Here is a 143,459-nt window from a genome sequence, read left to right as displayed (position 1 = left end):
TATCACTTCTGATGATCTTTACTGCATCTTTAGAGATTTTGTTCAATTGTCTGACATGCTCAATCAATAAAGATGGTGTCTCATCCTTGCTGTGTAGAAAATATACCCATGTATATCTGGTAAATTCATCAACAATGACCAGAGTATATCTCTTCTTTGCTATGGACATTATATTTACTGGTCCAAAAAGATCAACATGCAGCAGATGATATGGCTCAAGAATTGAGGACTCAGTTTTACTTTTGAAGGAAGATTTCCTCTGTTTTGCTTTCTGACAGGAATCACAGAGTCCATCTGGAGTAAAAACTGATTTTGGAAGTCCTTTCACAAGATCTTTCTTCACAAGCTCGTTTATATTGTTGAAGTTCAGGTGAGATAATTTCTTGTGCCAGTTCCAGCTTTCTTCAATACTGGCTCTGCCAAGTAGACAGATTGCAGAGCTTTCAGAGTTTAAAGATAGCTTAGCTTCATAGATGTTTCCATGTCTGTATCCTTTCAGAACAATTTTTCCAGTTCTTTTGCTAATGACCTCACAGTGTTCTTCTAGGAAATTGACATGATATCCTCTGTCACAGATTTGACTTATGCTGAGCAGATTGTGCTTAAGTCCTGAGACAAGAGCTACAGATTGAATGATGACATTTCCAAGATTGATATTGCCATATCCCAAAGTTTTCCCTATGTTGCCATCTCCATAAGAAACATTTGGGCCAGCCTTCTCCACAAAGTCTGATAGCAGGGCTTTATTTCCTGTCATATGTCCTGAGCATCCACTGTCCAGAACTAGGATGTTTTTCCTGTTGCCCTGCAATCACATACACAACTAATGATTAGTTTTAAGGACCCAGACTTGCTTGGATCCTTTGTTCTTGTTAAGTTTGTTAACACTAGCAGCGGAAGATTTATCAGAGTTTATATCAGAGTTTGTGCTAACAGACTTTTTAACAGATGCTGAACTAGGAGAATCAATCTTTTTCCTCAAAGAAGGTTTTAATTCATAATAATCATAATATAAACTATGGTATTCCTTACAAGTGTAAATGGAATGCCATAAACTACCACAATGAAAACAAGGATTCTCTGGTCTAAATCTAGTATTCCTAGTCTTAACTTCTGATTTTGGAGACATAGCATTTATGTCCTTATTTTTCCTGCAAAAAGAAGCAAGATGATTAGGATTACCACAATTATGACAAGTTTTCCTAGGAGCATTTGGAACAGGCAAGTAATTGTTGCTTTTGTTTATTCCAACCTTTCCATTCCTATTTTTCCTAGGTTCCTTAATCCTGTTTTCTTTCTTAACCTCCTTGAGTTTATGCTTAAGCTGTTTCTGAGTCATCAAACCAATATTAACCTGTTTAGGAGTATCAGTATTTGATTTATTCTGTGTCTTTGATTCTGCAACAAATCTTACTGGAACTGCCTTAGGTTTTTCAATTTTAATGGTTTCTTGTTTATATGACTCAGCTTCATTTTTATCAGAGTAACCTAACCCTTTCTTCCAGTTTCCACTTTCTAATATATTCTGAGTAGTCTTACCTGAGTTAGTCCAAGTTCTGATTATCTCTCTTTCCTTAACAAGTTCTGTTTCAAGAGAAGCATTTTTCTTTAAGAGTTCATTTTTAATAAAGATAGAGTCATCTCTTTCCTTCTGAACTTCTAGCATCAGAACTAGTTCCTTTTCAAGATAATCATTCCTCTTCTTGACATCTAAGTTCTCAGATTTTAGTCTTTCATTTTCTAAAGTCTGATCTCTATAACTAACATGCAGAGTTTTAAGAAACAATCTTAACTCAGTTATATCTTCAGTATCAAAAGCAAGAGTGGAATGAGGTACCTTAGTTTCAACAGTCTCAGTGCTGTTGTCCATGTTTGCCATCAAGGCATAGTTGACTTCATCCTCTGATTCTGATGTGTCTGCCCAGCTTCCTTTCTTTGTGATAAAGGCCTGTTCCTTTTCTTTCTCAGCTTTCTTGCACTCAGTTGCAAAGTGACCTTTCTCTCCATAATTGAAGCAGGTGTACTTAGACTTATCAGATTTTCCAGATTTTTCTTCTTTGCCTTCATTCTTTTTGAAGACCTTTCTGTCAGAGTTTCTGTCTTTTGTTGAGAACTTCTTTTGTTAGGTCCAATCAGACGTAGAAGGGGGGGTTGAATACATCGTACCAATGTCTTCGATTTAATTTAATTGCGGATAATCTTTGTTTCAGTCCATGTTAAATCAATCGTAAATAAATAACTCCAGCAAGTCGGGGAATATTCTTGTATTAGAAATAATCCTCGGGTGCTACAAATTCCAACACAAGTGTCGGCTGCAGAGACTACAATCACTCTATTACAAACTCTCGATAAATACGATCTTCTAATTTAACTCTCGAGAATGTGTATAGTGTGTGCACTTACAAAGTGTGTAGTTAGTTTCAAATGAAACTACAAGGCTCTATTTATAGGCTTTCCAACAACTAACCATGGTTAACGAGTTCGTCCTGGACGACTTGAGTTCGTCCTGGACGGATTCGATTTATAAAAATAAATCTAACTCCAATTGTGTATCAGGAGTGGCGCCAACTTTATATACACATATATACTTGTATATATGTATACAACAAAGTTGTGCCTGTGAGAATGCAAGGTCAAAGTTGGCGCTTGGTCAAACCTTGCGCCAACACTGTTCAGTGTATTCCCTGTAAGGTACTTAGAAGAAACTGAGTGGAGTGAAGTTGCGCCAAGGGGCAAGAGTAGAGGCGCAACATTTGACTCTAGTCAAATGTTGCGCTTGACTGAATGTTGCGCTTGCAGTGCTGTGGAGTTCTACTTAGAAAAATTCTTCTAAGTAAAAAGTCAAGGATTGCGCCTTCGATGGTCAAACCTTGCGCTGGAAGATGAGAATTGACCTTTGGTCAATTGTTGCGCCATATACATCTTCTCTTCTTCACTGATGCTGTTGGATTCTAAGATAGAAAATCTTCAAGTGCTTTTCTCCTTGAGGAGGTCAAAGGCGCCAACTTTGACTTAGTCAAAGATTGCGCTTTGACCTCCACTGATCCCAGTGTGTGAGTTAGCACTTAAAGAAAAATAAAACTAAGTACTTATACTCTACTTTAGAATAATATAAATATATATACATATAATTAATTGTGTAAATAATTACTTGAATTAATTTATATTCAAGTAATTCACAATTAATGATATATATATATATATGAATATTACTCAAATTCTCTACTGATGACATTTCCTGAACCTTTTAATTGACTTGATCAATAAATCCGTTGATCGAATCCACTGAATACTTTCGTATGTCCTGACGTCCTGTGCACTGGTCTGGTTCACGAACGACTCGAACTGAAATGATTCCTTGAATCCTTTGCTTGATAATATACTTGATCAGTCATTCCGGGTTAGATGTTGCTTCGATAAATTTGATTATAAATAATCAAATTAACTATACTGAAATCTTCTGGTCTTTGATACTTGATCTTCAGACAATCTTGATAGCAGATACATATAGAACTTTATTCTTCACTGAGGCTTGAACATGTAAATGAACTTCTTCCAGTGGATGGATGCTCGTCTCAGATATCTTGATTGTCTTTGTCTATTCGTATCGAATCTCCAACCTGTAGACTCCTGTATAATACTTACGTATTGTTTCCTATCTTTAGTAGTGTTGAGTTATCGTAATTACAGTTACATTACATTATGCTTTACAATCTCCCCCTATTTGATTGTTAGAGTTCGACAAGCAAATCCTTTAAGAGGATAACTCAACTGACACAATGAAAAAGCATACTATTTTAAACAGGAAATAATACTAAGTACAGTCTGGATTATATCTTACATTTTCCAGAAATCAAAAGTAAATACAAGCAGCCATTGTTCCTCTAGCCTGAACTAATCTTTCCTTGGTTTCTTGGCTCTTGCATTAATCAGCTTCTGCTCAGCTTTCCTCTTTGCAGCTTCCTCTACTCTCTTCTGAGTAAGCTTGTTTTCAATCTCTTCAATCCTAGCAGTGATGGTACTCAGTGCCACTTGCTCCAGTGTATTCTCAGGTGGAGGTTGCTCTAGATTTTTCTTCATCTTTTCTAAAGTTTGCAGGTGAACCATCTTCTTCAACTTCTTAAAAGTGACATTCATCTCCATTCCTTCAATTTTCATAATGATCCTTGATGGATGAGCACGAACTCTAGAAGTGTTGTGGACAGTCTCTACAGCTTTTCTTATCTCCAGAAGATCAGTCAAATCTTTGAGCACACTCTTGTCTTCTTTTACCACTGACCACTTAACAGCTGCAACTGCACGAGTGATTCTTTTGGAATTGAGTTTTCCAATCTCTGTGAGTGGTATAGCAGTGACTTCAGAGTCTTTCTTTTTCTTGAATAGAACAGATGTAGGATTGTAAGTGACAACAGGTGCATTTGGGTTTTCAGGAATTTCAGGGTTGAGTGGAGGCAGTGGATATGGTGGTTGACGATTGATGGCTGATAAGTCTAAGTCTCTCAGAGCAGCAAAGTTCAGACGATAGGCATATAGCAGTTCAGCAGTTAGTCTTCCCTTGCTAGTCCTTGAGCACTTCTCCCTGACTTGAGCTTCCAGATATTTCAGTATACGAGGATTGTATGTTGATAGTGCTTCATCAGTGAGTCCAATACTCTGAATCATACCATCCTTGAAGTACTTAATAACTGAGGGCTTGTCATGAATTTCAACTCCAATATCAGTGATCCATTCTTCCACCATATCTCTGAATACTTCATTATGCTTTCTGCCGGTAGAGATGATCTTGTTTCTTACCACAAACAGCTCAGTTAAAGATAGATCTCTGAGAAACTGACTTGACACATGCTTGAGTCCATGGCCTTCTCTTTGTAGCTCAAATGATATGTTAACCATCCATCCTCTTCTGGGAAGAACAGCAACAGACACAGTAGAAATGATATCATTCAACACCTCGTGATAATCATGTAAATCTTTGTAGTTGTTCCTGAAGGAGTCAAAGATATCTTTTACTTCGTCATCATCATTATCTTGAGTGACCTCTGGAAAGTCAAACACAGATCTAGCAGCATCCCATTCAGCTCCATCTTTATGTAAGTTGGCAAGTCTCCTTTCCCTTCGAATCCGTCTTTGGTTTTCTAACTTCTCCCTTGCTCTCCTTTGTTCAGCATAATCCCTAGCAACATCAGCAATGTCTTGTGGATTTGCAATTTCAAACTCTTCAGCAGGAAAGATGTCATTGTGATATGCAAGTTCATCAGCAAAGACTTCAGCATCTGGGATTTCTCCTTCTTCAAGATCTTCATTCTCAGCACCAACCATCCTAATCACCCTGTCATCAACAAACTCAGGGATGTATTCATCATGACTGTAACTGAATTGATGTTTAAGAGCAGAATCAATCAGTTCTTCAGACACCCCTGTTATCACCCTCTTTCCTTTTGCTTTTTCTGCTGCTCTCTCCCCCTCAGTTGAGTAATCCTCTCTGGAAGGTTGAGATGCCAGCAATTTAGCCTCCAGGGTAGCCAACCTTTGTTCCATTGTTGATTTGATTTCTACCAACTCCTCCCGTAGAACAAGATTCTCAGCTTCTAAGTGTTGAACTTTGAATTTCAGAGCTTCAAATTCTGTCACAGATACAGTTGGAATAGCAGATTCAATTGTAGGTTGGGATGTGGGGTTCTCACTTGTTCGTTCTGTAGGTGTTTCTCTCGTTTCACTCAAAGCCAGAACACTCAGTGGGTCAGAGGGTTTCTGTATATCAAGTTCTGTTGGTGTTTCCCTCTCACTCAAAGACATTCCAGCATCCTTAGATGTACCTGTAGAAGAAATCTTCTTAGCCTCTTCTAGAGAGGTCACAGAAGGTGCAATGAAGGTTCGTAAGCCTTCGTCCTCGGTTTCCTCGTCAGATGAATCTGAGTCATAAGAAACAAGTTGCCGACCACTTGAAAGTGGTGAGTCCTTTGAAGGATCCTGAGTTGGAATCTCAGGGTGGGTAGACACAGGGCTCGAAGGATGTGATCCTTGAATTGGCGAAGCACCCTGGTTTCCCACAACTGCCTTTGACGGCGAATGACTTTGTGACAAGTCCTCTATAACTGGCACACTTCCTGATACGAAGGGCTCAGAAACAGATTGCCGTTCACCTTCGAGAGGTGAAGAGTCCTTTGAAGGATCTGGGAATGTTCCTCCCAGGGGGGTAGACAAGGATGTAGAAAGTGGCATTTCATCCAAGTTTCCCCCAGAAGCCTGTGAAGGCACTTGACCCTGAAAAGGATCAGAAACAACAGTGTCTATCCCTGACATGGACGACAAAGTGTTCGCAACCGTCAATTCTTCAACTGTGTGTGCAACCTCACTGTGCATTAGAATAGTATTTGGCTGAGGTGGTGAAGAAATAGACATATCTGCAGTTGTCTCAGGTTCTATTCTCCTTTCTTGACTAGGAGACAGAGCTGCAGTTTCAGAAACAATCTCCTTATGTGGTGCACTTAAGGCACTTTCTCCCTCGCTCTCAATTATTTGAAGTGGTTGACTGAGGGGCTGAGATGTTTCTGCTTCAGGTGTTTGGGAAGTGGTGCCTTGGTTATGAATTTGGGGGATTTCAAATTCACTGGCACGTGGAGGAAGTGGAGTGAGTGGATTAAGATCCAGTAAATTCTGGACCCAATCATCAGGTGCACTAAATGACAAATTGTCAGAGTCAGAAGGGATACCTGATGGATGCAGGGGATTGTATGTGTTGGTGAAGAGTTCATCAATGTCCACCATCACATCATCAGTTGGTGCAGCTACAGTGGATTGTACAGGACTATTTGCTTCATCCTCAGAGTCAGTAGAGTTGTCCTGTAGTGAATCCTCTCCATCAGATTGATCATTGGCTTCAGAGGAGTCATCTGCAGCATCTTCCACAATTACTTCTTCCTCTAAAGGAATATCTTGAGCCTCAGGAACATTTTCTTGGATGAGTGGCTCAGGCATTGGTTCATCTTGTTCTTCAGGGACTTCTTCAGCAACAACAGGGGCAGCAACATGTTGAATTGGTGGTGGAGGCACATTTTGATTCAGAAAAGCTTGCATGGCCTCAGTGATCACCACTGGTTCATTGTTGGTGTACCCTTGATGATTCTCTAGCATTGATATCACCCTTGTAGTCATGAAGGAACAAATGACATTGTCTATTCTTGGATAGACAGCAAGTTCAGCAGGTGTCAGCATCTGATTCAGCACAATCTGGAAGAAACGAGGATATAGAAGTACATGTCTGTTCTTTCTCAGAGAGTCCTGAAAAGCTCCCATAATCAGATGTCCCAGATTGATTCTTGAGTTTTGAGCAATGGCAATCCCAATTTGCTGATTGAAGTTGGTAATCCCATGGAATCCTCCAGTTTTAGGGGCAAACACATGGGAGATGGAATTAAAGAAGAAATTCCATTCCCTAGGCAGGTGCTTGACATACATCTTCGCTGGAAGATCACCATTCTCCCTCTGGCAATGAATAGCAAAGAAGAAGTTTGTCCTTTCAGCCCGGTCAGGAACAGCTTCAAAGTTGTCAGTTGGCAAGTGGAGTGCATTGTTCAGGGTTTGTTCAGTTATCATCAGTGTTCGTCCCTGAATAACGCACTTGAGTCCAAATACCTGTCCTTCATTCACAACAGAAATAGAAGACAGAAAATCTCGAAGCAGAGATTTGTTAAGATAAACTGACTCTGTCATAGCAAATCTAGCAAATGAATATTCAGACATATATCGAACCCAGCGTCGATAATTCGCTTGCGTAATTAAATTATTATTTTCAACAATAGTGAAATTTGTTTTCGGAATCTCAAAATTTGCAGCCATTTTTAAGTAAAATTAAAAATGATTATAAATTTCGTTTCACGAATAAACACGAACAAATATTCACTTTATGTCACGAAAATAATTAATTAATAACGCTCCGAAAAACCCTAATTCCAAGAATTTCAGATTTCGATGAAATTAAAGTATGTTGTACTCCTTGAAATTCTAAGAATAATGGTATCGGTTTCGCAAATTATTGATGCTAAACTCACGTTCAAACCTAGTCGAGAAGTTCAAAAGTTTCAAAACCTTCTCCGAAAAATATCAATGGATCGTCACAAGATTTAGATGAAACTGAAGCTCTTGTAAAGGGGTTCACGAAACAGGTCTCAGAAATCCAAATGGACAAGATTTCGACTTGGTTTTGTGAATTTGAAAAGCTCGTTTCTTTGAAAAAGAATGGCAGTGGGGAGCAGTGCGTCTGTGTATGTATATGTGTATATTGACTGAAGAATAAAGAAAAGAAAATCACACAAGTCATATACTTATACGCCTGTAAGAGGAGGGCGCAACTTGGTTAATTACCAAGTTGCCCCTCATGCTATAGAGAGGGAACAGATATGGCGCAACAAGTGAATTGACTGAAATGCCCTCTATACATAACAGTATAGAGGCGCAACTTTCAGTGACTTAGTGAGATTCTAAGTCAAAAGCATATACCTGTGTATACTCAACTATAGGCGCAACTTTTGACCGAAGGTCAAACGTTGCGCTTCAGTGGGACTTAGCATAGATCGAAACCACACACACATATACAGTGGCTGTACATACTTGGCGCAACTTTTGACCAAGTCAAATGTTGCGCTGGGTATGTATTACCAGTGTATCAATATGATAGTGAAATCATTCTAACTCAAAGTCACATACAGCTCATATAAACGATTAGAGGCGCAAGGTTTGACTGGGAAGTCAAACGTTGCGCTTTAATAGATAATAGAGCAAGAATTCAGTCATTTTATCAAATTATTTACATCAAAAATAATTCGATAAACTGTTGAAAGAATTCACAAATAATTTAAATAAAGTTAGACCAAATTAAAATTAGTCAACCAATATCTAAATTATTATGCTACATGTATTTTAATTAAGATTTAATTAATAGAAAATTGAATTGCTTCAAATCCACTAATCAAATTTAATTAAAATATGAATCAAACAAATACTAATATTCATTAACTGAATATAAGCACTTAATTAATTCAAGAAAATTATGTAAAATACTGGATGCACTTTGTAAATTCACAAGTCCTGAAAATATGCATATTTTAAAACTTGTGAACTTACGAACAAATTGCAGTTATTTCTTGTCTAATTAATTAGACATATTTAACATCCCAAGTTCACCAACCAGTCTAGAGAAAGTGGATTCGTCTAGTGGTTTAGTGAAGATGTCTGCAATTTGTTGATCAGTAGGTACGAAGTGTAACTCTACTGTTCCATTCATGACATGCTCGCGAAGGAAATGATACCTGATATCAATATGCTTTGTCCTGGAGTGTTGAACAGGATTGTTGGCAATGGCAATGGCACTCGTGTTATCACACAGAATCGGAATTTTATTCAACATGAGTCCATAATCTTGTAGTTGATTTCTCATCCACAAAATTTGAGCACAGCAACTTCCAGCAGCTATGTATTCAGCTTCTGCTGTAGACGTAGACACGGAGTGTTGCTTCTTGCTATACCATGACACCAACCTTCGTCCAAGAAACTGACAGCTTCCTGAAGTACTTTTCCTATCAATCTTACATCCTGCAAAGTCAGAATCTGTATAGCCAATCAGATTAAAACCTGTATCTTTAGGGTACCAAATCCCTAGATTGGGGGTTCCCTTAAGATACCTAAAAATACGCTTAACAGCTATAAGATGTGACTCTTTAGGATCAGCCTGGAATCTAGCACATAAACAAGTTGCGAACATTATATCTGGTCTACTAGCAGTTAAGTATAAGAGAGAGCCAATCATACCTCGATACTTCGTGATGTCAACTGACTTACCAGATTTGTCCTGATCAAGTTTGACAGCAGTTGGCATAGGGGTTTTGGCAGGAGATGCTTCTTCCATTCCATATTTCTTCAGAAGATCCTTGATGTATTTAGATTGGCAGATAAAGATACCGTCAGGCTTCTGAATAACTTGAAGTCCTAGGAAGAAGGACAATTCTCCCATCATGCTCATCTCATACTTGCTCTGCATTAACTTAGCAAATCTCTCGCACAAAAGATCATTAGTAGAACCAAATATAATGTCATCGACATATACTTGTACAAGAATTATATCATCCTTATGCTTTTTATGGAAAAGAGTTTTATCGATGATACCTCTGGTGAAACCATTTTCAAGTAAGAACTTGGAAAGAGTGTCATACCAGGTTCGAGGGGCTTGCTTCAGGCCATAGAGTGCTTTGAAGAGAAAGTATACGAAGTCTTCAAATTCTTTGTCTTCAAACCCAGGGGGTTGTTCAACATAGACTTCCTCTTCCAGATCACCATTCAGGAATGCACTTTTCACATCCATCTGATATACTTTGAAGTTGGAGTGTGCAGCAAATGCTAAGAACATCCTGATTGCTTCAAGCCTAGCAACTGGAGCATAGGTTTCATCATAATCAATTCCTTCTTCTTGTGAATAACCCTTTGCAACCAGTCTTGCCTTATTCCTCGTAACAATACCATCTTCATCCAGTTTGTTTCTAAAAACCCATCTGGTGCCAACTATAGATTTTCCTTTAGGTCTTGGCACCAGCTTCCAAACTTTCTGCCTTTCGAATTGATTGAGTTCTTCCTGCATTGCAGATACCCAATCTGGATCACTTAGAGCCTCTTCAACTTTCTTTGGTTCTGTCTGAGACAAGAATCCAGCAAAGTTGCATTCATTCTGAGTTGCTCTTCTAGTCTGCACTCCTGTGTCTGGATCACCAATGATCTGTTCAACAGGATGGTCTCTACTCCATACCCTTTGTCTTGGCAGATTCAATCTTGATGATTCACCAAAATCATAGTTGTGTTGAGTGTGATGACTAGTGGATCCACTTTGACTTACTCCCCCTGAGCTGATGTAGATTCTATTTGATGATCCTCCACTTTGACCACTGTGACCATGATGATCATTTGTATTGTTGCCAATACTTCCTCCAGATGGTTCAGGATCAGCATTCTCTTCATTTGCATTAGGATCTCTTATATCATCTTCAGGTTGATCTTCTCTTAAGTAGATGTCTTCTAAATTCTCAAATTCTAGAGAATCAGATTCATTTTCCTTTTGGAGACTTGGGAGTTTGGTATCATCAAATCTTACATTGATGCTTTCAATCAGCTTGTCGTCATTGATCAGATAAACCCTGTAGGCCTTAGACTCCAAAGAATAACCCAGAAATATGCCTTCTTCAGCTTTGGCATCAAACTTTCCCAGATGCTCTTCTTTTAACACAAAGCATTTTGCACCAAACACATGAAAGTAACTCAGTGATGGTTTTCTGTTGGCCATTACTTCATAAGGAGTCTTATCCAAATCCTTGTTAATCAGGGTACGATTTTGAGTGTAGCAAGCAGTGCTTACAGCTTCAGCCCAGAAATAGATTGGAAGTCTTGATTGACTAATCATTGTCCTTGCTGCTTCAATCAAGGTTCTGTTCTTCCTTTCTACGACACCATTTTGTTGTGGAGTCCTTGGAGCTGAATACTGACGAGAGATGCCCTTATCAGTACAGAAGTCATTAAGAACAGCATTACGAAATTCTGTTCCATTGTCTGATCTGATTGCCCTTACTGGCAGATCTGCTTCCTTTTCAATCTTCTTGATATGATCAATGATGACGAGTGCTGCTTCATCCTTTGAATGTAAGAATAATACCCATGTGTATTTTGAGTAGTCATCGACGATCACAAGAGCATATCTTTTCCTTGATATAGAAGGAATGTTGACTGGTCCAAACAGATCCATATGAATCAGTTGAAGGGGTGAACCAATGTCAGTCATGCCTTTGCTCCTGTGTGATGCTTTCTTTGACTTCCCTTTTTCACATGCATCACAGAGTCCTTTTTGACAGAATTCTTTCTGTGGCAATCCTCTCACAAGTTCCCTTTTGACTAAAGAGTTCATAGTCTTAAAGTTCAAGTGTGAGAGCTTCCTATGCCATAACCAACTATCATCAGCAGAGGCCTTGGTGTAGAAACACTTGACCTCCCCCTTACTTGCTGAGTCTATGTCGGCTATAAACAAACTTGATTTTCTTACACCACGAAGTGTAAGATCCTTGTTCTTCCGGTTCTGGATTAAGCAAACTTCCTTCTGAAAGATTACGTCGTATCCTTTGTCACAGAACTGACTGATACTCAGTAAGTTGTGCTTGAGTCCTTCCACCAGAGAGATATCTTCAATGATGACATTTCCAACTTTCAGCTTACCATATCCCGTTGTAAATCCTTTGCTGTCATCTCCAAAGATTACAATTGGGCCGGTTCTCATCACCACATCTGTGAGCAGGGACTTTTCTCCAGTCATGTGTCTTGAACAACCACTATCAAGAACCCACACAACTTTACTTTTCCTTCCTGTGCCCTGCATTCACAAATGGATTAAACTTTCTTTGGTACCCAGACGTTCTTGGGTCCAGGTGATTTAGTAGAAACAGGATTATCAACAGAAACTGGTTTAACATGTGCTTGTTCAGGGGTGACTGGACTCTTCTCCTTTTTAGTCTTAGCAGAAGTGCTTTTAGACTTGGAGTTGGGAGTTTCCTTCTTCTTAGAAGGACTAGCAGTCTTTGCCACAGGGGCAACAGAAGGTGCAGGCATATTCATATTCATGGTAGATGGTGCAGAAAAAGATGCATTCAACATGGTAAAGCATGCAGACATCATATTCATAGCACATAACATGCAACCTACTCTACCACATGGCAAATGAACAGCATTCATGTTAATAGTATTAGGCATGCTAGAAACAGAATTATCTACTTTAATCACTTTACATGCATGAGTAAGATGATTAGTAGAATTGCAATTATTACAAACCTTTCTAGCATTAGAATTCCTAGAATTGGTGTTCTTAGGATCTAACTTGCCATTCCTGTTGTTCTTCTTTTTGTTGGAACTAGTACTTCCTAATCCAGTTTTATCTGAGTCATCTCTGACATGGGAATTAGAAGGTACTTCTTGTGATTCCTGTTTTACTTGAGGCTTAACAACTTCCTCATTTTTCAACTCTTCCTTGATGACAAGGTCTTCTTCTATCAGAGGTTCTGTTTGTGCCATTCTAAAGATAGGGGTCTTGGTGTTCTTCAGAATTTTAGGTATATTTGTTCCTTCAGGAGCAATCTCAGTTCCTGCTGAAACAAATATGCCTTCATTCTCTTTTCTCTTCTTTCTTTTAGCTCTTTCCAAAGAACTATAGTCAAGGCCAATAGCAACCTTCTTATCAACCCTTTGACTATCCAAGATCTCTTTCTGTAGAAAAGCAGAATTCTGATAGGCCCTAAGCTTAGTTTCTAGGTCAGCAATCTGAGACCTAAGGGACTCCTCAATTTCTGCACTACACTTCTCCTTATTCTCTAGATATTCAATTCTATCTTTAAGGTTAGTGTTTATGAGTTTCTCTAAAGCTAATTCATCTACTCTTTCTTCAAGTTTAGCTATCTTTAGAGAAAGACTACTGTTATCTGATTCTGAAGCTAATAAACTAGTGTGCAAGTTATACATCTCTTGACCTAGTTCATTTATAGTCTTTTTATAATCAGCAGTAGTCATGTCATCAACAGAAATTTCAGGAGATACCTGAGATGGAGATTCCTCGACAGTGTCAGCCATTAATGCAAAAGCATAATTGCTCTGGACAGGTTCATCATCAGAATCTGTGTCATCCCAGCTTTTTCCCTCAGCAATATAAGCCCTTCCTTTGTGCTTGGCCACCATTGCTTCCAACTTAGCTTTTAGCTTCTCATTTTCTTTCTTCAGATCCTCATAAGAATTCTTCTTATCATATGAGTTGCTTCTGACAGGAGCTGCTTTGGGTTTCCTGCACTCTGTTGCAAAGTGCCCTAAGTCATTGCAGTTGTAGCATCTGACCTTGCTCTTGTCATACATGTTTGGTTTGAAACTGCCAGTACTCTTTGACCCTGAGCCTGAGTATCCTCCTTTACCCTGAAACTTGTTCCCTGAAGCTTTCTTGTACCGGGGGTTCTTTCTGAACTTGATATGCTTAAACCTTGCAGCCATATAAGCCATTGACTTATCTTCCAGCTGCTCCAGCTCTTCTTGAGTGTAGAACTCATCCTCCGGTTCTTCAGAAACTTCATCAACTTCAGCTTCTACAATCTCAGTAATGGTAGAAGGATAGTCAGCTTTGATGGATGAACAATCACTCTGAGCAACAGTGTGATCATTGATACCATATTCAACTAATTGTTGATAACCAAAGTATGGTTGATCAGCAATCAGTGCAGTGGTCTTCTGTAAGGCCATACTCTTGGATTCTGTTGATCCACCACCATATATAATCTTTCTCTGTTCAAGTTCCATCTCAAACGTCTTCAGTTTTCCAAACAGCTTTTCCAAAGTCATAGTCCTGAAGTCGCTTCTTTCCCGGATGGTCTCTGTCTTAACAACTAGATGGGGTGGCATCACAAATGAGAACTTTCTGTTTATCTCTTTCTGTGGATAAGTCTTTCCATGCAGGGTGAGTTCATTCAGTAACAACATGAACCTCTCGTAGATTTGAGAAATGTTCTCTCCAGGTATTGCCTGAAATGCTTCATATCTGGCAATTAGCATATCGTATCTGTTTTCCCTGACTTCTTCAGATCCCTCCATCAATGCCTCAATAGTGTCCCACATCTGCTTTGAAGTTTTCAGACTTAGTATCAGATGTGTCATTGTCTTGGTCATTGATTCAACAATTATGAGTTGTAGATTATGATCCTGTGCAACATATTCCTTATCAGTGTCAGTGTATTCACTTTTCTCTTTGGGAACAGACTTCTGTGGAATACGAACACCATTTTCAACAGATTCAGGAATAATCTTCATAGGCACAAATGGACCATTTTCCAGAATCCCAATGAACATGGGATTAGCAACTCTGATGTACAGCAACATCTTCATCTTCCAGTTGTTGTAGTCATCCTTGTCAAATGGAGGTACTTTGATTCCTAACTTGTGTGTCGACATTGTTATCAGATAAAATTACGATTGTACGGACAGCTAGCTTTTCAGATTGGTTACGGATCTCAGATCTGTATATCGATCAGCTAAGCTCTGATACCAATTGTTAGGTCCAATCAGACGTAGAAGGGGGGGGTTGAATACGTCGTACCAATGTCTTCGATTTAATTTAATTGCGGATAATCTTTGTTTCAGTCCATGTTAAATCAATCGTAAATAAATAACTTCAGCAAGTCGGGGAATATTCTTGTATTAGAAATAATCCTCGGGTGCTACAAATTCCAACACAAGTGTCGGCTGCAGAGACTACAATCACTCTATTACAAACTCTCGATAAATACGATCTTCTAATTTAACTCTCGAGAATGTGTATAGTGTGTGCACTTACAAAGTGTGTAGTTAGTTTCAAATGAAACTACAAGGCTCTATTTATAGGCTTTCCAACAACTAACCATGGTTAACGAGTTCGTCCTGGACGACTTGAGTTCGTCCTGGACGGATTCGATTTATAAAAATAAATCTAACTCCAATTGTGTATCAGGAGTGGCGCCAACTTTATATACACATATATACTTGTATATATGTATACAACAAAGTTGTGCCTGTGAGAATGCAAGGTCAAAGTTGGCGCTTGGTCAAACCTTGCGCCAACACTGTTCAGTGTATTCCCTGTAAGGTACTTAGAAGAAACTGAGTGGAGTGAAGTTGCGCCAAGGGGCAAGAGTAGAGGCGCAACATTTGACTCTAGTCAAATGTTGCGCTTGACTGAATGTTGCGCTTGCAGTGCTGTGGAGTTCTACTTAGAAAAATTCTTCTAAGTAAAAAGTCAAGGATTGCGCCTTCGATGGTCAAACCTTGCGTTGGAAGATGAGAATTGACCTTTGGTCAATTGTTGCGCCATATACATCTTCTCTTCTTCACTGATGCTGTTGGATTCTAAGATAGAAAATCTTCAAGTGCTTTTCTCCTTGAGGAGGTCAAAGGCGCCAACTTTGACTTAGTCAAAGATTGCGCTTTGACCTCCACTGATCCCAGTGTGTGAGTTAGCACTTAAAGAAAAATAAAACTAAGTACTTATACTCTACTTTAGAATAATATAAATATATATACATATAATTAATTGTGTAAATAATTACTTGAATTAATTTATATTCAAGTAATTCACAATTAATGACACAATTAATGATATACATATATATGAATATTACTCAAATTCTCTACTGATGACATTTCCTGAACCTTTTAATTGACTTGATCAATAAATCCGTTGATCGAATCCACTGAATACTTTCGTATGTCCTGACGTCCTGTGCACTGGTCTGGTTCACGAACGACTCGAACTGAAATGATTCCTTGAATCCTTTGCTTGATAATATACTTGATCAGTCATTCCGGGTTAGATGTTGCTTCGATAAATTTGATTATAAATAATCAAATTAACTATACTGAAATCTTCTGGTCTTTGATACTTGATCTTCAGACAATCTTGATAGCAGATACATATAGAACTTTATTCTTCACTGAGGCTTGAACATGTAAATGAACTTCTTCCAGTGGATGGATGCTCGTCTCAGATATCTTGATTGTCTTTGTCTATTCGTATCGAATCTCCAACCTGTAGACTCCTGTATAATACTTACGTATTGTTTCCTGTCTTTAGTAGTGTTGAGTTATCGTAATTACAGTTACATTACATTATGCTTTACATCTTTCCTTTGTTGAAGTTCTTGTAAGCCATCTTCTTGAAGCTTTTTACCATTAGTGCTGCCAGCTGCATCATCTCAGTATCACTGTCATCAGAGTCTGAAGGCATATCAGAGTCTGAGTCAACATCAGAGTTTGATGACTCAGTATCAGACTTTTTGACATGAGCTTTTCCCTTGCTTTTCACAGTTGATTCTTCTTGAACTTTTAGAGCAACTGGTTTGGGTTTCCCACCATGTCGTTTGCTCCTTTGTTCCATTTCAAGTTCATGAGTTTTAAACCTTCCAAAAATTTCATCCAGAGACATCTCTTCAAGATCATGATTGTCTCTTATAGTGGTTACTTTCAAATCCCACTTTTCAGGAAGAGCAAGCAGGAATTTGAGATTTGAATCTTCCAAATCATATTCTTTGTCCACAAGAGACAAGTCATTCAGCAACTTGACAAACCTATCATAAAGATCAGTCAGTGATTCACCAGACTTTGAATCAAAGTGTTCATACTCTTGAGTAAGTATGGTTCTTCTGTTCTTTTTGATGGCTTTGGTTCCTTGACATCTGACTTCCAAAGCATCCCATATCTCCTTTGCAGTTTTGCATCCAATTACTCTATTGGACATAGCATTGTCCAGAGCACTATGCAACAGATGCTTCACCTTTGCATCTTTACTGATAGATGAAATGTCCTCTGGAGTATAGTCCTTCTTCTCTTTAGGAATCATCTTCTGGGGTTCATCTCCCACTGCAACAGAGAGCTTTGTTGGCATGTGCGGACCATCATAAATTCTATCCAGATATTCTGGATCTGTAGATTCCAGAAACATGATCATTCTTACTTTCCAGACAGAATATTTAGATGCCCTGAGGACCGGAACCCTAAGAGACTCATATCTACTGTTTTGTGATTTCTCAGACATGATTGTGTGATTAAGATCTCACTGTAGGTATATCAACAGAGCTGGCTCTGATACCACTTGTTAGGCCGAATAAACTCACTATATAAGATAATATAGTGAACACAATCCAAGACAAACACAAGTATAAGAGAATAACTCAATAAACTCTTATTCACAAATCACAGTAGCTTACAAATAATCTCTTAGTGATTTATATCTTATCACTAAGAGCTGCTAGGTTACACGAATGATATTCAATTGATAACTCTTCTAGAGTAAACCCTAAGCTGTGTTTATATACACAGTTACATGATATCTACTGATTGATTTATAATTATCTGCTTCCTAAAATAATCTAATCAGTAGCTATCCTTCTGCTGTCCTGATCTGCACAATCTCTCTTGATCTTTATCTTCCTTACTTAGTCAGATATGCTCCTGAAAATCAGCCGCCTGCAAACTCTGATCATTGCTTAAACTCTGATCCAGCTGTCAGTCGTTAAACTCTGATTTCCAGCTAAACTCTGATATTTGCTTCTGCACACTAAACAAGTTAGATACCTGAGACATCATCAAATATGTAACATTAAAAATCATAGTACATCATCAATTTACAATCTAAATAGACACAAGTCACAACTTGAATAAAGACAAATGACAGTGTCAATAAACACAAATCACAACTCAATAAACACAATTTCATTGAACACAAAATCAGAGCACAAAATCAATAAATCCTAATTACAACTTCAATAAACACAAATCAGACTAGATCTTCAATTCACAAACTCAACAAGTACAAAATCAGTGAAATATCAAGTGATAGGCAGTAATACAGTCATAAATTATAAAAAAATATAAAACCCCAAATTAACATACCTCCTCTATTTTTAGCCATAATTAGTAGCTTTGAGAGTGTAAACACATAAATAAACGCTGTTTAAAAAGAATAATACAGTGATTTGTTAGCTAATACTAAAATCAAAAATGAAACTCGAATTATGTAAAGCTGAACATGCATCAAAAGCTACCGGTCATATCATCGAAATATCACCGTAATAAGTTCGAAACAGTACCTTAATGTTGATTTTTGGTAAGAACTCGTTATAAAGCTCCTGAGCACCAAAAAAACCCTTGCCTCGCGCTCAAATTTTTGCAAATACCTGCGAAAGAGAAAGAAAACAGTTGATAATGGAGATTTGCGGTTTGAATCACCATGAAAATACAGTAAAATCACCTTGAGATCGGAGAAGACGATGATGAAGAAGAGGGTTTGCTTTTGCTCTAACTGTTTTGTATCTATAGGTGTGTGTATTAGCGTGCGTGTTAAATGAGCGGTAACGGGCGTAATTTTAATGTAAGTAGTGGTCTGGGTTTAATTGGTTGGGCTGGGTTGTTTAAACTGTGGGCTGGGCCTGTGGTTTGTAGTTTTTATTTTAAATTGGTTTGTAGTGGAACACTACTCTCTCTCTCTCTCTCTCTCTCTCTATATATATATATATATATATATATATATATATATATATATATATATATATATATATGGCATTGCTCAAAACAGAATACCCTTAAAAGAAGAACAAAGAAGAATACTTTGGAATCGAACATAGAATTTCATTTAAAACTTGAATTAAATTCTAATTTTAAGCTAATTAACCATTTATTATGAATAATAATAGTATCTAGCATGTTTAACAACAATTATGGATTAAAAATAACATGATTCTATGTGATATTAATCATGTAAAGAATATATACATGATTCTATTCTGGATTCTGTTTTGGATTCTGTTCTGGATTCTATAATGTTTCATATAAATAATTTGGATAGATTTGGATGTTAGATTTCATATATTAAGTTTAGTTAGTGCTTAACTATGTAATTATAATCATAACAAATCATTTTTAATGAAAGAAAAGGTGTTATGATAGTGTTATGTTTCAATGATTTAACATATGCATTATCACATACTCCAACTTCTCCGATTTGATTCAACAATGTCCGTACAACCTCTTCAATTCTCGCTCCTTTCAAAATACATAAATGAGGATGAGAATAGCCTTTTGACAAATTTTACTGAATTTTCAAAAATTATGAGCTAAAATATCAGTGTTGTAAAAAGAGGGAATCGGACTTAGTCGGTGAAGGCACCGTCCAGCGATTAATCGGATAATCGGAGATTAATCGGATCATTTTAATATTATTTTTTCAATTATATATATATTAATATAATTATATATAGTATAAATTTATAGTCATATAAAATTAAAAGATTAATGATTTTTTATAACACAAAATATGTTTATATATATATATATATACAAGTCTAGTCATCTCATATATAAACTTGAATTTGGTTGAATCTGCGAAGGAAGATATTGCAAATTTATGTAATTAGAGTTTAGGAGCTAATATTGAAAGATTGAAAGGTAATAAAAACAACTTTAATTTCTGTATTTTGTCATTTCCGTGCCTTTTGTTTTATTTAAAATTAAATTTAAATTTTTAAAATTTTTTACTTTTAATTTTTAATTTTTTTTAAATTCACCGACTTTTGACCGGTTAATCCCGATTTTCAGAAAAAATGATTTTTTTCACCGATTAACGCTTAATCGAGACGGTGGCCGACCGAACAGACTTTTAGAACACCATAGAATATTATTGATGAAAATATTACTTTTTTAATGTTATGCCTTTTTCTTAAAGGGTTTGTGTAGTGTGTGCACATGGGCACATGCTAAGCGCGGAAATTTTTGCATTTAGATCATTTTAATTGGTGTGGTTGGTGTATTTGTAAGGAGTCCACCATTATTAAGAAGTAGGAGCCAATCAAAATGATAACAAAAATGTCTGCACTTAGCATGTTAGAATGTGTCATGGACACACCACAGAAAATCTTTTCTTAAATATGTTCTCAAATTATTTGGAAACAAACAATATAGATGATGGGGTTAATTATCTGATTGGGCACTCACTTCACACCAATATATCATCCGGGGCACTCTTGAATTTTCGGTCTCATTTGAAGCACTGTTTTCAGAAATTCTATCAATCTTAAAATTAAAAAGTTAAATTTAACAACAAATCGACAGTTTGAGAAGCGTTACTCATGGGGATTTAATACAGTAGGCTATAGAGATTGTGTAGGTACGGTTAATTGAATTTCTGCGTCCAAAAAATGGCTATATATGGATTATTAGGATTTTTCATAACCCATCCCTTCCACCATCAATTTTACCCATTTTTTGGACACGGATTTTCAATTAATTGTACCTACATAATCTCTATAGCCTACTGTGTTAAAGCACTATGAGTCAACTTTTTAAACTGTCGATTTATTTTCAAATTTAACATTTAACTTTTAAGACTGATACAAATTTTGAAAACGGTATTTTAAATGAGACCGAAAATTTGAGAGTGTCTCGGATGATAGATTAGTGTGAAGTGAGTGCCCAATTAGATAATTAATACATAGATGATGGGAGTAGTTATTTAAAAATAAAAAATAAAAAGATACTACTACTCCCTCCGTCCCAGTCATTTGTATACAAATGGCTGGGACACGGAGACCAAGAAATTTTATAAGAAATGAGTAAAGTTGGATGAAAAGTGAGTATAGTGGTGGGACCCATTTATATTTAATAATAAATTTGAGATAGTGGAAGAAAGTAGTGGGTGTAATAGTGTTTACATTATTATAGAATGGAGATAGTGGAAGAAAGTAGTTGGCTAATGATGTTTTATATTATAAAAGTTTACTACTTTAGGAATGTATACAATTGATGGGACGTCCCAAAAAGGAAACTGTATACAATTCATTGGGACGGAGGGAGTAGCAGTTTAATATTTTTACTGCTTAAACTTATATTTCAAGGTACCTGTTTGATATTTATGGCCACTTCAGTGACCATTTTGATACTGTTTTGAGTTCAATGACCAATTTGATACATTAAGCCCACTTCAGTGATCAACTTGATAATTAACCCGTTTAGATTTGTCAAAAGGTACTAACCGGTACTCCCGCGGCTCAAGTCAATGATCTGTCTCAAAAACGTTCTAGATTTTATAAACTCACACAATTATAATTCCCCCGTCTGCATAAACCATCTTCACTTTACCTCTGTAATAATTCCCACATTCTCTCACTATCTCTCTCCAGAGATAAGACTCGTAAGATTCTTCTGCAAGATCCACCATTAATTCATCGTCAATTTTGAATTCATCATCTCCATCTTTTCCCATCAATAAAGTGTATTACACACACTGACACACACACAAGGTCATACTACTATATGGTCACATGGGTCACCCGAATAACCACCAATCCAGTGGCAGCACCGATGGCAGCAGCGGCATATCTAAACGAGTCAACAGTCCTCGATTTTCCGGTCCAATGACTCGCCGTGCTCAATCTTTTAAACGCAACACCACCGCCACTACCCAAATTAATAACAATAACAACAATAATAGTAGTACTAATAATACCCAATACGAGATTGACCTCCCAGTCAACTCACCTAGATCTGAACTCGCTGCTTCTGCTGATGGGTTTGATTCAAACGCTGAAAAGAAACAACCCCATTATCACAATTTGACACAGAGACTTCACACTAAGAAGCATGATGGAGGAACAATGGCAATTAGTGTTGATTTGATTTTGGGCGGGAAGAAGAAGTTAGGACAGTGGATGTTCTTTGTGTTTTGTGGGCTGTGTTTGTTTTTGGGGGTTTTCAAGATTTGTGCTAATGGCTGGTTTGGATCTGTTATTCAAAGAGTGGGCTCTCCTCAGGTAACTTCTTTTTCAAAATTCCATCTTTTTAACTATTTAGAGCTTTCTATTGTTCAATTCTACTTTTTGGTTCCTATATGTGTAATATATATAATATATTATGCTGCTCTATGCAAACATGTAATGCTTTAAGTTCTTATCACTACTGTGTATATCAAAGTTAGGAAGTAGTCGTCTTGGGATACATGTAATGCACCTATCATTTTACCATTTTTAGGGTGGACAATATGATTTCGGAGTTAGTCTTTGAATGTAAAAAGAATACAGAAATATATTAAGAATCAATTTCGAATCCCAAGAATGAACAAAAAAAATTCTGTTCTTTCTGGATATAGTAATCGGTTACATTCGAAGGAGGTATCCCCTTTTGACGAATCGATGACTGCCTGAGAACCGCTGTATTGAAGTAATGAAAGTAATGAATATTGCATGGCGGATTTTCAGTCCTATGCTCTACCAACTGAGCTATCCCTGACCACTCCCATTTCCGATACCGTATCCTCATTTTACTTGATAACTTAGGTCTATAATCTATGTCAATCCAAAGGATATTATCCAGATGCTATAATTTCTTGGATCTTCAGGAAAATAAAAAAGACTTTGTCAGTAGACAATGGTTATTTAAGTCTTATTTTCTTAACGAAGATCAAGTTGTTCGCTTTATAAGCAAATCACATGACTACATGAGATAGATTTCTTCTCTCATTACAATATAATTTTTTTCTTTTTGAGTAGGATTCATTTTACTCCATGGACACTGGTATGAATAGAATAGATAAACAATCCCATAGTAAAGGTTTAATGGATCATGAGAATGAAGCTGGAACTGAGGGCTTCGATGTTGAACGAACTCTGAATACGGTAGCATCAGGTTCTGTTGGAATCAGGGACAGCATGGCTAATGTAAGTGTCAAATGTCTTACATGTATTATCAATTATTTATCTCTTTCCACACATGTGAGTGTGTCTGAGGACAAGGAAACTTTCTCTCCTGACTAATAACATTTCATAATTAAATGAATAGCATTCAGGTATCTGGTTGAAACCCAACAGTGACAACTTTACTCAGTGCATTGAGCGGCCTAAAAGTCATCAACGTAAGTCTGTGTAACAGTGGAAGTATTACATTTACATGTCCTTATGTGACCCAGTTTTTTAACGCCTCTTGTCCTCACAGTGCTAGATGCAAATACCAGTGGATTTCTTCTCATAAATGCAAACGGTGGCTTGAATCAGATGAGATTTGGGGTCTGGTTCTCATATCCATCTTAATGAGTTATCCAACTGTTATCGAGCTGATCTAATTTATTATTGGCTATGATCTAATAAACTAAATTCTAGAGTGCAGATCTGTGATATGGTTGCTGTTGCCAAGATAATAAAGGCAACACTTGTCCTTCCTTCCCTCGATCACACTTCGTATTGGGCTGATGAAAGGTAGTTTCTTTACTCCTCTTAATTTCTTGGATAAGTGAAAGTGGTATTTTGTTGATAATAGTGCCTTATATGAGTTTTATATAGTTTCAGTATGCTTAAGTTAATTGCTCTAGTATCTCGCCATGCCTCTCTTGCATTCATATCGCTACTGCTGTCTATCATGTAATGCTATCTGGCAATGATAAGGATCATGTGTCAATAATTTGAATCTGGAGTATATATCAATTCAGGAATAATAAACTTGTGGTGGTGTCTGTATATAAATTTCTCTTTTGCTCTTCTCGTCAATGAATTGCCTCACTTCTATTGATAAACGTAAACATAATCTTGAACCTGTGGAATGTAGAAGTGAAGTCAACAATTTTATCTTTGAAGGAGCATCTTGTATTACATTAAAAATTGTGCGCCTTATTAGACATTCACATTAAGATGCTTTTACAAAAGCTGAAAAATTGTTATAAGATATTAGTAACATAACACAAGGTTTTCGTTCTAGAAAAATTACCCTTTCCGGAGGCCTGAAAAGAGACAGAATTCTAGGTCTCTTCTTCGGGTAAGACTTGTATTAATGCTCTAGGAAGTCCTGTTTGTGTATAGCATATTGCTCTTGTTCACGAACCAATATAAGCTCTTAACTGCTAAGACAAGTTTTAGAATATTGATTTGAAGAATAAAATAATGTTTCATGGAATACAAAGTTATTAGTTTTACCCTTTTTTTAATTAGTTACGAGATAAGTTTTGTATTATGGACTATACACTGCTAGTCTTAGACAATGCCATTTCTTTGAAAAATTGTTTAATTATGCTATATTGCTATTTGTTCATTGCATGTATACATATTTGGTTAAGTTCAAATCAGAACTTTGTTTTGATGTGGAACTTAGAACAAATGTCAGTCTTAGATGCGTACTTAATCAATGACTCATATTTATTCCTTCTGATGCAAGACACTATGGGTATCAGTTGATTGCAGAGTATAATGCTTTCTTTGTAAATCATATAACACAGTGTTATTCTGCAGAACATCTTGTTATTTTAATTTTACAAATTACTCTATTTTTTATAAAATAAATTAGTTTTAAGGTTTCCACAATAATTTCATTTTTAAAAATATTTACAAAAATGAACCATGCAGAAAATGTAAATAAATAATAACATATAATAGTATATAATCAGTAGAAGAACATATATATTAGTTCTAAGGTTTTGGTTATGTGCTTGTTCTAAGTGAAACTTGGCCATATATATAATATTGATTTATCATCATATTTAATTAAATTTATCGCGCTTGAAGTTTGCCGTGCTTTGCACTAATACTATGCACTTGAACTATCTAAACAAGTATACGCAAGTATGATATAAAATAGATGGTATACAGCACAAAGTGGCTCCATTTGGTGGCTTGCTGTCCTGAACTTTATAAAGTGGCCAGTCACTATTTGCATATAGAAATGTTACAACTGTCAAGCCCTCTAGGGACTCTTACCATCCACAAGTTAAGGCTCATATATTATCTTCATGCGGTATCTGAAAACCCTATTAATAACAGGATTAAAGAATAGATTAGTGTGTATATAGAGTAAAGTTCTATGGAGTACACAAAATATTGGAGTATTGGAGTACAAAGTTGGATAAAATGTAATCTATTCATCTAAATTTTAATTTTTTTTGTTCAATAATATTCGTAAACATTTAATAACCTGCATATTATGTTCTACAACATAAACATTGTAATCAAAAGATAGAATAATGACTTTTATAAATTACAAGACTCTATGTTCTGCAATATAACTAATAAGCAGAACAATAATGTTAATACTTGTTAAAGTTGAAAGATATTAACGATTGATAGACAATTATGTGCAAGACAACTTATAAATGATAGATTGTATATAAATTTGCATAATCAAATATATTATTTATGATTAAACTAAAAAATTAAGACTTGTACTCCAATACTCCAATGTTTTGTGTACTCCATAGAACTTAACTCTCTCTCTCTCTCTCTCTCTCTCTCTCTCTATATATATATATATATATATATATATATATATATATCTACTGATATATTTTTCACAGACTACATCTAGTGGCTTGCTCTCCGGAACTTGTAAAAATTGTAGCCTCTAAACTATATTTAATATTTCGGTCATAGTAGTGAAACTATACATCAGGATTTCCATTTTTCTGCTCTGCTCCAGTGCAATGTTTAATTTGCATAATATTCTGATACAAACTTCTGAATTTCAAATGACCTCGTCCGGGTAGCTAATTATGGTTGTGCAATGTGCATCGATCGACAGTGGCTTTAAAGATCTGTTTGATTGGCAATACTTCATTGAGACTCTGAAAGATGACATTCATATAGTTGAGGCATTACCACCTGCATATGCTGAATTAGAACCTTTCTCGAAGACACCGATTTCTTGGTCGAAGGTATATAATTTTCAACACTTAACTCTATTCAGTCTTGCCTTTTAGTCATGATGTTATTCCCATCTATTCTTTTAATGGCAATTATTTATCTGCAAAACATTTTATTACCACTTAAGAGGATAATGAGAATGTTATGAGCATTTCTTGTGGTCTATGTGAAACTTGGGGTTTATGAGTATGTTAGAGCCATTATTTTTGCTAGCTAGCTATCTAATGCCTCTTTTCTCTGTCATGTTCTAGAGATATGGCTCAGCTATATGACATTTTTACTTTTTTGTAGGCTAGCTATTATAAGTTGGAGGTCACACCACTTCTGAAGCAGCACAAAGTGATATATTTTACCCACACTGATTCTCGAATCGCAAATAATGGTCTACCTAATTCAATACAAAAATTACGCTGCCGTGTGAATTACAGAGCATTAAAATATTCAGCGCCAATTGAAGATCTTGGAAAAGTCTTGGTTTCAAGAATGACACAGAATGGAAACCCTTACCTTGCTTTGCATCTAAGGTAGCTTTTAAATTCCTTTTTCGCTGATTGCCCAAATTCTAGATCAATACTTGCACTCCAGCATCTGTTCTGGTTGAGATGCTTTTAGTGATGGTATGCTTTAATAGTGTCAGTCTGTCAGATCTACGCTTTAAAAAATATGTCCAATTTAATCAGCTTTTCTAAATTGAATGAGTAGAGCACGTTTTACATGCAAATGTCTTTTGTAAAACAATGTAAAGAACAGCTAACGCTAGTTAATTATCATGTACAGATGAATACCCTCAATAAACCATGCAATAAAGAAATTTCAATCTTTGATATAGCATATAGGGTGAACTTTTTAACGTTTGGCCCTTGCAGGTATGAGAAGGATATGCTTGCATTCACAGGCTGCAGTCACGGTTTGACAGCAGAAGAAGATGATGAACTTCGTAGGATGCGCTATGAGGTCAGTCACTGGAAAGAAAAAGAGATCGACGCGTCCGAGAGAAGGCAGCTTGGTGGCTGCCCTTTAACCCCTAGAGAGACATCTCTTTTACTTAAAGGATTGGGCTATCCATCCAGCACTAGAATTTACTTAGTTGCTGGTGAAGCTTTTGGAAATGGAAGCATGCAACATCTTGTGGAAGATTACCCAAACATCTTCTCCCATTCAACTCTATCTACAGATGATGAACTGAGACCTTTTAGGAATCACCAGAACATGCTGGCTGGTTTGGACTATGTTGTTGCCCTGCAGAGTGATGTTTTTGTTTACACCTATGATGGTAACATGGCTAAGGCAGTTCAAGGACATAGGAGATTTGAGGACTTCAAAAAGACTATTAATCCTGACAGGTAATTCAAATATTAGTATCTGGCTCCTTAATTCTTTACTCAACCAATCTCAGGTCATATAAAAGTTTGCTTCTCCTTGCAGAATGAATTTTGTGAAAATTGTTGACGACTTTGATCAAGGAAAAATTTCCTGGAAAAAATTCTCCTCCAAAGTGAAAAAGCTTCACAAGGACCGAATGGGAGCACCGTATATGAGGGAACCTGGTGAATTCCCCAAGCTTGAAGAGAGCTTTTATGCAAACCCCATGCCTGGATGTCTTTGTGAGAAAAACAGATGAAGGGCGGACTGTCACCAACTTGTATTTCACCAAGGCTGATGCTAAATGGCTAAAGGATTGAATAGTTCTTATCGAGTACTGGGCTTAGCTTCTGAAATTAATAGAGAATTTGATTGGCGGGAGGATATACACAATTTTTTTTTGAAGTTGTGAAGTTGGAGCATAGCATGTAGATGCAGGGGTGACTGAGGAAGTCCAGAGCATATATTCAGGTTTCACAAATCAGAAACTCAGTGGTTTTGATGTTATAATTTATACTTGTTGGTCTAGACTATGGAGTACCAACTACATACGAATTACATTATACAAGTTTACGCGGATTATTGAAATCCATAAAGAAGAATATTACAGCCAGTTACTAGCCTGTCATTCGGCTTGGTTATTTTTGTTTATTTATTTACGCAATAGGCACCAAGGAAGTAATCAAAGTAGTGTGGAAAAGTGTTGTCATTTTGTCAATCAAGCGGAATTCCTGCATAAACAACAATTTTCATTTCCATTACCGAGATGGTGAGGGGCATTTTCATTTCTATTTCATTTTTAAAATATGTTCACCATTTTCAAGGTTAAGTTAGTGTTGTAAAAAGCGGAAATTGAACTTTATCAGTACAAAATAATAATTAATCAGAGCTTAATTAGATTGATCAGAAATTTATTGGATGAATAATTAAATAATCAGAGATTTATTAAGTTTATCAAATTATGAAATAGAGATTAATTGATGATCGTTCACCGGTCTTGAAGACATAGAGTTAAATAGTGCCTACTTTGTTCCTATTTCTCTCCGGCATCCATGATTTCCATTTCTTCGAATCTGCTGGAATGGATTGTACGTGATTATCATTATTTTTTTTTCTTTCTTAAATTGTCAAATCACGGTACACACTACACAACAATATTCTATGACTGGTTTATAAGGTGGGTTATAGTATGATTGTATTCTTCAATTCTTGTGTGTGAAATTATGGACACATATATGTCAAAGCAGGGCCGGGGACACTATCAGAAATGATGGTTATTACTATCAAGTAATTCAATTCAAATCACATGTAAAGAGAATCCCAGGCTAATGTACAGTCTTGATATGGATTAAATAATTAAATTTATGTTCGTACATGCGTTTAATATATTTTGTTCTCTCTAGCTAGGACAATCTTCACTTTCTGCATAACCGCTTATATATAACAAGTTGGGGTCTCTCTCGATCAATATATTCATTTGATTGAATAAATATGAAGTTACATAAACTTCAACCTCCTTGTCATAAGCGGATATATAAGATACTTTTATTTATTTGTTCGAATTATTCAAACTCATTATAAATAAATTTTGATAAATTTTGTTAATCTTCTATCTTATACTCCTATATAATAGCCAATCGTGTCATATTATGAAGCAATTAATGAGATGAAGACACTGCTTCATCTTGTTCATTTTAACATTCTACTTCGTTAATACATATAATAATATTTTTTAATAATATATATGATTATATCTAAATCATTATTTAATTCATTTTTAGATATGAAATTAATATGACCTACTTTGTTAATCCATATAATTAATAATTTTTAATTAATATATATGATTATATCTAGAATATTAAATCATAACAAGATTTGTAACTAATATGTTGATTATTAACGACTATGTAACTGATTATATCATCAAAGCATTACAAAATATAATTAATTTTAGCCGATATATATAATGCGAGCATAATTAATTTGTTTTGATAAAAAATTATTTGAAAAGTGCTTAAAATATATAATTTTCAATAATATTTAATAAAAGTAGGTTGATTAAATATTTGGATATATGTTTGGTTAAAATTCTTAAGTTTTAATAATTTTTTATCAAAATATGAATGGACCTAAAAATCTGGAAAATACTCCAATGTCGAAAAAGTGTTAAAATAATATGTCACAACCAGTAAAATAACATGCTGATACTTCACCATCGTATAAATAGGGTGCTGTTCCCCGACAACTGTGTGTCAGGGAACAGTTATCCAACACATGGCTCCCCAACCGTTGGATCGTTGATCCAACGGCTGGGGTAAAAGAAAAAATTTTTGGTGTTCCGCGGTTTTTTTCCGCGGATGGTATGTTTCTGCAAGACGTTCCGCGTATATTTTCCGCGGATCCGCGGGACTTTTTCAAGCGGTCCGCGATAAATATCCGTGGAACTATCAGACGGTTGCAGTTGATCATTTATAACCTAGATGTGATCATTTCAACACTTCAGTTCCAAAAATATCTTCATTTCAGCATTTTTAGCAGCAGAATTTCTTCATTTCTCTCTTCCAAGATCCATCCTTCCCTTGGGTAAGCTCCAGTTGTAGTTGTGTGTTGTTCTTATTTTGTTGTGTTGTAATGGATAAGATGTTTGCAAGATTTGAAGGTATAAAAAGTTTTAAAAAAAGTGATTATGTTGATGTACATGATGATGATGGTAAATGTGGTAATGATAGAGATGATATTGAGCATGTTAATGTTGATAGTGATGGTGAGGAGTATTTTTTTAGTGAGCAATTAGATGAAGAAGAAATTTTGCATGAGAATAGAGGTAGTATGCATAAAAGTAGTGATAATTTGCATGATAGTAGTGATAATATTGTTGACGAAGATGAGCCTAATAGTATCCCTTGCTTGAATAAAAAATTTGCTAATTTACAAAGGGCAGAAAATTTATTTAAGGCGTATGCTTTAAACAATGATTTTGCAATTAAGATACAAAACACGCAGAGGCGAGTCAATGATAAATCCATATATGGTCGACTGTACGTCTGTAATTTAGCGGGAGAAAATCGTGGGAAAAACCCCGTTGAGGACGAAGAAATATTGATTGGTAGTGTTGGAAGTGTTAAGGGCAAACGGCGTAGAGATGTGCTGCCTAGAAGTGGTTGCAAAGTTAGAATGTACGTGGTTAATAAGAAAAAATCAAGTCATTGGGAGATAACCTCTTTGGAATTAGAACACAATCACGAAGTCGTTACTCCTTCTAAGATGAGTTTGATAAGACGGGAGAGACATGTGACCGCGGCTCAAAGAAATTTAATCAAGACCTTACATGCTTCGGGTGTCCCACCAAGACAACAAATGAATATTTTTGGTCAAATGCACGGAGGAGCGGAACAAGTAGGTTTTAATAGCCAACATTTAAGAAATGTCGTGCGCGATTTTAGAAAGGACAACATGGGAGTAAACGATGCTCAAGCCGGTTTGGATTTGTTGTATCGTTTGAAAGAAGAGAGTGGCGGTAAGTTTTTTATCAAGACTCTCCTTGATGACGAACAAAGATTGAAGTGTCTTGTATGGGTCGATCCCTGCTCTATGATGGCCTACAGAAATTTTGGTGATGTGGTTGTGTTTGACACAACATATCGAACTAATAGATATGCTATGCCGTTTGTGCTTTTCACCGGAGTCAATCATCACTATCAATCAATACTTTTTGGTTTTGCACTCGTGCGGGATGAATTGAAGACAACTTTTGAGTGGGTTTTGAGTACTTGGCTAGAGGCGATGGAAGACAAAGAACCCCTAGCTATCATAATCGATCAAGATCAAGCCATGACCGTGGCTATTGAATCACAACTACCGAATACCTCACATTTGTTATGCTCATGGCACATTAGCAACAAATTCCCCGAGAAACTTGCAACATATTACTCAAAGGAAGGGTTTAAATTTGATTTCAACAATTGCATCTATCACTCTTTGACTGAAGTCGTGTTTGAGGATCGGTGGAAGGTTTTGATTTTGAAATACAATTTGGAAGGCAATACATGGCTTCAAGGGTTATATGCTTTGAAGCATAAGTGAGTCGAGGCTTACACAAGAAACACTTTTTCTGCGGGTCAGAAAACCACATCAAGAAGTGAAGGAATGAATGCCTATTTTGATGCCTATGTTGGTTCTTGCACCGGTTTTAAGGATTTTGTTGAGGGTGCACAAAAAGCTTTGGAGAGGCAATTTATGCGTGAGAAAGACGAGGATTACAATACGTATCATAGAAGTCGTTGCATGCAAATGAAAACCGCCTTGGAGCACCACGCGGCTTCCATTTATACCAAAGAAATGTTTCGAAGATTTCAAGAACAATTGGTTGAAGCAAATAAGTACTTCGTGGCAAAAGATAGAGATCGGTCCTTGGAAGATGTTGAAGATACATTCTACAAATGTTATAGACCGTTGACGGGTGCATCTCAGAGAACCACGTATCTTGTATCATTCAACAAGGCGTCATTATGGGGTTCATGCATTTGTAGATAGTATGACCATGTTGGCATGCCATGCCGTCACATTATTGCCGTGTTGACGAAGAGGTGCGTGGCGGAACTACCAGAACATTTTGTGAAACGGCGTTGGACAAGGGATGCCAATAGAGTTGATGGCGTGTTGCCATATCAAACATCCGATGTTGAATCACCATCTCATGATTTGACTCCCACGGAAAGATTTAACCACATGACCTTACTTACCATGGCTTTTAGTCATAGTTGCTCCGCGTCGAAAGAGCGGTATGAATATGCCGTTGGGGTTATTAATCGAGAAACGGAGATTATTGAGATAATGCCCGTTGACGGGGTAGAACGTGAAGGAGGTGAATTCAATACACAAACAACACAAGGAAGCGGTGAAAAGTTGCATGAGAGTATCCTTGACCCCTTGGTGTCGAAAACGAAGAGGCGGAAAAAAGAGCACCGTCATAAAAGTCCCCTTGAGGAACTTACAAAAGCAAAAAGAAAATGCCGCTATTGCACTATGTTAGGACATGATGTTCGAACGTGTCCGAAAAAAAAAGCAAGATCATTTAACAAAAGCTTCAACTGCCCAATTGTAATTAGAAATCCCTTATGTTTTATTTGTGGTTTATATGTTCTTCGTAGTAACTAACTTGTTCATTGTTGAATTTGTAGGTAAAATGACTGACGCTTCGGATAATGACTCAGTGTCACACGTAAGCAATTCATTCTCGGACTCGGATGAAATGCTAGATTCACCTACCTTCAGTGAGTTGGAGGAAGCATGCCGTCATCTTGACGAATTAGCAGAAATGTACGAACCACCTCCCCAAGCGAAAGAAGAAGACAATGCGTTGTACCCAGCTGACGAAGAGGCCTACTGCTCAAGATGTTGGACTGAAGCATGTCAGTGGTGTGCAAGCGATAACATGTTCGAAAGGGTGGCGTACAACTTGACCCCATATTTTCTCCCAATTTTGAACTTGGGTCAGGAGTACCCCCGTGGCCCAAACAAAGTCTCCCCGTGGGATGGTGGTTGGATTGTTAAGTGTGATAGGATAGCCGACATTCATAAATTGAGGCCTCGCGCGGGTTGCACGCGTGACCAAATGCGTATTGAATATGTGAAGGGTTGGGTGTCCCATCTAGATGGTGATGATACGGGGAAATGGATTACCGGCAAAGCACCATTTGCAACATTTCGTCTCTATGATGGGTCTAGTAGCATTCGTGTCACAATATGGAATGACCACAATACTCATGCCAATGTGACTGATGGTGTGCTCCGTGAAGGTTGTGTTGTCGTGCTGTACTGGGTGGCATGCTTTGTTAGAGCCGATGAACCGCCCGGAACTTCCACGCACCGATTATCGGGTGGCTTCTCCAACATTTTGGTGATTTTTAGTTAGTTAGCTTCCGACGTACCTGATTCATGTTGATTTTAGGTTTTATATGTATTTTGGTGTAAGCGTACGGAAGTAGACACCATTCAATGTATTATTGACATTAACATGACAATATTATGTACTAATAATTTTCTCATTGGTAGTTATGTTAAAATTACAGTGGGTCTTAGGACTACCTCAATTATGATGTTTGTAGTCTACTCTAATTTTTTAAAAATATTTGAATGTGCCTAGTAGCGGCAATGTGCATGCAAAGTTCGAAAAAATGGCGGTAATGGTCATTTTCAAATAGAATGGTTTCGAGTATTGGAATCTAGTTGTATCATCTTTTATAAGTCATAACACAGTTAAGGACCCCCCATATGCTATGTTAAAACAGTCTTCGCAGTTGAAAGGATGTTAAAAAAAAACTTACTGATCCTTCCGCGGAAAATAACCGCGGAACGTGTAAAAAAAACTTACTGATCCTTCCGCGGAAAATAACCGCGGAACGTCCAGGAGAAAACACACGTTCCGTGGTTATTTTCCGCGGAACTATCAGTAAGATTTTTTGAAATGTGCAGTCTGTTTCTGCACATTCCCACCTGTTTTGAAGGCCTTTAAAACAATCCCAACAGTTTCAACAACATTCCAGTTTATAAAATCCAAAAAAATAATTTCCTAAAATTTCAAACGAGGCCAAATATGATCCAAATCGCCAAAATTTTCCAGACTCCAAAAAAATGAAGTATCTCCAAAATTTACCAAATTAAATGACAACATATATAATGAAATTCCAAAGACAACACACTAAAGGGGATGGGGAAAAGCACATAACAACCACAAATTCTAAAATAAATAAAAGGGAATCGGGGAAGTGACACGGTCGATGAACGACCGATATAAACGCAAACAAATATTTCATTCATAAATATTAAACCAATCTTAACTACATGAGAGTATGTTCAAATAATTCCCTACAAATCCTCGTGGAATAATGAAATAAATAAAAGTCCTAATCACTGCTGAGATGCGCGAGCCTCTGCCTCATCCGGTGGCTTGGGATGGATCTTGCTTTCCCCTTTTGAAGCTCCTTTGCAATCCTGTAACGGAAGACCTCAAGGTCTGAAGCGTCCCACACCAAGGTAGAGAGGTCATATCCTTGCAAGAGATAATCCATATACTTGCAAATATAGACCCCGCAATCAGTGTAGTTATTCTGCTTCGGCATTGCATCCCAGACCTGGACTAGAGGGTCCTCTTCCGGCACAGTCAATCAGGGGCCAAGATAACGAAGCATCCTCGCCAACAGTCCAACCTAAAAACACAATCAACAAAATATAATTCAAACGAATGAGACTTCAAATTGATATAAGAAAAAAGAAGAAACGGAATACGTACCACGCATTCTTCTTCCTCCGCATGTTCAGCTTTGTTGGTCATCGGATCAAGCACCATGACGCCTCATTCCTTCACAGACAATACCATCAAAATCCAGTGATTCCCATTAACATTGGCCGGGACAAATATGTAGTCGACTTCGTTGATTGGTGGACCAATCCCACAACTACCCCACGTAACGAAGAAACGCTTAACCTGCTCCATGAGACCTTGTAAACCAGCTCCTTAGCCAATGTAATGAAAAATGGATCCATGAAGTAGTAAGACGGCTTCCTCGGATACACTCCCGCAGTGGCAATAGCTTCTTGACGCTCACGTAATAACCACTGCAAGGAATTAACATAGGTTATTTACAAAATAAAGGCAACACAATTAAAAAGTAGACCGGCAACACAAATGAAATAGTACCATGTATCCGTATATGATGCGGTCATCTATCCAAGCACCGGGTGCCAAGCTCTGCACTGAATTCTCCGCCAAATTGAACATGAGATCATGTTTAATTCCACCCCGAATCCCCACAAGCTGACCTCGTACCCATCCGCAGTCTCTCCTAATGGTGGCCATCTTCTCCTCTGAAAGCTTCTTACTTATCAGCCACTTCTGTTCAACAGGCCTACGTACATCCATCTTCTCGGGCCTCGAGGAAGTGGCCTGTGATGCGGGAACAGTAGGCTGAGTAGGGGCCTGTGAAATCTGCTGAGACGGCTGTGTCATATCAATGATATCATGGGAGGAGACGTCTACAACAGTTGGCCTCTTTGCCACAGCCGATAGATGGACATGCTCGAAAACCGGAGGGGTGTATGCCGGGCCCTTAACCTGTTGCATGAAACGGCAGTACGACTCAACAAATATCGGGGCAATCTCTCTAAATTCCTCGCGATAGCCTTCAGGGATGGTTGAATCAAGCTTCTTAAGGCATTCCAAACCCTTCTGGATCTGCAGATAGTTTGATGTCATGAAATTAGATACATACAAAGTACGAATAAAGGAAGCTTAACTTTAGTACAATGAAAGGGTAAACAAACTTACAAGTTGAAATGCCTGAAGGTTGTCAAACAACTCCCTGGTGGAATACTGCGGCTGTGGCACAGGCTGTGGCTTCCCAACGCGGCGCCTGGAAATGTGCTCGTACCACTCCAAGTAACTTGTGTCATCGGCGTCCAGTGAATGCTGAGCCACCACAACCTCAGGGTGGTCCACAAAACGCTCCCACTCTCCGATTTTAGCAAACCATACAGCACGCCAATCACGTATCAGAAAGACTTCTTTCTGCTGCTTGTACCGAGTCATGGATACCGGAGGGGGGGAATAGGCTGCCTCAGGCCAAACTGTCTCAACACCCTATCTGAATGCTGATACTCCACTATGTCATAATGAAGTAATGGGACCCGAGCAAGGCCAGCATAACGAGCCTCCCAATCCTCTGCAGATATGTCATGATCCCCATCCGAATCCGCTTCCATCTCATGAAAATGGGAATAGGGTGTCAAACTCAGTACGTCTGATGCTACTCCATCAAACTCGCCCCTGTAATGTGGCAAGCTATGATGAGGCGCCGCTCTACTGTCACGCCTAACCCGTTTCCTCTTCCCACCCACAATCCAGCCCTGCTCCTCAATCTCCTCCTCCTCCTCAATCTACTCGGGAATATCAGGCTCCTTCCCCTTCCCCTTACCCCTCTTCCCCTTCCCCTTCCCCTTCCCATCTTCCTTCCCCTTCCCCCTGCCCTTCACCTCTTCCTTTCCCTTCCCCTTCCCCTTGACCTTCGTCTCTTCCTTTCCCTTCCCCTTGCCCTCCACCTTCCCCTTCTTCCCCTTACCCTTGTCCTCCTCCTCATCCTCGTCAGGCATAGCCCAGAACTCAGCTACCGGATAGTTGTCCCTGCTCTCATCGGGAATAGGTCTACCAATCTGGAACCTCTCATAAGACCATAGCATCAGCAACCACACACAACATGATATCTTCTTGGCCTCCTTCTGTGTGGTGTGATACAACCCCCTGTACAAGTAAGACAACACTACCGAACCCCAAGACCATGTAGGAACCTCCCTCAGTCTGCGAAGATGGCAGAGATATCGGGGATGCACCACATTCCTACTAGTAGTAGGAAAAAGAATAGCACCTACAACAACGAACAAATAGGCCTGCGTGTGGATGGCAATCCGCTCTGGATCAGGACCGGGATCATCTCTCCCGTACGTCTCAAACAACCATGTGTACCTCACCCCGCCCCTAGTATGAGCCAACTCCACATCTGCTGTCGACAACTCCTCAAACTAGTTCCTCCGAAAATAGTCCTTCTAGTTGTCAATAGCATCTCCCACTAAAGGCCGACCATGAATGGGCAACCCCAATATGTAACCAACATCCTCCAAGGTCACAGTCATCTCCCCCTGTCTCATGAAGAATGTGTTGATCTCCGGACGCCACCTATCAACAAGAGCAGTCACTAGCCTGGCGTCAGTCTGAAGTATAAGTTTGGGATTGGCAAACACGCCAAACCCTATAGCATGTAGAATTTCCTTCTGAGCATCAGAAAGAAACCAGCTCCTCATAGACCGGTTGCCACATATACACTCCAATGGACCCCGATCAACTATCCCAAACATCAGCACTCACATGATACGAGTTATCTAAGATAACTTCCTGATTAACTGGCCCTGGTAGAATATCTTCCATCCTGAAAATTCAACATGAAATCAACATCAGACAACATAAAATTAAAAGATTCAAGTAAAGCATAAGAAGTTCATAAGAAGCGCAGAAGAACCTATACTATATTCAAACTACCTACATATACTATATCCACACAACCATTTATATGATCATATTCATTAAAATATCGGTAGGACAAGCACTAATTCCATAATCACAATCACAATCTACCTACATATACTACTAGGGATGGCAACGGGTTGGATCGGTTCAGATATCTGTGATATCCAAACCCGAACCCGAAAATTTTCACCAAACCCGAACCCGATCCAAACCCGTTTGGATTTGAAAAACAAAACCCGAACCCGATCCAACGGATTTCGGATCGGGTTCGGGTTTATCCAAACCCGAATTTCTTCAAATCTTATCTTAACTCAATCCGGCGAAACTGCAACAATCAGCTCCCCACTGTAATTGATCAACACTTGCCAAGCCGACTACCATCACCACCACATCTCTCTTTCCCATTCACTAAACAACAACCAATCAACACCTAAATACATAGACCCAGTAATCTACCTCTTTCCTCGCTCCACCTTCGCGTCGATCTATCACCACGCACTACGGCCATCAGCACTACGACTTGGACAACAGAGACGGATGGAGTTGTAGGCGGACAGTGGGTTTGGAGACAGAGCAGCGGAGGCGCACAGCGGAGTTACAGGCGGCGACTAGAACTAGGCGGTGGAGAGGCTAAGATGAAAATGAAATTAGGGATTTTAATTTTTGTGAGAGGATGAGAGGCTGAGAGTAAGACCCGTGAATTACTTACTGGATGTGGACGTCTGAGTTATTGAATTAACTTCTCATTTAGTATAATATATAATATTAAATAATAACTAAAACTAAAAATATATGTATATTATATAAGCTTAAAAAATTATAAATAATATATATATTCTTAAAAAATTATAAATAATATATATTATATATAATATATAAGAGTTGGGCTCAATGGAGACCAAAAATTTTGGAGTCATTAGAGACTACAAGATCTACCGTTAAATAATATGGCAATTAATGGACATGATTAAATATTCTTTGTCCTGCATTTCTTGTCCTGCATTTCTAGTTTTGTAATATTAATAATTTACACTATTCTTGTCCTGCATTTCTAGTAATGTATTATTAATATTCTTGTCCTGCATTTCTTGTTTTTAGTTTTAATTCAAAACTATGTTTGTAATTTACACTATTCCTGTCTCGCATTTCTAGTAATGTAATATTAATAATTTGTCCCGCATATTTGTGATATATCTAAGTGTTATTTTGTCTTGCAAGACAATGACAATGAGTTCAGTGCCAATCATAGCAGTGTCCAACTACATCTTTGTTTTGTATGCAATTATTATTTTTATTTGTTAGGATTTCGGTGATTGAACACCAATATTATGGAATTATTATTTTATGTTATGCAAGATTTAGAAGTACTGCTTGTTGTTCATCGATTTAGAAGTGCAGGACAGGATAGGGAGAGAAAACAAACGTGCAGGACAAAATATATGCAGCCGTTGGATGATTAATGATTGGATGGCCAGGATTAGGTCTCTACAGTCTCCAAATAATCCAGTCTCCATAGAACTTTCTTCTAATATATAATATATATTCTTCGGATTTTTTTTCGGGTTTGGGGTTTGGATCGGGTTCGGATCGGATTTGGATTTCGGGTCGGGTTTCGATACAGAATACGTAATATCCAAATCCAAATCCAAACTCGTTCGGGTCTAAAAATCAAATCCAAATCCAAATCCAAATCCAAAATATCGGGTTCGGTAAAATCCATTCGGGTCGAAACGGTCGGATATCCATTCGGATCGGTCTTTTTTGCCATCCCTATATACTACCTACATATACCACAATTCAAGCACACATATACATATACCACAATTCAAGCACACATATACATATACCACAATTCAAGCACACATATACCAAAATTTATTAAAATATCGCCAGGAAATTAAAATAATTCATTAAATTATACTAACAATGCTACATTCAAAAAAGGATAGCAAGTTAAATCAGCAAATCACACAGCACGACTAACAAAAACTAACAAAAAAAACCAATATTTTCTTTGAGGCATTTTACCAAACACTTCGCACTCAAAAATATATATGAACTAGAATACATGAATTACACAACATGTAACAATCCAACAATCCATTACACATCCAATCCTAAATAATGTATGGTTAAAACTAAAGATTCAAGCACCAAACAAAATTAGGACAAAACAACTGATATGCAGGGATAAAAACTAAGCAGAAAATGGGGATTTGCAGGCACCTTGTGATCGCACGCAGGATGATCGCGGGAGGGTTTTGGTGGCTGTGGTTTTTGTGTTTGATTGTAACTGATATGGCTCGTGTTTGTGATGTATACAGCTGATATGTGTGTGTTTCAACGATTTCTTTTGTTTTAAACCCGTCTGATAGTTCCGCGGATATTTACCGCGGACCGCTTAAAAAAGTCCCGCGGATCCGCGGAAAATATACGCGGAACGTCTTCAGGAAACAGAGGATCCGCGGAACAGGACCCATGTAAATATTAGCACAAGACTTTATTTGCATTGTTTTAGAAACGTTTACGCTAACTCACATGATCACATTAACGGTTATTGCATCGCTAAGGTAATACAAAAACATAGTTGCACACATTGCAACAACAAGAACTAAACCTAAGATTAACACAACAATATACTATCTATCATTTTAATTTTATTGTTGTCTACGTATATGAGAAGTTGTGCATTTTTCGGTAAAAAAAGCTCTAAATACACACAAAATATTTGGCTGTAAAAATATTATCATCATAATACGTCACAACCAACTGAATATCAAGAGTGATACTTCATTATTAGAGGAGTATCTATGTAATGTGCCAATGGTAATGGACTAATATATATATAGATACTTCACTGTCGGGAGTATAAAGATGATACGTCACAGTCAAATAATTATTAAGGTGATATTTCATGTAACAGATGAATATTGGTGTTATACATGCTTTCATTGTTAAGAACGATTATTTGTAACTCAGATTGATGATAATAATATAAGACACACCGCAACAATTAGCACCCAAAACTAACAAAACAATAAATTTTCTATTATTAATTTTTTTCGCGACCAGCAACATAGAATATATCTGTGCCTTGCACGAACTACAATGGTGCTATTAAAAATCCAGCAATTACAAGAAAAGATAAAAATATATTTGTGCCTTGCACGAACTACAATGACGCTATTAAAAATCCAGCAACTACAAGAAAAGATTAACAGAAAGATTCCCTACTTTATAATATTACTAATATAGATAGATTTGTTTAACATGATATAGTTTTTAGATAGATATAAACAATTTTGTCTAAATGATAAATTGAATTTATTTTATTTCTTAATTAAAAAAAACTATTACTTTACTGCTTCTTTCGATATGACATATTTAAAAGTTCAGTTTTTCTATGGTGTGTCCATGGACACATGCTAAGCGCGGAAAATTGTGTGCTTAGATCATTTTGATTGGCTACTATCTCTTGATAATGGTGGACCTCCCTGCAAATACACCAACCACACCAATCAAAATCTTCCAAATACAAAATTTTCCGCGTTTATCATATGCTCATGGACACACACTAGACAAACCGTTAAAAGTTTAGGTTACACGAAACTTATGATGAGTGGCTGAGCTACGGCGTGGTAATGGAGACTTATATTTTATATTTTTTCAAATAAAAAAAGCAGTTGACTCCGAATATCTTTTTATCAGGTCTGGAAGAACATGGGTCATGTTCCAGAGAGAACCATTAGAGAGAGAACCATAGAACCCTTACCTTATTAAGTAAGAGTTCTGCATCAGAACTTAAGTATTAGTTGGGGTTCTGCAGCAGAACTTCACAAAAAAAATGTCAATATCTATGGATTATATTTTTAAATTATTTTTGAACACACACAACGATGAAAAAAACATGTATTTTAGATTTAGATCCTAAAAATCTATTTAAAATTTAGGGTTCTGCAGCAGAACCCTACTGGTTCTATGGTTCTATTTTAAGGAGTGGTTCTCTCTTGAGCGCGACCCGGAAGGAACATATATTAAAAGTTAGATCATTCGGTATTTGAAATTACATATTTTTTTAATTTGTAATATATTTTATCTGATTAATTGTTGTAAATATTCTCATTAGATCATACCACTCCAGATTAATTATTAATTAGCATTTTGACATGTTTATTTAATTATTGAAAAATTATTTTAAGTAAAAAGCAATTTTGTTTGGTCTAAACATTAACATTGTGATCGATGAGTACTTCGAACTACATGATTTTTAAAAAAATTATTAATTTTTTTAATTATTATTAGATCTATATAAATATTGTAATTAAATTACTTTATTTGATTTAATATATAAATAAATATATTTCACAATTAAATTAGAAATGGTATAAGACCAGACATATAAACCCAGGCAAAGGCACTTTATAATAGTATACATATTACATATACGAAAATGTTGATCATACAGGTGGCATAAGAGTTGTTTAACGCCAAGCATGATTAGTAATCATATTATCACGTCGATCACCAGATTGTCATTGATATGAACGGGTCGATTTATTTATTAGTTTTTCATCAGTGTTGTAAAAAGCGGGAATCGGACTTAGTCGGTAAAGTTACGGAACAAGGATTAATCGGGGATTAATTGAATTGATCGGGGATTAATCGGATTGATCGGGGATTAATCGGGAATTTAATCAATTCGGCGAGCTACGGAACCGGGATTAATCGTGATTAATCACCGACTTTTAGAACAGAGGTTTTTCTATGGTGTGCCCATGGGCACACATTAAGCACCAACTCCTATGAGTTTGGTGCATTTTTATTGGTCATCTAATCATAAATAAGGATGACCCTCCTGCATATGCATCAAGTCCACCGATCAAAATCCACCAAATTTATCAAATTTAGTGCTTAATGTGTGCGAAAGACCCTTTATTTATTTGGCCGCTGCCAGTTGTTTGGCGATAAACATGTGATCTTATCGGTAGATAACGCTTACAGATCAACAAGTCCGGTTCACAACTATCGTCATGTCATTTTTGTAACCAGCTGCAATTCTACAACTGTAATTCATACTAGGCCTGACAATTTGACACGTAATACGCTAACACGAAACGACACGAAAAAAATGGATACGGGTTTTGATTTTCGATACACGAAACACGAAAGTATACGAACACGAAATTACACGATAGATTTCGTGTCAAATATGGGTTTTCATTTGGGGTACACGATATACACGAAAGTACACGAAATATTTGTAGATTATATTTATTATATATATGTAATGACATATTAAATATATAATTGAATATAAAGTATATATTTATATGTATGTGTGGATATAATTTGTAGATACATTAACAAATTTATAAAGAATTGTATACAAGTATAATATATATCATTCACATTTAATAAATTTATAAAGGAAAATATATATTAAATCCATTTTTTGATTAAAAAATATATTAATATTTATATATATAATATACACGAAATATACAAGAAACGATTCGAAACGGATACAGGTTTCAAATTAGGTACACGAAATTAATAACGGGCGGATACGGGTTTCACCTTCGAGTACACGAAACACGAAAATACACGAAACGAAAGTATACGAAACGAAACGATAGCCACCCCTAATTCATACCCCTCCGTCCTCTTTGTATACAGGGATGACAAATCAGACACGACCCGAAGCCGACTCAAAAATATACGCATTAGGGAGATTTTATATTTCGGGTCGGAGAAATTTTTTAGGGAATTCGTCCAAAATACCTTTTTTTTAGAGTTTTATTGCACATTTACTATCTTGTTGGTTTTATTGCAAAACTACTACTCCCTCCGTCCCATTTAATTCTATACACTTTCCTTTTTTGAATGTCCCATCCAATTCTATACATTTCAAAACTTTCCCAAAATAGTCAAGTTTTATAATATAAAAATCTCACTCACCCACTACTTTCAACTACTTTTCTAAATCTATCAATTATATATTGATGGGTCCCACTACTTTACCCACTTTTCCTTCTCTTTCTTCTTAATTTACATTACTTTATACACATTTCTTAGTCTCCGTGTCCAATCCATATGTATACAATTCCGAGGGACGGAGGGAGTATGTTTTTAAAGTAAAAAGTTAGCAATTGCATATTTACGTCCTCAACGATCTCCGCTCGATTTCTTCATATGCAGGGTGTTCGGGTTTGCTTCATCAATCTCTCTCCTTTACCATTTTCCGTTCTTCTTTCACTCTCATGTCTCAAATCTCCCTATCCTCTCTTCTCGCACTCTTTTTCACATCACCAAACATCCAGAAACTCCATCAATTTCTGGATGGCTTTGATCTTCCAGAAACTCAAAAAATATGTTGTTTTTGTTGGTTATAAAAGATGGGAGGGTGAGGATTGTCGTGATTGCCCAGGTTGCGGGGTGTGAGGAGGCATGGAAGGGTTTCGCAAGGTTGGTTTGTTGGTTGTTAGTTGATTTTGTGGTTTCTAATTTGTTATTTTAGTTGCTTTTTACGTTGTAATGTTTGGCCCCGCAGGGACACTCATTTCGGGTTGAATGGGTACTAAACAGGTCGGGTTCGGGTTGAAAATTTCAAGTCGTTTCGGGTTCGGGTTCAAATTATTATAGATTATATATATTATCTATTTAGCATTAAGATTATGTAAAATATTACTGCATATACTTATCGACAAATATAACAAAATTACATAATTAGCTAAATTATGGTCTAGGAAAATATATTTCCTTGATTGGAGTGGAAGAATTTTTTAAATACTATCTATAATTTTTATTTATAAATTATTATTTCGGGACTACGAGGAGCGGATATACTCCAGGTATCTCGGCTTTGTATGAAAGAAGAGCACAAACGGCATTTGTTTAGGTTCAAGGGTTAGGAAACCAATTAAACTTTAAACTAAAGTAGAGGGGCTATGTTTGGACAACTAACATAAGAATAATCTGGGCTCAAAATGGGATGGTGATTCAAGTTTAGCATTATGTAGTGGATATTGTCTTAAAATAAGAACACTTTTGATTACTTGGCGCACTTTCATATATTTATACGAGAGTAATGCTAGGTGCACATAATTGTGTACAGAAAATTTGTACATAATGATGTGGTAAGTGATGTGGTGGGTTTTAATTGGGGTGGTTGGTGTAAATGCAGGGGATCATCCAATTAAAATCCGCTAAATGTCATTATCTACCTGTTTTTGTACACAATTATGTGCAGTAAGCATTTTCCTTTATATGATATACAATTTGCATATTCTTTATAGGAACAAAATTTAGTGGAGATTTTGAACTTGTGTTTGCGCTAAATTAGGTCAGTACGTAATAGAACAAGTGCGGTCTCACATCACCGGTATAACATGGTTTTTGTAGTGCATGGTTTGTTTTGCTTCCCACCGTTGAGTTTTGAGTTGGTGCAAGGTTTTATAAACTGTTTGCGGTTGCATTAGAGGTAATTGCATATCGCACCCCCTAAGTATCGTTCAAAAACGATATTGTACCCATACTTTGAGAAACTCAACTCGCACCCCCTATCTTTACATTTCACGAACGATACGCACCCCTTCCGTTAAATTCCGTTAAATTCTGTTAACTTCCGTTAAAATACTCCTTCCGTCTCAATTTACATGTCCTTTTTGCTTTTCGCGGGGTCAAATTGACTAATTTTTGACCGACTATTAGAAAATATTTATTTATTATTTTAGGAAATAGAAAGTTACATATTAAAATAAACTAGATTTACTTTTTTGATGATTTTTTTTAAAAAAATTTTGTTTAATTAAGCTATCCCCAAGTCAAAATGATTTTACATATCAAATTTTTGTTTGATAAAAGTGTATATTTTATAAAAAATATCACATAATATTTATTTTTATATTTAAAATAGTTTATATTTTAAGTACTTAATACACATACCACTAAAAATTTAAAATAATTTGATATGTAAAATCATTTTGACCTGGGGATATCTTAATTAAATAAAAATTAAAAAAAAAATATGACCAAGAAGTGAATTTAGTCTATATTAATATGTAACTTTCTATTTCCTAAAATAATAAATAAATATTTTCTAATAGTTGGTCAAAAATTAGCCAATTTGACTTCTCGAAAAGCAAAAAGGACATGTAAATTGAGACGGATGGAGTATTTTAACGGAAGGGGGGTGCGTATCGTTCTTGAAATGTAAAAATAGGTTGTGCGATTTGAGTTTCCAAAAGTATGGGCACAATATCGTTTTTGAACGTAAGTTAGGGGGTCTGATTTGCAATTACTTGTATAGGGAGTTAACGGAGTTAACGGCGTTAACGGCAGAGGGGTGCATCTCGGGTTTGAACTATAAAGATAAGGGGTGCGAGTTGAGTTTCTCAAAGTATGGGTACAATATCGTTTTTGAACGATAGTTAGGGGGTGCGATATGCAATTACCTCTTTGCATTATGATATTTAAATTGTACACTGTTTGTGAGTTGTGTACTGTAGACATCCATTCTCCAATTATTTACAAAAGCTCTACTAATGCCATCTACGTTCACAGACACTATGATACCACTTTAGCTTATTTCTAATTCTATTTATATTAAACCTTATTCTTTTAACAAAACATGTAATTTTCTGTCAAAACAAAACAAAACATGTAATTTTTATTTGGATCGCATGTTTAGATATTCCTTCGTATTGGTTTCTTTTTTCGTGGCAAAACAGCCTTTTCATGTACGAGAAATATATTTTTTTTTTTGCTAAATATGTACGAGAAATATTGGAGCATGTATATATCGCACTTTGCTAAATGTTATAAAAATTACATTATTATCATAAAATGTCTTTACTTACTTATAAGTCTTCAATTTAGTTTATTTATTTATTAACTTGTAATGAATTTGATATGTGATCTTTATGATTATATTTTTCTCATATTTATAATTATTTTGTGCGATAGTGGACATCATTTAAGTTCATGTGTTATCACAAAAATTTGAAAATTCAATATTAATGGAAGGATCTACTAAAAATTCATTATTCAAATTATATTCTAGCGAAATAAAGGAGATAATTAAGTGTATAGATGATTTTGAATATTTACAAGGTTACAAGGACATATTTAATTCAAGTATGGTGTTAAAATTTATTGGAGTTTCAAACGGTCTAAGTGATCGTCAATAATAATGGAAATAGAGTCTTAATATATATAAATTTCTAGGCTTACTAAGCAAAAGTATATCTTTAACTCTCTTTATCATCGAAAATTTATAATATTTTAGTTTGGTATTAGAAATTCAGCTTGTAAGAATTCATAAACATAACATTGTCAGATATTGATAAACTAATGTTATTACTATACATAAATATCTTTAATTTATCAAAATTATTAATTGATCAAGATGAAATAATAATTTTTATTTACTAAATATAATTAATTTCATTGATTATGAACTATGTTTAGTTTATCGAGGTTCTGCGGACATATTTCTATCAACTTTCTCTTTCTGAAGAAGTCAGATCTCACCTCTCAACTCTTTTGCAATCTGTCCTCGTACAAATGTATATTTTATCAATACATGTTATAAAAATGGATATACAAGACTAAGGGACCGTTTGGGTTAGCTTAAAAGAAGTGACTTATTGCTTATAGTAAAAAAGTGGAGTAGAAGTGAGAAGTAAAGAAGTTAATAAAGTGTTTGGAAAAGAAGCAGAAGCTGTGAGATAGAAGCTAGCATTCTCAGCTTTTTAAAAGTGCTTCTACTTCTTTATACAAACGGGTCAAGAGAAGGAGAAGCTGTTTCTATGAACCAAACAGGCCCTAAGTGTTGGTATCAAGTATCAACTGATCATTAGTACTCCCTCCGTCCCAGTCAATTCTATACAGTTTCCTTTTTGGCCGTCCCATCATTTCTATACATTCCAAAAATAGTAACTTTTAATAATATAAAACACTATTACACCTACTACTTTCTTCCACTATCTTCATTCTATAATAATATAAACACTATTACACCCACTACTTTCTTCCACTATCTCATATCTATCATTAAATATAAATGGGTCCCACCACTTCACCCATTTTTCCTCTAACTTTACTCACTTTTTACACTTTTTCTTGGTCTCCGTGTCCAAACCATTTGTATATAAATCACCGGGACGGAGGGAGTATATTTTGTGAAAGTAAACACCAAAATTAAGTTAAAAATTACAATCGGTCCTATAATTAGGTGTGGTGTGGGTGGCTATCGCATTGACAATTAATTGACATGTCCTCAATCCTAATAAGAGCCGCTAGTTTTCTTGTTCTGTATGCCACGTCCACCATTATTCTATTAGGAAAAGAAATGACAGAACATGCAAACTGGATTTCAAAAATAGAGATCTCATCTTCTTGAATTTGAAAATATAGGGCCAGGTAACCTTAAAAAAACTTTCTTATTCGCGAAATAGAATGGAGAAATAAATTAAAATTTATAAATGATTAAACTGTATAAAAAAAATAGAAATCATCAAATAAAAATTAGCATTCTCATCTCCTAATAAATGCTTATAGATTTTTACACAACGAATTAAAAAAAATAGAAACCGGCTTCTTATCGAAAAAGGCTGCACATATTAAAGACCGTTTCGCAACGCTTTTTTAAAGTGTTTTTGGATTTCTTTGACGATTTAAATTGCTTGTAGTGTTTGATAAAGAAAGAAGAAGTGCTTAGTTTTAAAATTTTTAATAAGTATCAAAACTTATTTAATAACAAAATTTCTTATATTTTAATAATTTGTTTTTTTAATTTATAAATTTAGATTATCAAACACTCACTTGATTTAAAAGTAAAAATTTTCAAAAAAATTAATAATTTATAGATCAAGTTCACATATCATTTATAATCCTCTTCTTTATTTCTGTAGGGATGATAATCCGTTCAGTCGAAACGAGTTTAGTAAAACCAAACCCGAATCTGATTTTCTTTGTTAAATCCGATCCGAACTTGGGAAAACACGAATTATTAAGCCCAAACCCGAACCAGTCAGATTTTGTTTGGGTTTGTGGATTTCTGCCAAATTGTATCTTGATTTCCCCAAACTCTAGTTAGAGATTATTAACATCTGATTTGAAGTAAATAGCTTATCGACTGATCGATGTTAAAATTGTTGGGATTGAGTTAGAGAGAAGTTAATGAATTCGTCTAATTATAAACATAAAAAATCTTGGCATGTCATATACTTGTTTCGAAAGTTACTGTCGAAAATATGTAATGAGAATAGTTTAGTAATTTCAGACTTTAATGCAATAGTTTGTATAAATTATAGTTCTTTTTATTTTAATATTAACAATATAGTATGTTATATATTATACCTATACTACTTTAAATTACGGAACATTACATATATATAAAATATTTTTTATAAATTAAAACGGGTTTCGGTTCGAAGTCGGATTTGGGTCGAAATAAAATGGATTTCGAGTTTTCAATTTGGGTTCGAAACTGTATGTCATAAATCTGAACATAAATCTTTCGCCCGATAATAGTTTGGGTTTAAAAATCAAACCCAAACCTGAAATATATTCGATTTTGATAAAACTCAATCGGGTCACTACCGATCGGGTATCCATCAAATTCGGTATAAATTATCGTCCTTGGTACTTCCGTAAATATTATCTCGACACGATTCTTGAAATAAATGATACAATGATAAATCTCAACAAATTCTTGAAATAAATGATACAGTAATAAATCTCAATAAATTCTAGAAACAAATAATATAGCAATAATTTGAACAAAATATTTTGTGAGGACTGACAAATTGAGTGGGCCAGTTCAATATTTGTGTGCAGGTACTTTTTTTACTTGCTTATTACTGTTTTCCTTATTGGAGAAGTCATTTCCTTATTTAAGTTAGCTGCTTTCTGACAAAAAAATTAGTTAGTAGTATATTTTAAATGTCTTACAAATATATATAAGTTATATAAATTTAAATATTAAAATGGCCAAAATTTGATAATAACGCAAATTAGAAGCTAAACAGCCTCCAAAAACAATGAGTCCACTGGTATAAATAGGCGGATATGGACCCATGTAACATGATTAGTTGTGTGCGTCTCCCCTGACTCCCAAACAAATCTCGCTGGAGCAGAATCGTCTGTTACACTAATTTGGCTACTCAAGAAAGATCCCACATTAAATTTTGGTCTCCTTTGTATATCCATCTCGATATTCTCTACACACGTTCTTGCCTCCAATCACTACATATTTCTACTACCAGTAACTTGACATCAATCCTTACACATAATATAATATTGTTTGTTTAGATTGAAGAAAGATGAGCAACAGAAGAAGGATGGAAGAAGAGAAGAGACGGCGGAGAAAGGGACAAGACAGTGAAGATTCGTCGAACGATGAGGAGTACGAGGTGGAGGATGTGAGAGAAGATGTGCGAGAATCAAGAGGACACCACATGGCTCGAATCGCTAGCGAGTTCGAAGCGGCTACGGAGGCCTATAGGCGAATATACAGCAGAGAACATATTTTCAAGGGGCTCACAGATCTCTCAAGAGGCTGCTCCATTCATCCTGATAACAGGTACGGACCTTACTTTTACTTAAACGCCAACCATTTTTCATCTCTCACAAACCACTCCGAATCATTCACGATTCATCTGTGTTATCGTTCCCATGATTTCGAAGCTTTTATTTCGCTGAAAGATTCTGCTTCTTAATTGTTTGTTTACCAGACCTTAAATCTCGATCTTATGTCCTTTTGCGTAGTTTTTATTACTTTTCTCACCAATAATATTTGTTATTTTTGAAAAATTAAATATATCAAAAAATTAGATAACATAGTTATAATTTATTATCTTTTTTAATATTAGTTATGCTAATTTTGTTAGTACATAAATTTATCTTATCGTATGTGAAAAACTTTCATATTTATCTTTGGAAATAAACAATCGATACAATTTTTACTCAAAAAAAAACAATCGATACAATTATACTCGAAAATATGGATATGTATCTCGAATTAAAATAAAATTTAAAAGTAGGTTTCATTATGAAATGGAGGGAATACTAGGAAAAAGTTAACGCACGAAAGGGGTGCATCACCGAATCACTAACACGATCCTCAAATGGTAAACCCAAAATTTAGGTCAGTAATTTCGTAATTACATGAATAAAAAATGCTTTACTTTTCGGAAATTTTCTTTATTTTTAAGAAAGTTATAAAAATAAATTACTTATTTATATAAATGAGAAATATTAAACATGTATGAAATACTTCACATTAAAAAATATTCTAACGATATACAACTTTTCACTCGAAAAAATATCTTTTTTCATATAAAAGCTGGCCATACACGTAGGGTGCTGCTTTTTAATTACAAGTTGAAGAACCTTTCCTGCATAAACACGTGACCTCCGCCGACTTGATTTATCGCCAAAAAATTTAATTTGACAAGTTGTTTTGTCCTCCATGAATGCGACAGGGGCGTAACTCGTTGTAGTCTTGTACCACTTCACAAAATGTTGTAAACGAGTGTGCTATTTCGTGTTAAGATTTCTCTTATATTCCTTTTCTTAAATTTCTTCTGTGATATTATGAGATGCGGATAAAGAAAAGGGTTGTGGTCAAGAGGCATCGATAGCTGTGGACTAATATACGTGTTCGGACTGTAATTATAACATTCAAGCGCGTTTTTTTAATAGCTAGATGAGGGAATCATATTCACTGCGTATCTTGCACAGTACTCCCTCCATCCTGCCAGATTCTATACGTATACTGCTTGCACGCATTTTGAGGCTCTCGGCTCTCGGCTCTCGGCTCTCGGCTCTCGGCTCTCGGCTCTCTTAAAGTATAATTCTATAATATATTTTTAAGTTTTTATTTTTTTAGTAAAAGTTTAAATGTCAAATTTTTTTTCATGATTTTTTAAGAAAAAATATATAATGTAAATATACTTTATAGAAGGAGAACCTGGTGGGACGGGGGAGTATGTTGTAGTAGTTGAATCATGCAATGAGGTCCAATGCAGGTGGTATCATGCATGGGAGAAGTTCATATTGCTCTGGGCGATGTACTCATCTTTCTTTACGCCATTCGAGTTCGGCTTCTTCAGGGGATTGCCTAGAAACAGAAACCTCTTCTTGTTGGATATCGCTGGACAAACAGCTTTCGTTATTGACATTGTGCTACAATTCTTTGTGGCCTACAGAGATCGGCAAACATACAAGATGATCTACAAGCGCTATCCAATTGCTATGCGGTAACTTTTTCTTTTTCTTCTCCAGTATTGCTACAAACGATGTGTCCGTTCATCACACACACTCACACTCTTTTAATTTGTGTTAAATTCTCTTGCAGGTACTTGAAATCGCATTTTATCATTGATTTTTTGGGTTGTTTGCCATGGGATATCATATACGGGGTATCAATCTTTGTTAACATAATAGTTTTGTATTTATTTTATTTTTTCTTCTATTTAGATTTATTTTGTGCTAAAGAACTCCCTTTAGACTTGGATAAGCATAAAATGCTCAAATGTTATGTGTTCCATCTGGTAGAAAGCATAAAAGAAGTTCTAAAGTGATGGCTCCATCTATATTAATTGATTGGCTCGCAGAGTCGCAGTAACAAATCCACGGCAAGTAGTTCTCATGTACCTCTATTCATATGCATTATAGTTAAAGTTATAATATCTGATCAAATTCAGACATTTATGTATTCGGTTTAGCCTGCAGTATACTTTTGGGTGGTGGTAGATGGTAATGTGGATAGTTCTGGAGTTCTAAGTTTATCTACTGTGGTTTTATTTGTTATTTTAGGTAATTGTTTTTTTAATAAATGTCTACAATCAAAATTGTATCAGTTCGAATTTCAATATTGTAGACTCATGCAATTTTGTGCATAATATGTATTATTCAGGCTACGGGAAATAAAGAGGCAGTGCGGTGTCTTCTTTGGATTAGGTTGAGTCGGGCACGTAAAGTTCTGGCGTTTTTCCAAAAGTTGGAGAAGGACATAAGGATTAAATATCTCTTCTGCAGGATTGTAAAGCTTATTGTTGTTGAAATCTACTGCACTCATACAGCGGCATGCATTTTTTACTATTTAGCTACCACTCTCCCAGCAGAGAAAGAAGGATACACATGGATTGGAAGTTTGAAATTGGGTGATTACAGTTATTCAAACTTTAGAGAGATTGATCTCTGGACGCGTTATATAACATCTTTATATTTTGCCATTGTCACTATGGTTACAGTCGGTAAGTCCTTTGTAGCTACAAATTATGATAAATTTTAATGTCATCAGCTTGTTTTGTACATATTATTGAAAAAAATGTGATGACTAATATGGAAACTCTATTGAATAATGTGACAAAATCATGTAGGATGATGTTCCCGACCTCGTATTAAAATCAATGTTCCAGAGTAAAATAACTACTTCATCAAAGAATTGAAAAAATACATCAGGGCTAGAGTATAGCAACACCATTAACCTGCTAAGCTGTATGTAAACTGTTCCTATCATGTCGTTCTGATAAAAGCAAACTGTTTTGTGCTACAGGTTATGGCGATATACATGCTGTCAATCTGAGAGAGATGGTTTTCATTATGATTTTTGTATCTTTTGACATGGTTATCGGGGCTTATTTGATTGGTAATATGACAGCCTTAATTGTGAAAGGATCAAAGACAGAGAGGTATAGGGATAAAATGACAGATATCATCAAATATATGAACAGAAACAGACTTGGGAGGGACATCCGTAACCAAATCAAAGGTCACTTGAGGCTACAATACGAGAGCACTTACACTGATGCTGCTGCTCTTCAAGATCTTCCTATTTCCATTCGTGCAAAGGTAAGTTAAAAGAGTTGCCTTTTTCTTTCTCATGCCAACCGTATGGAATTCAGAAACACTTACCATTTGCTTTTCTGATCTTATTATGGTGATTAGACTTCATATTTCTGCCTAAGTTTCTTACTGTTTCTACCAGTTTCAAGCATGCTGTCACTTTCTAAGCTCTATTTGACAATTTTCTGAATTCCCTGTCAAAATATTAATCTTTCAGTATCCACTATTCATACTAAGATGCATTGATCTTTCAGATTTCCCAAACCCTTTACATGTCATGCGTTGAAAATGTTTCTCTATTCAAGGGATGCTCTTCAGAATTCATCAGTCAAATTGTACGTTGCTTCTGGTATTAATTTTTTCATTGATATTAATCCAGTGGACATATATAAACTTTATTTTATTCATTCAGGTGACTAGAGTCCATGAGGAGTTTTTTCTCCCAGGAGAATTGATAATGGAACAGGGGAATGTCGTCGATCAACTTTATATTGTCTGTCATGGTCTTCTGGTAGGGATTTCTTCATAATCTACCGAATACTCATCTCATCATTGAATATTCTTCCTTATGCATTCTAGATAGTTTTTATTTACATTAAAAAATTAAAATTCATTTTACTTGCTCATGTATAAGGAGACTAGTTTTACATCCTACATCACATATCGTAAGGTATAGGTTTATAGAAGATACTCTGTAGTAGGGAGAACAGTTCCAACTCCTCTTACTAATTTGGTGATTGCAGAGAAGTCAGTGGCTTTAAATGCTTTGATTATTCGTTGACTAGATCATAATGACTACATATATGAAATTTGTTTTTGTAAAATATTCTTTTGCCTTGTATTTGAGTGAAAAATTGAACAGGATTCTTCATTGTACTCTTTAAATTTATGATACAACTTGCATTAGTTAATTAGTTGATTCTTTTGGGATCCAATACGCGCTGAATTAATCTTCTAGAATCGGAAGTGCGTGATTAAAGAACCTGATTTTTTTGCAGGAGGAGGTTGGTATATGCGAAGATGGAACAGAAGAGACAGTTTCAGTCCTGAGACCTAATAGCTTATTTGGAGAAGTCTCTATTCTTTGTAACATCCCTCAGCCCTACACGGTTAAAGTTAGTGAGCTGTGCAGGCTTTTAAGGCTTGATAAACAATCCTTTTCGAATATTCTTGAGATTTATTTCCATGATGGGCGAAAAATCCTGAACAACCTGCTAGAGGTAATTTCTCTCTTACTGCAATGCCTTCCATTTCATATTCCTGCAGCTCATTTCTGCATCAGGAAATAATTTGGAAACATCTGAAGTTTCTGAATGATATTTTTGTCTGTTCATGAACTTCATATCATCCCAAGTACCCTTTGCAGCACAGTCATCTGATTATATAAGTTTTTAGGGGAAAGAATCAAATCTTCGTTTGAAGCAACTTGAGTCTGATATCACCTTTCACATCAATAAACAAGAGGCAGAACTTGCTCTTCGGGTAAACAGTGCTGCATACTATGGTGATCTGTATCAGCTGAAGGGCTTGGTTCGAGCTGGAGCTGATCCCAATAAGACAGATTATGATGGCAGGTCTCCACTGGTATGGCTTAGCAGATATTTTTATAGCATTATCATTTAAGTGTATTTACCTGAATTATACTTGTGAAGGATGATTAAGTGAAATCAAAACGTTGAGTGATTTTTGTGAAAGCCAAGAATAGTTATAACAAAGTTTACCTACGAGTATTATTAGTTAAAAGAAGCAAAGATTAAAAGAAAGATTAGTGCTTAACATTTCAAGAAAAGCACATTATTAGGAGGGTCAAACTTTATGCTGTAAATATGTTATAGTTAGTACTTCTTGCTCTCACAAGATGATAAAGTTCCTATATTCTTGTATGAGAAGTAATTCTGATTCATTTTTAAACTATAGAATGCTAATATTTGCATTTTTAAACCAACAAGAAAATATGCAAGGGATAATATTTATAGTGAATATTTTTCGCAGCATCTTGCGGCATCAAAAGGATATGAAGACATTATTCTTTTCCTAACTCAGGAAGGAGTGGACATCAATATTTCAGGTTAATATAAAGAACAATATTTGTCTGAAGTTTTGTATTTTGGTGTGTTCCCATTCATTAAAGTAGTAACAATTTTCCTTTCTGTGTAGATAATTTTGGAAACACCCCCTTGTTCGAAGCTATTAAGAGTGGACATGATCAAGTAGTTTCCTTACTGATTAAAGAAGGAGCTATCCTGAAAATTGGTGATTCTGGTCCTTTTTTGTGTACTGCAGTTGCAAGGGGGGATTATGATTTGATTAAAAGGGTTCTGTCTGCTGGCATTGATCCGAACTCTAGTGACTATGATCACCGAACTCCACTTCATGTTGCTGCCTCCCAAGGCTTATATTTATTAGCAAAGTTACTTTTGGAATCCGGGGCTTCTGTTATCTCACGGGACAGGTTCAGTTTATTATAACCTCTTCCATGATGAAATTTACTCATTATTATCATTCTTTAGCAGTTCCACTTTACAATATCATCATGTATCTTGCCATAAACTTAGTGTGCGCAGGTCTAGAGTATATCATAACCCGTGATTCTCACATTGCGTTACCCTCAGTGGACTGACCATTGGATCAGAAATACTTATTTAATTTTATGGCCTGAGTTCCTTTAACTGATTTCGGCATGTATAAAAAAATTCACAAAAAAACTTAGTAAATCTGGTTTGCTGTAGATGGGGAAACACACCACTTGATGAAGGAAGAATGTCCGGAAACAAGAATCTGATCAAGCTTCTTGAAATAGCAAAATCTTCTCAGTTGGCAGAAATCTCAAACCAGTCTCCTGAAATCACAGGTGCAGAACTTTTATCTCATAGCCTGCAGATTATGGTGATCCATTGCTCAGTTTATCGTACTATAATATTGATTACACAACGCCGTTTTGTATACTGGGAGCATCATTGTTTTTCTAGTTTGTACTAATTATAGTTGTTCAATGATGACAGATAAACCGCAACCCAAAAAATGCAGAGTGTATCCCTTCCACCCTGATAAGCCAAAGGAGAATAAACCATCGTATGGAGTAATGTTGTGGGTTCCTGAAACCATGGAGGAGCTCATCAAAAAAGCGGCAGAGCAGCTAAACTGTCCTCAGAACTCTTGTATATTATCAGAAGATGCAGCTAAAATATTGGATGCGGATATGATAAGTGATGGTCAGAAGCTGTATTTAATCGATGAAACACAATAGATATACAACCATTTTGTAATTGCATTCGCAAATGTGTTCGTGTGCATATGTATGCCAGTCCTGAAATTACTACCGAACCACTTGTATAATGTAGCAATTATTATTATTTTTGTTATAAAGAAACATCTCAATACGTTAGCTAATTTTATTAGAAGGAATGATCAAGCAGCACCAGTAGTATGAATGATATGCATGTGAATGTTTTTTTTCTTCTTTCCTGTCGTTGGTAGAAGAGAGTGGTTAATAACGAGTTAAGAACTTGGTCGAACGTAGGAAGAATATGAAAAAGAACACGAGACGGAGAATGATGGAAATTTAGCTAAGATATGACGAAGAACGCGAGACGGAGAATGAAAAATTTAGCTGATTTTGTATTTGATTCCCAATAAGAATCATAAATTTATACAAGAGGCTTACATATCCTATTTATAGGAGTTCAACTATCACATTTTTTGGAAATAGATAATCTCTATAGGCTAGTTTTCGGGTGTTGGCCCCAAATAACCAAATTTGGGGTAGTAATGCCCCAAATAACAAAATACCCGGTAAAAGGCTCTCACTGACATTAAAGACGCTTCTGATGTAGCGTTTTGGTCTTTTAACCAAAACGCTACATCGTGTAGTGTTTAAATATTTTTTTTTTTTTTTTAAAAAAAGGAAAACGCTACTTAGAGTAATGTTTATGTTTAGTGAATATGGTGGAAGTAGGCTGGGCCATGCTACAACATACAAAAACGCTAGACGTGTTGGCTCATTTAATATCAAATTAAATGCTATCACTAATGGCGTTTCATTCTTTTTCAATTAAGTTGAACATAAACGTTATACGTTTGACATGCATTTTTTTTATTTTATTGATTTATTTTATTTTGTTTTTAGTTTATTAAATCAAAAATGTTATAGAAAAATATTTTTAATTTTACGGGATAAATTAATCATTCAAAAATCCTAAACCTAAACCCTAAATGTTAACGATTGTAAATTAATTTATTCCGTCGGTGTCTCGGCTTCAGGGCCTTCGGCCCTTCAGCCTCGCTTAATTAGGGTTTAGGTTCGAGGGAGTAGGGTAACCATTCTACGATGAAAAAACCCGCCTGTTTTATTTTGTATGCATAGAGGAGGTATACACTATAGAATCCACTTATATATAATTTCTATGAATATTTGTAATAGATCTGCAGGATAGGATTTGTTGTTGAGAGAACTAGAAAACTGGACTGGAAAGAAATTTCTTAATTCTTAAGATATGGAATAATAGTTTAAATAGAATCGTGATCTGAAGAGATCCATTAACCAAAGTGCAAAAATAGACCTATCAATCAGCGGATTCGTTAGAATTTAGTGATTGCCTCCGGTACCGTTATAAGATAACAGAAAAAGAGGCGAAGGCTGGTTTGGTTTTGCAAAGAATTCTTTATAACAGTTTTCTTATTTTCTATTTATCCGTATAACCTCAAAACAAAGAAATTTATTTGACTTTGATGAAAATGTATATATTTTTCTAATTAGAATTAGAATTGATTGGTCGTTCCTATCCAATAATCTACGAGTACCGGCTCGCTATTCACTCGGTTTTTGGGTCATAATCATTATGTAGGAGAGATGGCCGAGTGGTTGAAGGCGTAGCATTGGAACTGCTATGTAGGCTGCCCTACTCCCTCAATCCTAAACCCTAACCGTCGGCCAATTTAATATACAGTACGAATTAATAATTCTGCAAACCAAACCTAAACCCTAAATGTTAACGGTTGTAAATTTATTTATTCCGCCAACGTCTCGGCTTCAGGGCCTTCGGCCCTTCAGCCTCGCTTAATTAGGGTTTAGGCTCGAGGGAGTAGGGCCTACCGGCCCTACATCCTCAATCCTAAACCCTAACCGTCGGCCAATTTAATATACAGTACGAATTAAACATTCTGCAACCCAAAGCTAAACCCTAAATGTTAACGGTTGTAAATTTATTTATTCCGCCAACGTCTCGGCTTTAGGGCCTTCGACCCTGCAGCCTCGCATTAATTAGGGTTTAGGCTCGAGGGAGTAGGGCCTACAGGCCCTACACCCTCAATCCTAAACCCTAACCGTCGGATAATTTAATTTACAGTATGAATTAATCATTCTAAAACCCAAATATGAACTCTAAAAATATTAATGACGGTTAATTTACGTTCCAGTTATTATTTATTAGGAGTTATAGAAATTATTTTTTAAAAAGAAACAAAAGAATGTGGCATTGGGCTTGGGCCTTAAAAGTGGTAAACACTAATGCGTTTAGCGTTCCTCCTTCAAAATAAAACGCTACTCCCTCCGTCCCAATGAATTGTATACAGTTTCCTTTTTGGGACGTCCCACCAATTGTATACATTCCTAAAGTAGTAAAATTTTATAATATAAAACATCATTACACCAACTACTTTCTTCCACTATCTCCATTCTATAATAATATAAACACTATTACACCCACTACTTTCCTCCACTATCTCAAATCTATTACTTAAATATAAATGGGTCCCACCACTATACCCACTTTTAACCCAACTTTAATCATTTCTTACACAATTTCTTGGTCTCCGTGTCCCAACCATTTGTATACAAATGGCTGGGACGGAGGGAGTACTTTACAAGCGTTTTTATATGGCATTTCAGGGCCATTTTTACAAAATTTGTTATTCAGGGCATTAAACCTCAAAATTGTGTTATTTAGGCCCTTTTTTCCTAGTTTTCATTCAGTCTATCAGGTTTAGGTCTATTAGATTGTGTAAGTCAGCCTCAAGAAGCCCATTCCTCTCATGATCCAAGCCCAGATGACTAGCTAAGATGGCTGACATGGAGCAGGTTGGATAATTGACTGTGATCCGATGAGAGGATGTAGAGATATTGAGAGATATATTTATACGGTCAAGTCGGAACTATCGATGAGCTTTCATGTTTTGTTCATCCTCTCTAGGGGTGAGGAAACCCAAGATAGAGAGAGTAGTCCTTGAGAGAGTTCACTGACGATTTAGTGTATAAAATATTCGACCATTTAGCTGGGACCATCCTCAAGCGGAAAAATGAGGCCATGAGTCTTACTATTGTGTGAGCCCAAGACGAGCGACCTCATGACTAACGATCTCGGAGGGCCACATCTATGCTAGCAAGAACCCCTCTCTTAGGGAAGGATAGAGTATCCATATGGGGCTAGCAACTCAATTATATAGAGTGACCTAGCGTAATTATGAGCTCATGAGACTTGGTCTGATGTTGTTGTGAAGTCTTGGTGCTAGTAACTTTCACCAATTGACTAGATGAACCACTTTAATAGTCCATGTTCATATGTGAGCTTGCCGAAACCCATGACGATTTCAGGCATAACAATAATCTCGATTCCTTATCGTCATCAGTGATGCGAGAATGAATCATTAGACATCGGAGAAAAATTCAGATTGAAAGCGGAATTCATCTAAAGTGAATTAAGAGGCAGACAATCAATGGCGGAACCAGGACTAAAAGTTAGGGGGACTGAAAAATATTTCGTCATCTATACTTGCATGAATAGCTTTCTCAATATATATCATTCATTCATGCATCTTCCATCCTATTACGCTGATAAGTCTTGATTGTTTTCATAGCAAAAAAAACTCTCTCAACAGTAGCAATGACAACCGGTAAAACCAAAGCTAACTCAACCAGAAGATAAACTAAGGGATAAGCAGTGTGTCTGTGTGTTTTAACCATCATGACAGAAAGATTTTCTATATTTTGAAGTCCAGATTAATCTCCGCTCTCATATCATAGATAAAATTGTGTAACTGATTTGGAAACAACTCCAAGTCTAAATCCTTTGGATAAAGTTGTGCAAGGCAGACCAGTTTTGAGTTATTGAAATTTGAAAATTAATTTCTAGGATCCAAAGAGCCAACACAAAGTAGTAGCTCTATGTTTCCTAGCACCTCTTCAAGAACTTACGAGCTCTATTTGCTTCCTCAACAATGAGGAGCACACTTTCCCTCTTAACTATATTTTATATTATTTTTCTAATGTACAAAGTACTCAGCATGCATCATACAGTTTGCATGATCTAGTTGCTCTGAGTGTATCTGTTTGAATGTATTTGTTAATTAGACTCTCTTTAGACTAAGTGCCTTCTCTTTTCTTCTTTTATATTAAGTCCCTCTCTATGACATTTATAATTCAACGGAGCTAATAAAATTATATTGACTTCACAAATTCAGCGGGAGCTGGAAAAAAAATATACAATGTATTTTTTAGGTTAGGGGGGCTCTAGCATCCCCTAGCCCCCTCTGGTTCCGCCACTAACAACCCTCCTATATATGACGACCTCTAAGCTAGTGGGACCAAAGCCTGCAACCCCTAATATACGTCTCCAACCTCTAAATTCTCTATTCTATTATTTTATAAAAAAAATTAAATACAATATCTCTTCTTTTACAATGTGTTCCCGAGTTATGAAAATTGATTATTACCTTCTCTTCAAATCTCCCTTAAAATGAGAACAAACTTATATTGGAAAAATATATAAGAGATTTCCCTCCAAATCTCTAGAATTCTTTTCATTTCCTTCTCGAAATATTACCTACCATTAATACACCCTTGTATTTAGAAAAATATATATCTTACATAATCCCATATTACTCTTCTGTCTCAATACATGTCCCTTTCGACTTTTTTTTTTGAACAAAAATAATAAAATTCAATAATAGAACGCCATATGGCATCTACATACATGATCGAAATTGAACAAATGCATAATAATATCGTTGTTGAATCCTTCCATCTTGGATAGGCAACCAAACGATTTTTTGAAGAGATATATACATATTGTAATCCTCCAATTGTTGTTTTGAGCAATCGACCATGGATGTATCACCATAATAACTTTCATCATCGAATCAACACCATGAAAATCAACATCAAAATCCTGCAGATCTAGAATCCTGAACATGACGAACAATAAAAAAATCAAAATCAAACTCTCACACAAAGAGAGACCAAACAAAACCCAAATAAATTGGGAACTTATTAAACAAAAGCAAAAGATGAACAAAGACCGCTAAAAAGAAGAAAAGATTGGGGCTTTCCCGGTAAAACCCGATGGAAGCCGCTCAGATTACTGAGACGGCTACTTCAAGAATAGATATAGGGTTTTTAAGTTACCTGTCAAATGTTTACCCTAAAAGTATTGTCCCTTTTGACTTTTAACTAGTCAAATTGTATATACTTCAACTAAAATTTATATATATTATATAATTGCGAAAAAATTATAAAAAAAATATCATCAAAAAGTAAATCTAGTCTATTTTATAAAATAGTAAATAAATATTTTTTGATAGTTGGTAAAAAATTAGTCAATTCGACTTCTCGAAAAGCAAAATAAACATATAATTGAGATGGAGGGAGTACATGAGTTAATTGACCTAAAGGACGAAATTCAAAATACATGTCAAAGTTTTCTTTCGAAAACAAATATTTCATACTTGCTATTTCATTTACAAAAAAGATAATTTTAAAATTAAATTATATAACTACGCAATCAATGCATTTAAAATGTGTACCCACACCCAACAAGCTCTCTATTTTAGGATGTAATAATACATCTATAATATAAATTTGCACACACACGAATCATTTATGTTAAATGTCTTTAAACCTACAGTAATAATACATCTACAATATAAATTCACATTGTAGAGCCCTTGTACATATTGACTATTTACCAACCTCATTACTGCAAATTAACGGACAGATTGGAAAAAAACTAACAATTTAGGTACACAAAATGCACGATCAATATTTAAGGTACACAAAATGCAAAATGGACATAGATGCCAATCAATATTTAAGGTACACAAAATGCAAAATGGACATAGTTTCTATAAACTAAATGCATTTAACTCTAAAAAGAAAGATACACCATCTCTGCACTCTCCAAACTATAAATATTTTATTTACAAAGAAATTTAGAAAAATAAATAGGCTTGAGTTTTGTGGTCGATTAATGTACCTTAATATAGTACCTAAAGACAACTGGGTTATAAATTGTTCCTCAAAAGTTAATTTGACTTGAGGATCAAAACCAAAAGCTAAAAGAGGACCCATGAAGATTGAAGACTGCTCTTATGCTTTTACACAGCTAATAGCCTAAAATTGGTATGCACCTGCAACCATGCTGGAGGGGCCAGAAAGAGTCACGCTTACATAGAGAAAGCTCATTAATACATACAAATGCTCCAAGGGGCAACTAAGAACCTCACGCACAACTCAAGAGTAAAATGGCCGATCAGTTCAAAATTGAAATTGCACCTATCTTCTGTTAAAAGTTATGCTTGTAACACTAGACAGCCAGAATCCCAGCTCATCCATCGTTGTTCCTAGTCACCATCACTTACCTGCATCTCTGCAGAATTTTCTCTTATCGGACTGGACTCAGTATGTCGTGTGGTTGGTTCATCATCATCAGATTCTGACCACGCCCTCCGCTTTCTATTTGCAGCTGATGGATTTTCCACCTTTAACATGAGAAACACAAAAAACATTATACAAAGAGCTACACACGGATAAACGTAGTCAAAGGAAATGACAAAAAGATTACACACACACACATGGTCTTGCTCCACCAAAATTTCCTTAAAACAAATAAAAAAGTTCCTGAATTACATCAAAATATAGCATATATGATATGCAAATTGATCTTTGGGAGATGGTAAAAATACAAGCGAATTCAGATTTCAAAAAGAGCTCACCGATTAACAGCAAAAACAAATTTGAAAATGAGAAAATTATGTGTGATTATATATGGGAGGGTGTATTTTAATTGTTTGTGGTGCTTCTAGGGGCAATTATAGTGGATTGATCTAAGAGCTTAAAAGATCACACACACACATGGTCTTACTCCACCAAAATTTCCTTAAAACAAATAAAAAAGTTCCTGAATTGCGTCAAAATATACCATATATGATATGCAAATTGATCTTTGGGAGATGGAGAAAAATACGAGTGAATTCAGATTCCAAAAAGAGCTCACCGATTGACAGCAAAAACAAATTTGAAAATGAGAAAATTATGTGGGATTATATATGGGAGGGTGTATTTTAATTGTTTGTGGTGCTTCTAGGGGCAATTATAGTGGATTGATCTAAGAGCTTAAATTAATTTGCAGTTTCTATTTCAATTTTGGTTTCTATCTGAGCACTGGCCTATATATATATATATATATATATATATATATATATATATATATATATATATATATATATATATATAGAGAGAGAGAGAGAGAGAGAGAGTTCAGTTCTATGGAGTAGACATAAATATTAGAGTATTGGAGTAGAAAATTGGAAAAAATATAATCTAGTCATCAAAATTCAATTTCTTTTGTTCTACAATATTTGTAAACATTCGACAACCTGCAGATCTGCAATATAAATATTGTAAACAAAACGCAGAACAATTACTTTTATAAATCAGAGAACACTATGTTCTGCAATATAACTAATAAGCAGAACATGAATTTTAATACATGTTAAAGTTGAAAAATATTATTGATTGATTGATAATTTTGTTTAAGACAACTTATAAATGATAAATTACATTAAAATTTGGATAATGAGAGATATTATTGTTGATTAAACTAAAAAATTGTAACTCATACTCCAGTACTCCAATGTTTTTGTATACTCCATAGAACTTAACTCATATATCTATGTGTGTGTGTGTGTGGCATTGCTCAAAGAAGAACACCCTTAAAAAAGGAACAAAGAAGAACACTTTAGAATCGCATATAAAATCTTATTTAAAACTTGAATTAAATTCTAATGTTAAGCTAATTAACCTTTTATTATGAATAATAATAGTATCTAACATGTTTAACAATAAATACGGATAAAAAATAACATGATTCTATGTAATATTAATCGTGCAAAATATATATATACATGATTCTATTCTGAATTATATAATATTTCATATTAATAATTTGGATGAGTTTGAATGTTAGATTTCATATATTATGTTTAATTGGTGTTTAATTATGAAATTATAATCTTAACAAATCATTTTTTATGAAAAATAAAGTATTATGATAGTGTTCCTTTTTGTTCTTTTTTTAAAGTGTTCTGTGTGGAGTGCAACCCTATATATATATATAGGGGAGGGTTCTGGTACAAACTTACAAACTTACAAACTTTTTTTGTTCAACACATATATAACTTGAGTTCAACATTTTTATAAGGTATTTTGTTGAATATCGATTAAAATTGTGTTGGAGAAGTACATAAACTAGTTTTTCAATATAAAAACTAAGTTAAACTTATTATATAACCAATATTTATCTTTCTAGACCCTACCCAAACCCCAGAGGTATAGTTTAAGCATCTCTATAAATATATTCAACACAATGATAATTGATGTTCTACACCCAATGTTGAACCCCAGTTACGAATGTGTTGAATGCACGATTTATTTGTGCGTTATTTTTAAAATTGTGATGTTTTTCCAATAATTTTCAACATGGATACTTTCTATAACTAAGGATTAACATGTTCGGAGAATAAAAAAAATTCAAAAAAAAAGTTTGTAAGTTTGTAACTTAAAAAAGTTTTAATTTGATCCTATCCCTATATATATATATATATATATATATATATATATATATATATAGAGAGAGAGAGAGAGAGAGATTACTGCGTCAGTCTCAGCATCAGAATCTTCCAGCCCAGCAGCTGCAAGAAGATCCTGTGGATTCTCGTCAACTTCATCACCATCATCGTTCATTGTATTATCAGTCTGCTTGTAGTTCCTATTAACATACTCATCTTCCATTTCCATTTCTTCTTGATCGTCCATGTCACCTGCTTCCTCTGTCTCATAACGTGACTTCTTTTCTCTTTTTCTCTTCTTTTCTCCTTTTCTCCTCCTCTTTTCACTACGCCCTCCATTCTCGTCTTCAGCATGTGTCCTATCTTTACGCTTGGAGGCAGAAGTGTGCTTCCATTGTTCCTGGTTTGAATAAAAGGCAAATCAATTTCTCATGTTGCAACAGAGGAAGCATGAGTTCACTCAAGTCAAAAAAGGTAAGGTATCTTGCAATACAGAAAAATAGCTTTCTCATGAATACAAGTACTAACAAGTTGCAGTCAGTGTTACCCTCGGGTATGTCCCACTTCTACTAAATATCAAGAGATTCTATATTTCACCAAGTAAACATTACCAATTGCAAGAGGTTATATATTGTTTCATAGTGGCTACCTTGCAAGTTGCAACCAATATGCTTGCAGACAATGAATACTTATTGTCCATGCAAGTCCAGTTATTCAAAATAGTAGGTAAGGCAAGAATTAGTGACAATAGTGAAGCAGGAAATTATAATGCTGCCTTGCGAACTACAACAGAATAGGTAGAAGTGTATTGGAAATCAGTACAACTTTCAACTTACTGTATAAGTTAACCAAACAGGCGCTGAGCCTGGTTGTACAAACGGTAATGGCAGCCACAGATCAAGAACATGACAATATAATGTAAAGGATAATCCGATACCAAACATTGTGGACATGCAAATTTCTCCAAAATAATCACAAAGTAATTGAACAAATAAGATGACCGTCTTTAATGTACCTTCATACGCTCTAAATGCTCCTCCTGTTGCTGCATTTGCTTTAATTCTTCCTCCTGTTTTCTCTTCTCCAACTGTTCACAATATTAACACGAACAAAGACTAAGACAAACAGTGACAATAATAATGAGCTAAGTAGATAATATTAAAAACATTGACCTGCAGTTTCTTCTGTTCTTCAGCTTTGCGGCGATTTTCCTCAGCCAATGTAACCTGGCGAGCAAGTTCTTGTCTCTGCTTATTTAGCTGGTCTTCACGCTCAGCTGCCTCTAAATGAACTTTTGCAGCCTCCAGTAAGTGCTTGCAATATCCAACATGAGTTTCTATTTTCTTTTCATCAAATCCATGAATGTGAAGATTTGAAGCTGCAGATAGCTGACTAAACAAACGAACTGCATTTGTAAGCTCGGCAACTGTTGCACGTACCTATTATACAAAACAAAAAAGTAAAAAAGTAAAGAGAAAAGAAAACTTGGAGAAAGTCGGACAGAGAATATTAACGTTGCACACTAGTATCCTGGAACTTATTGGCAAATCTAACAGCTTATTCAATGTCTGAGACAAAATGTACGAATCTGCCTCCAGTAGTTAATGCCTTGTTAAAATTTGAGTAATTAATCTCGTGAAAGAGGGAGATGGTCAAATGTCAAAAAATAGCATATTCAATGCCCATGGGATTTTTCAGTTTCACGTTTAACATTCCTGCCATGAACTGATAAAATCACACTTCTGTCATCCATCTATTCAAACAAGGATATGCTAGTCTATAATCATCTACAATATGCAATTACATGGATAATGATCTTTGCTTTGTTATGAATATATGATACAAAAAAAGGGGGAACAGCCACAGGGTCTCTTGAGCTTTCCCAACCAGTTGCCTCGAGATCTAATGTAACAACTAAACCAAGAAGGTGATTTGCATTCTTTACCTCGTCTACAGTCCTTTTTGTCTTCTGTAAAGTGGATGCTGAGAATTTCTGCAATGTCACACCAGCATCAAATCTCAAAGTGTAATTTGAAGGAGCCAAATGGATTGCTCTTAGTAAAGTCCTTTTACAGTCTTGCCATTGTTCAGCTTCATAATGCGTACGAGCTAGATACAGAAGAACATTACTGTCTGTATTGTAGAAAAACCTACGCAGACAATTTTGATACTGCAAAACAAAGGATTACAAATTGCAACTAGTCATATCAATATCCAGAGACTATTTTTTCTCAAATAGTTGATGATTAGCAAATAAATCAAAGGGGAACGAACCATCTTGATAGCCAGAGCAAAATCTCCTTGAGCAAAATGAATATGTGCTAGATTTATCCACACGCCTGGCATCTGGACAAAAATGCTTCCACTTGCAGCCTCTTGAACCTACAATTTAGAAGTACAAACTTTTGTAAGACTAGCAATTCAGTAATTTTTGCAGCAGCAAAACCTAAAGCATTAAAAAAATGTAAAAAACGTAATCCCGCTGACCTGTGTAAGAAGTTCCTTTGCAACATCATAATGACCTTTTTCTGCCAGTACTACACCAGCGCCATTGGCAGCATATAGATTAGAAGAATGCTGAACCAGGACCTGGTAATTATTAATATTAACAAGAGTTACGTACATATCAAATGCAGCTTTTACCAGTATTCTAGCACATATTTTAAAGACAAGAATTACAGGGGCATGGATACCCTAAATATATGCTAGAAGTGTTAAGAATCAAGGTCCAGCTTAAAAAACTATTGTAAGAATCAAAAGGATTTTCTCCTAAAGCCGCCTACCTAAAACAGTGTTTTTCTGATGGGAAAAACGTTTAAAATGATTCAAGACAAACCTAAATCAGATAAAGAACACAACTGTGAAGTGGAACTTGAATAAGTAAATGAAAAAAAAAACATTCAAATTGCAGCCCTCCACCCACTTTAAATTGAAAGATAAGAGGCTGCAAGATGGTCATGTACAGATTAAAAATTGATGGACAAAAACCTTATACATGAACAATGCAATAATCCATCTCCAGAACATATCGACGTTCCTATTACTTATGAATTGGCCAGGATTTAAATAAAAACAATGGTAAAGATCATGAACAAGCCTCAATCACATGCAGGTATGTCCAGAAGTGCTTGCACGATTATGTATTATACATTCATACTATAAGCTAAAAGTGCTCTATATATTAAAAGCAGCTAGAGCAGTTCAAATGCAGCAATACTAAGAAAATAAGCAGAGACATCAGAACAATACTCTAAGAATGATTATATAAAGAAATGAAAAAACAATGAGAAGTATTGATGTTGGATCTCGAACCAAATACTAAATTGTTTCACTCGAGAAAAGATTAAAAGCTTTGAGATATAAGTCCAGAGTGGCATCCATGGATGTATAATTACTTTTGTGTAAAGTTCTTTAGCTTTTTCCAGATGTGTTGCTTCCAACTTTGCATTTCTTTTGTCGAAACGAACTGCTGCAAAGTAATTCCAGTTTCCCTATCCAATTTTAAAACAAAATGATGAGAAAATGATGGCAGAAAATTTTGACAACATGAAAGAATAATAAGAATATAACTAGAGTACATTCTTTTAGGATTAATGCAGGTCGAGTCGTAAACACTTTGGGCACGGGATGCATTAAAGACCCCAAATGTATCAAGCATCACACATTGTCATTTTAACATAACATGTACTAACCAAACAAAGTGTGGCATAAGAATCTTTTCCATTGGTTGCATCATTTGCAGCTTTGAACGTTTCTTTTGCTTTGACCCAGTCATCATTTTTAAGCTCCAAGTCACCGAGCATTAGTAATGCATTTGGGCATTTGTCATCTATCTTTAAGGCATCACGAACCTGTTACATTAAAATATCCAATTTTTAAATATCCGCCAAACATTAAACATTGAAGGAACAAAAAGAAATGGATACATGTGATATCTAGAGAAGAAGTAACAACCAGTTGAATGCTTAGGTGAAAATTGTTTTGAGCTTTTGCGATAGCAGCGAGCCGGAGATGAGCATCTATGTACTCGGGATACTGTAAAAAATGGTTAGAAGACTTCTAGCAATAAATGCTAACCAAAACTTTGAACAGGAACTTGTTAACAACTACACATGCATAAGGAGAAAAATTAGTATCATAATATGACCAAGATTGTGCCAAACCCTCAAACATGATGCATGAATAGCATAGGGAAACTGAAACAACATTTATGGCCGCAACAAAACGAAAAAAAACACTTTCACATTCAAGCGATCTCCAAAAAGCCATGATAATCCCCCGGCAAAAAGGAACTTGCAAAATCCATAAAAATGTACCAAAAAATTTTCAACAATTTAAAGGAACAAAAGGTTAAAATATTTTTGTACTCAAGCAACGTAATTCTACGCTCCTAATCTGATTGTACCACCTTCTCATATCTTGCAAATCTCAGCCCCCTCCACTTAGCTACAGTATACTGTTTGCTGCTAAACAATCTTGGCATCATGAAAGATGCCACATAACTACTTGTGAGAGGGCAAGTATTTAAAACTCAGAAAAATCATTGGGTCCACATTCCATTGTCACAATCGCATGCAGTGCGATTTGTGCATATTGCTTCTGTTTTCACAAATTGTCTTTGGTGGATTTCAAGAAAGCCAACCCCTTTGAGGGGGGGGGGGGGGGGATAAATTGGGTGGTTCTTCAGTTCTGCACAGACGAACCAACCAAGTTGCGACACCTTTTTAATAGTCAGGGCTATGGTTTTTAGCCAAAACTGTGCAAGCTTAAAGAGTTTTTCGCTCTCAAAGAAGCAAAAGTGATGTATAAATCTGCCTAAACAAAGTTTGTGGGGCTGTTTGCTCCAGTGCTGAGTAAAAACTGGTTCTCGTTTGATCCTAAAATGGATAGATCTAAATTCCCCATGATAACTGTTTAAGAAAATCTGTTTCTAAAAGGAACTATTTGGTCACAGAGCTGAAGTGCAGTCTACTCATATGCCTTTAAAGTGTTTAATAGCCTCTTTATAAGTGTAAACAAAATTTGGAAGATATGTCTGTTGAACACACTAAAGCAAATCACCTAATAATGATGTGTTTATACATAATGACACATCTTTACAAAGACTGAAAAAACTACAGAAGGCAAAAGCCAATCAACAACATACCTTGAACAAGATCAGACGGTATAATATGCTAGCCATTTCAGTTCTGTGTAAATGCTCTAGTAGTGTGCCAAGGTTAAATAGTGGTGGGATTTTAATCCAAGGCAGTTCCACAGAAACTCCTGCTTCCTCAATCTGGCTGAACAACTGTGTGTCCCTATACTTCTCAACAGATGCACTAGCATCCAACGGCTTGTACAATGCTTCTTTGATAGGATCAGGCTGTTGTCTGTTGCCCTTAGTATCAGTATCAATTAACTTGCGCCATACACCATCACCTAGAGCCTCCTTAAATGCTTCTTCAGCAAGCTGGAAATTAAATAAGATTAAGTTAGCTTTCAAAATCAGAATAAAAGATTGTAAATACTGCACTCAGCAGTTCTTGTATGCAAGTAAAATAACAAAAACATACAGACCTCATACTCTTCCCTTTCAAAATGAAGGGCCCCAATATTATTGAGTAGATCTATCGGTATCTCTTCATGACCCTTTTTCAATAGAGCGCGCGCCTGTAGCAAAAAACTAATTTAACTTGAGCAAAGTTACATTTATAATATGAATATGTGATTCGGAAAATTGGGATGTGTGCCACGTGTATACTGCAATGAACAACAAAGCTTTTGGAATACACACTCAAAAGGGGGCTGCAGCAACTATAAATTATACAAATACATTCAGTAACTGTATATGCAAGATCTAACTTAAGCAATAAATAAAAACAAACAATAATCACGTATCTGAGCAACATATATATCTCAGCCTTAATTTCCACGTATTTCAAAGGACTACATTATAATAACTCAGGCAAAGTGTCTGCTAGTAGATATTTCTTTCAAAAGACACTAATTTAGTTGCATATCCCATTGACTATGATCTCAACAAAGAGATGGAGTGATGGACGCTGACATTGCTCTTTTACCTGTGATGCTCGGACCCGCCCGGAGACCCCGCCGTACCGGTGTCGACACGACACGACCCGGGTACGGACACGGAATCCGGATCGGATCCGTCCGGTGGAAACCGGACTCGTCAACTCCGGCGACTAAATTCCGGCGACACAAAATCGGCCATACTTCGTGTCTTTTCCATAACAGAGTTGAAAAGAAGAAGATAAATAAAGAAAGATGAAGAAAAGCGGAAAGAAGAAGGAAAATGAAGAAGGGCGGAAAGAAGAAGAAAGATGAAGAAGATGGGAGATGAAAAAGCGGGGAAGATGCCTCGATTAAAGAAATTTCTTTATTTATGTATACAGTACAGCTAATTGTACAGATATTGTACTCTAACCTTTTAACGATTTAATTTATTTATTTTTGAATTTTTACTTGATTTTGAAAATTTACTATTATAATTTTTTTCTAATTCCTATCAAACACATATGAATTATAGAAATAACGTGACTTTCATAAAATTTAAATTAAATATAAAACTTAAAAATTAAATATTAAGATTAAACTTGATTTTTGATAAAGAATCTAGGTAGCTTTTTAAAAAGGAGACATATAATATTTTTTAAAGGATAAAATTTGCACACTTAATAAATATAATTTTTGAAAAAATAATTTAATAATTTAATATAATCTGTAAATTTGGTTGAAGAAAATCAAATTAATGAAAATAAATGATGTTATCTTTCTGGTGTCCATATCCCCGTATCCAAATCCCGGTGTCCATATCCGCGTGTCCGATCCTTATGAAACGTGTCCCCGAGTCTAAGATTTCATGATTTGGCGTATCGGATACCAGGATATGTGTCCGTGTCGGATCCTTCTAGACGAGTCCGAGCATCCTAGTCTTTTACCAGAGATTCATGGTTTTTTTAATTTGCTAGCCTCTACTCTAGGTCTTGTTCCCCATTAGACTATCAACTTGACATAAAGCTGCACAAGTCCACCTTTGACTCCATGGATAACATAACAATGAGCAAATTGAGCACTCAATGCATTCAGTACTACTAGAAAGGTACAAGGACCATGATAAGAGACATGCTATGTGGATGAGGTTGTGAGTTGTGACATCTGTTGTTCCGTAGCAAGAAAAGAGTTCACAAGATAAGCTCTATGTTACTTTTTTAATTTGTAAAGTGAAAACAAGCAAGCAGGGAAGAAAGAGTCATTACACTTTTGAAGGCATCTAAAGCAGCTCCAGCATCAGTTGAGATCAGCAGCTCACCCAGATCTATAAATGCCTGTATAAAGTTTAGTGAAAGGAAAGAAACTAAAAAATATCAGCAAAATTTTGTGACAAACACCGTGGAAATCATAGCAAACTATTTTCACATTATAAAATGATATAATGTTTCAAAAAAGTTACTATTCTGCATGTACAATAAAGATAATTACCAAAAGAATTAATAAAAGTTAGTGCCACTTTAATGATTGAGGCATCAGACAGATGCAAAGGAATCAATACAGAGATAAAAGACTTCACAGCTGATTCCAGTAGAAGAGACCTTTGACACAAAGAACATGAATTTGAGAAGATATAAATTACCTCGTGATCACGTGGATGGAACTTTGTAGCTTTTTTCAGGTATTCCAAGGCCTTCTCAGACTGTCCAAGCTGAACAAATATATGACCAACAGCCTGAATTACAAAAATTTATATTCATGTCAGTATGGTAAGAAGAGAAAACAGATTGTCGAAGATGAGGGGTTTCTTAACATTAGATGAATGGAATGGAGATGAGTGGTAGATAAAGATAAAAAATATTAACATAATGATATGAGACATGGAAAGAAGAAAGTAAATGCGGGAGTGAAAGAGGGTGCAAGAATAATGAATACATGACAGAGAGAAAAATATATCGAATAAACCGAGATAAATGATGAAACCAGATAAAGAATCACATGGTTGTGCATGCAAGTTTGCCCTCTGATTTATATATATTAATATGCAAATAATTAGCACGGACAACAAGATTAAATTATTAAACAAAATAACCAAAAAAATCTTTCAACACACTCACTTTCAGAGTCTCACAGTTTTCAGGGGCCACCTCCAAAACTTTTTCATAGTTTGCAAGGGAACTTCGCAGATCTCCCAAATGCAATTGAACTTGTGCAAGACCTGTTGGAAGGTAAGCAGTGGTATTTCTCAGTAGCCATCAGAGTATGATAACAGAAGAATCTGAAAAATAATTAATGAGGTGCCAAAAAATAAAGTAAAGCTAATCATTTATTATCTATTACTGGCAGGTAAGAGGGGCGAAGCAAGATATAGTGTAACTATTATATGGGTCCGGTCCCTGACATATGTATGTCAGGACATACTATCAGCGGAAAAAACCCGCTTTATGGCTTAACCCTAAGTTTTTGATGAATATGCAGGGGGGTTACAGTGTCATCCAGTGAAAAACTGACTCATTTTTGGGTTTCTCTCGTCCAATTTTTTTCCGCAGGACATATGTTATTAACAATCAATTGTTTTGGACCAACACCCAAATATATATATAGGCAATTGCTCACATACAAACCAAATTAGAGTACAAACTACAAACTCCATCTAGGCCCTTAGATGAATCTAATCTAATGGCCCCCTGGAAGTCACCGCACACAATTAAAAATACACCCTTTAACACATGATCCCACATAATCCCATTCGTTTCCCACAATTCGTCTCTTGCTCTTTCCGTATATATATAACTTGTCTCTATAATACGACTAGGATATACAACCCACTAACACCTATGTAAACTTTCAAATTAATGAACCAACATTTGTATTTTTTTTCCTGCCTACTAGGAGCTATTTACTGTTGGTGTTAAATATTCCTGTGTAAAAGAAAAAAGGTTGATGAGGCACAGGATATGCAACCCACTAACACCTATGTAGCTCCGCCACTACATCTAAGGTTACTTTTGATGTCATCAAATCTCCTGATAAAATCATATCATTCTGACCAGAAATAAAACTGAACAGCTAGATAGCGAATCAAGAGTGGGTAGCCTACACAAATAATGCAGACAATGATGAGCCACTATGATAAGAAGCTTCAAAATTCACTCACCATAATAAGGTAAAACAAATTCTTTAGGCTTATCAATTTCTTTTACAGATGCCATGTAGTACAGTCCAGCCTTTTCAAAATCCCCCTACATTCAATAAGAAAATCAATACATTAACATTACAGTAATTAAATAAACTTGATCTTGATTTTAACAACATCGACAATTCAAAAGTGCAAGTAATCTTAACAAAAGCAAATGGGTAATCGTCACGAAAATAACAATAAAAATATTGAGTTCAAACAAAGAAAAAAGGGAGATGGAAATCCACACTTAAACAAGAACAAATAAAACTGTAGGCAAAAGAGATTAAGCTAATAATAGACATAAGAAGTTTAATCTTACAAACCTTACTATGGTACGAACGTGCTAGGTTATAATAAGAGTGTGCCCTTGTTGGCCCGTGATTAGTTACAGCAAGAGCAGTTTCAGTGAGTTGCTCAACCAGGAAATGTTGACCAGTGAAGAAGAAATGGTTTGCTAGATAATTAAGTGACGTTGCACAATACGGATAAAATTCAAAAGCTCTCTGCATCTTTTCCATTCCCCTTCTAATACCAGCAGCTGTGGATAAAGGTAATGTCAAAGTCCAGTCAGAATGATATATAACAGAATAAAATTTACAATTCATCCATGGTTTCAAGGATGATGGTTACCAGAAGACACTTAGTATCAGGATTTTTGATTTGGTTTCCCTATGTCAATATTTAAATATCTATATGGTTCTGATTCTGCATATATCCATATGTAACAAAGCGGCAGCGCACCTAATCTATAAATTATGGTTAGCATAACATGCCATAGTTTGGGCCAATAAACATATATGCAGGCCCAAACAATTGCATTGTTTATAAGACTAGTCTTAATATTTTCACATAAATCACCTTAAAATGTTTCAAAAAAAGCAAACCAATTCAGCCCTAATCACTAAAAGAATACACAAGTTACAACAGTTTTAGTATAAGATATTTATATTATTAAAATAGAATGCATATTGTAACTTATAATATGCATTCCTCTATTAAAGATTGAGAAAAAAAACCTATCGTACCCATATGTTCACTCAAAGTAATGTAGAACATATGCGCATACCCTGATTCAAGTCCCCCCCTGTCCTAGGTAACAATGATTTCAGATATATAGGTATTTTAAACTCTGAATTAGTCTATGCATAATAGGGTAAGTGTAATTGTGTACCTGTTGTAAATTTTATATACATTGGGAATAAAACATGGCTCACCTTCATTAATTTGCAAGTCCAAAATTCCAAGTGCCACAAGAGCCTCAACATTTTCGGGGTCCAACTGTAAAATTGTGTGATAAATAAAACATTAGCAACACCACATACTGTACAGTAAACAGAGAATATTGATCCATTACATTTCCCTTGCCTGCAAAACGCGTTTAAATGCTTGCTTAGCCTTTTCATGTTGACCCAATTTATAACGACACATGCCAATGCCAAGTCTTACAGCTGCAGGGCACTGTGGGTTTACTTGCAAGGCCCTCTTTACAAAAATTACAATTTGAAGTTAGTAGACGCAAACAAAAATCTCTATTTGATAGAACAAGAAAATATACAACCCCCCCCCCCCCACCGCATAAGCTTCGGAAGAAACGTTTAGATCTTGAACTACAAAACTCTTTCTCATACAACATAACAAATGACTGACAAACCTTGTACAACTCCAAAGACTCCAAATATTTTCCACGGCTGAACTGGACACATGCCTGCAAGAATTAAGATCCAGTCAACCCAAATAGATAACAAAAGATGCAAATAAAATCTTCTTTCTATGATGAGAAATAGCTAGACTAATTTAGTCACTAATGAATTAGTAATGCGAAAGAGGTTATTGAATCAATTTTAAGAAACACACTGCATCTATAGTCTGGCCTTCTGGCATTTTAAAAACTATTTGCCTATATTGGACACGGTAGAGAAACAGTTCTAATATTTGTGTCAACTTGATAGGATTTCTATGATTGACAAAAGAATTGAGCAATAGGCTGTTTTCACATGCTTATGCAATATGCCACCTTTGGACAAGTAGAAATATTGTGTTCTTTTTTCAAGGACATTGATTGACTACCAACGTGTTAAAGAGAAAGAAATTAATGACTCGGGAGTCAACTACTGCATATGCATTGTACTAGAACACCTAATCACTATCAATAAAAGATGTGCTGATAGAAAATGCTGATGACAGTATATACCTGACCAAGAAGGGCTGGAACATGTTCCCTATCTCCATCCAATACAATCTTAAATGCAGAAGATGCCTGGTCTAAATCACCTTTAGCTAGTAAAAGTTGACCTGCAAGCAAAAACAGACGTATTAAATTATAGAACAGTGCACACCTGTATGACACATATTAGCCTGGTAGATAGTTCATACATATGGTTTAAAAATTGAACTGTACACTAACATACACACACTCTTTATCAACTCTTCTTAAGGAGAATAAAGAGTAGCATCACCCACCGTACACCCATCAATAAAACTTGAAAAAAACAGACTAAGTTACTCAATTCTGAACATCAGCATCAAACATTCTTGCAACTAAGAAAAGGCAAAAAAATTCAGAATACATGTAAACATGGGTTATCAAAAGACAGTGCATGGAGGTAAAGAGAGGAGCATTACTAATTATGCGGTGTTGCTATAAGAATTATCAATCAAATGTCAACAAGAACTTAAATGGCTAGTCCATAGTAACTATGTTGTGAGTAATACTAACAAAAAAAATTCTGGGTGCTTATCATCATCATCCATACCTCCCTTTGCCCTCCACTCAAACTTTTGATTGTCTTATACAGACCATCAGATAGATAGCAAAAGACATACCCAATTTGTGTAAAATAAGTGAACGATTATATAGGTACAAATCCAAAAGCTGATTGTTACTTGGTTTTGGTTTGAATTCTCAACCTTGCTTCAGTCAACCCGCATTTAATTTAGATCAATGTTCAATATAGTACAACCTACATCCCCATCATCTACAACACAAACACACACACATATAAGGGCAACAATTACATTTGGACTTTAAATACTTAAACAGCAGCACAACTCAAAAGGTGGCTACAAGTTACATTTAAAAGATTATGAGCGTATCTTGCTTATCAAACCACAACTGCTCAGTTGCCTTTTTGTGTACATTTCTCATACACACTTTAAGCATTATCTTGAGGACTCCGCAAGCATAGAATTTGTAAGGAAAAATTTGTAAATTAGTGAAAGCAGTTGAAGGTTAGATACCTTTGCCAACCCAAGTAGAAGACTCGTGCATATCTATTCTTGACGCTTTATTGTAGTATTGTGTAGCTTTAATAAAATAATCCTCCTTTTCTCGTTTGGTCTCAATTTTCCCCAGGTGGCTATAGTAGGCTCCTAGAGCATTTAGTATGGCGATCCTCTCATATCTCACATCAGCATAGTACTCATCAATCTCTGTAAGTCAAAAACGCATATAACAGACTACACATCTTCAGTACCGGTAAACAAATTGCATTATGTGGTTATCTTTAACATATTCGAATATGCAATCAACATAAAATTGGCCTCCTAGCAAACCATATGTTGGCAAATGAGACGTACCAGGACTAGACCCTTCTTCCAATATTTGGCGAAATTGTTCAACCTTTCCTTGTTTAAAGTACTCCCTCTACATCAAGAGCAGTATATGCCGTTAAAATGCTATCAGAGAGGGATTTTTTTTTCTTCCTTGATTTTTAAAAATTTTATGGAATCGGATACATATACAGATTGAACATACACTGATCAGCTTAGATTCTCAAATTTTGAAACAACTAATTATGCATAAGCCAACGGATTGGAATTTGGAATTGGCAATATAACAGGAAAATGTCATGCGACCATTCAATTGCCTAAAATAACTATTAGTAGATACTCCCTCCGTCCCGTATATATCGTTTCCTCATTTCTTTGTTCGGAAAAAATTGTCAACATTAAATTAATATGGTAAATTACATCCTGAGTTTGTTAGATCTTTTTAAAAAACAATACACCTTTTTGGTAACATGTAGCTTATTTATTATGAATATTTGACTGAATAGAAAGGTGGATTTTGATCAATGGCCAAAAACAAGGGACGGAGGGAGTATAATTATTTGATTTCCTGCAACAAATTCTATTTATCCCTTTGCTGGCGAACTCTATGGCTACATTTCTCAATTATATATCTCTACTGGAATTTTAGCAGCAACAATATTCAAGCTATGTTACTCCGACTCTTCTATTTAGGTTGCCGTACCCGTGTCGGACACTTGGACACTCGGACACAACACTTATTTCGTGTCGGATCCTTTGACTAAAATGTGGACACTTTGACCAATTTAAAAATCAAATATGAGCAAAACTTACAATTGAAAAGAAATATGTGAGAAAAAAGAAAGAAGCGAGAATGAGATTTAAGTACAAAAGATGCGTAATTTGCAAAATCCCTTACAAAATCATGTCTAATATGAGTTTTATTGTTACTTTTTGTTAGGATGTCTAACTTACCATACTTGTTTATTAGTATATTACGATGTGTCCCCATACCCGTGTCCAAAAATAGGACAGTGTACCCGTGTCCCCAATTTCCATAGTTCTCACACTCAAATACGTGTCGTGTCCGACACTCCGTACCCGAGCCCGAGTAACATAGTATTCAAGTGATGAATGAGCTTATAATTTTTTGTTCTGTTTAGACCTGCGCGCCTAAAAAATTTCCCGGCCGACTGTTTTATGAACAGTACAAAACTCTTTAAATTAAATCTCATAAACTCAATAAAATCTTATCAAACACTTGTTGCTATCTAGAGTGTCCCCGAGCAACCAAATTATATCCCCCCAATTGTCTGCATAATAAAACATCAAACTAACCTTACGTTATCATACACAATCTAAATATCTGAGTCAATTCCATAAAATCAAACACTAATATTCCCATAGCTTTGAGTAGATAATTCTACACAAAACCTAAATTTAAGCAGTAGAGAGATATAGAAAACTGAGAGAAAGAGGGAGGGAGGAAGGGGGGGGGAGAGAGAGAGAGAGAGAGGACTGACAGCGATGATGAGCCAGAGATCAAGAGGAGCCTGTTCAGCTTTTAAGATATCGAGAATGTCGGTGGCGTCTCTGGGCAGCTGATCGAGAGAGACTCTGACCTCCTCTTCGGAGTTCTGTACCGGAATATAAACACACGCCATTCTCCTTTTGCTTGTAATAATTCTGCAGCTAATCGATCCAATTAAACCCTAGCTCTGCAGCTTCGGAGTAGGAGAAGAAGATGCTGCGAGGCAATAGTCTTTGTTCGTGTATTAACTTCTTTTTTTTAAAAAACTAGTGAATAAAGCCGCGCTTCGCTGGCGGCTTTATAAATTTTGTATAAATTTTGATAAGAATTAATATTATAATAGTATAAAAATTATTTTGAGTCATCTTTCGGTTAAATATATCACTAATAAAAAAAATATTATAATTAGTATAAAATTCTTTTTAAGTGGTCATCCTGTCAAACACAATACTAATAATAATATTAGTTCGAACCGCCTTCTCGTCAAAGACAATATTAATCCATAATTTTTATTTTTATGATAAAATTAAATATTGCAGTATAATTTAGATCAAAATTAGTTTGAGTCGCTCTTTTGTCAAACACAATACTAATAAGAATTATTCTAATTATGATAAAATTAAAGATATTAATTGGAAAAAAATTATTTTGAAGTGTGGTCCTGTTTTAACAAATAATATATTATAACATAGATAAACAATTATTTTAGCCATTTTCCCGTCAAACATAATACTAATATAAAAATTATTATTATTTAGACAAAAATTAGTTTGGGCCGCCTCCCGTGCTCGTCAAACACAATACTAATCAAGAATCATTTACATTATCATAAAATCAATATATGATTCCTATTTTATATATCCTATTTTATTTTATTAATTATTTTTATTTTGTGATTCCTATTTGTTAGTTAAAAATAATTATTCTTTTATGGTTCCAATTTTTTTGCTATTAGTTTTTTCTAATGATTATTATCTTCACAATCCTTCATTTTTTATTCGAAATTTAAGAAAATTATAAGACTAAATCGAAAATAAAAATTGTACGTATTACCTTACAAATCTTAAATATAAATTGTATTTTATCTATGATTGTTAGTTTAAATAAATATGAAAATTATTCTAATTATGATAAAAATAAAGATTATGATTGGATAAAAATTATTTTGAACCGTGGTCCCGTTTTAATAAGAAAATATATTATAACTTAGATAAAAAAATTATTTTGGCCACTTTCCCATGAAATATAATACTAATAGAAAAATTATTATTATTTAGATAAAAATTAGTTTAGGCCGCCTCCCGACAAACACACTACTAATCAAGAATCATTTACGTTATTATAAAATCAATATATGATTCCTATTTTATATATCCTATTTTTTTGTTAATTATTTTTATTTTATGATTCCTATTTATTAGTTAAAAAAATATTATTCTTTTATTGTTCTAATTTGTTTGCTATTAGTTTTTTAATGATTATTATCTTTACAATCCTTTATTTTCCATACGAAATTTAAAAAAATTATAAAACTAAATCGAAAATAAAAATTGTACGTATTACCTTACAAATCTTAAATATAAATTGTATTTTATCTATGATCATTAGTTTAAATAAATATAATCCTACTCTTTTTAGGATTTATAAATAAGAAAAGAATTGTATTACCTTTAGAGTCGAAAGAGAAAAGAGTTGTATTAACTTTTGGAATCCTTAACTTGATTTTTTAAATATAATCCTATTCCTTCTAGGATTACTAAATAAGAAAAGAATTGTATCATCTTTAAAATTTAATAAGAAATACTAAATAAAAAGGAAAAGAATTGTATCGCCTTTAGAATTCAATAAGAAAAGAATTGTATTACTTTTAAAATTCTTGAACCTGATTTTTTGAATTATAATTATATTTTTTATCCGAAATTTAAGAAAAATTAGAAGAATGAATCGAACAATTCTAGAGACGTCTGCATCCTCCTTTATATATATATATTGATTGTTCGTGTATATAACCTGTAATATCTTTGTATTTAGACTAATAGCCTGTTTTTTCACCAAGTTCACTAATATTCCAAAATATCTTTTATATAATTTTGATAATTATATTGATCATATAATAAATACTCTCTTTGTATCATTTACAAATTTATTCTCTTATTAATATATAATCTTTTCTGTTTATAATTATTTTGTTTTGGAAATATATTTATGTTATAATAAACATAAATTTTATAAATAAACTAAGTCATATATTTGTAGTTATTATTGCAATTTATTATAATATGAGAGTCATTTTTCTTATCAAAATATAATCTGTACCCAACGTCTAATTACTTTAGCTAGTGGACTTCTAAAATATTATTAGTTTAAAGTTAAATGTTTTGACAAATAATTCTTCATTCACCAAATTATTTTACAATTTAATGATGAAGTCACAAAAAACTCTATTCTTTTATTATAAACTATATAAAAAACTTCATTTTTTTATTCAACCAAAATTAAAAGTAAAGTCGAATATTGTTAAACTGCGGAACGTTATCCTGCCATATCACAATGTGATATGCTTCCAATGTCAATAAAAAGTAACTCATCCAATAGTATTGAACATCTAAAAAATTTCAAAATCAAATGCGTCCCAAGCCAAAATATCAGAAGTACCGCCCCATCCCGGGCCACACACTTTATGGGGTTGTATAGACTAAAAAAATCGTGATTGCTTCCGATCTTGCAACTAAAGTAAGAGTCTTACCAAAATAATCTTTCTTCCCCTTAAGAATGACCTCTAGTAACCAATCTAACATTGTTCCTTGTAATTATGTCATTTTCGTTCATATTATCTATTGAACACTCATTTTGTACCTATAACAAATGTGTTTTTTAAAACTGGTTTGGGTACCCTTTTTAGGTTGGTTGTTTAGTTTGTCCTCCATGCAAATTGCATGAGCTGTTTTGTGTGGCATCCTTCCAAATCCCAAGTCCCGACCTGTATTGTTTTAAACATGTCTCATCGGTGGTGTTCTCAAGTTTTGCATATATTTTAGACGAGAAATATTAGAGTTTCCAAAAAAGAAATTCAAAAATTGTCTTCTGATTGATTCAATCTTCATATAAATATAATGGACCCCCTCATATACATCACCCCTTATTTTAGGCAAGAAATGTTAGAGTTTTCAAAAAGAAATTCTAAATTTGTTACAAACATTGAGTTGTCAATTTGTGATTGATTCAATCTTCCCCAAAACAAAAATGCTCCAGTTGTCTTTTAGTAAATATTTTGGGATCTTTGGCATTGCTCTTTTGAGTCAAGTCCATTCTGTTTTACGGGATGAACAGACTTTAAAATCTTGTTAAACTTGGCAGCTGACACTTGAAAGAGCTAGAGTAATACAAAGCCCAAAAGTGGTTTTTTGTACAAGCAACTCCCCAGAAGCTCTTACCTCAGATGGCCTATTCACTTTCTGTCAGAGTAAATTATTGCACTGCAATGCTATATAATTTACGAAAAAACAAATACACTTGGAATGCAATTTATTTATATAGTGCATAGAGTTCAGGCAAACCATCCAATGTCAAAAAACATGCTTGACAAATTTTGCCAGTCTATAAAATCACAGATATAGCAAGAGAACCAAAATTGATATTTGCTTTAAAACTTTCGAGCACACCCTTGCTACTATGAGCTTTAGAGTTAAAATTTTGTATTGCTATAGTCCAATACACCAAGTACCCACAATAAATGATACTATACAACTTTTTAAAACATAGACATGATTAAAATGTACACGGCAGATAAATCAACAACCCTGCTTTCAGTCAGTAATTCAGAATCCTTCAGTGAGGGCAAAGACTCGGCCAGCCAAAGGAGGAAGCAGCGCAGAGACAGCATCTTTGATAGCCTGATCAAGTACCATCACATAACATGTAATACTATAAGTCTATTTACGAAAAGTGATCTTATTTATAAAATGAACACAAGGTTCAACTTAGCACTCCAGGAAAGGTAGACCAAGTTTCATGCCTAACATGCTGCAGAAACAAAATAGAATAAAGAAAGCTCTATTACTGCCGGCGATGTTATCGCATCATACGATCTTGATTATAAACATTTCTTTTCCGTTCCTCCTATCTCAAACATGTGTTTATCATTTCCTTCATATAGTAAAACTCTTCTATTAACATGTATTTTAAACATTGTGGACTGGAACTGGTAATAGCACCAAGCCAACAAATATAACACTTACCTTTAATTCATAGCGAGCAGAAAAGTGAATCAGAAGAATTGCTTCGTTCTCAAATCTATTGGCATAGTTAATTATCTGGTAGAAGGTTATCAGAAAAAATATATGTAAGAATAAAGTTGTAGCTTGAGTTTCACGTATAATAATAAGGACAAAATTCAACCTCAGACAAATGAACATGGCCAAAATCTCTGGCATGCTCTACTGTCACTAAACTATCGACATAAGTTGCCTGCATGAATAACAAGAATCAAGGAACTAGTGAGGAAAGTACTGAAGATATAATGTAATAAGTGTTTCGAGGAAGAAAGATATCCAGCTAGAACATAATACTATGCAGTTTCTATATATAAAACATCTCATGACCATCACATGTATAGCCAATGTACAAAGAGAAAAAAAGCTAACAGCTCCAAGTTGTACCTCCATAACGAGAATCTTTGCTTTCAAAACATCACTGTTAGTGCTATCTAAGATGAAGTCTGACATAGTGTCACCGGTAAAAGCAATTTCAGGCGTTGTAATAGTGTAGGTGATCTGGCAAAATACAATCCTAAAACCATTAGAAGCTGCATACTGAAGTAATAGCCAAGATAATTATACCAAATACCACCGAACATATATATAATTTGGGTTCAACAGAGAACTCCGGCGAACTCTTTTTTTTTTAAATGTAAAATTTAACATATTTTTTTTATTCAAAATACACGTGTTAAGTAATTAAACACAAAAAGTGAAAAGAAAACATGCATTTACAGGAAAAATTTATGAAAACTATTTAATGAAAATGTGTATGTTAATTGTATATAGATAGTATATATAAATTACTATTAGAGGGCATTTTGAAACTTGCATTTCATTTCAAATAATGGATTTCAAATGACAGGATTTGAATTGTCATTTCAAATTCTCAGGCTTATACTAATACTAGCTTATAACCCGTGCAATGCACGGGCGGTTATAATATTTGCTATCTTATTGTATATTTTTTAACTTAAATTAATATTATTGTGAGGATAAAATTATGATAGAATACTATTATTATATAAATTTTTTATTTAACAGCTGATAAATTCTTAATAGTTAATTCCGTCAAACGGCTAATAAAAAATTAGGTTGAACATATATATTTTACTGAGAATGTTAAAATATATTTTTTTCATCTTATAATTTAAGAAGATCTATAAAATCATGTATAAATCAACCAATCAATCTTCTAATATTTCGTTATTGATAATTAATAATATAGTATGGAACATATTATAAGTTAAAAAAGACTCGTAAAACCAAATACCGACCCATTATACTCTAATTTTTAATGTTTTGGTTTAATAGATAATAAAAAATATATTATAACATGTTATAAATTAAAGAGGTTCATGGGTGGAATACCAACGGGCTCACCGAACTCGACTGACCGACCGACTAACTGAACTTTTCATGTTTCAGATTTAACAGTATAATAGTATATTATAGATTTATAATATTACTTTTAAAGTGAGTCCATTAGAGTTTTTAAAAATAATGTTAATGTGGTTTGGTTGAAAAATATCACAAGTTATTTATTAATAATTATATATAATAATATTATATTTTTATATATATTAGTCCGTGTTACTTGTAGAGGATCCGTTTTTTAGTGAAAATATATAAAAAAGATAATGTGTTTTAGTTAAAAAGGTAATTACTATATTTTTCGATGTTATTTTAAATAATGGAGTTTTTTTAGTTAGAAAATATAAAAAAAGATGACATATTTTAGTTTAAAAAAATAATTGGTATATAGATAGGCCCGTATTTTGGCTCAAGTACCGACTGACCAAACTTTCAATGTTTTTGCTTAATAATATAGTAAATATAGATGCATATATATTTTTTAAGGTTTGACTTTAGTTTTTGGTAAGTCAAATATGTCTTATATTTGTTTTATGTTTTGATCTTATATTTTTTTTTTTATATTTTGATTTGTTTATATTTTGTTTGAAATCCACTAATTTTGTTTGAAGCCCGCTAATTATAAAAGTCCGTATAAAAGCCCGTGTTCCGACTGACCAAATTTTTAATGTTTCGGTTTTAATAATATAATATTTTTTAAGGTTTGACTTTAGTTTTGGTACAGTCAAACAGATCTTATATTTGGTTTATGTTTTGATCGTATATTTGTTTTATGTTTTGATTTGTTTATATTTTGTTTGAAGCACACTAATTTTGTTTGAAGCCCGTATAAAAGCCCGCGTACCGACCGACCAAACTTAGCCCATTAATTTTGTTTGAAGCCCGTTAATTATAAAAGTCCGTATAAAAGCCCACGTACCGACCGACCAAACTTTTAATGTTTCGGTTTTAATAGTATAGTATAGTATTTGAATGCAAGGATTTCAAATGAAATCCAAATACAAATTCCCAAACAGGTTAATTGATCAAATCCAGGATTTCAAATGAAATCCATGTTACCAAACAGGCCATTAGTACTATCAAATTAATTAATACATGTGGCCGAGCTACCGAGACAATAGTAGCTACAAGATACTCCAGTACTACAACTAGATCAAACATTCAAGTACCAAGGCTTGGAGAAACAAACTATTACCGTGTGAGTTTTTGATGATGATTCTCATACCTATATCACTTCCACCTATACATTGCATTAAGAACAAAATGGAACTTGCGAGAATTTTGCTTACACATCACAGACATTGACAGGACAATAGAGACTTACCTTCACACCTGAATTCTTCAATTTTTTTATCTCATTTCCAGGGAGCCCTAAATATTCCTGCTTAAGTTTCTGTTTTACAGCATAGACTATATAACCCTGCACATTTTACATGCAAAGCTAATTAATTCTTTAAATACTCAGAGAGTCCTATTAGTTAGTTTTATTTTCATAAATAGAAGTAGATGAATAAAATGTAAATCAAGATGAAAACCTGGCTTGGAATGCCATGATAAGTCTTGAATGCTTTGACTTTCAAGTCCTTTCTTAAACAAAATTCTTCTCCTGCAGATGTAGAAGGTACAATATTGAGGTAAGAGAGTGGTCTCAAGTCCGTAACTTTGCAGAACCTCAAAGATTCAGATCAATGACATGTATAGAATTGTAGATGAAAACATTACCAATATCCAAGCCTATAAGAGTATGCTTGAGCTCTGACTGATCCATCGATCTGTGTACATCAAATAGCTTTTCAACATTTTCTTTTATTACTTTGGGTACAATAATTGTTGGGGGCTTCATTCTGTATAATCCTCGAGTTGCAACATACATAGGCAAACCACCCTGCCACAGTTGTTATGTCACGAGCAGTACTTGTACATCCAGTAGGTGCAATAGGAAGTAGTCTACTTATTATTCATAAGACACTTGCATAATTCAAAATGTTTCTGTTCTAGAAATGCATTAACAGTAGAATCAATAACAATGTAGTGAAAAAGAATGCTGAGTAATAAATTAGGTTTAAGAAAACAAAGACACATATCACTAATTATGCTAACATATTGAATATTGAAACTCTATGTAATTTGAAAATTCAGTGGCAAGAAAATTAGGGGGAGGGGGGAGAGAGAAATGGGGGGAGGGAGGGAGAGAGAGAGAGAGATACAATATGATCCATATGGGCATGAGAGATGAAGAGATAATCTTGAGAAACAGCACGCTGAGGGCACTTGCCAATGTCGAATGCTAAGCTAAGACTAGGGAAAATGACACAAGTCTCGTGGCCTGCAATTGATAAACCCTCAATTGGGTACCCTTGTATATTCATCTTTTGTTTTCTGCTTGTGTTTTCTTCTTTCTCTATACTCTTCTCTTCATTCTTCTCCATGTCTCGAATTTCACTCCAGCACTAAGCCATCTGTTAGGGCTCTTGGAAGGAGCTCATACACTTCAATACTTCATTTTTACTCTCTCCAGCGACTTGCGGAATTTACATTCAAGTCCTTTGACCCTAAAAAGAGAGTGCGTTGTTACTTATTATCACTTTATCTTAATATGCCCGGTTCTCAAGTTATAATTACGGAAACGTCCTGCTCCGAGTTATAAATAGGAAAGAAAACACGTGAAAGAGATCACTCTTATGCTGTCGAGTTTTTTAAAAGAATTAATATCGGATACAAATATAGCATATTTTCACTCTAAAAGTTTCACTCCAAAAACAGGATGAAAGTGAAAACACATTTATTTTCACTTGCATTCACTTACTTTCTCCCCCTAAAAAAACTCGAGAGCAGGACCTAAACACTGGATTCTGAAAAATTATCTCAAATTTTATTTATTAACGCTACATCGTAACGTCTTTTTTTTTTGTGTTCTAGATAAAGTTAGTTTTTCCTTTAACTTATGTTATTTTTAAAAAACAAGTTTTTATTTTTTAAAACCAAAATATCTGGTTATTTTATTTATCAAAACAAGTACTTAATTTTATAAAATAATAAATATAAATGACAAATGTAGTAGTATTTATTTATCAGAAGTATATAAATACAAATTATTTACAGAAAATAAATTAAAAATTTTGAATTTAGCTTTTTTTCCCAACAATGCCATCAATGTTTGACTTTTGATCTTCAACTAAGAAGCCGACTACATACTTAAAAAAAAAATTAAAGGGCTTTTACTTTGTGCAGTTTGCTGAATTTATCTTCAACTCCTTTGAATGAATTAAATGAGGACTTAAATCACAGCATTTATTATACATAATTCTCATGATTACTTAAATTGAGGTCGATTGCACTAATTTATACGTCCGATCGGATTTTTTTAAAAAAATTAACAATTACAACTGCTTCTTATTTGATTATATGAGCTACTATGTTTTATATTTTAACTCTTCCATTATTTTATTTTCAAGTGATATCAGATTAAATAAATTTACAAAAATTATTATTCTTCCAAATCAAATGTTATAATAATATCAAAAAATATCTTTTAATTATGACATGCTTCAATAACTAAAATAATATATATTATTATGTTATTTTATTATTTTTGGTGACTTATGCTATTTTTCATATTCTTATTCTTTCATGATGATAAAAGATAGAGATGTTGGTCCGAACATATATAATTTGAGTAAATAATGTCTTAAATATCATAGTTAGAGAAAATGGATAGCACGTATAAACTCAATACAGTGTAATATTACATAAAGTAACGTTTGAAAGACTCTCCTCGTCGTGACATCTAGAACCATTTCTCAAGATAAGACACCGAAAGTTGCGTATGTGTGTTCATTTAATAAAATATTTTCTAAATCTCACCAAATTTTTTTATTAATATTTATGCTAGAAAATATTTTTTTTTAAAAAAAATATACTTCATTTACGAGCAACCAGATCTTATAAAAAAAATAATTAATTTTTAAAACTTATTTCTAATATTCTATTTTGAAATATATTTATTTTAATAATTTCTCTTTAGACAATAACAAAAAAAATGTATGATGAAAACAATTAGTGTAGTTCAATTGCCTTTCGTAATTTTATTTTACACTTTTATTTTTATTTTTATTAAATATAAAAATTTATATACTTGAACTAATGTCAATAAATTTATTCTTTTTAAATCATGCATGTACTAATATTTTCTTATGAAGTTATAGTTAAATAATATTTAAATATTTGGAATAACAAATTAAACTCTATCTGAAAATATTTCAGAAAAAATAAAAAAATAGAAAGATTTCTTTTGTCTAGAGAAAATCGATTAAATATAAAAAAACATAACTAATTAGAAAAAATAGCAACTAAGTTAAGTTTACTTTGACAAAATTATTTTATGAACTTTATTTTCTCGATTATCCAAGTAAAGTTCCAGTCAAAAAGAGGATTAATATAGCAAGTTTCAAGATATTAGCTTAGGGGCCATTTGATAACGAGTGGATGAGACCAAAATAGCTGAACCATGTATCAGTCATCGTCCAGATCATTTGTTTCAATTTTCCAAACTTCTGGACGAGTCTAGATTATTGCTGGACGACATGGCCATCGAATTGTATCTGAATGGTTAAGGAAACCACGGCAGCCAACACTTTATGGTCCTGTTGGTTTTTATAAATTTTAAATTTTATAACTTATAATATTTTAAATATAAATTAGTTTATACTCCCTCCGTCCTCCGTGCTTGTTTACGTTCATTGTTTGCACATATTTTAAGACTTCAATAAAATATAATTTCATAATTTTTTTTAAAATTTTTCATTTTTTCATTTTTTGAATAAAAGTTTAAATCTCAAATTTTTATTCAGAGAATTTTTTTTTGAAAAATATATTATGAAACTAAATGAAAGTGGAAAAACGTGCCAAAAAATAACGTAGAGAAATGTGGGGGACAGAGAGAGTAATCTTTATTTACATACTTGCAAAAAAAATTGGTTATATTATTATCTACATAGATATTTTATTTGTTCGGAAATTTTATTCTGATTTTTTACTCATCCAGAATTTTAATTCAGATTTAACAAATGATAAAAGAAATTATTCGTCCAGAAATTTTACTCCTTCAAATTTTTTACTCATCCAGAAATTTGATTCAGATTTAGCTTAGTGTCATCATAATGACGACCACAACTAACCTCAAAGCTATATTAGTAATCACCAGTAATCACTCCAAACTGTAAAAAGTAAAATTGTGCATATTTAGCAATTATGAAATTAAAAGAGTGAACGAAAACAAAACACAAAAAACAATTCTCGCTGAGGTTGATGTTAGAGAGCTAAGGAAGATTTCCAATTGATTGCGATTATACGTGCATCTCTCTCTCTGAATCCAACCAATATGCCTGTGAAATGGTAAAATATACACCCACCCACCCACCCACCCACCCCCATTACATGTATCATACACTCAATTGTGTTACTGAAACAATTCTTGGTTTTATGTTTTGTATTTCTAGGGTTTTGCATTGGCAACCAAATGCAGGGACAACAGTGAACAGTCAAATCTTGACTGAAGTATCTCAATGTGCTGAGAGTATCAATGGCATTAAAGGTGGAAGATGGAAAGCTACTCTGAATTTTTACAGACCTATGCTTAAAGGTCTAAACTTTACTTGCACGTCTTTATATCTGTAAAGTCTTGCTTTTTATCTTGTTTTTTTGGTCAGTTATAGGGATTGATTGTTTCTAGTAATTCAGTTGTATGTAATTGAGTAAGATTCAAGTTATGATGGCTAATTTTGGTTGTGTTAATGGTTTGAATTATTAGAGCAAGTTAATCCGGTGGAATTTCCGCGTGATTTTTTGGGGATTTCACTCCAAGAGCAACCTAGTAAATACTATTTTGTGATTCGAGGACAACGGATAGTTCTCGAGGCAGATTCAAATATTCAGAGTATAATGGAGAAACTGCAATCGTATAAGTCCAGGGTGGCTCTTAATTTCGAGGTGTGTTTCTTTGTGATATCTTTTAAAAAATATTGATATTGTTTATTTGTGGTAACTGGGAAGTCATAACGCCTCAATGAAATGTAATTAGATTCACTTGCTACTTCTGTTTAATGTAATAGTCTCGATGGTGCTATAGCTTTTTTGAACTCACAATATATGCAAAATTAATTAATTAAATGTGGTTAATGGTATACGTATGAAGTTTAAGCCGCCTTTGTTTGCCTGGAAAAAAATTACTGGACAGATTTGTGGAACTGATGGAGACAAAATTTAAAGTCGAGAAAATAGTTGATCTGTCTATGTGCGAAGTGCATGTTGTCTCGAGATGTTTGATAATTTTTGGATGACAAAAGTGCAGTGTTTGTGAAGGATGTATGAAGGATTTTGGAACCTTATATTGCTTTAATAAAGTGATAATTTTGGTGTTATCGATATAATACTTGAATGAATAGTAATTTTCATTCTGTAATTCCATATTTTACTTCCAAATCATGCTTAAATTGTGACACACTATAACCTGCAGGGCTTCCAATATCAAATTGGAGACTTCCAGTTGAGAGTCGGGAAAGTTGTTCCAGTTCACTCGGAAAGTTTGAGGGGAATAGTGATGGAGGTATATAATTTTTCTCCACAATTGAATTTTTAGTTGGCTGCCTCAGCTTATAATACTGATCATTGATATTATCTATCTTTTGTAGTATACTCCCTCTGTTCCCTTCAACTTGTTCCTTGCAATTTTCTTTATTGGCATACTGGAGTAGTTAGATAACTACTTTGATAGACTACTAATTTGTTAAGCTTAGCTAGGAGATCTTCTAATGGTGAGGAGGTTTTGGTATCAGTGATATTGGGAAGATTTTGGTTCCAGTAGTAGCAATATCGTGAAGAATTCGGTTTGTGATGAATTAATGATATTGGAAACTAGGATGATACTCATTGTGTTTTCTCTTTTAATTTATGTTTTCTTCGGAACATTTACGGGAATAAATGGGATGAAACAGGAAGAGTTAGGAACCTCATATATGTAGTAATCGAGCTTTGGCTGTAGAAATGGTAGTGGTACAGGTCTCTTGAACATCTCATTTAGCTTTTGTCAGTGAAGTCCTCCATTGCTGTTTCTTTTAGTTTGATACGTTAGTGAATTAATGATATTGGAAACTAGGATGATACTCATTTAGTTTTCTGTTTTAATTTATGTTTTCTTCGGAACATTTACGGGAATAAATGGGATGAAACAGGAAGAGTTAGGAACCTCAGATTTGTAGTAATCGGGCTTTGGCTGTAGAAATGGTACAGGTCTCTTGAACATCTCGTTTAGCTTTTGTCAGTGAAGTCCTCCATTGCTGTTTCTTTTAGTTTGATACGTCAATGCGGTGTATCATACTAATACCAACAAGTGTAAATGTCTATCAGTATTGTACATAGTCGGCTTTTAAGGAGTAAACATACTGTCTCAACTCTCACACAATTTCTTATTGGGATGTGGCCACAAGATACCGATAGAATAGCGTCGAAGTCGATGGAGAAAACTTTTACAGAAATTAAAAAGTTGGAATAGAAAAACAAATCTTCTGTTTTAATAAAGAGGAATGACTGCGTCTACGGCTCTACGCTTTTGCTCAATTGACATTCTTCCCCCCTTCTGCATGTTCTCTTCATCCTCAAGAACCACATTTTTCTTCTCTTTCTCCCCATTGTAGAAACCCTAGTTGTCTCTTCTTCCGAATCAATCCATGTCTTCAGCTCTCCAGATACATCTCTGTATCCGAAGAAATCGTATTGCACTACGAGCTTCCAAAAACTATATCTTATCATTTTGATCTTCCCCTCTTGCTGAAAAAGCATAATCATCCTATTTTCACAAAATCAAGGTACTTTTACCACAATGTAAACCTTAGCCCCAATTAATCAGCCAATTAAGTTGATCGTAAAACACCATTTTTTAAATAGAATTTAGTATGTGTCAACAAAATTAAAGGGACAAAAAAGAAACAGATGAAGACCTACATACTCAAGAATCAGAAAAGTCACTTTATAGTGCAGGAAAATAGGCTATACTATTATATAGAAAGATTAGTCTATATAACTATCAACTAGGCAACGCCATAGTTATCAAGAGTTCGTCTGGGCTACAGCACTATAGTTTGGGAAGGCAACCAGATCGCCTTGAATTCACTGCGCAAGGCGATAGTTTTTGGGCATTCTTAAGCATCTAGACGATGAGTAGGTGAAACCTAGGCTCCTTTGGGCATCAAAAAATTTTCGGCCATTGTATTATTGTTTTGGGGGTCACATATGTCTCTTCTGATAAATCATATTTCAATATTACAAAAGTTTGTTTTGGGGTTTCTAAATAAATTCTAGTTCATAAATATTATTCCAATTTTGTTCTAGTTTTTGACAGATTTTAACCTCTTAAAAATCATCTTGCTTTTATCTCCTCATGTGTTCACAAATGTGGTTCAATGATTCAACTATGATCAATTGTACATTATAATCATAAGCTGATTGAATTTTTTTAATACACTTGCCAGCAGTACGACTTGAATTTTTAAAAATATTGGCAGAATTTTTTTCATGCAATACTCTGAATTAATCTTTAGGCCAACCCCCCCCCCCCCCCCCCCCCCCCCCCCCCCCCAAATACTTTGATTTTAAAGAAATTGATGATGGAATTCATTTCTTTGTGTACTACGTACACATATTCATGTGTACTACTTACACATATTCATGTGTACTATGAATGTACAATAAATCAATCTATACAGAGTTTTACTTGAGTTAAGCTCAATTGTTGAGACCCTGCACCAGTGTCTAATTATGGTCACCCTACACTCATACCAAAGTCCTGGTAAATTAGCAGGGAAATTCAGTCACTATTCATAGTCAGCTCAAGTTCATGGTTAAAGATGCATTTTAAGCTAGCACCAAACCTCCCATATTTTTCACACACGTTAAAAGTACAACCGGAACTTATATTCTTACCGAAAGTAATCATCTATCTGTCTTAATACTTTATTTCTATAATTATTTATCAACCAAGTCAAATTCATTATATTCAATTTTAATGGGGCAGATTTGTTGTCTAAAAACTTATAAAATATCTTTAAACCAAAAATGGAGCATATTTTAACATCTTAAAGTATAAAAGGAGCATATTCAGTTCTATGCCATTCTATAGATGTTTCCTTTCTTTTTGACTGCTGTAAAATGGATGCCATAAAGTTTTGCTGGCATGCTAGGCATATAAGCAACACAAACTCAGGGAGTAAAACAGTTTATACATACAGTTTATATACCCTCAACATTCCTGGGATACTTAACCTCTGTTATTTCTCTTGTGACAATCGAAATCTACCTATACATTGTATGTTTTACATGATAACAGCTGTACCAATAAACAGTCGAGCAGTAAAGTGTAATTCAGTAATTCTAGATGAGAAAAGTGTATGCTGAACCTTTAATGCTCCAAGAGTCAATGGTCGTTTATTTTGCAGATGGATTATCTACCCATTTCCTCATGGGAGAAGTCTCACCAAATCATGGCGGAGTTTTATGATATATGGCAAGAAGCTCTGCAGAAGAGATCATTGCCCGGACACTTTGCTCGCATGGAACCAAACTTCGGTGAGTATGGCCTCGGGGACCAATACACTTTACCGCACACAGCGGTTCAGTATGCTAGTATCATGCTCCAAATGATTGCAACAGCACAATCTGTGAGAAACTAGATGAATAAGGATTCTACAAGGACATGTATCTTGTTTTGTGAAATATGTCAGCTGTGTAAACTATATTGTTGATGATCAAAGTTTTGTTATACTTTAAATAAACCAGCATTTAGATTTTATTGGGCAATCTAAGTGGACTGTGCCTGGCTAATAACAGAGTTCCAGACAATGCACAAAAATAAAAAACTATGCTAGCAAAAATATATAAGACATTCTGTATTGCTGTAGAGGCTTATCTCTTGTGTGATGTCTCGGCGTTAACTTCCAGGTATGAGAACCTTCGAATCTGTTCCTTGTCATCTAGAGCACCCACAATGGTGTATGCCCATTTCCCCATTTTTTGAGCCTCATTTCAGGACCTCACCAGAAAGTGGCTATGACCACCAAGCTGTGAAGTCTCTCCCACCCCATTTTTTGAGCCTCATTTCACAGCACCAAAATGGCCGTGAGCCCCTGACCACCAAGCTGTGGAGTCTCTCCAACACAATACAAGGAGAAAAAGAACAAGGTCAGTTTACGTGGCCATTTATTCTTTCATATTATGTTGACTAGATACCAGTTTTTTAGTTATAACTTGTGTTGAAACAAATAAAGTGAAATAACCAACCAGATTTTAATGCAATCTCAATAGAAAAAGTTGAAGTAAGGTTTTTGGTTCAGGTTTGACTTGTCAAATAAATTGCGCTTTGTGTGTTGCTTTTAGTTTATCATGTGATAATAAAAATGAATTAAAAAATGTTAAGAAAACAGAGCAATGATACATTAGTAAAAATATATTAAATATTAAAGATAATTGGTATGACTTGTAGGTAAAAAATTATGTGTCATTTAACATTATTAGCTCGTCATAATCATACTCCTCCGTTTGGAGAAATACTTGTCTACTTCGAAATACTTGTCTACTTCAACTTTGAATGTAAATTTATATTTTCAAAATCAACCATATTTCATATGTTATGTTCAACTAATGACTTAATATAACTTATATTTAACAAAATTCACTTTTAATATGCCTGAATTTTTGAAGGTAACATATATGTTGAAACGGAGGGACCATTTGCATTTTATGTACTTAAATGTGAAATTTTATTTTATACTAATCTTCAAGGTCTGAAGTTTATATATATTAAAAAAAATATCACATGAAAACTTAAAAGTGCTACTTGTTTTGTATTCTATCGTGTAAACAAGACGGGGAGTCGGGAAGTATAAAAGCGGTTTTTTTATTGCCCGACCACTTGATAGTTGATAATAATGTCTGGGTGGGGCGCCCAAGTCTGTGTTGATTATGAATGCCAGATTAGAAATAGTTGACACTGCACAGAACCAAGATTTGTGAATCAACCAAATATTATTTGATTCAGACATTTCATGAACATATTTCTAGCTAATTATATTTCCCATTATCTCTTGTCTACTGAATTCGATGTGTTTATACTTGTACATATTATTTTAAAAATCTTTAATTTATTAAAAATTCTGTTTTAATTTTTGATTAATTTTTTTAAAATTTTATAATTAATTTATCGATTACATTCAGATTTGACTGTAAATCTCTGATCTATCCCAAAAAAAAAAATCCGATAAATTCTCAATTAATCCCAAATTGGTAAAATAACCGATTAGTTTTGATTCCTGATTTTTACATGTTTGTACATATAAATTAATGATATGAGTTCAGGTAAGTAATTGAAATCATTTATTAGTGAGTTTTTTATGAGAAAAGATATCAAATAGTAGAAACTTTATTCGTGAATTTAGAAACTACAGTAAATATGAGGAGTCATTATTTATTCCAGGGATTCTATTTGGCAGAGGAAAAAACCCACTTATAATTACCACAAACAATCATGAATAACGAGCATTTGGTATCAATCATTTCTGAGTCCCATATTAATATTAGTGGCGTCACTTGGTTCAACGTCCTAAATAATGGCATAATATAGTGCATGGCCGCACAGGTCACGTCCATCTATATCAGTACTTAAGCTTCGAGCCCAAACAGCTTACGACGCTGTCCGTAAGGGTTTAAATCCCGGAGTTAGTCATTTTTGATTTTAACTTGAAAAAATATTTGTTTGTGTTATAAGTCAGAAAATTTTTTAAAATTAAAAATAAGTCAGTAATTGATTTAAAAAGAGAAGTTAGTTTAAGATCATTTTTTTGGTGAATTAAACTTTTTTTTGATGAAAATTATCCATGAGAAATAAGTTGTCCATAAATAATTTTCATTATTATATTTTTAATAATATAAATCATTAATAAGTCAAAACCACTCGACATTTTAACACTTTAAACTCCTAGCTTATCGTACAAGTCAAGGTCGAGTCACAAGTCACATCAAGTCATAGATCATAAGTTCAATCAAACGGGCATTAACAGATCTAGGAAGAGGTATGTGTAATTTTTTAATATTTTTTATTGTTCAAAATTTTGTAAGATTATAGCAATGCTCCCATAACATTTTAATATAGGGTCAGGTTCGAGATAGAACCAAGTTATTGTTAGAACTTAGAACTCGCTAAGGACCATTAGATCTAAGTATATTATATGGTTGAGATTGAAATTACATTTAATTACGAAGTACTGTATGCATTAAATATGTACATATTTATGACCATTAACTAATCACTTTAAATAAAATGACTTACTTACCATAACTAGTTTTAATTTTAAATATAATTATTATATATTGCTGCAGTATACTATCTTTTGTAAATAGATTATACTGCAGCAATATATAATTATTATATATTGCTGCAGTATACTCTATTTTTATGTCATATATTCATTAAAACAAAAAATACTATTGCGATATATCATAAATTATACTCTTACATTATTGTCGAACTAATACAGAAATAACATAACCATAGTATACACCATTGCAGTATATGTAAGTAATAGATAAAATAATAGATTCAATTCAGAAACACGATATTAGCCAAAATGAAATAATTAGTGAATTCATTATTTTATTGTAACTTAAATATACTGCAATGATATACCATAGTATATTTATAAATTGATTTGAATTTTTTATCTATTACTTAGATATACTGCAATGGTATACTATAATTATATCATGTGTGATATATTTCCTGAAATAGTGAGATATGATATATAATTTATTACCTAATATAATGTGAAATATAATGTGTGCTTTAATGAGGGAAGATATTAAATGATTTAATATAAATGCCCTTTAGATCATAGCCATAGATTTAAATAAATCTGACGGATGCCTATGGTCCTAAGTTCTAATTCTAGTATAGGTTCTAATTTGAACCTCACCCTTTTAATATATATAGGTTTTTTCCAAAAATTACATATGCTGAAGAAATAAATAATAAATCTCATAATTAAATAAATTTTAATGATTTTTTTTTTGAAAGTATAAATTTTAATGATTTTATTTAAAATTTAGAGAATGGGCTCGTCACAGAATTAAATCATTCAAAATCTCTCTGTTGAGGTTAACAGGCTAACAACAAGGATCATTTTTTCTTCATGGTCATCGACTTCTAGAATATACTTCTGGAGAACAACTGGCTCCGTTTGGTAGTAAGGACGCTGGCTCTCTTGCTAGATCTCTGTAACGTGAGGATGACATCATCTCGGATAAATTACTAAATTTCTTCATGAAATCATCTCAGCTCCAATCTATTTCAGTTAGCAGTAGTTTCAGCATGGTCATACTTCTCTAAGATTTGTATGTCTAAATCAGTTGTGGTAGCATGTTGGTTTTTAAATAAAATTTGAAGGGTAAGATGTTGTGGTAGCAGGTTGGTTTTTAAATAAGATTTGAAGGGTAAGATGTTTTGTCAGGTCTGTTTGTTTCAGTTTGTAGTAGTTACAGTTCGAATTTGTAAAACTAATCAAGTAACATATTTTGAGAATAATCGAAAAATTAAAAGTGCCCCCCTGAATATTTTGTCTGGCTCCGCCACTGAGGATGTGCACTTTTTCAAAAATCGACACCCGTCGTCCAATACTCCAATCAAATATCTAGACTCTGCTTATACTTTGATGAAATAGAGTTTGAGAAATGAAATTTATAAATAAGTTCTGAAAAATGTATGAGAAAATAATAAATAAATATAACTGACTTTAAGTTTGTGGATGGAATGGACATTTCTTTTAAAATATATGAGTAAGATCGCCAATTCAAATAATTTTCGAATGAAGTTATGAAACCATTAAAAAGATGAAAATTATATATATTCTTCAATTACCTCAATATAAAATATAAATTTTATTTAATTTTTTCCATGTTTCATTTCATTCTATCCCATCCAAATTCAAACATGACTTTATAATTATAGTTTATGAGTATTAAAATTATATAAAATATAGTCACGCAAAATTTGTTCTGCCTTCAAATATATTATATTTTAATGAGACTACTAATATTTTTTTTGAAAACCCCCATTTATATTTAATGATAGATTTGAAATAGTAGAGTAAAGTAGTGGGTGCAATAGTATTTATATTATTATAGAATAGAAATACCGGAAGAAGAAAGTAATAGATGTAATAATATTTTATATTATTAAAAATTATTATTTTTAGAAGATATAAAAAAGAAGGAATAGTCTAAAACCGTGAAAAATGTATAAAAATAAATGAGAGGAAGAGTTGAAAAATGTATAGAAATGAATAAGACTGATAGGGTACGTGTAAAAGAAGGGGGACAGGGATTGTTGTTCCCAGCTACAAAGCTTGAGTAAGTGGAAACCCCAGAAGATGAGCTGAATAAAAAAGAAGCTGGCTGCTGACGGCTACCAATCTCTAGTCTCTACCGTCAAGTGCGTAGCACCTACTAATTTAACTGCGCCCTTCACACATGTCGTAGCCAATTACCAGCCACGAAAGACGAGGGCACTCATTTTTGTACACGTATGCTTTACGTGTTTAGTTTACAAATTACAATTACATTAATAAGCAGGTGTAATACGTGTAGTTAATGGGGACACATATCACGTGGAGTACATTAAATACGCCTACGCTACACTTGCTTCACTTGCTTGTATATAAATAGCAGTCCTGGTGAGCCTAGAGAGAGTGGTTGGAGTAAAAATCGGAGAATGGGGAGGAGTCCTTGTTGTTCAAAAGTGGGGTTGAACAAGGGAGCGTGGACCAGTGGGGAAGACAAGATCCTCGCCGATTTTATTCACCTCCACGGCGAGGGGCGGTGGCGAAATCTCCCCAAGAGAGCGGGTTTGAAGAGGTGCGGGAAGAGCTGCAGGCTGAGATGGCTCAACTATTTGAGACCGGATATCAAGAGAGGCAACATTTCTAGTGATGAACAGGACCTCATTATTCGCCTTCACCGCCTACTTGGTAACAGGCAAGCTACATTATCATCTCATCTTTTTCCTCCGTTTTTCAATCTGTTACGTGCATTCCTCTCAGAAGCTTCTTTCTCCGCGTTAGAGCTTGGCTAATATCGTGCCTGTTTGACAATCAATTTTTCAAGAAAATAAGTCCTTATCTTTTTTGTAAAAAATGCCTTTGTTATTTATATTTTTTTTATATATATTATTTGACCTAAAAAAGGACTAATTTTAGAATAAAATATAAAGTTTTGTGTATTTTCTTCCAAAACTAAGTCTTAAATCTGAAAAATAAGTCCACCCAAACGGCTCCATAAGTTAGGAGTTTAATATGTTTGTTTGAGTAATTTTGATTTACGAATTGTTTAAAATGTAATAATAAAATAAAAATGATTTATGAATAACTATGATTTTTGGACAATTTATCAATATAAAATTGAAAAAAATTAAATTACCAGAAAAATACCTTAATCTAACTTATGACTTTAAGTTAGTTTACGACTTATTTTCAGTTTTAAGTCAATTTATATCATAAATAGATATTTTTTTAGTTTAAAATTAAAAACCGCTTTAAAGATTCTAAATCAGGACAAATAGGCTCTGAGTCAGAAATCATTTTAATCAGAATTAGCTTATTCGTGTCATTTGTGTAAAAAAATTGTACAAACAGCCCTTAGATGAATAATGAAGCTAAGAGTCTTCACTCTTCCTTGCAGGTGGTCTCTCATAGCTGGGAGGCTCCCTGGCCGAACAGACAATGAAATCAAGAACTACTGGAACACAACTCTGCGAAAAAAGACTCATGTTAACCAAACTGCATCTACTTCTGCATCTCCTCCTCCAAAGTCCTCCAGGACCAAACAATGCAGCACAGACAAGAAAAGGAAAAAGAAAGACAAAAAAAACGTGGAGTCAACTCACCAAAATGTGGCCTCCTCGCAAGTCACTCATCACTCACTAATCACTCCACCCAAATCAGATCACCATCCCACATTAATGGACACTACTAGCCCAGAGCCACTAGCCGCACAAAATTTAATGCCAAAACAGGATAGCAGCAGTAATGGCCAGTCATTGGATCTCGTGCCAGACGTTGACTCCAGTGACATGGGATTCAAGGAACTTCTTGACTTTGATTTCTCGGGTTTATTAGACACTAATAATGATGATCAGAGGGACTCTGAGATTGAAACTACTTCACTCATTTCTTTGAATGAGAATCCTTTAATGGATGTTTTGGTGGATGAGTTTTGGAGTGCAGTAGAGGAACCAAATCTGGCTGCTTGTAATCCTTTTAACCAATATTTTGCTTCTGAATCAGACTTTTTAGGAGATTGGTTAGCTTGATAACTCAGAATGTGTAAACTCTCCTCTGTTTTGCACTGTATCTAGCTGGCCTTGAATAAATAGTCTCAACTACATTTGTGTCAGTTCCTTTGTAGAATAGGATTATCCTAAGTTCATTAATCATGGTTATTGATATTGTTTGTTGCAGTTTGTGCACAGAGATTTGCATGATCTTTGGTTGGTCTTAGTAGTTGGTACTAGGGATGGACATTCACCCCGCCCCGCTCGACCCCGATCCGATCCCCGCACCGAACGGGGCGGGGAATCGGGGAATTTTTCGGGTTCGGGGTCGGGGTCGGGGGATTATTTCTAAAAATTTTCGGGGTCGGGGCGGGGTCGGGTTTTTCATGATCCCCGCCCCGAACCCCGACCCCGACCCGATATAATACCCGAACCCCGATCCCCGCCCCGATTCATCACCCGAACCCCCCGAACAAGAAGTGTTATATAAAATATATATGTTTAAATGATGATGCGTGAATTCATCACCCGAACCCCCCGAACAAGAAGTGTTATATAAAATATATATGTTTAAATGATGATGCGTGAATGTGGTTTTGAACCCCTGACCTCCCAGGAGAAATGAGATATGCTGACCACTGTGCCACATGTTACCTTGTTTATATCTTGTCAACTAAACACATATGAATACACCAACTCTTCAAAAAACAATTATACACATACATAGAACAAAAATATTTTACTTTTTTTCTATTAACCGGCAAAATTATGTTACTTTATTTTACCAACCCTTACTAAATAGTTTTTCCTTTAAATTTAAATCACCATACATTTTGTGTAATGTGATCATTAATCTTAATTTTCAACACAATTGAATAATATCACTAATAATATTTGTTTACAAATGAAAGACTTCAACTTTTATGAAAAGGGAAAATGAATTTTTTTGTCCCTAAACTATTTACCTTTTTAGAAACTTGCCACCGAACTAAATTTATTTTCATTATAGACACTAACGTTATATCTTCTTTTCATTTTAGCCATTCCGTTAACTACTTAACGGAAAATTCAGTTTTTCTTTTAAAAAAAAGGAAAAAGGCTAAAAAAATTCAAAAAAACAAACAAAAATCAAGAGGTATCTTTAAGAGGTCATTTTATTCCTTAAAAAAAAGCAAAAAATCTCATTTATAGTGAAAAAAAATCTGAAAAACAAAAAAATCTATAAGAAAATGAAAAAAATAATTCCATTTATAGTGTAAAATCACTACTTCAAATTCTGAACAGATTTTTCAACTATATATAAGAAAAAGACATAAATGATTGAAAATAAAAACTCTTAAATAAGTTCTTAGAAATTTATTATTAAAGAGACTGAAAGAGATGATATGTAAATCCAATCAAAATTTTAAGATTTTAATCCGAACTGTGATTTTAAAATTGAGCCCAAAAAAAATTGAAAGAAAATTCGAAATTCGAAAGAAATTTGAAAATTTCGAAAGAAAATTCAAAAAATCTGATTTTTTTAAAACTTAATATTGTACACTATAAATGGGATATTTTGGGTTTTTTAAAAAAAGTGATTTTTTAAGATTTTTTTTCACTATATGAGGTTTTTTCTTTTTTTTAAGGAAAAATGACCTCTTAAAGATACCTCTTGATTTTTGTCAATTTTTGTTTTTTTTTTAAATTTTCTGGCCTTTTTCTTTTTTTTAAAGAAAAACTGAATTTTCCGTTAAGTAGTTAACGGAATGGCTAAAATGAAAAGAAAATATAACGTTAGTGTCTATAATGAAAATAAATTTAGTTTAGTGGCAAGTTTCTAAAAAGGTAAATAGTTTAGGGATAAAAAAATTCATTTTCCCTTATGAAAATAAGATGTAATTGAATAAGAAAGACTTCAACTTTTATGAAAATTAAGATGATTTTTTATATGAAAAAAAGTCATTCATAAAAAAATTATTTCAAGTTATTTGTGTACCTTACAAAATGAGTTAATATATTTGTATGAGTATTTTGTTAACATATACTATTATTATTAAATCATATATTTTATTAATATTAGATCATATATTTATAACTTTTCTAATATGCTTATATGAATAACCTAAAAAACATAATGATCAAACATGATTAAAAAAAATTAAAATCGGACTCATAATAAACTAAATTACAAAAATAACTAATATTTATGGAACTGAAAAAAATGTAAAACTTTTTTTATATTTATGAGATAAAATGTATGAAATAAAATTTTATGAAGAAATAAACGTAGCTTCAATTCAAAACTAATTTAAATTATGTAAAACCTAAAATATGTATAGGTTGATATATAATTTTAATACGTTTTTTTATTATTTAGATTTTGTCAAAATAATACATGTATAATCCGGTTAAAAAATGTGCATGTTATGTTTTTATTCACATGACCTAAGTTAGCTTTGCATCTATGGCCAAGAAATATGAAATGAAATATTTATATAAGTTTCTAATAAGCTTATATGATTTTCCAGGCATATTACTTACTAGCAGGGGCCAGGGGGAGTGTTTCTGGAATTTTTCTTTGCAGAGCTGCAAAAAGCTGCAAGTCAAGAAAAATTTAGCATGTTAAATTTGAGTTGTGTAATATTCTTATCATTTTGTAACTTGAATTCCATTCTTGAATATTTTATTAGAAGTTACTTGTGTGGACCAGATGATATGAAAGAATGTTGCTTTGTTTTGTTAAATGTTCATGACATATTACTCTTAACTACTTCTTGTATGTATTACAGGGTGTTATTGTGATTTTATTTTTGTCATGGTCACTGGAGCATGTGATCAGGCTACTTTTTTGTTAAACACTCTAGTTATAAGTCAACTTTTTCTTTAAAATATAGTATAATCATGAAATTTAAATATATTTTAATATATTTGCAAAAACCCCGAAACCCCGCGGGGATCCCCGTTCCCCGTTCGGGGCGGGTACGGGGAAACAAAAATACTCCCCGTCGGGGATCGGGGCGGGGTCGGGTTATGGGTATCAATTCGGGGATCGGGGTCGGGGATAGCACTCCCCGGTCCCGAAGTGACCCGATGCCCATCCCTAGTTGGTACTCAGGTACCCCACTCCACGGATGTTCCATGCACATACTAATTGGACATCATTTCTGTGAGCCTGCCTGGGTGTCTGCTTCATTTTAATTTTTTAAAATTGAGTATCTAGCTGGGAAAAGGGCACAGGGTTTATATATCTATCTGGGGAAAAAACATACGGTTTAATGGGTTATGATAGAGTTGTGTTTTCTAAAAATAAGTTAGGTTACGTGTGTATCCAATTGCTCAGATACAAATGATTAAAATATGAATAAAAACACGAAATTACTCAATGATGTCTTCTGGGAGGGCTTGAATTATCTTTTTTGAGTTAGAGACCAAACTGTGAAATGGCAAGCATAATTATGAGTCTACGTGACGTCTTGTGAGGTGGTGCTAGCAACATTCATTAAATTAACTGGAAATTAACCGGGAAAGTCCACCTTCATGGCACATGTTCAATTACTGTTGTATTACCTAGTCAGTGACCAAAGTAATTTCCCAGAAGAAAAGAAAGCATCGGCCAAATGTAAAGTTTCAGTGAAACAGATCTGTAGTAAATCTAATACTATAGTCTGTGATAACTCCTTTCCTCGTCTGGGGTCCGAACAATGTTCCGGAAAGCTGAGGTCCTGTCCTAACCTGCAAAACAACGCCGCACGGGATGTGTCTGGTAAACGTAAAGTGCCTCCAACGTAATAATCAGCGATCGGAATGCTCAACAAGTAGTGACATCATTAGAATTGAAACTCTAAATATGAGAGAAAATGCTTTCGGTGGAGTATTTTAAGGGAGAACTTGCACCTACTTCAAACATGGGCTGAGGAGCCTTTAGAGCAAGTCCAAGAGTGCCTCAAATTGATGTCCTAAGTTAAAATTTAGGGCATTTGTTCAAAAAGACTGCTCCAACAATGTCCTAGTGATGCCTTATATCACTAGGACAAATCTTTCAAGCCCTATTTTTGAGGCACTCTCTCTCCTTGCCCTATCCCATATTTTATAATAAATTCCAATCAACACTCTCTTTCTCTCTCTACTTTATATTATATTTTAATGATGAAAATAAACTTTTAATAATAAAATATGAAACATATAGAGAAAATAAGGCACATTATTGGAGTTGAAGTTAGTTGAATATGTCCTAAACTACTAGGACATAATTTTTTATATTATATTTAGGGCTTCAGCAAGGACACTGTTGGACTTGCTCTTATATAGGTCCTTGTCCGCTATTGTAGCTACAGTAGCGGGCGCGGACCCATGCTTCTCCCCTGCATGGTTACTTACATGCCTGTCTTTTTGTGTGTCCTTTTGGGATTTGTGCATACTTTTGTTCTTATTTGTCTTGTACTTTGTAATGATGAGAGTTGTTTTATGGTGTCCGTGTACTATAGCGGGGGCGGACACTATAACGGATACTGTAGCCGGGTACCATATCAGTCTTGAGTATTACCTCTACTGATTAGTATTAATATATATACACAGATTTGAATGAAGATAAAACACATCTCTTTCTGTGAGTCCTAGTTGATGAACCATACCTTTTAACCGGTGTAATACTAAAGTAACATTGGTCTTGATTCTTAACAAATACGAATGTAAAATAGGTCCTGATTCTGACCATGATATATGCAACAATTTATTCTCGTTTTTTTATCGTCGAAAAAAGGAGTATCTCGTTTTTTACAAATGATCATTGCTTATCTATGATTAACAAGTACGAACATAAGATGGATCTGGATCCTAACAATAAAATTTGTAACAATTTATTCACGTTTTTGAACACCGAAAGAAAGAGTACTCATTTTTCACAAATAACCATCACTTATCCACGTTTTAAATATGTATTCTAGGATTTATATAGTTCTAACATAAAAGGCCGAAATCCTGTTTAACATTACCATTAGCATGTACTCAGCTCATATTTAACAGATTAAACGACTCAAATTTATACACACTTCCCACTTCACTCTGTTCATTGAACACAATCCTATTTACAATCTTTAAGGGCCACTATATGTCACAAACACCATAGTCACCGTCTAACTGATCTCACAGACATGCGTCTCCATTTAGTGTTACCAAAGTCTTCAAGTCTGCGCGGTGTGTGCATGCGTATTTAGATTTTATGTAAATCACCTTATTAAACAAGAAGAGCTCCGGCTCAATATACTTCTGGTTGTGATTCAGCAACCTATACGCCATGAAGAACTATAATTCCCATATTTTCCATACATGACTTCTTCAGATAATCAGATGGCCAGGCAGAGCCGTCTGGGAGAATTTTGGGGCCCTGTGCTATAATATGAAGTAGGCCTCAAATAATAATAAAAAATATGTATATTATAAAAATAAATAAATAATAAAAATATTAATTTTTTATAAAATTAAAACATGTCACTTAAAATAAGATAAATAATGTTATTAAATAATAGTAATTTTAATATTTTAAACAAAATTAATATGAATTTATATTAGATATATCTATATGTCATTGAAAAGAATGAAATTTATAGTACATATGAAAAAATATCATATGTAAAAAACATTATGAAAACATTTAATAAAAGAGAAATTATTATATAAAAAGTAAAGATACAACATAAAAGATTTAAAATGCAAATAGACATAATAAACTAATCTATTAGATTATGTAATTATTTATCTATAAATAAACAGAATTAAAATAAATATATAATTTTTAATTTTCAATTTCATTTTCGAAATTTAATTTTATTAAATAAAACATTGATTTCTAAATTTTGAGGCCCCTATAGTTTTGGGGCCCTGTGCCGTCGCCCACCTTGCACGCCTCAAAAACCGGCCCTGTGGCCAGGGAATTGTCAAAAAGCTCCTCAATCTAAAATTATGAAAATCAGCTACTTGAATTCATGGTCATTATCCATATAACCCATGGTCATTATATCTGCTACTCTATTAGCCCTTGTGACCTTTAACCTCATTCTTTTAATGGTCATTCTCTGTCTGCCTATTTAATGCATTCTACAGCCTCTAAACAATCAGTTCCAGCATGTAACAAGGAGGATATGTCCAGGCCCGAATTTCAACCATTGAAATAGCCTATGATTCAGCTGAGAGAGGCATATGTCCTACTATGGTAGAATAGCCAACCACATTTGAGATCACTTTTAAGACTTCTACTGGGCAATACTTGGTGAGGGGTAGGAAATAGTTGGGGATCATTAATAATTTCAAAGTCTCCACAGGCTCACGTAGTCAGTCATGTGTATTCTAGGTCCCTCACCTGTAATTAATATATACATAACTAAAAATAATAGATACATATGCACGACCAATAGCCTATATATGAAACCTTGTCAATTGTCATTCAAAGGAACTGTACAAATGCCGATTAAATATCATACAATCAATCAAAACCTTGTTACAAAAGTAGCATCTATAAACAAAGAATGACCATCCTTTGCAAGTACTTTGCGCTTCAAACCGAGCCACGTTATCCATTTAAAAGCAGATATGTACATATCAAGTTGGCAAAATTTATAGTGTTGTACGATATCTAAGATTACTTGAACTCTTTGGTATTACGGTTGCTGAACCCTAGAATTTGATCAAGACATTTATTCTAGGTCGAAAGTTAGATATCTCAACTAAAATTTGGGAATTTTAACTTGCTAAAAGACCACAGATGAAAAACTAGGAGTCAGATGTATATATAGAGGATAAGAAGGGGGGAAAAGGAAAAGAATGAATAAGAGGAAGATACTGCTGTCACTCATGCAAAAGGATGCACTTGCAAAAGGTTCGGTAAAAGATCACTTGTAATTTGCAAAATCATGTTTAAATATAACATTTTGTTTCATATTTGCATTTTGCTACAATATCTAATTTTTAAAATTTATTCTTACGAAGTTACTCAATGCTGCCATCCATGACCAAATATTGAAAAAAGGTTCGGTGTTGCAAATTTTGAAAAATTTCAGGTTTGACAATTGGATGTGTCATGTCGGTAATTTAGTGCTCTGTCCGATTAACACTAAGTATATCTGAAGTCATTTGAGCTTATGCCGATGTAGTGTACTTCGGTTTCTCTTGTTAAAAATGCCTGGCTGTCCTTGCTTTCTATATAGCAATTCAGAACTATTTCATGTTAAATGTCTTGGTGATTGTGTCCATCGAAATAATCCATATTGGCCATTGCAGCATCAGAAAGTAATAGTCATCCACCAAACAATACTCCACACAGATATTCAATATCATAAATCACAGTTGACAAGGCAAACAACGAAAGGAAATGACCATATTAATAACACATACACCATAAAGGCATAATCGAAAAAGAGAAGTCTAAGTTTTCGCTAAGAAATACTATATATCAGCACAACCATCACAAATATACGACGCATATATAGTCAAAATGCAGAGTCAGCATTTGAAACATGTTCTAGAAAAAGGAAATAGTATGTATACCTTAAACCTAATGCTGATTGTTGCATCAAGTGGAACTCGATCAGAATCTGCTAGAAGCTGAGAGGTATATAACCTAGGCTTACCAATCACAATAATCTTTCTACAACATATATAAAATTCAACTTAATCTTAACCAACATTATATGATGAACAACATTTCCCAATTGAAGTAGCAAATTCCAATTAGCATTGTATCATTATTCATAACGACAAAAACAGACAGTTCATAAGATTCAGAAACACCTTAATCATCAAAGACTAGCCGACTGCAGCTGCGGCTGAATAACATAATCAAGCACCAACACACTCTCCAACATATCCCTAGCTTTCTCCTTCTCCAACTCGGCTCCCGCGGAATCCAATCCATCCAATTCACTCAAACCAGGAAACACAGCTAGCGAAGCAATCGAATAGCCTTTGGCTCGATCAGGCGAAAAGTTTTTACCAAACGTAATCTGATCAATCACCGGAAACTTATCCTTTATTCCTCCAATCACTCCCAACACTTGATCACTTTCTTTTTCACCCAATTCTGGTTTGAGTTTCAAAAAAGTCAATCGTATCGCCGAGCCGGCCGGCAAGGCCACCGGTCCAGTCAAATCACTACCAATCCAATCAACGGCCATGATGTCCTCGGCGATGGGCTTAACACACTCGGTAACCACGCTAACATGCGCAGGGTGCGCAGAATAAGCTTGAAGGTCTTGTTTGGAATTGTAACGGCTGTGAAGCATGTGAGTGAAAGAGAGAGACGAGGATCTGGTGCGGTGCAGTGCACCAGCGGATAAATGGACGACTTGATCGAGTGAGGTGAGAGAATTGAGACCGTCGATCATGGATGCGATTTTGGATGGATCGGTGTCGGGTTTGACTTTGAAGAGGACTATGTGTTCGATGATTTGTGAATTGGTTGACATTTTGATCGGAGAAATGGACGGTGAGGATGAGCTGCGGCGGAGACTGAAGTTGAAGCCTCGTGAAATGGGAGGAGACTTGAGTTTTGATGAAGATAAGAAAGAGAAATGTGTGCGTGTGCACAATCGCCCACAAATCATGCTTGCTTGCCCAAGTTGCTTTCAGTGTTTTCGCAAATTATATTGGACTAGGGAATTATGCCCGCGCTTCGCGAGCTCCCTTTAAAATAATTAATAATTCATAAAATTGCTGTATTATGGATTTATTTTGTAAAACTGGAAGCATATGGGAATTTATACTAATACTGAAAATAATTACATCAACAAATGACGACCACGATAAAACATCAGTAGAGTCCATGGGTAAGACGGAGTATAAGGCAATATATTTGCCTGATACTAAATTGCTTTTTGACAAAAATATTCTCTTACGTGAACACAGCAGAGCAATACATATCAAATAGGCTCTCTGATAATTTTCTTGACAAACACAAAGACGTGGCTCCAGTTCTTAACAGCTATGATCAAACAATTATTTTAAACGTCTTTACTATTTTTTCTTGTAAAGCTTCTCAATCAAATCTGCTGCATCTTGAACTGTGGCAATGGTCTGAGCACTTTCTTCTTCCACGCTGATCCCAAACTATTTCAAGTGCTGGAAATTTTTGAGTTTCCAGAAACCTCAGTAGTATCGGGGAGTCCCAATTGTTTCTTCACAATCTCACAGAACTTCTCCACTGTCTTAGGCTTAGCAGCACATTAATTGCACCAAAAAACTTGGCTTTAGCAGAAAATGAACACCGGGCAAGACCATTATGACTTGCTCAAATATGGAAATGACAATCCATTTTCTTGGCTTTAGCACAATCAGTTTAGTTTTCAATGTAGCATGGTGGAAAAAAATTTGGTTCTGTTTTCTTGGTTCTGTCCAGTAATTGTGTTTTTTGTAATTTGACAGTACATACACATTCTGGGTAAGGACAGACAAAGGTGAATGGACATTTGGGACGTATCAATGGATCTTGATTGAACTAAAGTAATACTCTATTCAATGATGTATATTCATTCTCAACCACGTTTACTAAGTCATATGTTTGTTCTCTTGTACAATAAGACTATACACCACTTTTAGATATACATATGTACATGATTATACCCCAGAAACATGAATAAAATCTAAGTGAAATTCAACTCACATTGTCAAAATCATCTTGCTTTATAAAAAATCCTTCAGACTATACATCTCAAATAAAAAATGCAATCATGCTCTTTGAAAATTATAAAGCAGACATAGTCTAATGAAATAATAAAGCAAATGAGGTCATCTGATAAAAAGAAACTTATGAAATCAAAGCCTAACTGGATGAACAGAATTCATTTTTAACAGAAAGAAAATCCTAGGATGAAACCCAAAACAATAATCTGAATCAAGGAATGATGCGGCACAAATCTGCCTCACAGCAACCCAGTTCTTATTAGCTCCCATGTCGTACTTAGCATCTAGTTCTTCAGATCAAATGATAGGTCAAAACTCCATGAAGCCATCATTGATCAACCTACATATAGAATATAATATGGGAAAAATAACACAAATTTGATCCATCACATTAAATAATAGATTTGTTTCATAATATAAAAAGACAAAACTTGGTATAATTTTACCATTGTCTGAACGTTGTCACTTCCGGGCATTCAAGGTTCACATAAATCTTGGTGGACGAAAGATTAGTTATCTTAATAGTCCCTGTAGAAGATATAGATGATTTAGCACAAAAGGTAAAGACTTTAAAGCTTAATTTTTTGCAACGTAGCAACTTCTCTTACCTCTAAACTCAGAAATTCTTGTGCTTGCCATTATGACAATCTTGGGATTTGCAAATTGATCGTCATACAACGATAACGCGTCAGGGTTGAAGGGTCCCGATATATGCACTTTGTGTCTAACACTGATTTCATATTTATAAAGATGTTACAGTAAGAGGTTATAAGTTATGCACTTATACAGTAGTAAATAGGCCAAAATTATACCTTCCATCATATATTGTGAATTTTATAATTTCTACTGGACCATGGTTTGTCTGGAATTCCTGGATTGGTTCAAGATCTTCCACGATTCCCATTACATCTATTACAACATAGTACATAGATTAATGATACAGAATGGAAATGATTAAAAGATTTATGGTAGCATACCGACCTATGGAGAATTCATTTAGCCAATTTGGATTTCCTTCAACAACATGTTCCTGCAAGTCTTCCAGTGGAATAATTTCAAACCTGTGCATTTGAATTGTAAATTCCTCTTCCGGAATAACATTGATTAGGGTCGCCTCTGTAAATGCTATTTGGCGTGGGTGAAGCACAGGTCGGAAAATGCCATTGGCAGGTATGACACTGAAATTCCTAACCATGCACACAACTCCTTCATTGATTAAATTCTGGAATTGAATCCATATTTCAGGGGTAGTGGATGCATGCACGTGAGTGTTCTGGATTTACAGCAAATACAAAAATATTAGAAATTGTTTTCATGTCACGGACAACAGAAATTTATTTGTATTACCTCTGAATCTAACAGGAGCAAGTTCCATCTGACTATGACACCATTTGGTATTGTCGAAGGCCATATTCTTGTAACACGGACCCTTACGTTCCATGTCATCTTGCTTCCATCCACAACCGCGAGATGATCGTGTGCATCCATGAACCAACCTGTATGATCGGTTTTGGCTGACCTACCAAAAAATAGCCTGCCAAAAAATATACCAGCTGGTGGCTCTTTGTTAGGGCTATTCAAAGTTTCTCGAGAATTTATCAAATTGTTGACACCAGGACCACGACCTCGTTGCCTTGGAGCTGCAATTTCGTACTCATAATTGTCGATTATAAAATACAATGCACATAGGCTGCTAAATGTGTATCATATTAGGCATCCTAATATATATTATATTTATGATAATCCAGGATGTTTTGATAGGGAGTGATACCTCGATCTTTTAACGTGTGCTGGCCTGATATATTCTGAGAATCATTGGCAAGTTTTTTTTTAAAAATATTTTCTATTCCGGGGCCTCTTCCTCTGCGTCTGGGAACTGCGGGTGAACTAATAACTGTGTACAAGGGCTGAAGTCTCATTTATCTGCGCAGAGAAAATAACATTAAAGTAAAACTATATATTTCATAGCTCACCCTCTGAATTAGCAACTCCATCCGCAAATGAAGGACTGTTCTCCTTGTCACTGCTTGTCCTCACGTTGAATGCTTTGTCCTGAACATGAGGATGAACAACGCGGCTACCACCTGAAACCGTGGAATGTTAGTGCATAATACCATGATGGTATAAGAAATTAGTAAAAACGAAAATGAGTTTTTTCAATTTTTCCCTACACGGCTGGTTGTTAGTTTCTTTACTGATATATCCATGCACATAAGCTTGTTCCTGCTGTCCACGTGCGTTGATGTTAATATTTCCGAGTGGCTGCCTTTGTGAGTCAGAACCTGGAAAAACCCAAGAATAATAATAATAAAAACCCAAGAATAATAATAATAATAATAATAATAATAATAATAAAAATAATAATAATAATAATAATAATAAAGACCTTTTTATTTGCACTACTCTTTGGCACTACTCTTTTTAGTTAGTTGTACTCTCTCTTATATAAGTAGGGACCTTAATCTGTAGAGTTGTTAGTTATTTGCAAAAATTGATTCTTGTAACTGTGACTTTCTCCATCAAATAATTAGCTTTACATATTTGATTGATCCATATTTTCAGATTTGAGAAGGCTGTAAAAGAGGATATAACGCACTACCTTGTTACATCTGCTCTAAAACTTTCAGCTTATGGAAAGGTTGGTTTTTCATATGTTATATTTCACCTCCAGCTCTCTGTTACAGTGGAGTAACTGTAAATTTTCGCTGCTGTTGAATATATTCTTATTGTTGTCATCCAGCTGTGGTGGCGCAGCACAGTTAGAGGGGATACAATTCCAAGTTGGTTATTGTTTTTGTTTTGTGCAGCTAATGCTTCTAACACATTTTGAAACATAAAAATGCCTAAGTTCTTAAGATTAAAATGCAAGTATATATGCTTACTATTTGTTATATTGTATATGCAAAATATGTATAAGAAATCAAAAAATTAACACGAAGAACTTAGGAGTTAAATCAGCCTGGATGAAGGTATTTTTCGATATTAATAATAGTCATACACGGTTACCTCCTGTTGTAAAGTTTTGAGTGATACACGGCTGCCTGTGAGTTCCCTCCTGGACACATTCATGCATAGATACTTGTCGTTGAACACCACGTGAGTTGCTGTCAATATTTCCGAGTGGTTGCCTAAGAGTGAACTCAGAACCTGCGGATGACATAAGAGAAGCACATGATCATACACCCTCACACCTTTCATTAGTTAACTTGAAAGGTGAGAGTGTGCCATTACCTGAATTAGACTCCGTCCTTGTCTTGTCCTTCGAAGAAGCCATTGAAAGCATCCTTTTTTGCAAGAAATCATGAAGAGCTGCCCCACCGCCACGTCGTTTGGCACCTAACGTAAATTAGCATGTTTTAATCAACAAAATTCTAAATGTCTAAATGCCAAACATCAGGTGTGCAACTGGTGCGTAAATAAGAGTATACCAGACTCATTTTCATCATCACTTGTCCTAATGAAGCGTTTGCGTCCTGTTGCATCACCATGGTTAAATACCTTCTTGAATAATATCTTAAACTCGTGTCCTGGCTGACGAAACAAAAACATACCTGTAGACTCATTTACAGAATCGTGTGCACTGTGTTCTTCGCTATTAACATTACCTACAAATATACACAGATCGAATCATGCTACGCAGCCCTGGTAGATATATAGTAGAAGACAATGATGATCATCATCGTTGACAATCTTACCTGGCCTCTCCATGGAATATTGGCCTTGCAGTTTATAACATCATAGATGATCTAGCGAAGCCTTACCTGTGTGGTGAGTGATCTGATTTGTCCTGGCGGTTTTTACTGATTTTGAAAAGAAAGCAGAGAGGGAATAAGTAACAGAAAGCGTGTATGTAGGCAGAGTGGAATTTTTGACTTCAGAAACAGGGCTATTCAAAAACAGGGATATCGGGTCGGAGGTGGTTACTTTGTAACGGGTAAAAAGAGTGGGTAAAAATAGGAGGCTTTGGCAGCGTGCATTAAGAATAATATAGATATAGATTGCTTCAGGGCATACGGGCCCATAATGAAAAGCCCAATTCTATTTTGGACAGCACTAAAAGCCATCCCAAACTGAACTGGACTGTCAACGCGTAAGACCGTAAAGAAAGAATAAATAGAAAATAATAAATACTCCATCCGTGATCTGTCTCACCACCAGATTCTTTACGTTACTTTTCGACACATATTTTAAGACTCCTATAAAATATACTTACATTATATATATATATTTAAAAATCCTGAAAAAAATTTAAAGTTTAAACTTTTATTTTAAAAAAAATTAAAAATAAGTTATAAAATTATATTTTATGAGAGTCTCAAAATGTGTGCAACAGTGCACGTAAGCTTCCTGGCGGGACGGAGGGAGGAGATTCCAAGCCCCCGTTACACAACACATTACATTGAGGATCAAAATGCATCTCAAACAACCTTATTCTATCTTTAGTTCAAGCGATTTCGTATGGCCAGCTAGAAGAAGAATACACATTTGGACATTATAAAAGAGTCCTAAACAATATTAGATCAAGGACAAACTTGATCGGAGGCTCGAACAGATTGGTCAATGTATCACGAGAAATAAAAATAGCATGCAGATCATCTAAAATGATTTTTTGTTCATAAAAAATCTAGCAAGAGTCAAAGGACTCGAATGTGAGATAGAAATAATATCAGGATGAAATACTAGTTAATAGATCTCCTTCAAAATGTAAGAAATAATTCAATTGCACTGGTTTTTATGTATATAGATCTTATTTTTTTATTAGATAAATATTTTCTAAAATTTTAATACATAAGTTAATTTAAATGATTCGATAATGTAGTTAAAAATAGGACTCACGAATCGAGTCAGGTTGAGTTTTATTGAGTTCGAGCCGAGTCTTTTTTTTTTTATTGAGTTGAGCCGTACTCGATTATTTTATCATTTTTTTTCGAACTCGAGATCGGTAACAACCGAGTCGAGTTCAAGTTCTTAGCGAACCGATTCGATCGAGATTTGGAGATGGAGATAGCACTTCTCGACCTCGAAGTGACCTCGTTTCCATCCCTATTAATGAGTTCGACAGTTTATCATCTCTGGTGCAATAGTGCAGATGCATTATTGTATTTTAAAAATTGTATTGGTGATGGGAGATCATATTAGTAGTTAAATGACCGTTTATTATTAATCCATTATTTATCTAAATTATATAGAAAAATATATTTTTTCTAATATATATAGCTTATCGAGTCGAGTTCGAGTTTAATAGGCAGAACTGGAGTTCGAGTCGAGTCAGACATCTAAAAAATTAGGATTGACTCATTAAGCTTATCGAACAAATTTGGTTGTTCGTCGAGCTTATTAGCGAGCCGGGTCAAGAATCTTACTTTCTTAATAAAAATTACTGATAAATCATAACTCATTCATAAATCACTTTTATTTTTATTATTACATTTCTAATAACTCTTATCATTAATAAATCAAAATTACTCACAATAACATTCTAGACTCTATCTTATCACATGGACTCACGTTATGTCATGGGTCATAATTTTAGCGGTGTATTCATCTGGGATTTTAAAAGATTTATTCTCATTCATGAAATCCAAATATATTTAACTTGGATTCTAAAATGTATCAGAATCTTGAGATTTTAAATTATGTTGTAAATCAATAAGATTTTAAGTATTTTATTTAAATTCTAATAGAATTTATATCAACTCTACAACATTTTATCAATAATCCACATGAAATCAAAATAAGATACAATCCATTAAATTCACATTACAATCTCAGTTGAATACACCTCTAAACTCAACCAAACATACTCTTAGGGAGTGTATTCAACTGAGATTTCAATTGATTATTTTTAATTTATAGATTTTAATGTATTGTATCTGATTTTGATTTTATGTGGATTCTTGATAGAATATCATAGATCTGATATAGATTTTTTTAGGATTTAAGCACAATGTTTTTAGTGGAATTTAAAAATCTTGAAATACAATGAAAAATCTCATAAAATCCATCATTTTATAAAATTCAAAAAAATTCACCATCATTTGAATATCATAAGATTTTAGTGATTTCTAAACAATTCCAACTGAATACCATCAGATTTTACTGTATAATTCAAACTTTTGATTAAATATTATCAGATTTTGTAATATAATTTAAAATCTTGATTAAATATCTCAAGATTCTGATAATTTTTTTAAATCTGTGTTGAATATATTCAAATTTCATGAATGAAAATATCCATTAAAATTTCAATAGAAAGGATTAATAAACCAATTCCGTCGTAAATATTCCAAAACGTTTCTTTGTGCAAGTACAAATCGACTTATTAAAATAGATGACACATAAAATACTAAATTATTAATTAGAGGACTCCACGACAAGTGGAAATATAAAGTATTAAAATATATACATATGTTTATTGTGAAAGATAGAGAGGGTGGGGTTGGATGTGAATGCCAAATCTTAGTACATACAGACACTCTTCTCTCTCTAAAACACTGTTTGCTCTCTCTCTCTCAAATCCAGATTTCAGAAGAACAACTGAGTCTTTAAACATATCTTAGATTGGTTTCAAGCCCTCATCTTCTTTCTCTCCTGGACAAATGTTCCCAGATTTTTAAGGTACGATTTTGTATACTTATAACACATTAGCTGTTCGTATGTGTACAGTATGCATACATGTATATATATATTATTGTGATTGTATATCTGTGTCTTTTATTACAGTCATTTATTCGGTTCTACTTGGTTTCCAAGTTGATAGCTTCGTTAGAATCGCAAAATCTCTCCTACAATTATTGAATTCCCACTTGTTATACTTGAGATTTCTTTTTTCAGTAATTATTACACAATTATATATTTCTTTTAAATTTCTTAATATTCTGTGCAGCCTGTGCTTGAGATTTTCTTTAGCCTTTTTGCTTTTGGCAAGCAATTGTAATATTTATATTCTTCATTCTTGTTTGCTCAATTTCCAGAACCTCAGAACTTAACTAGATGGGGTCCACCCGTTATTCTCTGATTTAATATAAAAACATTCATGCATATATGTAAGATTACAGATATACATGATGAAGTGATGTGCATGTGTCTGTATTTTCATTTGCTTTGTATTCACAGTTCTGATAAGTGATAATACTCTTAAGTTTAAGCTTCTTCTCTCAGCACTATTGAGTATTGAGTCTATTGACCAGCTGTGTTTTGTTTGTTTCTTTGTTTTTTTTTTCCTAAAAAAAAGTTATAAAAGGACTTGAGATTCTTCTTTTCACAATCTGAGCTTTTTTAGCCTTTAGGTGTGTATTTTTCAGTACTAATTAAAAGTAGCCCATTTATAGAAAATGGAATCTCCTTTTTTTATACATTTTCTCTTGTTCAAATAATAGGCATTTTAATCTCTATTTCTGTATTGGTAAGATTAATAATATTGGTGGTTATATGAGTTAATTATAGATTTATAATTAGATATGCTTAAGGACATGTGTGTTGTGATCCTTCTGCGAAAGAACCAAACAAGTTGAGGTTGTGATTTTATAGTTCAGACCTTGTCTCTTGTGCATAAATTGTACTTAAAACACAATTCCAAATCTTATCATGTCTTGTCTGGTTTTCTATTAGTACAGTAAGTACAGGTAGGAGTATATTTTGAATCTTTTTCTTATAATATTATTAAATATTATTTCAATTTGAATTCTTTCTTTTTTGTTGCAGGAGTGTTCTTGATCTGAAACTTATCTCATTCACTAGTCCATCACTGAGACACAAATGGAAGGGGATACATTCTCGGGCCTACGGAACGCTAATCAAGTAGATGGCAAGGTAGTCCAGACATTTCAAAAGAGTTTTGGTCAAGTTCAAAACATCTTGGATCAAAACAGGCTCTTAATCAATGAGATTAATCAGAATCACGAATCAAAAGTTCCTGATAATTTGAGCCGGAATGTCGGTTTAATCAGAGAGCTGAATAACAACATAAGGAGGGTGGTTGATCTGTATTCCGATCTTTCCAGCAATGTTAGCAAATCTGTGGATTCATCCGACGGAGATTCAAGTGGCGGTTTGAGGTCTGATAGCAAAGGCACTAACAAACGAAATAGGCCTGTCTAAAAGCTTTCTGTTGTTAATGTTGTAACCGGTGGAAGGGAAATGATAAAATGCACAATTTTCTCGAGGTACTGGGATATTATGTGATTACATTGTGCAACAGTTTTCTTCCTTGATGGACTTTCTAGTCTTTTCTTTAGTAACATTTCTCACTGAAATAATCGCTCTAGTCTGTCCTATTGCATATCTGTAATATGGTTCTAATTGAAAGTCAGTCATGTTTTTAAATCAGTTTCAGGCTTCTTTATGTTCTTTATAATGTATCTGATGAACAACAAGGACGTAATTATCAGAAAAGGTAATCCATTAAATTTCTCCATTATTTGTTCGAATGATGTTTCTTCTACTTTTGGCGAAATTCCCATATTACTTTTTCCCATATTCTAATAGGAGAACTAGAGTGGTGGCAGATATACTACCATTTTAGTACTTTACCAAGAATTCAGAACTCTTTCTGTCTTTGCATTTACAAATGTAATAATTCCATATCAAAGACAGTATTATGTGGAGAAATGGATGGGTTTATATCCGAATAAAATGATCCCGGACCCAACTCTGGACAAACCAAAAAAAATATGAACAAATAGTTTTGAGTAGAAGTATCCGGTATCACCCGGATCATTTTACGTGTTTCCAATCACACCCCGCCACAGGTACATAATCTCAGATAAGAGATGATGATGGGCTTTTGACTAATAATATTACTATGTTTTTTGATTGTTTTAAAATCTAAACCAATGAAAATGTAATGGATGGTATTGAAAAGGAAATTTATGTAATAACAAGTGAGAATGGGGAATAAGAAGTAGGTTTGGGTAGTTGAAAGACAAAAGCCACTACAGAGTTTCATGAGACAGACAGGTATTTCTGAATAGTGACCTCCAACAACTTGTTAGGGCCCCTCGAACTCAGACCTTTCTTTTTTACTTGCAACTGAACTACTTACTACTACAAAATGCTTATCTTTTTCTTAAGGTTCCCTCTTTTCATTGGGTGCTTGATTGTCTTTTTATGAATTATCATCAATGCATTCTTTCTTTCGGATAGTTAAGTCTCATCTTCCACGCACAATCGGACACGGAGTAGTTGGTTCACACGTTCAATGACATCTTAGTTACCCTCTTATCTCTGTTATGTTTCAAAATTATGGTTTTGTTACATCTAATTACATTATTTTAGTACTCCCTTCGTACTAAAATAATAGAGGTATATAAATCTTTAAAGTAAAAAAATTGACTACAAATTATGCATTATTTGCTTATAATTTTATCAATTTAAAAATATTATCCGATAATAAATCCAAAATACCTTTTCATGACATTTTTCCATAACTTTTGTGTGTAATAATAACTATTAATTACTCCCTTTGTCCCCTTTTACATGTCCATTTTGACTTTTGACCAGTTAAATTGACTATATTTTGACTGAACTTTACATGTATTTGATGATTGAGAAAAATAATAAAAATTATATCATTAGAAAGTATATTTTGTCTGCTTTAGTATGCAACTTTCAGATTTTAAAAATAATAAGTAGATAATTTGTAATTTTTAGTCAAAAATTCATTAATTTGACTTCTCGAAAAGCAAAATGAACATGTAAAATAGGACGGAGGGAGTATTAGTCAAACTTAGTTTAGTTTGGCTTTCAAATTTTACTTCACTCGACGGGAAGAGTAGCATTTTAGAGGGCATAGCCACCTAGAGCAAGTCCAAGAGATACCCGTCATATATTATTAGAGCAAATTCAAGAGTATCCTAGTTGATGCCTTAAATATAATATAAAAAATTATGTCCTAGTGATTTAGGACATATTTAACTAATTTCAACTCCAACAATGTGTCTTATCCTCATTACATAATTAATATTCTATTATTAAAAGTTTTCTTTCATCATTAAAGGACAATAAAAGGAAGAGAGATAAAAAGAGGGTGGGTAATATTTTACTATAAAATCTAGGATAGGACAAGCAAACATGTGCCTCAAAAATAAGGCTTGAAGGGCTTGTCCTAGTGATATATTAAGCATCAAGTCCAACAATGTCCTACCAAGTGCCCTGTATATATAATAAAAAATTATGTCCTAGTGATCTAGGACATCATTTTAATATAAGAGCAAGTCCAACAATGTCCTACCAAGTACCCTATATATATAATAAAAAATTATGTCCTAGTGATTTAGGACATCATTTTAATATAACAACTCCAACAATATGTCTTATTATTGTGCCTTATTATTTAAATAATAGTATATTTGAATTATTGTTAGAGGGAAGTGAAAAAGAAAGAGAAGAAATGTGTGTTGGAATGTGAGTAAACTAATATTTTATTGATAGAAATGGTTTAGGGCATGCATGATTGTGCCTCAAAAATAAGGCATTTGTTAGATTACCTAGTCTTTTGAGGCATCATTAGGACATTGTTGGAGCACCATTTTACTTCAAATGCCCTAAATTTTGATTTAGGACATGATTTTAAGGCACTTTTGGACTTGCTCTAAGGCATCTCTTGGACTTGCTCTAAATTATGACTTAGGACATCATATAGGACATCTCTTGGACTTGCTCTTATTTAGGGCATTTGATGGAAAAAGTTGCTCCAACAATATCCTGGTGATGCCTTATATCACTAGGACAACATCCTCAACCCCTATTTTTGAGGCAAATCTCTTCTTGCCCTATCTCATATTTTATTATAAAATCTCATCAACACTCACTTTCTCTATCTATTTTTATATTATACTTTAATGATGAAAGAGAGTCTTTAATAATAAAATATTAAAAATCTTGTAAGAATAAGTCACATTGTTAGAGTTCAAGTTAGTAAAGAATGTCTAAAAATACTAGGACATGATATTTTATATTATATTTAGGGTTTCAACTAAGAGCAAGTCCAAGAGTGTCCTACTTCAAGCCCCAAATATAATATAAAATATCATGTCGTAGTAATCTAGGACATACTTTACTTATTTGAACTCCAACAATGTGTCTTATTCTCACAAAATGTCTAATATTTTATTATAAAAGACCCTCTTTCATCATTAAAGTATAATATAAAAGTAGAGAGAGAAAAAGAGTGTTGATAAGAATTTATAATAAAATATAGAATAGAGCAAAGAGAGATGTGTCCCAAAAATAGGGCTTGATGTTGGATTAAGTTTTTTCATCAATTGCCCTTAATTATAACTTAGGACATGATATAGGGCATCTATTGGACTTGCTCCAAGACACTCTTGGACTTGCTCTTAAAAGTATCTCTAAGAGCAAGTCAAACAGCTGTCTCAAATGATGTTCAAAGTCATAATTTGAGGCATTTGATTGAAAATATTGCTTCAACAGTGTCCTAGTGATGCTTTAAATTACTAGGACAACTTACTCCATCTCTATTTTTAGAGTTCACCTACTTGAGCCTCATCTCATTTTTAATAATAAAATATTATCATTCTCTCTCCCCACTACTTTTCCCTCTACTTTTTCATTCAAAATATTAATATTTTAATAATAGGACTTGTAGATAAGGCTTGTTGTTGGAGTGAATGTATAAAAGTGATGTCCTAAACTACTGGGCATCATATCTTATTATTTTTATAAGGCATCTATTAAGACACTCTTGGACTTGCTCTAAGGTGAATAGTTAAAATGGTTAGTTAAAATAATATAAAATTATAGTTATGCAAAATTTGCAGAACCTTCGATATGTAAAATTTGGAGAACCTCCAAGGTGTAGTACAAAGGTGTAAGTTACAGAGTCGTTTGGGTGAGTATAAAATATTTTTTTTTACTTTAAGTAAAAGACTTAATTACCAAAAAAATTATTAAACTTATGTGATTTTTTCATTTTAACCATAAAACTGTTTTTGTTGCAGAATAATGCAACTAAGTAATACAAAATCAATTTGACATGACCCAATTTTAATGAATCTCTAACCATGGTTAATTCATAGCTGACATGAATGTCACATGCAGCACAAGACATCAATTTTTTTAATTTAATTTTAAAATTTTACATAATTTATTATACATACATAAAAAGTCAGCTATATTTACATTTCTTTTTGTGTATGAGAATTCAAATAATAAATTTTTATTTAGAAAAACATAATTAATGAAACTAAATTTTTTAGAAGTATTAAAATGCGTGTCAAACTCTCGTTTTCAGATCACCAAAATATTGCAAACTACAACAATATTTTAATAATACTAAAAAGAATAATATAGTGTTAATAATCAAATCCGAATCTAACATCAGTGACAAAAAAATGATAGTTTAGTGCTAAGTTTCTAAATACACAATAAGTTTGGTGGCGAAAAATCTATTTTTCTTAAATAAAATTATCAATTCGATATAAATTAATATAAATCGCATGAAAAATAATCGATATACAATACCTGATAGACGATGGTTTCAAAAAATCAAACTAACATCGTTGCTTTCGAACATAAGTTTTAGTACGCTCTGCATCTATGTAGAATGTGAATTAGGATTTTGACCGTTAATGAGATAGTAAAAGTATTAATAAAACCCATGTACCAAATAATTTAATTAATAACTTGATAATATATGTGGCATCCACCTTAATTTTAACTTAACCATGGTTATGAACTAGTGACATTGGGTTTTTAGAATAAAGTTTTATAAAGTTACTTGCATTATCCTGCAACAAATATACTATTATGATTAAATTGAAAAAAACACTATAGTTATATAGTTTTTTTGGTAATTAAGTCTAAGTAAAAAAGTGAAGTAGAAGTCCGAAGCAATTTAAGACTTATAAGTGATTAAAGTGTTTGATAAAAAAAGTAAAAGTCATGAAATAAAAGCTATTATTCTCAACTTTCGATAGGTACTTTTTGAAATTTTACACAAACGGTACAAATAAGTGTTTCCAACTTATAAACTCAAACGCTATTAAACCCGGCCAAACACCCCTGTTACAGTTAGTTATATTTCAAAAATTAAATGTTATTTATTATTTTTAGTACTTAATGTATTAATATATTTAGTTTTAAAATTTTAATGCACGGAAATGCCGTGGTCTGTGGAGTTCGTATTTCTGATAATTTTTTTAATATATTTTCAGAAACAAGAGTTTAAATATTAAACTTCCGAAGAAATCTCTTTCTTGTGCTATCCATGATTATTTGGTGAGTTTCCTCGCAAATATGCTTTTGGATTTCTATGATGGCTTTTGCAAAAAAAGGGGAAAAAGTTAGAATTACTGTGACTGTAAGTTTGTGATGCCAAGGTCCTTGCCCTTTGGGTTAACTTGCCAATTTGGCATGGGCCTCAAGTAACGAGCCCAAAAGTGGTGTAGAATCGCAGCCGTTTAAAGCGAACCCTAAAACATGACTACGCCGTTAGATGAAAGCATAACCTTGAACCCAACACCATATATACCCAGCCCACACTCCTCTGCAAAACCCTAGGCACAAATCAGATTTAATACTTTCCGCCTATACGCATCCAAAAAAAATGGCGACTCAATTGAGCAAGAAGAGAAAGGTAACTGAAAACGATTATATTATTATCACACTCACGCAAACACGGCAAATACGATTATATTGTATTCACTGTGCGTTTATAAGTGATTGCAGTTCGTCGCTGACGGAGTTTTTTTCGCCGAATTGAACGAAGTGTTGACAAGAGAGCTAGCTGAGGATGGATACTCCGGTGTGGAGGTTAGGGTTACGCCGATGCGCACTGAGATTATCATCCGCGCTACTCGCACTCAAAATGTTCTAGGTATTGTTATTTTTCGTTCGTTGATTAATTTGGTGTTTGTTTAGTAATTGTTGATTGATATGGTGTTTGTTCAGTAATTGTTGATTGAGTTGTGATACACATTGTAGGAGAGAAAGGAAGGAGAATCAGGGAGCTCACTTCTGTTGTACAGAAGAGGTTTAAGTTTCCTGAGAATAGCGTTGAGCTTTACGCTGAGAAGGTTAATAACAGGGGTCTCTGTGCTATTGCTCAGGCTGAGTCTCTCCGATACAAGCTTCTCGGAGGACTTGCTGTCCGCAGGTAAATTATTTTTGTGTTTATGTTGATTTTTGCCGTTTATATGCTATGTTTCATCACATTGTGTCATTGTCACCTACAAAGCAATTTGGAACCTTTATTTACCAAATTTGTGTCGGAAGGTGACAACATTAATGTTATTCCTCTTTGCCATGACACTCTTGAAATACAATAATTGCTCTAGCAATTGTAGAGAGGGTTATTGCAGCGGGATCTACACTATTATTACATGAATCATCTTGATCTCTTTGCTTGAATATGTTCATTCATTATAACAGATACATATGAATTTGATTTATTTTGATATTCACCCCAATGAACTTGCTTTATCTTATATTTACCTTCTGTTAGTAATTTGCAATGATCAAGTCGAGCAATTGCTGCATTAAAAATTCTCAAAGGTTTTGTTTAAGATCTTCTAATCACAAATACTGCAAACTTAAACCATAATACATCGATTTGTGTGTGACAGAAAGAAAAACAAAGAAGTTTAACACATATATACAACAGCATTATGTGCTGAGCTTTGTCACCTACAAAGCAAATTGGAATAGTTTGGTACCAACTTTGTGTCGGAAGGTGACAACAATAACCTAATTCCTCCTCCTACGAGCCAATTAAAAATACATTGCTTCCTTGTGTAGTGACTGTAGAGTTGGTTATGGAGGGGCAATTTACATTTTTTTACCCGCTGCTCTTTGTCTATTTGAGTTGTTAAGCTGTTTCTGGAGTGCTTCATCCTTGGAATTTATACCATGCCATCTATAAAGCAGATTGCTTATATCTTTACCTGATTTTTGTTGCAAGATGGCTATAGACAATGCCATCCCATGACTTTTTGGATGGTCTGCTTCTTTGCTTACTAAATTATGCTTGGATTTGTTTTGTTTTTAAGATACATATGAGAATGTAAGGTTGAGGATATGAGTGTTGTATATATAATTTCCTTGTTGACATGATTGTATTGAATTACATCTCTGATGGTGATATAGATTTTTTATAAATCTTGCTATAATAGACATCTTAATTGTTATGTCCTGACTGAATTGTAAAGACCTGGAGTGCTGCATCATTGACCCTTGCACCCTGTCATCTATAAAGCAGACTGGTTATTTCTAGGCCTGGGTTTCTTTTGATTGGGCAGTTTGTTTTAGAATATGTGTTATTTCTTATTGAGATGTCTCATAAAAGAGCCTGTTATGTGCCATGAGTTTTATGCAGATCTTTTGATGTCGAGTTTTTTGACCTGTCATAATCGGTTCAGTTTTGATTGTTATTTAGTTGAATGTCATTTGGCCTGTAACTAAATAGGAATCAACTTATTTCAGGGCCTGTTATGGTGTCCTGAGATTTATCATGGAGAGTGGAGCAAAGGGTTGTGAGGTGTGTATCTGTAATTGACATGTTCCTGATTCCCTGCCTCGTAATATTATCTCTTTGATTGTGTTCATTTATAAGGTTTCTATTGCTTTACTAGGTCATTGTTAGTGGGAAGCTGAGGGCTCAGCGTGCTAAGTCCATGAAGTTCAAGGATGGTTACATGATCTCTTCCGGTCAGCCAGTGAAGGAGTACATTGACTCAGCTGTGAGACACGTACTTCTAAGACAGGTCTGTCTTGCAAAGCTTATTTGTTCTCTTTTGCAAAAATCTATTGAAGTGGCATACCAGTGTCAAGTGCCCCTTTGATAACTTGGTCTGTTTGTAACAATTATCTTCTTTCTGATGATTGTTATGGATGTTTAATGAAGGGAGTCCTCGGTATCAAGGTCAAGATAATGCTTGCCTGGGATCCCAAAGGAAAGCAGGGTCCAATGACTCCTCTTCCCGACCTTGTGACTATTCATCCACCAAAAGAGGAAGAAGAATATCGTCAACCTATTGCTACTGCGGTGCTGCCCACAGCTGACATAGATCTGGGACCTTCACCCATTCCCGGGCAGATCCCAGTAGTTTAAAATTTTGATTATCAAAGTTGTGAACCATGATATAATTTGAGCAGATTCTAGTGTTCTTTGAGCTGTTATTTATTAGTTTGTGGGAATGTTTGATATCTCATACTGTTATTTTATACACAACTTTTATTCTCCAGGTCCCCTGCATGTTTTTTGACTTGCTATTTTTTATTTGGGTCCTGGTCCCTGACAACTGGTTGTTAGGGACAGGTTATTTAACACACACTTCCAGGGGCGTCGGATCTATATTTCAAGGGTACGGAAAATTATAGCGGATACTTAAAAAAACAAGTTTCAATCCAGATCTTTGAAATACAGATCTGATGGTAATGGAGCTGTGTTCGATAAAGCCACCTCATTTGTACCAAAACCCTTTTTATTTATAAAGAAGTTTTAATATGGAAATATCTTTGTTACATTATGCACAGGAATATGCATAGGTGAGTAGTGTTTCCTTTGGAAAGTTAAAATGACCCCCATTTAAATTGAAAATTGAAATAACAGTAGATGTTTATGTATGGGTGTGCCATACATATCTTTCACAGAAATATTCTTTAAACGTTGGCCTAAAAAAGTCATAGAGCAGGAGAAAAAAGTATAAATCTTCGCGCGCGCACTTAAGCCCTACTCGGGCACACACACATACTTGAACACTAATCGCACGCTCTCGTGAAATTAGGATCAGCCAGAGCATCTCCAACAGAGAGTCTCTAGGCAGAAAAAAAGGTCCTAGGGTCTCCAAGCAGTAAAAAAGTCCTGGAAATAAAGTTTCCAAAGATCTATTCTCTCTTCTGGAGCATCCTCATCCACATGGCTCTCAACTTATTTTTTATAATAAAATATTAATTTTCTTCTACCTGTCTATCATTTTTTCTTCGTTTTGAGTTCATATATTAATAAATGTAAAATAAAGGAGTAAAACTATTGTGAGAGTTGTAGTTCCCATTCGTATATGTGAACTTATTAAGAGTCAAGCCATGAACAACATAATCCTACAAGAAGATGTTTCTTTAGTCAGTGATGCAAAGCTGTGTCTGGTGGGACGCTTTCTTACGAAAGGAGTAATCGATTTTCAGGCGATGCAACAAACATTAGCAGCGTTATGGAGACCAGGGAAGGGCGTACACATCAGAGAATTGGATGTTAATCTGTTCCAATTCCAGTTCTATCATGAACTCGATATAAAAAGGGTGATTGAAGGTAGTCCTTGGAGTTTCAACAGGAAGGTACTCATCATCTCACGGATGCAGCAAGGAATCAATCCCAAGTGTATCCCCCTAAACAGTATTGATCTATGGGTTCAAATTCACGACCTCCAGCCAGGGCTTATGTCAGAGAAAATAATTACAGAAGTGGGAAATGAAATTGGTAAGTATGTATGTTCATGTCCAACAAATTTCAAAGGAGTATGGAGGGAGTATATGCGAATTCGAGTTACAATGGACTTATCTAAACCTTTAAAACGCCGGATGAAGATTAGAAAGTCAGGGAAAGAATGGATTTGGATTACGTTTAGGTATGAAAACGTCCCTACCTTTTGTTTCATTTGCGGTTTATTGGGTCACTCTGAGAAGTTCTGTAATCAATTGTTTGAGAAACTAGAAAACGAAATTGTCAAGCCGTATGGCATATGGATGAGAGCTCCCTTGAAACGACAAACTAAGTTGATCGGAGCAAAGTGGCTGTGTAACGGAGGAGAGGATTTCCAGGCGTATGCGGACGCAGGGGAAAGTTCCAAACAACAGAATCCCGTAAAATTGGCTGATGGAGTAATTCAGGGAGCTAAAATCTCGGAAGTCAATGAAGACATAAATGAAACTGAAAGAATCCTGGATAAGATGAAAGATACTGGAGATAATTCAGCAACTTCAAATTCAAATCCATTGGGTGGTGTAGATAAAGGCGGGAAGGTGGTGTAGATTGATTAATGAAATCATTCTCTTTCTGGCAAAAAAAAAAAAACAAACTCTCAGATATGCTCTTAAGATCATTTAGAACAGTCCATTAAATCATTATTTACGAAATAATAATATATATAACCTATGTTAATACATCAAATATCGTCGCAATTCCGCCGCTACATAGTGGAGTAATAATTTTTCACCTATTTTGAACGTAAAGTTAAGATCTTGTTTCAAAAGAGATGCTCTTAACGATCCAATTTTCTATCATTTCTAACTCCTTCCTGTAAGTGTTATTTTCTATATATATGGTGGCATCATCATCTGTATAACCCATTTGCAGAAGCTCTATCTCGAAAGAGGCCATTGTGGTAAGTGGCTAATTCAAGGCGGGCGTGGACTTCAGAAGTAGTGCCTTGAAAATTAATGTGTTGTGCTGTTCTGCTTAAAAGTACTCCCTCGTCCCCCTCATTTGTTTACATCGGAGACGGGAGCTTGACACGCATTCTAACGCTCTCCTAAAATGTAGTTTGACAAATTATTTTGAAAGATACTGGAGATAATTCAGCAACTTCAAATTCAAATCCATTGGGTGGTGTAGATAAAGGCGGGAAGGTGGTGTAGATTGATTAATGAAATCATTCTCTTTCTGGCAAAAAAAAAAAAACAAACTCTCAGATATGCTCTTAAGATCATTTAGAACAGTCCATTAAATCATTATTTACGAAATAATAATATATATAACCTATGTTAATACATCAAATATCGTCGCAATTCCGCCGCTACATAGTGGAGTAATAATTTTTCACCTATTTTGAACGTAAAGTTAAGATCTTGTTTCAAAAGAGATGCTCTTAACGATCCAATTTTCTATCATTTCTAACTCCTTCCTGTAAGTGTTATTTTCTATATATATGGTGGCATCATCATCTGTATAACCCATTTGCAGAAGCTCTATCTCGAAAGAGGCCATTGTGGTAAGTGGCTAATTCAAGGCGGGCGTGGACTTCAGAAGTAGTGCCTTGAAAATTAATGTGTTGTGCTGTTCTGCTTAAAAGTACTCCCTCGTCCCCCTCATTTGTTTACATCGGAGACGGGAGCTTGACACGCATTCTAACGCTCTCCTAAAATGTAGTTTGACAAATTATTTTGAAAGATACTGGAGATAATTCAGCAACTTCAAATTCAAATCCATTGGGTGGTGTAGATAAAGGCGGGAAGGTGGTGTAGATTGATTAATGAAATCATTCTCTTTCTGGCAAAAAAAAAAAAAACAAACTCTCAGATATGCTCTTAAGATCATTTAGAACAGTCCATTAAATCATTATTTACGAAATAATAATATATATAACCTATGTTAATACATCAAATATCGTCGCAATTCCGCCGCTACATAGTGGAGTAATAATTTTTCACCTATTTTGAACGTAAAGTTAAGATCTTGTTTCAAAAGAGATGCTCTTAACGATCCAATTTTCTATCATTTCTAACTCCTTCCTGTAAGTGTTATTTTCTATATATATGGTGGCATCATCATCTGTATAACCCATTTGCAGAAGCTCTATCTCGAAAGAGGCCATTGTGGTAAGTGGCTAATTCAAGGCGGGCGTGGACTTCAGAAGTAGTGCCTTGAAAATTAATGTGTTGTGCTGTTCTGCTTAAAAGTACTCCCTCGTCCCCCTCATTTGTTTACATCGGAGACGGGAGCTTGACACGCATTCTAACGCTCTCCTAAAATGTAGTTTGACAAATTATTTTGAACTTTTTTTTCTTCTAAATAGAAATTTGATGTTTAAATTTTTATACAAAAAAAGAAAATTTCAAAAATAAGTTATAGAACTATGTTTTATATGCGCTTTAAAATGCGTGTCGAGCAGTGTGAAAAAACTGTAAAGAAATGAGAGGGGCAGAGGGAGTATTATTGTAAAACATTGCACATTGGCACATTGCAGAACATGTGATATCTGATCAGTTGATAATACTCCGTTAAGTAATAATATATGAATAGTGATAACAAGAAGTTATATTTATCTATTCAATGGCTGAACCCTTCTCATTATTGAGAAGCAAAAAGAGAAGATTTGCAAATTCCCATGGTTTATAATATCTTTCATACTATGATTTCCCCTGTATCGCAAGACTTATTCTCATCGTTGGCCTGGATCTGCCAAACCTTTCATCTTTTCTTCCCTCCAAGCCACTTTAAAATGACTATAGTCTAAAACAATGTTTAGAGCAGATAAATTTAATTTACGCACAGCTTGTAACTTATAATTACACAGATTTTTATATAAAGTAGAATAAATATATAGTCTTAAATTTTAAACAACTAACTTGAATATATGATAACCCCCTGTTAGTTATCTCTGGAAACATACAATCGGAATGCATGACTTTTCTCCAACCCAGGAGTATAAGAGGTGTCCCAAAATCAGCTGGTGGATATCTACGGTAAAAGTGTTAAAAGATTAAATTCACGTTCCAAATTCCATGAACATTCGCCGTGTTGGTTGATATTTAAGATGTACTCCAGGAAGTATCCATTATATGTTATCAAAGATATGGTGGCTCTGAAACAACAGAAAAGTATGATTACATATATTTAAATTCATCAAGTAAAAATAACCCATTCATAACCTATATGGCATTTAACAGGGGTTTAACAATAAATATGGATTAAACATACATGATTTTATGTAAAATTCATCATGCAATATATATCTCTATATATATATAAGATTCTATTTTGGATTCTATGATGACTCTTTGCGAGATTCTATAACATTTGATTTTTATGATTTGGATGATATTCGATATGTTAGGCTTAATTGTTGTTTGACTTTATGATTCTAATCTTAACATATCATGTTCTAAGAAAAAATAAAGCATTATGATAGTTTTTTTTTGTTGTTCTTTCTTTTGTTCTTTCTTTAAAGTGTTCTTTCTGTTTATAAATAACAACTAAAATGCCCACAAGACAATGGTAAGAAGCTACATAAGACACTTATGAGTCATATTTATTAAAGCCATAGACCTCTTACTGAGATTCAAATTGCAATAAAAAAAGTGTCAATACAATAAAATGAACATGAAGTCGGAGAGAAATGCCAAAAAATGAACATATGGCACAAAAACACGAAGAGCTGACCAGAATGTCAACTTAAGTTACCTACAAACCGAGGCTCCGGATGGACTCCTGTCTGCAACTTTCTCTACCTTCCGAATAACTGCATAACTGTGACACAAATGCGTGAATCCTCAATACTTATGTAATACACAAAGATAACAAACACGCGAACAATATAATTCCAATCTGTAATCTTCACCATAAGAACAGTAATTTAATAATTATTACTATTATGAATTTGGTGCAGTCGAGGATAATATCCTTAAATATTTAACACTATGGTAAATGAAATAAATTCATCATTATCACAATTCTTAGAGTATAGGTTACCATAATGAAATCAATTATTTGATTTAAAATAGTATGTCAAGTTAAGTGCGACTCCTATATCAGGATTCATTTTTTAAATAGAATTACTTGTGGGGCTGATGCAGGAACAGAGGAGCTAGAATAGAGTAAACAAAATACACACACACACACAACTTAAGTGCGACTCCTATATCAGGATTCATTTTTTAAATAGAATTACTTGTGGGGTTGATGCAGGAACTAGGAGCTAGAATAGAGTAAACAAAACACACACACACACACACACCCGATTACTCAATTACCGCAATCATAAATCAACTAAGTAGTATTTGGTGTTTCTTCAAAAAATTCCTTTTTACCTTCTAATTCCAGCTGGAACAGCATTGTGAAGAATACGATGATGAGCTGGGTCTAGTGAATCGCTGACAGAGTGAGGTAGGAACGACCCGAGAAAGCTATTTGATCTTCTGCTTCTGATAAAAATTGAAATTGAACTTTCAGAGAAGTATAAATACTTGTACCTTAGAATCTATCAGATGAGCTGCAGGTGTAAGCTAAAGCCTAAAGGTGGTTATAACTAAGCATCCTTATAGTAGTTCCTGGTTACGTTAAAGTTCCACGAGCGAACAACCACGATCTAGAACAAAGGAATTACACTACACAATATTTAAAGACAGATCTGAGAAATCATAAAGAGAGCAGCATGAGACTGATCACATACTGATTAATATGTCAATTATAATTGCTATGGTGCAGACGTGATTGCCTATAATAGTGAGAGGTATTACATCCAACTTGGGACATTATCATTTATAAAAATCTGCTATAAGGGATATTGGAATATAGAGGCATCACCTTTGATTTATAGCTAATCCAAGCGAGAAAACATGCAGGGAACCTGAAGAACTCGTGGCTGCAAGTATGTCTGGAAGTTCCGTGGCTGGACCAAATGATAAGGAAAATATAGTTGATGGGTATGTACCCCTTCGGAAGCTATAAGACTGCTAAATAAAAATAGTTGGGAATCATGCAAGAATAAATATAAAGAATCTCTATCTGACAACTAAAAATATTACGAGGTTACGATCGAACAAACACACACACAGACGATGGTACTCCTATATAGTAACTGATTTAATGCAAGTGAACACTAGCGAGGCTGGGGAATGAATGCAGTACACCACTTCTGTGTTACACTTTAATTGAAACTAATCCAGTGATCTTTTGTGTGGTTTACAAAGTAAATTATCCTTGGCCTTGCATGCTTAAGTAGCTGTAAATTCTATAGCTGTAGATTCATGTCTGAATGAAACAAACTGGAGGGATCACCTTAGTAGCTTCTGCAATGAGATGAACTCTAATAATGGTCCCCTGTTCAGATGCAGTTGCTATGTACATTCCATTTGAAGAGAGAGCTAATGCAGACAATGGCGAGTTGTGAGCATCTATCTGTGTGCCCAATCAAGTAAAGAGATTTTAGCATTGGTCTGAGGAGATATTTTAACTGATAAAGATACACAAACTCATGGACATCTATCTAGGGACATAATTATGAAGCACAACCTCACAGTGTGACTGGAGGTCCATGACATTGTAAACTAACACAGATCCTTTTGTTGCATTTGCAGGAAGAGCCAAGAAGCAGCCATCCAAACTAGGTGAAAAAGCAGAAAGTCCTGCAAACAAACAATTTGTAGTAACAACAGACTTTAGTACAACTTAGGACCAGTAAATCGACCACAACTTTGTGTAATTTACTGGCAAAAGTATCTCATATTGTATTATACTGTTACTATCATTAAATAAGCAAATTTTACATGCTTTCATGTCGTTTATTAGCACATGCTAACATGAATGTCAGTGTAAGGTAACACAGGAATACAGAATAAAACTAAAGGGAAACTGGGTACTGGCCAGCTGTTGTATATTTTACGTTCCAGCAAAAGCTTGGCTTGATATACAGCTATACAATCATATTATTTTATTTGTAATGATGCTGACATAAATAAAGGATTCCAGCAGAATACATGGTCTGGAAATCCATCATAAGAGGTAGATCACTAAGAAGAATGAGAATATTGTTTTTCTAATTTCATGAAATTCTGCAAATTGTTTGTTCAATCAAGGTCTCCTTTAAAATATCTTTATTACATATTCATCGACATTCATTTATTCTTTTGAGCTATGTACTGAGACTTATACATGCTCACTGATCAGTGAGTTTATGTTTGCTAATCTTTGAGTGGTTGATCAGATTTTATATATTTACATGTTTGATGATTATCTCGCGTCCTTTCTCTATTGCCTCAAAACCACTGTGAGTAAGCTTAGATTTTGGAACAGAAAATAATTCTATTAACGGGATCACACATAAACAATATATCAAGTTTTAAGGGGCTTATCCACTTGTGAGTGAATCCTTTGGAGAGTTTAAAGATATGACTAAGTGGCTTTATGTTATTATTGTGAATTATAAAATAGTACACACAGAGAAAGAGAAAAATATAATAGATCAGTCCAGTAAAGAGTCCCTACACTACACATTATGCATACAATCAAGTAAACTGTAAACCAAGTTACCTTTAAAATTTGGTACCGTGTCAATTGTGTCCAAGATAGCTAGACTGTTTATGTCATATATGTACGTGTTCTCCTGTAGAACTACAATTAGCCTGCATGCATCATCAGCATATACATATATTAAATATTTGAAATTGACTAAATCTTTTTCGTCTAGAAGGTCTAGAGTGCTTACTGAACACATTCCATATTTTAATGGAAAATGTGGATTAGCACTCTAAGATTGCAGAAATATAACGGATTAGGATCTAATGTCAAAAAGCTGCATTAGAGCCCTGCTATTCCTTTTATTTTGATGTTAATGCCAACAAACTGCACTATGGGAAAGTTTGTTTGTTGAAGTTTTTGGTAGAGCATCAAACCAAGAATCATGCATAACACGATTAGTGTGAAGGCATATAACATACATTTAGTAGCATGGTAAGCTATACTAGATGATGAGCCACACATTAGCACTATCTGAATCAGAAGCATGGTAACATTTGCCAAGTATTAATTTGAACTTGTATATGGAGAGAAAGAAGAAGCACGCAATGCATACAAAAAAAAATTGATAAGCAAGACCCAAAGTATGGAACTTCAAATGATCACGACCCTCAAATCCAACGTATATTAGCTACACTGTTGATATTTTTGATAGTTCCTTAAATACGAGTGTATGCCATAATGTATATAATAATCTAAACCTCATCATGATCAGCAAACCAAACAGTTAATTGTATTGATGTTGATGGTGCAAATATACAAATTATTACCTTTTTCTATTTAAATGAACGGAAACAATTGAAGTTAAAAAATTTAGTTCTCGGAGTGCCATTCCAGTGGTAGTATTAAACAAACATAAACGACGTGGCGATAAAGAGGGCTGCAAGGTTCAAATTACAGAAGAATTAGTAACGAAGGAAAAGTGTACAGTTACAGCACAAGGTTAATTTTTATAAACTCGGAGTATAAAAGTAGCATACTTGTTCTCCAGCTCCAACAATAGCAAGAAAATCTGAGCTGAAAAGCATCTCAACAATTATAAAGGCCCCAACAGCTGAAACACATACAACAAAATGTATTCACTCTTAATTTTTTTACCAAAGCCATGTAGTAATTATAAAATCAATATTATACACAGTAATCTGCCAAATAAACACAGTCAGAAAACATCTCATTTATCAAATTTAAAATTAACAACATATATGATTGCACTCCATAAAGAACACCCATATATAAACACTTCATTTTTCATATAAAGACGATTTGTAAGATTAAAATCACTTTTTCCAACAACAATTAAGCTTAACATATCGAATCTAACATTGAATCTCATCTAAGTTTATTATAGTAAAATATTACAGAATCTTGCATAGAAACAACATAGAATCTAATATACATATTCCTGAATAATGAAATTTAGAAATCATATTACCTTTAATTCAAATTTGTTGTTAAGTCCTTGCTAGATTATATTATTATTCACAATGAAAACTTAACTAATTTACAACTAGAACATAAATGAAATTTTAGGTTAGATTCTACAGTAGTTCTTGTATAAAGAGTGTTCTTTGCGGAGCAATGGCACAAACCTATAATTTACAAATTTTTATAAAATCAAGCTTGATTTGTAATTGCTGCCTTGAGTCTTTTACAAAGAAATTTTGATAGTAAACAAGTATATTTAATGCTCAAACAAATAATTTGAACCTCTTTCATAAAGGAGGCGCCCTGTATTAGCATCAAATAATCTGAAGCCATCCCTCGTTCCAATTGCAAAGCAGCTGAATAAAAATCAAAGCTTTGTTAATCTTTTCATCTCATACATAGTAAAATTAACAAGAGGGTTACAATTTTAAAAAACAGAAACACCCAACTCAACTCCAAATTAAAATCTGTCAAAGAGAAATAGAAAAGTGATTTATTACCTGTTATCTTGATTGAAGGAAGCGCAGAGAATTGGGTTAGAAGTTGAAGAATTTGCCATGGTTGAATTGAAAGCAACCCACCGTCAAATATACTGTAAATATATATAAATATATATTTTCTAGTTTGTATGTATACTGGAGTAAGGGGATGACAGAAGGACAAAGAAAGACACGAGAAAGCTTTTGGGGATTTAAGTTCTGCTATTTTACTTTGTGTTTTGAAAACGATGATACTATTATAAACTGTCACTGCCAGAGAATAAATAAACTAGAACCCGTCAAGGCCAAATAAACTGCCAAATTTTTGCGACAAATACAGGGTTTTACTAATTCGAATCCACTCCAACAACAAATTAGTGTTGGAGTAGAATAAAAATACAAAAGTTTAACAAAAAATTAATACCATGAAATAATAGTTCTACGAGTTTTTAATTTTTGAAATTTCCGAAAAACCAACAACACATGTTAAAATTGCGGGAAAAGGATAAAAATATAAATATCATGAAATAAAGATAAAATATTGATAACAGTGTTATAAAAAGTGGGAATCGGATTTAGGTCTCGTTTGGTACGCTGCAACCCAACACAGTAACTTGCACTTCCATGGAACTCATCTAGATTACAGTGTTTGGTTATACAAACCCATACTTCCCAAGTATCTCAAGTTACGACAAAACATCGTAACCTAGTTACATTGCTCAAATGTGGTTTTTCTGAGTTACCGCGTGAACGCACAATATTTGTAATATATTTTTCAAACTTTCCCTATTTATAATATAATTATTATATATAAATTATTGTTTTGATATAATATTACCTGTTTATATACATTGATCTTTTTCTTTGAAATTTTATATACATTGATCTTAGTTTACTTTTAACTTAATATTTTATATATGTTGCAATTACTTCCAATACTAATTGTTATAATAATTTTATTTCACAATTTTTGTATGTCATATTTATAAAATCATGTTTACATAATTTTAGTTTGTACTTCTTTTAATATAATTATAACTAATTATATTTAATAAGTTGTTTTTGATGATATACATAAATACAATTTTAATTTTATAATATTACTAATATATTTATATTTATTTATATTTTTATATAATTAATTTATTTAATTATAAAATTTAAAATGTTATTTATATATTTAATATATTAGCTTATTTAAATAATTTTTTTATTTATTTATAGATATCAATATATACTATTTTTCTTTTAACGTTATATTAAAATTTATATAACTTTAATTAATATTATATATCAAATAATTTTTATTTTATATGTTTGTGCAAATTTATTAATTTAATATCACATAAATAATCATAATTTACATAGCTGCGTACATATATAAATCAAAGATACCAAACACAGTTTTTAAAGTTACACATTAACTGCAAGCGGTAACCTAGTTCCAGGTAAGTTCCGGTTACTGTGTAACTCTGAGTCCTGCTGACCAAACGAGGCCTTAATCAGTGAAGTCACGGAACAGGGATTAATCAGTGATTAATTGAATTGATCGGAGATTAATCGGATTAATCAGTGATTAATCGGAGATTTAATCAGTTCGGCGAGCTACGGAATATGGATTAATCGGTGACTAATCGTGATTAATCACCGACTTTTAGCACAGAGATTGGTAATAGCAAAAAGTTAGAACGACAGTGTTTTATTAAAAACAACAACTATGATTATTATAGTGAAGTTTTGTGGAGTATTTATATTATTTAGAGTATTGGAGATGAAAAGATGATTTATCAAGATTAAAATAAAGTTAAATCAAGATTTATCACATCCGGTAATTTTCTATATATTTTTCATCGTCTCCGTCTCACCCACTCTATTCGTTTCAGCCATACCACCATCACTCTTCACCTTTACCATCATCATTCGCATGAGAAAATGTCTTGCACTCTCATCCACATCCATGTTAATAACATATATATCAAAATTATTGTTTGTTCTCAAATTCTAGTTAAATTCATACCTTGTTTTAAACAAATATATTTAGTTAATGATTTTTAATATAATAATATATGATTGGTGGATATACAAGAGATTGTTGATCTTGCTTAATGTCTTGCGCAAAAGAAAACTTTGTTGAAAGCGATAATCAAAAAGAACGAACTATATACCGGAAATAAAATGTTCTCTACACTCATCTTCATCCCCGTCGTTAAGGATGAAAATATCCAAGAAAGAAAATAGTATATTATGCATTATCAAAAAATCATCTCGTACATTGTTCTACATTATCCCGCTGGCTCAATACGTAATTGGTGTAAGATACAAGTTAAATCATTCTCTAATACCTTTCATTTGATTTAAAAAGTAAAATAAAATGGATTATCAGATCAAAAGTAAATGAATAATGTAAGATCTTCAAGTATTTGATTAATTCAGGGTCTCCATTGAATTTTACTCGTTTATTATAGTTATCATCAAAAGCCTCCACTATTCTCCACAAAACTACATTTTTTAATACACTTACTTTACTTCATTAACATGATCCGATAATTTTAATATATTTTATAAATTTATTTGACTGTGATGACAATTAGAATATAAAATAATTATTAGAACCCAATATTTATTGAAATTGGTTTTTCTTCTCTAATAACACTAACAATAATATGATTTTTTTTAATAGTTAGGAGGGATCGAAATCTAATTATTTTATATTTAAAAAATATTTAATTCGAAAATTTGCGCCTAGCGACTAATCTGTTAACCGTATAATTATACACGGATATACTCCCACCTAATCTGTTAACCGTATAATTATACACGGATATACTCCCACCATCCCACCATCTCATTTTAGTTGTCACATTTCTATTTTTGTTGATCAAATTGACTAATCTTTGACCAAAGATTATTAGTCGCTCTTTCATTATTTTAAAAAACTGAAAATTACATCTTAAAATAGATTAAAAGTTCTTTTCGGTAACATATTTTTTTATTTTTTCAATTAAAAAAATATTAATAAATTTTAGTAAAATTTTGGTCAATTTAACCGGCATCTACCCAAATATGACAACTAGAAGGAGACCGAGAGAGTAATTAAAAATATCTAATATTTTATCGGTAGTATATATAAGCGGAGAGCATAGTATCGTCGGTAGTGTTATTTACCGGTATCTGGCAAGCAGTGGTGATATCCACCGATCCATCTCCAACAAGTGTACTTGCAATTACTCTACCCAGATCCACACGCCTGGAATGGGAGGCCCTGGTATACATACACACACAAACAATCTGTATCTATTTTAATTGACAAAACCCTAACTTATCTCTCTATCTTCTCTCTGCAGATTCAACTACACTGGACAAATCCGGCAAGATCTTCGTCGCCGGCCACCGTGGACTAGTCGGATCCGCCGTGGTTCGCAAACTCCAAAACTTGGGTTTTACTAATCTAATCCTCAAAACTCACTCGGAGCTGGATCTCACTCGCCAAAACGACGTCGAATCGTTCTTTTCCGCCGCCAAACCACAGTATGTGATTTTAGCAGCTGCGAAAGTCGGTGGCATTCATGCTAACAACACTTACCCTGCTGATTTTATTGCGATTAATCTTCAAATTCAGACCAATGTGATTGATTCGGCTTTTAAGAATGGCGTTAAGAAGATTATATTTTTAGGTTCTTCGTGTATTTATCCCAAATTTGCGCCACAACCTATAGTGGAAAACGCTTTGTTGACGGGTCCGTTGGAGCCTACTAATGAGTGGTATGCCATTGCCAAGATTGCGGGAATTAAGATGTGTCAGGCTTATAGGATTCAGTTTAATTTTGATGCTATTTCTGCAATGCCCACTAATTTGTATGGTCCAAATGATAATTTTCATCCGGAGAATTCTCATGTTTTGCCTGCGTTGATGAGGCGGTTTCATGAGGCTAAGGTTAGGGGGGATAAGGAGGTGGTGGTGTGGGGAACTGGCTCTCCATTACGGGAGTTTTTGCATGTTGATGATTTGGCTGATGCAGTTGTGTTTCTGTTGGATAAGTATAGTGGATTGGAGCATGTGAATGTGGGGAGTGGGAAGGAGGTGACGATTAAGGAGCTTGCTGAGTTGGTGAAGGATGTTGTTGGATTTAAAGGCGATCTTGTATGGGATAGTTCTAAGCCGGACGGAACCCCAAGGAAGCTTATGGATAGCTCGAAGCTTGCTCAGTTGGGCTGGGTGCCCAAGGTTTCACTTCATGATGGCCTTGTTGATACTTATAAATGGTACCTGGAAAATGTCAAGCAATGATCCGGAAGGAGGGCTTATAATGTTACATTTGTGTCGGTATGGTAATATTGTTACTCCTGTTAAATTTTATGAACTAAAATATACAATTTTGTACTGTATTGATTGTCTTATATTGACTTTGTTATCTCGTTTGAATTATAATTTTGTTAAAGTCAACAATTGCATATGATTCCCCTCTATATGTGTTATCTAAATTGTTACTTGGTAGTGCCATAGTAGTATGTCTGGCATGCTCTTCGAAGTTAAAAGCAATCATCCAGACTAGGTAAAAATGGAGAAATCCTCTTTACACAAATTTTAAATTAAAAGACTCTGATACAACTTGCCAATGAGCAGCCTGTAGCACAACTTTAAGAATTACATGACAGCAGTATTGCATACTATATTATGTTTACTCTATACTCTTCATGATTGCATTAGCAATCCTTGTGCTATCATATCATTTATCAACATATAGGCTTATATAAACTGCAAAATTAAAGGGGATATTCGTGATTAAACAGAATCGGGGAGACGGTGGACTAACTGGCTAACTGTGATGCACTTCTATTTTATCTAATTATTTGGATCAAACATATAATTACTTTATTTGATGATTTGGGTTAAACTTGTAACTACACACACCTAGTCCAGTTGTCACGTTAATCAAAATCAGGGAATTTCTACAGAGTGCTTGGTCGTATGATTTTTAATGACGGGGGTATATTAGGATTAAAAAAAATTGGACTAATGATTTTGTTACTTCATAATATCATAATATTCACTTGTTTGTCCAATTAAAGAATTTCATAGCATGCATTTAATCCGATATTCTAATCCATTATCTATGTACGTCCAGTTATTCTTCCCAGTTATGATACATGATCAGTGAACTTATATTTGTTGATCTTCCGGTAGTTAATCAGATCTCTTCATATATATGTTTGATATTAATCGCACGTCCAATATGTTTTATTGCCTTGTAGCCAGCGTGAGTAACATTAGATTACGAAGTTCTGGTTAAGGGATTACATATCAAATTAAAACTACATCAAGGCTTAGTTTTCGTTTTTACTTTTACAATAATGGGAATCCTGTTTGTACATCCAAAGTTTCTCGTCACACAAAATTAAATAATGAAAACAAGGGTAGGCTTGTGTTATGAATCTTTTAGAGAGTTGTCAAGTCGAGTGGCTTTCCCTTATTATTGTGATCAATAGAATAAATATTGAATGCTAAACAATGAGATTAAACATGCAAAGAAAGAGAAATAATCATAGAGAAGTTCACAGTAAAGTGTACCTTGACTGCACAACAAATATATCCTCAAATAAAGCAAATTGTTAACAAAAGAATTGCAAACTTGGATTTCAGATTTGGTATTGTGTTCCAAGATAGCCAGACTGTGTATGTCAATCGTCACATATGTACGTGATCTGGTGTGGAACTATAGTTAGCCATGTAAAGGAATATCTCACAAAAGATAGTTATAATTTCTTATAAGAATTTGTTCGATTTAGATAGGTCTAGCATGTTTAGTAAGCACATTCCTTTTTACCTGTAGACTACAATTCTTAGATTATAGAACTATTACGGAATAAAATCATAATGTTAATAAACTGCAATGGATACTTTCTGTTCTTCTAATTTTGATTCTAATACCAATAAGGCCACACTATGGGGAACTTTGTGAACATTTTGGTAGAGCATCAAAACAAGAATTTGATGGTCATTGAATTAGGAAGTCTTATAACATAAAAATCAACTGATGCAAGCTTTGCAAAACAGTGAGAAACATATTACTGCTACCCAAATCAGTACGGTATGATTCTCACCATCAACTCCAGCTGGCAGGCGAGAGAAGCAGCAGCATATTATGATGAATTAGCCCAGCTATGAGCTACCTTGTACCATTGATTTATTTAGTACTTCTGTTCTTAATTAACTAAGGTATTGGGTTTAATTTTCAATTTTGAGTTTCACTTCGTAGAAATTCATAGCTATTTGTAGTTTAGCTTAACTTTTAAATTTTAGTCAATTTTTGTCATTTTCAACAT

The 143,459-nt window shown here is 34.3% G+C and overlaps 14 protein-coding genes, 2 long non-coding RNA genes and 1 other non-coding gene across 21 annotated transcripts; 11 read left to right on the top strand and 6 right to left on the bottom strand.

Annotated features, from left to right (window-relative positions):
- Positions 1-21,637: 21,637 nt before the first annotated feature.
- LOC108196841 (O-fucosyltransferase 35) lies at positions 21,638-28,372 on the top strand. Its single transcript, XM_017364299.2, has 9 exons — positions 21,638-22,388; positions 23,124-23,291; positions 23,413-23,485; positions 23,566-23,636; positions 23,737-23,825; positions 26,131-26,263; positions 26,544-26,776; positions 27,119-27,595; positions 27,678-28,372. Exons 1-9 carry the CDS (start codon positions 21,900-21,902, stop codon positions 27,871-27,873), a joined length of 1,929 nt encoding a protein of 642 aa, XP_017219788.1. The 5' UTR covers positions 21,638-21,899; the 3' UTR covers positions 27,874-28,372.
- Positions 28,373-30,248: 1,876 nt separating this feature from the next.
- On the top strand, positions 30,249-31,700 carry LOC108194754 (protein FAR1-RELATED SEQUENCE 5). The gene has a single exon (XM_017361692.2). The coding sequence runs from the start codon at positions 30,249-30,251 to the stop codon at positions 31,698-31,700; it is 1,452 nt and encodes a 483-aa protein (XP_017217181.2).
- Positions 31,701-43,594: 11,894 nt separating this feature from the next.
- Positions 43,595-46,507, top strand: LOC135147696 (uncharacterized). The gene is made up of 2 exons (XR_010285449.1): positions 43,595-44,157; positions 44,243-46,507. It is a non-coding gene; the product is annotated as an uncharacterized LOC135147696 (long non-coding RNA).
- Positions 46,508-49,736: 3,229 nt separating this feature from the next.
- LOC108196186 (potassium channel SKOR) lies at positions 49,737-56,981 on the top strand. Of its 4 annotated transcripts, none has more exons than XM_017363351.2 (14): positions 49,737-49,886; positions 50,008-50,278; positions 51,726-51,956; positions 52,055-52,118; positions 52,616-52,955; positions 53,258-53,553; positions 53,802-53,882; positions 53,960-54,058; positions 54,546-54,767; positions 54,943-55,131; positions 55,540-55,615; positions 55,705-55,999; positions 56,277-56,398; positions 56,550-56,981. In XM_017363351.2, exons 2-14 carry the CDS (start codon positions 50,019-50,021, stop codon positions 56,792-56,794), a joined length of 2,520 nt encoding a protein of 839 aa, XP_017218840.1. In that variant the 5' UTR covers positions 49,737-49,886; positions 50,008-50,018; the 3' UTR covers positions 56,795-56,981. The 4 variants fall into 4 exon arrangements, with proteins under 4 accessions (XP_017218840.1, XP_017218839.1, XP_017218838.1 ...); XM_017363350.2 differs by having other exon boundaries at positions 49,743-49,895; XM_017363349.2 differs by having other exon boundaries at positions 49,770-50,278.
- Positions 56,982-62,708: 5,727 nt separating this feature from the next.
- On the bottom strand, positions 62,709-79,875 carry LOC108196061 (protein CTR9 homolog). The gene is made up of 24 exons (XM_017363138.2): positions 79,609-79,875; positions 78,134-78,200; positions 77,795-77,986; positions 76,749-76,849; positions 76,209-76,262; positions 75,923-76,039; positions 75,772-75,835; positions 74,881-75,095; positions 74,534-74,618; positions 73,494-73,594; positions 73,019-73,111; positions 72,645-72,713; positions 70,945-71,037; positions 70,532-70,837; positions 69,340-69,420; positions 69,078-69,236; positions 68,781-68,876; positions 67,873-67,974; positions 67,660-67,767; positions 67,331-67,555; positions 66,558-66,824; positions 66,401-66,472; positions 65,471-65,785; positions 62,709-63,297 (listed from the first exon to the last, which is right to left on the bottom strand). Exons 1-24 carry the CDS (start codon positions 79,747-79,749, stop codon positions 63,160-63,162), a joined length of 3,261 nt encoding a protein of 1,086 aa, XP_017218627.1. The 5' UTR covers positions 79,750-79,875; the 3' UTR covers positions 62,709-63,159.
- A 3,355-nt stretch (positions 79,876-83,230) lies between these two features.
- On the bottom strand, positions 83,231-87,810 carry LOC108193903 (nuclear ribonuclease Z). Its single transcript, XM_017360752.2, has 8 exons — positions 87,454-87,810; positions 86,969-87,131; positions 86,782-86,852; positions 86,571-86,666; positions 84,275-84,388; positions 84,015-84,083; positions 83,855-83,929; positions 83,231-83,509 (listed from the first exon to the last, which is right to left on the bottom strand). The coding sequence occupies exons 1-8, from the start codon at positions 87,673-87,675 to the stop codon at positions 83,435-83,437; spliced, it is 885 nt and encodes a 294-aa protein (XP_017216241.1). The 5' UTR covers positions 87,676-87,810; the 3' UTR covers positions 83,231-83,434.
- A 2,693-nt stretch (positions 87,811-90,503) lies between these two features.
- Positions 90,504-95,087, top strand: LOC108193337 (mediator of RNA polymerase II transcription subunit 20a). The gene is made up of 5 exons (XM_017359942.2): positions 90,504-90,640; positions 90,745-90,887; positions 91,056-91,234; positions 91,761-91,850; positions 94,735-95,087. Exons 1-5 carry the CDS (start codon positions 90,627-90,629, stop codon positions 94,966-94,968), a joined length of 660 nt encoding a protein of 219 aa, XP_017215431.1. The 5' UTR covers positions 90,504-90,626; the 3' UTR covers positions 94,969-95,087.
- Positions 95,088-99,929: 4,842 nt separating this feature from the next.
- LOC108194193 (transcription repressor MYB6) lies at positions 99,930-101,798 on the top strand. The gene is made up of 2 exons (XM_017361113.2): positions 99,930-100,318; positions 101,021-101,798. The coding sequence occupies exons 1-2, from the start codon at positions 100,056-100,058 to the stop codon at positions 101,649-101,651; spliced, it is 894 nt and encodes a 297-aa protein (XP_017216602.1). The 5' UTR covers positions 99,930-100,055; the 3' UTR covers positions 101,652-101,798.
- Positions 101,799-109,289: 7,491 nt separating this feature from the next.
- LOC108192652 (stress-response A/B barrel domain-containing protein UP3) lies at positions 109,290-110,209 on the bottom strand. Its single transcript, XM_017372662.2, has one exon. The coding sequence runs from the start codon at positions 110,186-110,188 to the stop codon at positions 109,385-109,387; it is 804 nt and encodes a 267-aa protein (XP_017228151.1). The 5' UTR covers positions 110,189-110,209; the 3' UTR covers positions 109,290-109,384.
- Positions 110,210-111,437: 1,228 nt separating this feature from the next.
- Positions 111,438-112,228, bottom strand: LOC108195673 (uncharacterized). Its single transcript, XM_017362649.2, has 4 exons — positions 112,076-112,228; positions 111,872-111,993; positions 111,710-111,791; positions 111,438-111,603 (listed from the first exon to the last, which is right to left on the bottom strand). The coding sequence occupies exons 1-4, from the start codon at positions 112,189-112,191 to the stop codon at positions 111,573-111,575; spliced, it is 351 nt and encodes a 116-aa protein (XP_017218138.2). The 5' UTR covers positions 112,192-112,228; the 3' UTR covers positions 111,438-111,572.
- Positions 112,195-115,303, bottom strand: LOC108194753 (uncharacterized). The gene is made up of 10 exons (XM_064081997.1): positions 114,959-115,303; positions 114,815-114,868; positions 114,692-114,736; positions 114,495-114,599; positions 114,270-114,410; positions 113,435-113,545; positions 113,237-113,347; positions 113,035-113,157; positions 112,611-112,903; positions 112,195-112,536 (listed from the first exon to the last, which is right to left on the bottom strand). Exons 1-10 carry the CDS (start codon positions 114,969-114,971, stop codon positions 112,195-112,197), a joined length of 1,338 nt encoding a protein of 445 aa, XP_063938067.1. The 5' UTR covers positions 114,972-115,303.
- On the top strand, positions 113,643-114,069 carry LOC135147683 (uncharacterized). The gene is made up of 2 exons (XR_010285411.1): positions 113,643-113,901; positions 114,004-114,069. It is a non-coding gene; the product is annotated as an uncharacterized LOC135147683 (long non-coding RNA).
- Positions 115,304-117,641: 2,338 nt separating the features above from the next.
- On the top strand, positions 117,642-119,679 carry LOC108194751 (uncharacterized). The gene is made up of 2 exons (XR_010285288.1): positions 117,642-117,881; positions 118,968-119,679. It is a non-coding gene; the product is annotated as an uncharacterized LOC108194751 (transcript).
- A 5,024-nt stretch (positions 119,680-124,703) lies between these two features.
- Positions 124,704-127,465, top strand: LOC108193228 (small ribosomal subunit protein uS3y). The gene is made up of 6 exons (XM_017359805.2): positions 124,704-124,860; positions 124,953-125,100; positions 125,208-125,379; positions 126,705-126,759; positions 126,854-126,985; positions 127,126-127,465. The coding sequence occupies exons 1-6, from the start codon at positions 124,831-124,833 to the stop codon at positions 127,330-127,332; spliced, it is 744 nt and encodes a 247-aa protein (XP_017215294.1). The 5' UTR covers positions 124,704-124,830; the 3' UTR covers positions 127,333-127,465.
- A 747-nt stretch (positions 127,466-128,212) lies between these two features.
- On the top strand, positions 128,213-129,270 carry LOC108194750 (uncharacterized). Its single transcript, XM_017361689.2, has one exon. The coding sequence runs from the start codon at positions 128,307-128,309 to the stop codon at positions 129,246-129,248; it is 942 nt and encodes a 313-aa protein (XP_017217178.1). The 5' UTR covers positions 128,213-128,306; the 3' UTR covers positions 129,249-129,270.
- A 2,269-nt stretch (positions 129,271-131,539) lies between these two features.
- LOC108193911 (autophagy-related protein 18b) lies at positions 131,540-137,388 on the bottom strand. Of its 2 annotated transcripts, none has more exons than XM_017360762.2 (11): positions 137,157-137,388; positions 136,939-137,012; positions 136,212-136,285; positions 136,002-136,111; positions 135,247-135,338; positions 134,230-134,342; positions 133,996-134,115; positions 133,522-133,667; positions 133,026-133,139; positions 132,400-132,465; positions 131,540-131,800 (listed from the first exon to the last, which is right to left on the bottom strand). In XM_017360762.2, exons 1-11 carry the CDS (start codon positions 137,213-137,215, stop codon positions 131,677-131,679), a joined length of 1,092 nt encoding a protein of 363 aa, XP_017216251.1. In that variant the 5' UTR covers positions 137,216-137,388; the 3' UTR covers positions 131,540-131,676. The 2 variants fall into 2 exon arrangements, with proteins under 2 accessions (XP_017216251.1, XP_017216250.1); XM_017360761.2 differs by having other exon boundaries at positions 133,522-133,670; positions 137,157-137,358.
- A 2,853-nt stretch (positions 137,389-140,241) lies between these two features.
- On the top strand, positions 140,242-141,589 carry LOC108196774 (GDP-L-fucose synthase 1). Its single transcript, XM_017364210.2, has 2 exons — positions 140,242-140,400; positions 140,480-141,589. The coding sequence occupies exons 1-2, from the start codon at positions 140,388-140,390 to the stop codon at positions 141,421-141,423; spliced, it is 957 nt and encodes a 318-aa protein (XP_017219699.1). The 5' UTR covers positions 140,242-140,387; the 3' UTR covers positions 141,424-141,589.
- The last annotated feature ends 1,870 nt before the right edge of the window (positions 141,590-143,459 follow it).

The sequence above is a fragment of the Daucus carota genome, chromosome 7 (genome assembly GCF_001625215.2).
Source record: "Daucus carota subsp. sativus chromosome 7, DH1 v3.0, whole genome shotgun sequence".
Taxonomy (NCBI): Eukaryota; Viridiplantae; Streptophyta; class Magnoliopsida; order Apiales; family Apiaceae; genus Daucus; species Daucus carota.
The sequence above is the reverse complement of the archived record's forward strand: the minus strand, read 5'-3'. Positions and strand labels throughout refer to the sequence as shown.

Excerpts from the sequence above, each read along its gene's own strand:
- LOC108196841 (XM_017364299.2), top strand. The coding sequence starts at position 21,900 with ATGGGTCACCCGAATAACCACCAATCCAGTGGCAGCACCGATGGCAGC. Across the intron at positions 23,486-23,565 it reads GCGGCCTAAAAGTCATCAAC|TGCTAGATGCAAATACCAGT; the intron begins GTAAGTCTGTGT and ends TTGTCCTCACAG. Across the intron at positions 27,596-27,677 it reads AAGACTATTAATCCTGACAG|AATGAATTTTGTGAAAATTG; the intron begins GTAATTCAAATA and ends TTCTCCTTGCAG.
- LOC108194754 (XM_017361692.2), top strand. The coding sequence starts at position 30,249 with ATGGATAAGATGTTTGCAAGATTTGAAGGTATAAAAAGTTTTAAAAAA.
- LOC108196186 (XM_017363351.2), top strand. The coding sequence starts at position 50,019 with ATGAGCAACAGAAGAAGGATGGAAGAAGAGAAGAGACGGCGGAGAAAG. Across the intron at positions 53,883-53,959 it reads CAGAATTCATCAGTCAAATT|GTGACTAGAGTCCATGAGGA; the intron begins GTACGTTGCTTC and ends TTATTCATTCAG. Across the intron at positions 56,399-56,549 it reads CCAGTCTCCTGAAATCACAG|ATAAACCGCAACCCAAAAAA; the intron begins GTGCAGAACTTT and ends CAATGATGACAG.
- LOC108196061 (XM_017363138.2), bottom strand. The coding sequence starts at position 79,749 with ATGGCGTGTGTTTATATTCCGGTACAGAACTCCGAAGAGGAGGTCAGA. Across the intron at positions 76,263-76,748 it reads TTCCAGCCCTTCTTGGTCAG|GCATGTGTCCAGTTCAGCCG; the intron begins GTATATACTGTC and ends TAATTCTTGCAG. Across the intron at positions 75,836-75,922 it reads CATTTAAACGCGTTTTGCAG|TTGGACCCCGAAAATGTTGA; the intron begins GCAAGGGAAATG and ends ACAATTTTACAG.
- LOC108193903 (XM_017360752.2), bottom strand. The coding sequence starts at position 87,675 with ATGGAGAAGAATGAAGAGAAGAGTATAGAGAAAGAAGAAAACACAAGC. Across the intron at positions 87,132-87,453 it reads ATGCCCATATGGATCATATT|GGTGGTTTGCCTATGTATGT; the intron begins GTATCTCTCTCT and ends CAACTGTGGCAG. Across the intron at positions 84,389-86,570 it reads TGAAGAATTCAGGTGTGAAG|ATCACCTACACTATTACAAC; the intron begins GTAAGTCTCTAT and ends GTATTTTGCCAG.
- LOC108193337 (XM_017359942.2), top strand. Across the intron at positions 90,888-91,055 it reads TTACAGACCTATGCTTAAAG|AGCAAGTTAATCCGGTGGAA; the intron begins GTCTAAACTTTA and ends TTGAATTATTAG. Across the intron at positions 91,851-94,734 it reads TGAGGGGAATAGTGATGGAG|ATGGATTATCTACCCATTTC; the intron begins GTATATAATTTT and ends TTTATTTTGCAG.
- LOC108194193 (XM_017361113.2), top strand. The coding sequence starts at position 100,056 with ATGGGGAGGAGTCCTTGTTGTTCAAAAGTGGGGTTGAACAAGGGAGCG. Across the intron at positions 100,319-101,020 it reads CACCGCCTACTTGGTAACAG|GTGGTCTCTCATAGCTGGGA; the intron begins GCAAGCTACATT and ends TCTTCCTTGCAG.
- LOC108192652 (XM_017372662.2), bottom strand. The coding sequence starts at position 110,188 with ATGATTTGTGGGCGATTGTGCACACGCACACATTTCTCTTTCTTATCT.
- LOC108195673 (XM_017362649.2), bottom strand. The coding sequence starts at position 112,191 with ATGTACTATGTTGTAATAGATGTAATGGGAATCGTGGAAGATCTTGAA. Across the intron at positions 111,792-111,871 it reads AAGAATTTCTGAGTTTAGAG|GGACTATTAAGATAACTAAT; the intron begins GTAAGAGAAGTT and ends TATCTTCTACAG. Across the intron at positions 111,604-111,709 it reads GTGACAACGTTCAGACAATG|GTTGATCAATGATGGCTTCA; the intron begins GTAAAATTATAC and ends TTCTATATGTAG.
- LOC108194753 (XM_064081997.1), bottom strand. Across the intron at positions 114,737-114,814 it reads TTCTGTAAATGAGTCTACAG|GACGCAAACGCTTCATTAGG; the intron begins GTATGTTTTTGT and ends GTGATGCAACAG. Across the intron at positions 114,411-114,494 it reads AAGGACGGAGTCTAATTCAG|GTTCTGAGTTCACTCTTAGG; the intron begins GTAATGGCACAC and ends TGTCATCCGCAG.
- LOC108193228 (XM_017359805.2), top strand. The coding sequence starts at position 124,831 with ATGGCGACTCAATTGAGCAAGAAGAGAAAG. Across the intron at positions 124,861-124,952 it reads AATTGAGCAAGAAGAGAAAG|TTCGTCGCTGACGGAGTTTT; the intron begins GTAACTGAAAAC and ends AAGTGATTGCAG. Across the intron at positions 125,101-125,207 it reads TCGCACTCAAAATGTTCTAG|GAGAGAAAGGAAGGAGAATC; the intron begins GTATTGTTATTT and ends TACACATTGTAG.
- LOC108194750 (XM_017361689.2), top strand. The coding sequence starts at position 128,307 with ATGAACAACATAATCCTACAAGAAGATGTTTCTTTAGTCAGTGATGCA.
- LOC108193911 (XM_017360761.2), bottom strand. The coding sequence starts at position 137,215 with ATGGCAAATTCTTCAACTTCTAACCCAATTCTCTGCGCTTCCTTCAAT. Across the intron at positions 137,013-137,156 it reads TCCTTCAATCAAGATAACAG|CTGCTTTGCAATTGGAACGA; the intron begins GTAATAAATCAC and ends ATTTTTATTCAG. Across the intron at positions 136,112-136,211 it reads TTGTTGGAGCTGGAGAACAA|CCCTCTTTATCGCCACGTCG; the intron begins GTATGCTACTTT and ends TGAACCTTGCAG.